The 140,107-nt window shown below is 43.3% G+C and overlaps 11 protein-coding genes and 4 non-coding genes across 26 annotated transcripts; 5 read left to right on the forward strand and 10 right to left on the reverse strand.

Moving 5' to 3' along the window:
* The first annotated feature begins 6,239 nt into the window (after positions 1-6,239).
* On the forward strand, positions 6,240-9,547 carry LOC135558166 (tissue factor-like). 2 transcript variants are annotated; one of them, XM_064991903.1, is made up of 6 exons: positions 6,240-6,464; positions 7,229-7,343; positions 7,594-7,787; positions 7,998-8,179; positions 8,319-8,487; positions 8,895-9,547. In XM_064991903.1, the coding sequence occupies exons 1-6, from the start codon at positions 6,392-6,394 to the stop codon at positions 9,044-9,046; spliced, it is 885 nt and encodes a 294-aa protein (XP_064847975.1). In that variant the 5' UTR covers positions 6,240-6,391; the 3' UTR covers positions 9,047-9,547. The 2 variants fall into 2 exon arrangements, with proteins under 2 accessions (XP_064847975.1, XP_064847976.1); XM_064991904.1 differs by having other exon boundaries at positions 8,919-9,547.
* Positions 9,548-10,167: 620 nt separating this feature from the next.
* Positions 10,168-23,375, reverse strand: LOC135558587 (ATP-binding cassette sub-family D member 3-like). 2 transcript variants are annotated; one of them, XM_064992501.1, is made up of 22 exons: positions 23,232-23,375; positions 22,584-22,620; positions 21,300-21,395; positions 21,049-21,137; positions 17,633-17,702; positions 17,095-17,192; positions 16,054-16,177; positions 15,782-15,838; positions 15,495-15,637; positions 15,297-15,366; positions 14,730-14,799; positions 14,493-14,590; positions 14,314-14,405; positions 13,633-13,727; positions 13,407-13,479; positions 13,239-13,302; positions 13,007-13,084; positions 12,754-12,909; positions 12,233-12,352; positions 11,878-11,982; positions 11,383-11,439; positions 10,168-11,180 (listed from the first exon to the last, which is right to left on the reverse strand). In XM_064992501.1, the coding sequence occupies exons 1-22, from the start codon at positions 23,339-23,341 to the stop codon at positions 11,103-11,105; spliced, it is 1,980 nt and encodes a 659-aa protein (XP_064848573.1). In that variant the 5' UTR covers positions 23,342-23,375; the 3' UTR covers positions 10,168-11,102. The 2 variants fall into 2 exon arrangements, with proteins under 2 accessions (XP_064848573.1, XP_064848574.1); XM_064992502.1 differs by having other exon boundaries at positions 22,584-22,658; positions 23,232-23,305.
* A 163-nt stretch (positions 23,376-23,538) lies between these two features.
* On the forward strand, positions 23,539-42,345 carry LOC135558584 (histone deacetylase complex subunit SAP130-like). 2 transcript variants are annotated; one of them, XM_064992495.1, is made up of 20 exons: positions 23,539-23,878; positions 24,148-24,196; positions 25,087-25,214; positions 25,359-25,627; positions 25,710-25,883; positions 26,022-26,136; positions 26,316-26,559; positions 26,847-27,085; positions 27,699-27,794; positions 28,046-28,184; positions 28,475-28,593; positions 28,945-29,223; positions 34,202-34,376; positions 34,496-34,570; positions 34,970-35,289; positions 35,482-35,706; positions 35,988-36,113; positions 39,296-39,399; positions 39,738-39,851; positions 40,208-42,345. In XM_064992495.1, exons 3-20 carry the CDS (start codon positions 25,106-25,108, stop codon positions 40,364-40,366), a joined length of 3,081 nt encoding a protein of 1,026 aa, XP_064848567.1. In that variant the 5' UTR covers positions 23,539-23,878; positions 24,148-24,196; positions 25,087-25,105; the 3' UTR covers positions 40,367-42,345. The 2 variants fall into 2 exon arrangements, with proteins under 2 accessions (XP_064848567.1, XP_064848565.1); XM_064992493.1 differs by lacking the exon at positions 24,148-24,196 and having other exon boundaries at positions 23,540-23,878.
* LOC135558585 (uncharacterized) lies at positions 38,473-60,757 on the reverse strand. 2 transcript variants are annotated; one of them, XM_064992497.1, is made up of 10 exons: positions 60,165-60,757; positions 58,587-58,644; positions 49,353-49,514; positions 48,789-48,986; positions 47,250-47,441; positions 47,062-47,154; positions 46,441-46,573; positions 46,133-46,180; positions 44,399-46,023; positions 38,473-43,975 (listed from the first exon to the last, which is right to left on the reverse strand). In XM_064992497.1, the coding sequence occupies exons 1-10, from the start codon at positions 60,224-60,226 to the stop codon at positions 43,916-43,918; spliced, it is 2,631 nt and encodes an 876-aa protein (XP_064848569.1). In that variant the 5' UTR covers positions 60,227-60,757; the 3' UTR covers positions 38,473-43,915. The 2 variants fall into 2 exon arrangements, with proteins under 2 accessions (XP_064848569.1, XP_064848568.1); XM_064992496.1 differs by having other exon boundaries at positions 46,441-46,576.
* Positions 60,758-60,844: 87 nt separating this feature from the next.
* On the reverse strand, positions 60,845-67,635 carry LOC135558588 (calreticulin-like). 2 transcript variants are annotated; one of them, XM_064992503.1, is made up of 15 exons: positions 67,527-67,635; positions 67,022-67,085; positions 66,810-66,848; positions 66,576-66,625; positions 66,315-66,378; positions 66,063-66,131; positions 64,722-65,409; positions 64,264-64,365; positions 63,733-63,936; positions 63,484-63,578; positions 63,188-63,397; positions 62,826-62,939; positions 62,514-62,657; positions 62,209-62,301; positions 60,845-61,846 (listed from the first exon to the last, which is right to left on the reverse strand). In XM_064992503.1, the coding sequence occupies exons 7-15, from the start codon at positions 64,807-64,809 to the stop codon at positions 61,625-61,627; spliced, it is 1,272 nt and encodes a 423-aa protein (XP_064848575.1). In that variant the 5' UTR covers positions 64,810-65,409; positions 66,063-66,131; positions 66,315-66,378; positions 66,576-66,625; positions 66,810-66,848; positions 67,022-67,085; positions 67,527-67,635; the 3' UTR covers positions 60,845-61,624. The 2 variants fall into 2 exon arrangements, with proteins under 2 accessions (XP_064848575.1, XP_064848576.1); XM_064992504.1 differs by lacking the exon at positions 66,576-66,625.
* On the reverse strand, positions 66,191-66,275 carry LOC135559096 (small nucleolar RNA snR60/Z15/Z230/Z193/J17). Its single transcript, XR_010458438.1, has one exon. It is a non-coding gene; the product is annotated as a small nucleolar RNA snR60/Z15/Z230/Z193/J17 (small nucleolar RNA).
* On the reverse strand, positions 66,450-66,533 carry LOC135559097 (small nucleolar RNA snR60/Z15/Z230/Z193/J17). The gene has a single exon (XR_010458439.1). It is a non-coding gene; the product is annotated as a small nucleolar RNA snR60/Z15/Z230/Z193/J17 (small nucleolar RNA).
* Positions 66,914-66,985, reverse strand: LOC135559103 (small nucleolar RNA SNORD75). The gene has a single exon (XR_010458445.1). It is a non-coding gene; the product is annotated as a small nucleolar RNA SNORD75 (small nucleolar RNA).
* LOC135559095 (small nucleolar RNA SNORD74) lies at positions 67,156-67,235 on the reverse strand. Its single transcript, XR_010458437.1, has one exon. It is a non-coding gene; the product is annotated as a small nucleolar RNA SNORD74 (small nucleolar RNA).
* An 18-nt stretch (positions 67,636-67,653) lies between the features above and the next one.
* Positions 67,654-72,237, forward strand: LOC135558586 (piggyBac transposable element-derived protein 4-like). 3 transcript variants are annotated; one of them, XM_064992499.1, is made up of 5 exons: positions 67,654-67,741; positions 68,402-68,498; positions 68,637-68,771; positions 69,077-69,415; positions 69,629-72,237. In XM_064992499.1, the coding sequence occupies exons 2-5, from the start codon at positions 68,425-68,427 to the stop codon at positions 71,619-71,621; spliced, it is 2,541 nt and encodes an 846-aa protein (XP_064848571.1). In that variant the 5' UTR covers positions 67,654-67,741; positions 68,402-68,424; the 3' UTR covers positions 71,622-72,237. The 3 variants fall into 3 exon arrangements, with proteins under 3 accessions (XP_064848571.1, XP_064848570.1, XP_064848572.1); XM_064992498.1 differs by lacking the exon at positions 67,654-67,741 and adding an exon at positions 67,760-67,982; XM_064992500.1 differs by lacking the exon at positions 67,654-67,741 and adding an exon at positions 67,760-67,879.
* Positions 72,238-74,591: 2,354 nt separating this feature from the next.
* On the forward strand, positions 74,592-80,632 carry mrpl37 (mitochondrial ribosomal protein L37). The gene is made up of 7 exons (XM_064992512.1): positions 74,592-75,081; positions 75,266-75,449; positions 75,649-75,764; positions 76,074-76,259; positions 76,386-76,540; positions 79,813-80,016; positions 80,229-80,632. Exons 1-7 carry the CDS (start codon positions 74,700-74,702, stop codon positions 80,304-80,306), a joined length of 1,305 nt encoding a protein of 434 aa, XP_064848584.1. The 5' UTR covers positions 74,592-74,699; the 3' UTR covers positions 80,307-80,632.
* A 101-nt stretch (positions 80,633-80,733) lies between these two features.
* On the forward strand, positions 80,734-99,182 carry LOC135558591 (acyl-coenzyme A thioesterase 11-like). 4 transcript variants are annotated; one of them, XM_064992508.1, is made up of 16 exons: positions 80,734-80,869; positions 85,598-85,792; positions 89,830-89,899; positions 90,122-90,182; positions 90,316-90,417; positions 90,680-90,815; positions 95,162-95,315; positions 95,936-96,055; positions 96,297-96,435; positions 96,598-96,653; positions 96,765-96,831; positions 97,200-97,283; positions 97,474-97,607; positions 97,776-97,940; positions 98,078-98,204; positions 98,341-99,182. In XM_064992508.1, exons 2-16 carry the CDS (start codon positions 85,627-85,629, stop codon positions 98,521-98,523), a joined length of 1,764 nt encoding a protein of 587 aa, XP_064848580.1. In that variant the 5' UTR covers positions 80,734-80,869; positions 85,598-85,626; the 3' UTR covers positions 98,524-99,182. The 4 variants fall into 4 exon arrangements, with proteins under 4 accessions (XP_064848580.1, XP_064848581.1, XP_064848583.1 ...); XM_064992509.1 differs by having other exon boundaries at positions 98,134-98,204; XM_064992510.1 differs by lacking the exon at positions 80,734-80,869 and adding an exon at positions 88,465-88,560 and having other exon boundaries at positions 85,725-85,792.
* Positions 99,183-99,187: 5 nt separating this feature from the next.
* Positions 99,188-102,820, reverse strand: LOC135558590 (protein FAM151A-like). 2 transcript variants are annotated; one of them, XM_064992505.1, is made up of 8 exons: positions 102,508-102,820; positions 102,082-102,231; positions 101,751-101,900; positions 101,382-101,544; positions 100,870-101,094; positions 100,603-100,742; positions 100,094-100,228; positions 99,188-99,915 (listed from the first exon to the last, which is right to left on the reverse strand). In XM_064992505.1, the coding sequence occupies exons 1-8, from the start codon at positions 102,674-102,676 to the stop codon at positions 99,272-99,274; spliced, it is 1,776 nt and encodes a 591-aa protein (XP_064848577.1). In that variant the 5' UTR covers positions 102,677-102,820; the 3' UTR covers positions 99,188-99,271. The 2 variants fall into 2 exon arrangements, with proteins under 2 accessions (XP_064848577.1, XP_064848578.1); XM_064992506.1 differs by having other exon boundaries at positions 102,082-102,305; positions 102,511-102,600.
* A 5,074-nt stretch (positions 102,821-107,894) lies between these two features.
* On the reverse strand, positions 107,895-113,751 carry lrrc53 (leucine rich repeat containing 53). The gene is made up of 6 exons (XM_064991961.1): positions 113,577-113,751; positions 113,230-113,349; positions 112,376-113,004; positions 111,930-112,122; positions 111,213-111,698; positions 107,895-111,082 (listed from the first exon to the last, which is right to left on the reverse strand). Exons 1-6 carry the CDS (start codon positions 113,581-113,583, stop codon positions 107,895-107,897), a joined length of 4,623 nt encoding a protein of 1,540 aa, XP_064848033.1. The 5' UTR covers positions 113,584-113,751.
* A 2,963-nt stretch (positions 113,752-116,714) lies between these two features.
* On the reverse strand, positions 116,715-120,439 carry cryz (crystallin, zeta (quinone reductase)). The gene is made up of 9 exons (XM_064992513.1): positions 120,325-120,439; positions 119,932-120,042; positions 119,585-119,737; positions 119,173-119,336; positions 118,781-118,832; positions 118,447-118,596; positions 118,070-118,171; positions 117,856-117,951; positions 116,715-117,185 (listed from the first exon to the last, which is right to left on the reverse strand). The coding sequence occupies exons 1-9, from the start codon at positions 120,325-120,327 to the stop codon at positions 117,024-117,026; spliced, it is 993 nt and encodes a 330-aa protein (XP_064848585.1). The 5' UTR covers positions 120,328-120,439; the 3' UTR covers positions 116,715-117,023.
* Between the last annotated feature and the right edge of the window lie 19,668 nt (positions 120,440-140,107).

The raw sequence follows: 140,107 nt of genomic DNA on the forward strand, positions 1-140,107 counted from the left end.
TTTGTTGAAGCACCTTTCAAGTCTTCTTGGGTATGCCGCAACAAGCTTTGCACACCTGTAATTGGGGAGTTTCTCCCATTCTTCTCTGCAGATCCTCTCAAACTCTGTCAGGTTGGATTGGGAGCATACTGTAGCTGGCACAGCTATTTTTAGGTCTCTCCAGAGATGTTCGATTGGCTTCAAGTACGGGCGCTGGCTGGGCCACTAAAGGACATTCAGAGACTTGTCCCAAAGCCAATTCTGCGTTGTCTTGGCTGTGTACTTAGGTTCTTTGTCCTGTTGGAAGCTGAACCTTTGCCCCCAGTCTGAGTTCCTGAACACTCTGGAGCAGGTCAAGCACATCAAGGATCTCTCTGTACTTTGCTCCGTTCATCTTTGCCTTGATCCTGACAAGTCTCCTAGTCCCTGCCGCTGAAAAACTTCCCCACGACATGTTGCTGCCACCACCATGCTTTACCGTAGGGATTGTGCCAGATTTCCTCCAGACGTGATGCTTGGCATTCAGGCCAAAGAGTTCAATGTTGGTTTCATTAGTAAGAGAAAATTGTTTCTCATGGCCTGAGAGTCTTTAGATGCCTTTTGTCAAACTCCAAGCTGGCTGTCATGTGCCTTTTACTGAGGAGTGGCTTCCGTCCAGCCTATAACTTAAAGGTCTGATTGGTGGAGTGCTGCAGAGATGGCTGTCTTTCTGGAAGGTTCTCCCATCTCCACAGAGGAACTCTAGAGCTCTGTCAGAATATCCATCGTGTTCTTGGTCACATCCCTGACAAAGGCCCTATTTCCCCAATTGTTCAGTTTGTCCAGGCGGCCAGCTCTTGGAAGAGTCTTGGTGGATCCAAACTTCTTCCATTTAAGAACAATGGAGGCCACTGTGTTCTTGGGGACTTTAAATGCTGCAGAAATGTTTTGGTACCTTTCCCTAGACCTTTGCCTCGACACAATCCGGTCTCAGAGCTCTACGGACAATTCCTTTGACCTCATGGCTTGGTTTTTGCTCTGACATGCACTGTCAACTGTGGGACCATATGTAGACAGGTGTGTGTGTGTGTGTGTGTGTGTGTGTGTGTGTGTGTGTGTGTGTGTGTGTGTGTGTGTGTGTGTGTGTGTGTGTGTGTGTGTGTGTGTGTGTGTGTGTGTGTGTGTGTGTGTGTGTGTGTGTGTGTGTCAGTGTATATATGGTGTATATATAGTCTTGTCAGTGTCCGTAGCATCATTGCAAGATAGGGTCAATGCAGATAGTCTGGGTAATTATGTAATTAACTATTTAATAGTCTTACGACTAACCACTAACCGCCACGTTCCCATAGTCCTCTCCTCACTTCAACACCCAGGACTGATAGATGAGGAACTGCCTAGATGACACATTACACCAGTAATGAATTATCCACATCGGATAGACGCCAGGAACTAATGTCTAACGTTTTACTGCAGTGTGTTAAATCAGGGTCGCACAGTGTTTCTTGGTAGTCTTAAACAAATCTACTTTTAAACAAAAGTATACACCTCAAATACATGGTTATGGGCTTTAAAAAGAGAAGACACCATTGCCATGTCAGATATAAACTCAAATATGAGTTTGCATCCCAATATTACACTTTATATACATCACAAAAGATTGAAATACAACAAGGCCACTAGGTCATTTGACTGCAGGAAAGGGCTACTCCACACAGGTTGCTTTTTAAGAAGTCTCAGGCTACCAGACGCAAACCCTTTCAAGATGGAAGAGATTGACAGCCATACACCAGAGATCTAGAATAGAAAACTTTTATTTTATCATTGACCATGGTTGTATTATAGTTGCATTGCATTGCAGTTCTTTGTTTAACTATAAGAGTTTATTCACTGACCACTGTTCTGCAGATTCTGATTATAACTATTAATTCTCATGGCTTATAATGGGCAATGCTCATTTTTGCATATTTTCGTATACTCCGTCTTCAACACATTTGGGAGTGATGCATGTTTTAGCCCCACATGACCACTAATTCATTCCCATAATGAGATGTGTTACTCAGCAGTCCAGGCCAGCCAGAAGGAGGAGAGGGGGTGTGGTGGTCATTTGGCACAATTTCTACTGCTTAGTAATGATCAAGTTGTTTTCTCAAACGGGGTAATGCTGGGTAGCATGCCTGCAAAGAACAGTGTCATGCCCGTCCCCACTCCCCTTCTCTGGCGCATCAGCGATTATTGGACTCACCTGGACTCAATCACCTCTGTCATTACCTCCCCTATATCTGTCTGGTTTCCCTCTCTGTTCCTGGCTTCAACATTAATTGTCGTTTGACGTTGTTTACCCGTGTGCTGACGCTGTACCTGTTTTGTTACCTGTCTGTTCCTGAATAAATGTTGACTCTCCTTACCTGCTTCTCATCTCCAGTGGTGGTCCTTGCAAACAGTCTTAAAACTGCTCTTTAAATTTTTATTTATTTAACCTTTATTTAACTAGATCAGTTAGTCAGTTAAGAAGACATTCTTATTTAAGCTAAGCCTAAATCAAATCCTTTATTTCTTTTCCTTTAATTCCCCTGTGAACTATCACATGGGCCCACACTGGGGCTATCCAGTAAAATTCAACAGTGCTCTTTTATGTCCGGAGGACAGCTAATCCTGAAAGTCCAGAGGTCTCCAGCTGGAGTCACATGTTTGTTCCCTGCCCACCAGACTACCGGACATTCCTCCATGAGTAACATGTTCTTGGAGATGAGAATGGGAAATCATATGAGTTGATTTTAGAGTAGTGATGTGTTGTAGCCAATTATCATTGTTTATGGTGCTATGACACCTTGACTAACACAAGAAGTGTTTTCATTGAAAAGGATTGTAAATAAGATGTCTATGAGTGTTTTCTTGAAATTAATTTGGATTACCTCTGTGAAGAAAGGTGGCGTTGCAAAGCACATTGTGACACATTACACAGTTAGATCAGTAATGGAAGTCAAGGACTGAATGTAACCATTACAATACCTACAAACATATTTATTTTACCTTAATTTAATTAACTAGGCAAAGAACAAATTCTTATTTTCAATGATGGCCTAGGAACAGTGGGTTAACTGCCTGTTCAGAACGACAGGCAGTTAGCTCGGGGGGTTGAACTTGCAACCTTCCGATTACTAGTCCAACACTCTAACCACTAGGCTACCCTGCCGCCCCGGTCATTAGTCAAAGGTTAAAGGTCAATGGTATCTCAGACCACATGAACAATTCAATAAAATGGTTGATTGGAGTGGAGTAAATAGAATCATCCAAATGGGTCCTCATCAAGACTGGGCTGATTAGAGTAAACCGAAATGTCTTTATCGGTCTTGCTAATCCTTTTTCAACCCCTGTTTTCCTACAACAGATTATGAAGTCATATTTCATTTGGGAGAGAGGGGCCACCTGGGAAATGAATTATGTGTGGGAAAAAGAAATGGAAACTTCTGACGGGCTACTTTTTTTTTGCCACTACAGCCCCTCATGAATTCTGTTTTTTTGTGGCCCCCACCCCCATCAAAGTTGCCCATCCCTGGTGTAGGATGATACTGTATTATCAATTATACCACAAATGATCATACATGAGGTAATGTCATATTCAGCATATTCATGAAATAACAGTGATGGCAGAGGAGACAATACTTTTCCTCAATGCAACACTCTGAGCGTGCATAGCAGAATTGAAGGATAGTTATACATTTTAACCAGAAGTACAGTAGGCTATGTGTAAAGACAACCACCATTCATTCTCTGAATATGACTTGAGAGATTGATCCGATTGGATATTTTCCAAATTGTAAATTCAAACATACATCAAAAGATATCAAAATGTATTGCTGTGGTTTGGCATATATTTGGAAAGAATAGCCCTATCGATTAAATCAATGCTAGAATATATAAATGGTCTGTAAGTTGTGTGGCGATGCATTTACACCCGTATCTCACGCTGTCTTTTCACTTAATACTAATTCACCATGCTGAATCTATCTGCTGAATCTATTCACTTAATACCATGCTGAATCTATCTGCTGAATCTATTCACTTAATACCATGCTGAATCTATCTGCTGAATCTATTCACTTAATACCATGCTGAATCTATCTGCTGAATCTATTCACTTAATACCATGCTGAATCTATCTGCTGAATCTATTCACTTAATACCATGCTGAATCTATCTGCTGAATCTATTCACTTAATACCATGCTGAATCTATCTGCTGAATCTATTCACTTAATACCATGCTGAATCTATCCGCTCACTCTCTCATGCACTAAATCACCCGCATTTGGCAATGTACAACTAAATATATCACAGGTTGGGTAACTTGTAGATTTCATTTATTTGTAACATTCTGAATTCATATAGGTGTACAGTACTTCAAAAATATTGCTGAAATAGGTCTGGAAATGCTCATTATGTTACTGTTTCATGTAACTAATTACAGTGGAAAGAAAAGGTATGTGAACCCTTTGGAATTACCTGGTTTTCTGTATAAATTGGTCATAAAATTTGATCTGATCTTTGTCTAAGTCACAACAATAGACAAACACAGTCTGCTTAAACAAAACTAATAGCACACAAACAATTGCCCATACAACCTATCAAGGCATTTACTGTCCGTACAACCTGTCAAGGCCTTTACTGCCCATACAATCTGTCAAGGCATTTACTGTCCGTACAACCTGTCAAGGTATTTACTGTCCGTACAACCTGTCAAGGAATTTACTGTCCGTACAACCTGTCAAGGTATTTACTGTCCGTACAACCTGTCAAGGCATTTACTGTGCGTACAATCTGTCAAGGTATTTACTGTCCGTACAACCTGTCAAGGCATTTACTGTGCGTACAATCTGTCAAGGTATTTACTGTCCGTACAACCTGTCAAGGTATTTACTGTCCGTACAACCTGTCAAGGCATTTACTGTGCGTACAATCTGTCAAGGTATTTACTGTCCGTACAACCTGTCAAGGTATTTACTATCCGTACAACCTGTCAAGGCATTTACCGCCCATACAACCTGTCAAGGTATGTACTGTCCGTACAACCTGTCAAGGCATTTACTGTGCGTACAATCTGTCAAGGAATTTACTGTCCGTACAACCTGTCAAGGTATTTACTGTCCGTACAACCTGTCAAGGCATTGACTGTCCGTACATGGTCATCTGGATAGTAAAACTTGACCTGTAGCTTGCCATATATCGTAGCAGCGGCATGAATGGAGAGACATTGACATTTTAGAAATTTGAGTCAATGTAATATTTTTGAAAGTCCTCTTTTGAAACTGTGTTCTTTAAATAACTTTGTGATTCCAGGTCATTCCAAAGGGTTCACATACTTTTTCTTGCCACTGTATATCCACAATATCACAACAATCCTACACTTCAGAAAGGCCTAGCTGACTCACAGCTTGTTCTCCTGATGGATACAGATTCAGTCATCAGAGAACTCTGTGTTTCAGTCACTGCTTTGGGATTTCAGGGCTTAGACTACTGTATGCTAATCTGTTTACAAGCAAATCTGGTTTCCCAAAACATTTCAGAACCAACTAATTGCTTTCGGTTCACAGTATGGTCAGAAATAGATTCTATCCCCTTCATCATAATGTTTCTTATCACAATTTGTCACAAACCATTTTGCAAGTACTTAAAAAAAACAATATTTGTATAATAGTTATTTATAGTTAAAACAAAATGTACTATTACATTGAAACTCATCATTCTAGTTATTTAAAGAACACAGTTTCAAAAGAGGACTATCAAAAATCTTACATGGACATTTTTTTAATTTGAGTCAATGTCTCTCCATTCATGCCGCTGCTACGATATATGGCAAGCTACAGGTCAAGTTTTACTAGATGACTATGTACGGACAGTAAATGCCTTGACAGGTTGTACGGACAGTCAATGCCTTGACAGGTTGTACGGACAGTCAATGCCTTGACAGGTTGTACGGACAGTAAAATGCCTTGACAGGTTGTACGGACAGTAAATGCCTTGACAGGTTGTACGGACAGTCAATGCCTTGACAGGTTGTACGGACAGTAAAATGCCTTGGCAGGTTGTACGGACAGTAAATGACTTGACAGGTTTTATGGGCAGCATGCTCAGCCAGTGACAAACCAATGATGTGTATGAACCATTGGACAAAACCCAATGATCGATGACAGTTGTAAGGGAGGTGGAGCTATTGTTGAATGAGTCGTAACTACAATTCCGACCGCTCGCAACTTAAATCTGGTAGGCTATAAAAACGAGGCACCAGCAACACTGTGAGAGCAGTTATCTAACACACTTTGAAGTGTTGTTTTTAGACGAACACTAGCAACACTGACTCAAGGGAGGACAATCAGCATTCGTTATTCGTTTTCGATAGTAAGAGGCTACTGCTACTGCCCGTAACATTTTGGATTATGATGGATGTAAGGACTTCTGTTCACTTTGGTGTTTCACTCTTATCGGTACTATTCACGATTGGAGCATCTGGTACGTTTTACTTATGGCTTATAATGAGTTTCATCTCAAACATTTAGCCTATTTTTTATTTTATTTTATTTTTTACCCAAGGCTACCTAAATAGCCAGAGATTAACATTTTCAGCTGATTCTACATAAACATTTCTGTTTATTCCATTGGCACCGTTTTTGCACTCCACATTGTAATATGCACAATTACGTAGCCCTGATGCTCAGTGGGAAATATGCGAGATATGTCCATTCAAATCGGCATATGTAGGCTATAGATCCTATTTAATTTATAGGCTATACTTTGTGGCTGATATCTTGATTCTTGCTTTTTTTTATCAGGTTACAGTATCTGAGTTACAGAGGTACAATACTCTGGAATTCTTATCTTCACATTTTACAAAACATCAACATCCCTAAATAACTTAAAGGGAAGACTGGTGAACCAAACTACTCAGTAATCTCCTCCATATAACCTAACTCTCACACACTGACATGCACACACACAGTTCAACAAAACACTTTTTTTTGTGTGATTACTGATCAATTAATTTATAATTAGTCGGTTTTGTTATGTTTTAACAAACTTTTTAAAATGTTGTATTTATGTTTTGTTGTGGTGTGGTTTTCATATAAGCCCTTGGTCTTCTAACCACACCTGCACACTGTTTAATTTTTTTTGGTTTGTTTTTATCTGTTTTGTTGTCTATCAATTGTTTTCTTTGGCGCAAATCCATTTTACTAAACTAAATAACTAATCATGCCTTGTTTTTCCTGTGTTAACAGGGGAGGATTATTTCCCAGAGGCGCAGAATGTTAAATGGGTGTCCAATAACTTCAAGACTATTCTAACATGGGGCCCTGAACCTACCAACTACACATACACCGTTGAATTTTCTGAGTAAGTAGCCTACATCATGTCTCTGCAGAGAGTCTGCACTGTTCTGTTCATTACGTCATCGTTGAAAAAAAACACCCTGTCTGTACAAGCACAAATTGACCACTTTCATTGATGAATATCTTCCTTCATGTCAGCAGAATTAACTTAAAACTGTGTGTACAAACTGTACCTATCACAGTTCAAAGACTGTCTGATGTGGGACGTGTGTGTGTGTGTGTGTGTGTGTGTGTGTGTGTGTGTGTGTGTTCAGGGTCGGCAAGGATAGACAGAGAAAACCCTACTGCATTCGGAGCTCGGGAACAGAGTGTGACCTCACCAACGAGCTGCGGAACCTGGAGGAGACCTACTCTGCCGACGTCCTATCAGAACCCCTGCCTGGCGTGAACTCTGACCTTGTAGAGTTCCCCTACACCCGGGCCGAGAGGTTCTGCCCCTACAAAGACAGTGAGTGCTATTAGCTACATTATTATTACAGTAATAAATACATTATTATTTTATTTACGCTCACACAGTAACAACCTGAGTCATTAAGCACCTTGTTATTGCATTGTAAAATAATGCCGTTATAGCATTAATTTATAAATGTTGATTTCACTGGAAATTCCCCAAATAAATTCTGTCTGTGGTGCCTCACTCGTCTGGTTCTCCTTTTAGCTCAAATAGGAGCACCGAGTTTTAACATCAAGCAGAGCGAAGACAAGACCAAGATGACACTCCACATACAGGACCCTCTCACTCCCATCTACAAAGATGACCAGCTGGTGACTATCAGAGACATCTTTAAGAATGACCTGAAGTACAACGTCGTATACAACAAAGCCGGGAGCACAGGAAAGGTGAGTTGAACAGTCACAGTCAATAGATTGTAAATGCATTGCTTATGATTCTATACCTGTTGATTCCCACCAATGACACAAAACAAACAGTGTGCGACTTGAGATAATATTGTATCTAACTCTAAACCTCTGTCCACAGAAAGAGACAATGTCAGACCTGAGAGATGTCGAGCTGAAGAACCTGGATAAAGGAGAGAGCTACTGCTTCATGGTGGCAGCCTATATCCCTTCCCGCTCTGTGGAGAAGAGACTTGGAGATTGGAGCAAGCCGCAGTGCTCACCCAGAGAGAGCAAGACCATCTTTGAGGGTAAGGGACCCCACAATGCAAATGTAACAGTATAATTTTAAACCGTCCCCTCGCCCATACCCGGGACCTTCTGCACACATCAACAACAGAGCAAGGGGAACCACTACTTCAAGGTCTCAGAGCAAGTGACGTCACCGATTGAAACGCTATTTAGCGCACACCGCTGACTAAGCGAGCCGTTTCACATCCGTTACACAAAGCACCTGGTATGTTGGAGTTGAGATTGGGTGGAAGGAATTTAAGGTGAAATTCAGTGTACTCAAATGTGTAGTGGATGGAGTAACTACAACAAATCTAGTCTATAAAGATAAACTGTAATTTGGGCAATAGCCCTTTTTACTATAGACTACAGTGTGTAGCAACTTCAAGAACTTCAAATAAATTAAGTATTCTCTCACTTCTCTCAGAATTCCCCTTTGGTGTGATCGCAGGTGCCATCGCCATCATGCTGGCAGTGCTCATCATCCTCATCACTCTAACCGTGGTGTGCTGTAAACGCTTCTGCTGCAACAAAAAAGAAGCTGTGGACAAGGAGAACCTGCAGTTGAGTCCAGTGTAAAGGTCTGTGTGTGTATAGAGTGTGTGTCTTATAATGGTGCTTCACTAAATCAACCCTTTCAGAGGGAGGGAGCTGTGCTTCCAATAATTTAGCACAAATGTGTCTTAACACTGGAAATGCATGAGGTCTGTGTTCACATTACCTTTGTAAGTCTCATTATTAGCTGGTTCTTTTAAATGGGTAGATCATTTTTTACATGTCTTATTTATTTGTTTAATAATGTTGAACAAGTAAATTAGATGAATCCTTGAGAAATATATATTTTTGCCACTATGTAGAAAAAACATGTAATTACTTCACCACTTATTTATTTCAATCAATTTTATTCTGTTAAATATTTATTTTTGTATGTCTAATATGTTGATGTATAGTTCATGTTGAATGGGATTTGTCCATATTGTGTGCTGTTGGAACATGGATTTGGTACTTTTGGATGTGATCACTGTGGTGCATTGTGGTACTTTTAATGTTGTTTTACAAGTAAATGGATTGATGAGTCAATTCTCATGTCTTTTATCTAACACTATCCCTGTGAAGGAAATTTGACATACAGCGCCATCTAATGTCACCTTTGTATTACATTTGCCTTAAAATTATCTTAAATCATATTTGAAACTGATGAGACCAGGGGAAAGCCTTTTCATAGTGATTGATTGTAGCTTAATGCCTGCTTATCAGTTTATGACCCAGGAAACCATGGGAACAACCTGGCAGAGGGGTGACAACATGGTGCCAGAGACCTCCGAGACATGCCTTGGAGCAGGTCCAAGTAATGGGTGCAGCTCAATAAAACAAATGACTGCCTCTTCTTCATCTGAATGGACTTAAATGCCACTGTAACCTATTCCTAGTTCCCCTATATTTTTCTTGCACCGTGTTTGGCTAACATGCATCTGAAAAGGCAGAATAAGAGACATGGCAGAAGCTTTCTGGGGCATTTGCTTTCACCTGTCCAAATGTTTCAAGATCAGTGAGGAATCAGTGGATGAATGAAAGGAGATAGGAAGCCACTTAATAGGTATTGGGATGCACAAACTATACTCTGATATCTAACAGAGAGAATAACACAATGGGTAGTCTGCAGAACAGAAGATCCAGGGTCTTGAAACAATTAAGAAATATATATTAATGAAATATTTATTTCTAGTTCAGCTCATAGCAATGGCATTTTACATATCCTATGTTAACAAAAAGTAACAGGTCCTCAATCCCCTTTTACAAAATAATCAAAGCTAAATTAAGTACAGTGTAAAGTAACTACAGTGCAGTACCTTCCAAATTGAGGCAGCCGCTGAGGGTTTATACTATAAGAGACAAAACATTTTTTTTTGCGTACATGTATGTACTACAATTGACATATTTGGACTAGCTATGCTTAATGTCATTTACAGTTACTGGCTTCATGAAAGAAGAATGCACTTCAGTGTTTCAACAAACAGCACTAAACAAACATTTAATTCAAAACTTGACATTAAAACTGACCATTTTAAATAATGAAAAACAATGCAATATTAACAGAAATAAAATTTAAACATACAATCGGTAAGGCTAGTTTTCTTAGTACATTATTTGCGTCATATACAATTAAAACTCACTACACGCACATCCTTAAAGGTAGACTCTGCAATATGACATCATACACAGCGGGGCGGCTTCCAGTTCTAAACAGAATTCAATCTGCCCTCAGGAAGAGCCAATACAGTCAGTCTTGGCAGAATTCAATCTGCCCTCAGGAAGAGCCAATACGGTCAGTCTTGGCAGAATTCAATCTGCCCTCAGGAAGAGCCAATACAGTCAGTCTTGGCAGAATTCCATTGTTTTGTTTATTTCTGCAAGCAGGAAGTGTACCCTGCTGTGTATGATGTCATGTTGTGGACTCTACCTTTAATCTAATATAGGTTTAGCTATTTCTCTCTTGACATTGAGCTCCCAGTCTTCATACCGTTGCATAACATTTTAATATGTTAGGACTTGACTTCTCTGTTCCCTATGCTTCATGTAGTGCAGAATTACTTAGGACCATCTATGTGAGCAATAATTAGCTGTGGTGAGGTCGTTATGACCCAAACGCAATTGTTTCCTGGGTGATGGCTTTAAACTCATAGTTTCCCCTTCCGTCCATGTGCAGGTAGTACTGGAGAAGAGACAGAAATCACTGGTTAGAAGGTGTCCTTTTAGATATTTGGAACGTATTTTAACCTATATAAAATAGATAAACAAGGAAACTCTGTCAGAATTGAAAAAGAACAAAAGAACAGGGCTTTAGTATTCACCTGCATTTTACTATTATATGCACAGTCATTTTATGTTTCATCGTTCGGTGTGAAAGGACTTACCTCATGGTGCTTCCACAAAGACTTCCTGTGAGAAACTGTGAACAACGTGATGCCCACCTGGGGAAAGGTAAATATCACATCCCATAAGCTCGGAATTTTTTTACAATGACCGCCTACCAAAAGGCCTCCTGAGGGGAAGGGGGCTGGGATTAAAAATAGGACAAAACACACATCACGACAAGGGAGACACCACAACACTACATAAAAAGAGACCTAAGACAACAACATAGCATGTCAGCAACACAACAACAACACAACATGGCAGCAGCACAAAACATGGTACAAACATTATTGGGCCCAGACGACAGCACAAAGGGCAAGACGGTAGAAACAACAACACGTCAAGTTACCATGCATCAGTTTCCTTGGATCTTTTTCATTCCTCTTTCACAATGTGCACATAAATAATAGATTTTTAAATAATCATCATTATATTGACAAAATGGCCTATTTAATGTATAATCTTCATTAATAGTCCACAGTGTTGTATCTTACCGTCCTACAGTGGCTGTAGATGAAGTCCTCCACATCTACACTCACAGCACTGGTGCACTCATCCAGAATGGCAAACTGGGGCTTGTGGTAGAACAGACGGGCCATCTAGATACCAGAGAGAGAGAGAGAGTGTGTAAGTAAGTGAGTGTGAGTGAGTGTCCAATCAATGAAAAGCTACATTTACCCATTTTACAGCCATATGTGCTTGTAAAATGGTCTTAAACGTCATGGTAACATAAATGGAGTGAAGCGCTATGCAGCTAGCAGAATTAGTCTGGCATAGAAAGAGACAAAACAACTACACGTGTCTACACTATTCTCTGTTGTTTTTTTTAGGAAATGAGCAGTGACTTACAGCCATCCTCTGTTTCTCTCCTCCACTGAGGACGTCCATCCAGTCCTGGACCGTGTCCCAGCTGCCCTCCCGCTCCAGGATGTGACCAAGCTGGACGTTGTCCAGGTACTCCTTCAGCACCTGTTCCCCAGCACAACACACACACACACACACACACACACACACGTACAAACACGTACAAACACGCCAGTATACCACACTGTCAGCAAACAGCATGCATAGTTTTGTGTTATACTCAGACATACTACTGACTAGAGGCCACGTACAGCACACTGTTCTTTCTTCATTTTTTAAATTGTACCTTTATTTAACTAGGCAAGTCAGTTAAGAACAAATTCTTATTTTCAATGATGGCCCTGGAACAGTGGGTTAACTGCCTGTTCAGGGGCAGAACGACAGATTTGTACCTTGTCAGCTCGGGGGTTTCATGAGAAGCATTACAATCATTGGTCCAGAAAATGGCTGCTGTGATTGGATATATGATCCAGTAATGAGCTGATGTGATTAGATAGTTAGTCTACCTTATCAAAGGTGCCCTTCCTCCTCTGGTCCTCCACTGTATCTGGGTAGATCACCTGATCCCTCAGAGAGCCCAGGGTCATGTATGGCCTCTGGGGAACATAGAAGAGTTTCCCTCGCTCAGGTTTGGTGAGACGGCCACCAAACAGAGGCCAGAGCTGAGAAACAGACGCATCCATTACTACTCATGAATGTAAAACAGTCAACACTACAGCAACATAATAGGCTTTTTCAGCAATTGTTGATTCCTCATACCTCTCCCAGGACTCTGAAGAGTGAGCTCTTCCCACAGCCGTTGGGGCCACACACCAAGACGTTTGTCCCTGACGTCACCTTAGGTTAGCAGGGGATGGGAAGGCACAGTACAGCCGTCTGCACTTACAGATTAAACAGTCCCTCAACCGTCTAAAGTCTAGTCTATCGATTTCATGAATTGTATAAATTGGTTCAGTACGGAGTTGCTCCTAGGTGGGATTGAGATACTCACCTCAAAGCTGAGGTCTTTAATAAGAATGTCCCCATTGGGTGTTGCAAGGGGTGTATGCTCAAACCTGAGACACAAGTACAATGTCAAACCAGGTAGTACCTACTTTCATTAAGCATGTTAATCATGTTTATTCTATTGTTATAATACATGTGTCTGTCAGACACATACTTAATAATCTTGTCTTTGTGGATGATTTCACCACTTCCTGGGACCAAGGTGATTCTATCTTGTAATTCACCATCTGAAAATGTGACAAAAGAAATCTAAAGCAATCATCTCTCACATCAACTAGTAAAATGTTGTCATGTTCCTGCATAAGAGTACTACAACATGAGACTGCTATCCAACAACAATAATATCATCAATACATCATCAGGGAACATGCAGCGGGCACCTCTTCCTCCCTGTTGAGAGACCATGGTCCTCTCGTATTTCCCAGAGTTCAGCTCTTTCAGGACTTTCATGATCTCGGTGATGCGAGCTGTGAACCTGTAGGGAGGCAGTAGGGGTCAGTGAGGAGGAGGCAGCAGGGGTCAGTGAGGAGGAGGCAGCAGGGGTCAGTGAGGAGGAGGCAGCAGGGGTCAGTGAGGAGGAGGCAGCAGGGGTCAGTGAGGAGGAGGCAGCAGGGGTCAGTGAGGAGGAGGCAGCAGGGGTCATTGAGGAGAGGTCAGCAGGGGTCATTGAGGAGAGGTCAGCAGGGGTCATTGAGGAGGGGACAGCAGATAGAGGGAAAGAAGAACAAGTGGAACAATCTCAGAACATTAAACCAGTGAACAATATAACTGGTCCCAGATCTGTTTGTATTCTTACCATCTCCATTGCTGTCATTATCAGGCCAAACAGTCTAGCCTAACAGCAATCTTCAAATATGAACATTAATGAGAACAGAGGATTGGATCCTAATTTGATAACCCCCACAACTATACAAATATTGGAACTCTATTGCAATTACTGACAGGGAGTTGACATGATAGCACAAACAGACTGGCATTCAGACTACCATTGAACCACCGAACCAATGAACCATTGCACCAGTTGAACCAATTGTGAGATAAGAGCATTGTGTATGACTGACCCAGAGAGCCTGCTCATCTCTCTGCCAGCCAGGACAATTCTGCCCAGGGCCTGAGACATGCTCAGCAACATACGCCCACTCTGGTAATAGTCCTGAATGAGAACGAGGGAGAGGAGACACAGGGAAGTTAGGATCTCAACCATCCAGAACACAGACACACACACTCTGTCTCTCCTCACCTCTAGCAGCTCAGCGTGGGTACTGCGTAGGTGGCGTGGGTGGGTGTGGTTCAGGAACGGCCTGCTCACCACCAGGTACCCCACAACAGTGGCAATATCTACAGAGATGGGGAAAACCACAAGTAGTTCATTCAGCTATTGTCAGTTCATTCAGCTATATTATCTTAATTCGGATGAGAGAAGATAAATAAAGCAATTGATAACAAACTTCAAATCAAAGACATGACAAGTTCTCACATTTTGCAATGATGCTGTCCACGAAACCAGTTGAAAAGCGGAAGACAATGAAATTGTGCAAATGATCCACCTAGCAGTAAAAGGGAATCCAACGTGAGACATTGTATATGCACTGCAGTATAGATATATATATTTTTTTTCACCTTTATTTAACCAGGTAGGCTAGTTGAGAACAAGTTCTCATTTGCAACTGCGACCTGGCAAAGATAAAGATACCACAGGGCCCGCAGGTGATTTAATTTGGCCGCCCAACTTTTTTTTACATTTTTATGTTGGGTACATAAAAGACTGTAAAACCCCCCAGCAAATCAGCTCCAAGTGATTTTAATTCTGGGAATCTGTTCCAAAGTATTCCCACGCATAATAGAGAGATATGTGTGATCGTATACAAATGTGAACACGGTTTGAAATGATTATGTTTTAGTCTACAAATGATTTGAAATTATATTCTGTCCCCCTGACCATCCACCCAAGAAAAAAATATCCTCAGGCTGAATCTAGTTGGTGATCCCTGCCATAGTAAGTCAACTACTGCCACTGATACATTTAAAGCCCCTACCCTCTCACCAGTCTCTGGAAGGTAGAGTGAATGGTCTGTTTCTCCCTCAGGTTTCCATTGTAGAAGGCAATTTCTTCACTGTGGGAAACAAAACATTAAACCTTTAATTTTTCACAGTGCAAAAAGAACATGAAACAGAAATTCTTTGTCTAAAAAAAAGAAGAAGAGAGGAACAGTGGTAAGGAGAGATGTGTGTCCCGACTGACCTGTTGGTGATTAGGCGTGAGTTGACGAATCGGTACTCTCCCTCGTATCTCTGCTCCATCACCGTCATCTTGCCGATGGGCCGCCGCAGACGTGTCAGGATGAGCCCAGAGAACACCAGGTAGCCTATCATACAGGCAGGACCCTGAGGGGGAGAGGAAAGTAGAATAGAGATGTTAGAAACTCTATTCTGCTGTAAGGATGCATTGGAGATTATCATGGTCATTCTTTCAATTTAAAACTACATAAGAGATCCATAGAAGGCTACATTAGACAAAGCAAGACTCACCTGTGGCCCGATGGCCGATGTCAACTTGAAGATGTACAGACCAATGTCCAATAGAGGCTGAAGGGACAGAAAAGCTGTCCGATTATCATCATAGGTTCAGTGTACTGTCAATAGCGGTAGATTGTATCAGGCTTTGAGCAGCATTAGTTGTCTCTACAACAGAGGGGTTTTTTAATAGCCTGGTTGAACCCGACTGAACTCTGCACTAACCATTGTTTCATTTGAGTGCAGAATTCGGTCTAGTTTATCCAGGCTATTTAAGTGCAGGTTACCTTGCTGATGTTGGAGTAGAGGTCCACTACACTGTTACAGAACCTCTCAACGTCCTGGGTCAACAGCTGGTCGGGGTTACCGATGCGGTTGTCCAGGTTACCAATCTTATAGTACGTGTAACCTCTGGAGGATGGTGTGGTGAAAACATGAAACAGGATTTGGCAGGTGGGTTATGTATTTTTTATCACTGAGTTTATGAAGTCATTGTTCATTACACCATTGCAACAGGGCCACTACACTGTAAGTACCTATTGCATTGTGGCTAAGAAATTTGTAAGATGAAAGAGGATCAAGGAAAAATCCTTCCAAGCTAGCTCTATTGCTAAGGGCTAATCCACTGGGTTATATACGAACTAGAGACAGCCAGAATGGACACCTGTTGTTTTCAGCGTAATCAACTTAAGTTTGCATACGCTGTTTCTGGTTGCTGCCATCTTTCTATATTTGTTTTTACTGGGACAACAATACCTGCGCACTAGCGCTCAGTGCGCACTGGACAGACAGCAAGCTGTACCACACGAACATGCTCCGGGAACTCTGCCAGAGTGTGCCAAGAACGTGGACAGCTACACAAACCAACCGGCACATCCCCTGGCCAACTGGGCTCAGCATGAAGAAAATGTTTCCATATCTTCGGCTGGGAGTGTTGAAAAAGAAAAATCGTCTTCAGTGACAATTAAGTGAATAATTCAATGGTAGTTTTGTGCACAAAGGTGATGACATAAGTGTCTTATTAAGAGTTTTCAAATGTGACTTCTCTATGGGGCCGTCTATGGGAATTGCTTTCTGGGCCGGACTTCAGTTAAACTGCAATATCGAAGCTGTCATCTGGGCACAGCCGAACGTGTGCTTCCAGTCCAGGACCCGGGGACCTGAGCTAATCTAGTCATCCAGAAACAAATCTCCCGCTACGCGATTTGGGTTGGATGCAAATGTTAATGTCTTTCACAAGAGACAAGCTAAGGGCAGACAAACAGATGTTCTCTCAGAAGTAATATTCTGCAAGAAGTAGGCCTGGGAATGTGATCAACAGGACTTACTGTAGGTACTCATCATAGAGGTGCTTGGTGAGTCGAACCCGGCAACAGAGCTTCAGTTCATTCAAACCCAGCTTGAGGAAGTTGTTAACCAGAGAGATCTGAAACAGGCAAACGGGCCATAATAGCAGTCTCATTTAAAAGCAGTGCATTACATTTTATAGTGTGAGTATACCACTCAATTGGAATGTGTGCACTGAGTAAATAATCATAAACACCTCATAAAACCTCTAATAAATATAGGCCAGGGATCACAAGTCTGTTATCAGGCAGTTTTAGTATTGATCAAAAATACACACAAACGCTCTCCCCGTTGGGCACAATACTAATACTAACGTAAACCACCATGCCCAAATCATGAGGTTAACTGTAAGTTCATTAGTTTATTATCAAATATATTGTATTGAGAAAGTGTAATGTGTAGAATTACACATTATAATGTTAGTTATATAATCATATATTTTGTTTTAATCTACGGGTAGTAGAGACAATTAAGACAACAAATTAACCACAAAAATAGAAGTATGAAAGTTGCACTTACAAATGGCATGACTTTTATAAAGTTGAACAAGAGTCTCTTGAAATCTTTTGTTGAACGACCAATAATTGCACTGCAAACCAACATCCACAAAGTGAATACACTCACAATGTTACATACAAGGCAAAAGTGGGGTCATTCTACATTGTAAACCAAAAGGTGTCTGTGTTTTTTCAGTGTTTCTTAGCGCACAGAAAAACCCAACACTGGAAGAGCTAGATTGTCCGCACCTTAAAGAGCCACTGAACACGCCAATTGGCGCATGTGTTTTTCTGTCATTAGAAAAACTTGTTTTCAGTCTTGGAGGTGGAATTTCCTAACCGATTCCGCATTTGGTTTATGATGTTTGTCCCTCATGAGACACTGTAGACCGAGAAGCCTATTTCACTTCCTCAAAATACCCAGCATGAATTGTTTTTATTTCAACTTTATTTAAATAGGCCATGGTGGTGAAGTAATTACAATATAGCAATTAAAACACTGGAATGGTAGATGTGCAGGAGATACTGGGGTGCAAAGGGGCAAGATAAATAAATAAATACTGTATGGGGATGAGGTAGTTGGATGGGCTATTTACAGATGGGCTATGTACGGTTGGGTGCTGCTATGGTGACCAGTGAGCTGAGATAAGGTGGGGCTTTACCTAGCAAAGACTTATAGATGACCTGGAGCCAGTGGGTTTGGCGACGAACATGAAGCGAGGGCCAGCCAACGAGAGCATACAGGTCGCAGTGGTGGGTAGTATATGGGGCTTTGGTGACAAAACGGATGGCACTGTGATAGACTGCATCCAATTTGCTGAGTAGAGTGTTGGAGGCTATTTTGTAAATGACATCGCCGAAGTCGAGGCTCGGTAGGATAGTCAGTTTTACGAGGGTATGTTTGGCAGCACGACTGAAGGACGCTTTGTTGCGAAATAGGAAGCCGATTCTAGATTTCATTTTGGAATGGAGATGCTTAATGTGAGTCTGGGGAAGGAGAGTTTACAGTCTAGCCAGACACCTAGGTATTTTTAGTTGTCCACATATTCTAAGTCAGAACCGTCCAGAGTAGTGATGCTGGACAGGCGGGCAGGTGCTGGTAGCGATCGGTTGAAGAGCATGCATTTAGTTGTACTTGCATTTAAGAGCAGTTGGAGACCACGGAAGGAGAGTTATATGGCATTGAAGCTCGTCTGGATGTTAGTTAACACAGTGTTCAAAGAAGGGCCAGAAGTATACAGAATGGTATCGTCTGAGTAGAGGTGGATCAGAGAATCACCAGCAGCAAAGATCGACATGATTGATGTATACAGAGAAAATCTAAGATAACTCAAGAAATGTATCATTAATTTTGACGTTTTTGCCGAGGATGCTTAAGTTGCGCAATTTTACATCTAGCTATGGTGTTTGGTGCAGTAGTTCTCAAGTCAAAAAATTGCATGACGTGTTGTCTTATGTAAACAGTCGGCGCTGCTGAGCAGGTCTGCCTCACACTCTATGCTATTGTATAGAGAGCAATCACTGCAGCTGTTCACCCCATGTTAGTGGGCAAATGGACATCGCCAATTTAAATCCCAAACTTAATTAACCCGCTGTGACACAGAAATGTTACAAGCTCTGTTTCAGATGAGATTGACTTTATTATCCAAATGACCCTATTTACACTTTGTAGTAGATTTTGACACCTAGAATACCTGCTTCTGACTCATATCGATGCCACATAGGCCTTTATCAAAGGGATTAGTTGCTTTCAAAGGCAGTCGCTCTTTAAACTGACCCAGCTAGTTGGGCGAGAGTGAGTCACTGGATCTTGAAAAAGGCTATCACCCTGATCAATTACTGAATATTGGAAAAAGCCACTGGTAAAAGGTGAACACAGCAGGATGAGGAGTGCAAATAAAGTCTCATTAATAAGTTGGGCCAGTCTAGTCCTGTAGGGCTGCCAGGATCAAATGTCTGTCGATTTTTCCAGTCCAAACACAAAATGAAACCCGCTCTAGAAAATAACCAGGATTATGTTAATAACTGACTAGAAGGTAAATACACTATTTCAAATATTTTCAAGACTGCAACCCTTCATGGCCAGTGATGTCCACAAACGCAATTAAACTACAACAACAATACACAAGTGAATTCATAAGCACTTAATCATATTCTGCTTTCAGGCACCCCAAGCAGCAAAGTATTCCATGCAAATGTACACTGGTATGGCAGCAATATAGTAATAAAAGCGCTTCTTGAAAAGATTGACATCTCTGCTAATTATTCCACTGTCGAGACATTAAGAGATGATTATAACCTGTCAAATATGACAAATAACAATTCTGCAAAGCTATGTTGAAATTGCTACTGGCAATGCTGGTGTGCTGGTGTGCTAGGGTTTTCTATGGAGTCCTACCTCTAGGGCTGGGCGATATGGCCTGAAAAATCACATCTTGATTTATTCAAAGTCATGGGTGATTCACATCTTTATTTTTTAACGTTTTCTCTTAAACTTTGTTGAACAATTAAAAGGTCAAATACACTGCATTTCAAACAGTCAGGTCTGGAATAATCTAATGAATTCAGGGCTTGGAAAATTATACCTAGGCTAAATATAAGCCTTCTACAACAATAAGACCCACTAATAACTGTATTATTTTAGCCTGCTTTTGTTGCAATAACCACTGATCTGGCTTTCAAGTCTGTCTATGATTACATTTTTGTTACAAATTGAACAGGAACCATGCATAATGCACATTCACTAATAACGACGAACTTCTTGTAGCAGGCATTATAGAACATTAACACAGGTCTCATAAATACTCTCTGAAGCACAAGTCCATGTGCTAGTGAGTAGCCAGCTAATCTTTATTTTTAAAGTCTAGCCAACTTGGATCTATTTGCTTATAAATGCGTATTTTTATGCTCATTGCACATTCATAAAACACAGACTAGACAACTAGCACAACAGTATGTGGCTAAAATGCTGCAGAGGCAGTAGATGGTACTGCAATGCCGCGTGCAACAGAAATTGAGCATTTACTTTCCACATGTTCATTGATACTCTCGTTTTAGTAGGGTCTCCTCTATTCTACATTTTGGCAGTTGAGACAAAAAGGGTATCTTTAGAAAATATAATTTCTTCTCTAAAACAGTAAAATAATGTCTCAAAGCGTTTTGGTGTCCATAAGACTGATTATGTTGGACCAAACCTCAAATACCGAGTTTAAAAAGCTTGTTTTCAGGGTGAAGTTATCATTTGTCTTTGTTGTTGTAAGTGGCAGGGGCTTGGTGCCTGTGTAAGAGCGGGAAGGTGCACAGAGCACAGAAGAAGTCGAGACCAAAAAGACAGAACACTTAGAAAAACACAAAAAAAATTAAGAAGATTTTTTCGATACAGGCATTTGGAACATCGACCTGAAACATTAATTAGATATATCGCCCAGCCCTACCTACCTCTCGATCATGGTGCCATTCTGGATCATCCACACATCACAGTAGGTTCTGGCCACCAGCATGGCAGCGATGAGGAGACAGTATCCTGACTGTGGAGAGGTAGATTACCAGAAATAGGTCAACACAAGTGATCGGAAGATGTGTTGAGATGTTACACAATACACTTCCTTACATTCAGTGAAATGTAATTCCAATCAAGATGAAAATGTTGGAGTGCATTCAAAGTCATCAAGTTTGTAGAGAGCTCTTACCTCTTTGCAGAACACTCCAGGAACCATGATCTTCACTATCTTCAGGATACGTGCAAAGAACACCTTGTCCACCACCGTCCTTTCCTTCTTGGCCTCCTGACACACATCATACCAAACATTTACAGATTAATCAGAAAAATAAACCCCTTCAAATCTCACCAGCTCAGTCCTACATGGTTAATCTGGTAACGGCATGTGGATATTGACATTATTGCCAAAATGTTGTCCCTGGGTGTGGTAAGACAGGGGTCCCAAACTTTTTCACTCTGGCCCCCCCTTTCAGCATTGGGGAAGATCCCGCGCAAGTGCCATGTCCATTTCTATGGACACATGCACTGCTCATATCACAAACTGTTCACATCCCTCTTGTTGGTGGAAAGAATTTCACAGGTTTCAAGCTTATTTCCTGCAATTCTATGCAATTTGACAAGGGGCACAAAAAACCTTCAGCAGTTTTAAAGCAAATTTTCTTGCAATTCTATACATTTTGGCATATGTTATATGTATTCATGTGATATTTGAGTGACTAAAAAAAATTACAACACTATCTATGGGTTAAAGTTGTTGTTTTTTTAATGTTAGCTGACATGGTCTAGTTGATCTGGACATTTCTGACAAGTTATAAATAGCTCTCTAAGGTACACAATGACTAACATGACAAGAGGAACTGATGATGCACTACCCAATATCGAAATTCCACCTTGTGCATTCTACTACTACAACTTTTAAGAGTAAGTTTAAAGCCGGACTAAGTTTCTAAAATAAATAAATAAATTATATAAGTACCTGTCAAAAGTTTGGACACACCTACTCATTGCAGGGTTCTTCTTTATTTTTACGATTGTCTACATTGTAGAATAATAGTGAAGACATCAAAACTATGAAATAACATATGGAATCATATAGTAACCAAAAAAAGTGTTATACAAATCAAAATATATTTTATATTTGAGATTCTTCAAAGCAGCCACCCTTTGCCTTGATGACAGCTTTGCACACTCTTGGCATTCTCTGAACCAGATTCATGAGGTAGTCACCCAGAATGCATTTCAATTAACAGGTTTGCCTTGTTAAAAGTTAATTTTTGGAATTTCTTTCCTTTTTTGAACAACTTTTTGGTTACTACATGAGTCCATATGTTATTTCATAGTTGATGTCTTCACTATTATTCTACAATGTAGAAAATTGTAAAAATAAAGAAAAAAAATACTATGGTAAGAGAGATTTCAACATTGAGTGTTACAACTCAGTAGTTGGTCATATTTCCTGAAAACAAACACTTACATCTTTGCTCAACTGTAGTTCGGATGATCTTTTCACCCTAAACATAAAACAGTAAATGAAGCCAATCAATGGTACCTAAAGACACACAACACACACATATTACTTTGTTAGCTAGACCTTGGAATCCTGATCACCCAGCTATAAAAGGCAATTCAATCATAGTCCCCCAGGACCTCTGAGTGTCAGTAGGGAAAATGTATTCCATAAACTACTAGCTACCTAAAAGTGTTAAAACAACATAACAGAAATCTCTGATTCAATGTCATCATACTGCAACTTGTCTCAGTTATTGTGTCTGACAAATGCCGCATTCAGAAATACTGGGACCTCGGAAATCTCCGAATTAAGTGCGTTAGAAACAACTGTGAATTCGGCACAACAACAAAAACGATCTCCAGCTGGGAAAATCGTTTAGAACGGTCATCCAACTCGGGAACTCGCGACCCTTTCTAGAGCTCCGACTTTCCGACCTGAAGATCACTGACGTCATGATTTGACCTCTTACTTTCCCCTAGTTCCCAGTTGTTTTCAACGCGACATTACTAGCTAGCCAATGTTGTTGGTTACATCAGTTTAGCATTATGATGGGCAGTCATCTAGCTAATCTTACTTTAGCTACGAAATAGTTGTCAAGTTTAACTTAGTTACCCATTTATCTTGTCAGCATGTCTTTTCCTCTTGAGAAGATACAAGGCAACGATTGTAGCGCCTGCTACAGTGCAGTTCTTAGCTGTAAAGTATTTACTGATCGCCGCCATGTTTTCATCTGTCGACCGACCAAAGAAGTAACGAGATGCATGCTGGGGTAGCTACCCGGCTGGCGTGCTAGCATAATGAGCTATATGGTGCAACATTTCAGTATATCAGACAAATGCAATGCACCCATCGTATGAATAAACTGTTTTAGCCAAGGACAAAAAAGTCAGCATGTCCTTTATCTTCAGTAAATCATGCTAACTATGTGTATCAACATTGCATTTTCACTTCTGTTTTCATTTCAAACTCAGCGACATTTGGCAGGAGAAAACCGGAAGCAAATCCTTCAAATTAAAAGTAGAAAGGACTCTTAGAGAAAATACTACACACTAATGAATACAATTCCAATTTCGTATGAACACGAGCAACTATAGAATGCTACAGCAACCTCCTTATTGTAGCGTTATTTTTCCATATGGCTTTTATTTTACAATATGGCTAAACAAACTCACTGAAAACCGGAAGCTCTGAAATAGTGATGCTTGTGGAACACGCGCGTAGTAGAAAGACACGGATGGAGATTCCTGATCAAAAACAAGGTATGTTCTTGTTGCTGGTTCTATATAATCGTACTGTTTCTTAGTAACCACCAATAATAATTGCAGATGAATGTACGTCTTTCTGATGAATGGGCTAATCAACAAATGTATTGATTATTGTTAGTTCAGTGACATAATGCAGCATTTAGCTAGCTTCTAGCATTGTTAGCTAAGGCGCGATTTCAGTTAATATGTAACTAGTTGTGTACTGTATCTAACGTTACTACGGTTTAAATCGACTAAAAGAGCTGTCTGTTCAACTTGCTTAGTTAGCGGCTAGCCCACACTGGCTTCATCGAAGTAGCAACAAACTAGCAGGTCAGTGACTAGTAAGCTAACTTAACGGTACAGTAAGCGAGTGACTGCTTTGAAGTTGTAGCAAGCTAATGTTATCCTTGGCTTGAATCCAGTCCACTGCAAACAGAGTGTTCATAGTCAAAATTTTGGCCATCAAGTTAGCTAGTTATTGATGTCTAACGTTATATGGTTACAACTTGCAGAGAAATCATTGCAGATGTCAATGCACTCACTTAACGTTAGCTACTTAACTAAGCATTACAGCATTGACTGTGTGCGATGGACCTCATAATTGACGATTTTGAGAAAATGTCTGCTTAACGTTAGATGTCGGCAAAATTCAGTTGTGAACTTATATTTGCTAGCTACATACAGGTAACTGCCAAAATAAAGGAAACACTTGAGTAAATGAGGGATACAAAGTATATTGAAATCAGGTGCTTCCACACAGGTGTGGTTCCTGAAGAAATTTAAGCAGTTAGCATTGCGTAATGTTTAGGGTCATGTATTAAAAATGCCCAGTTGCTCATTATTTTGTCCACCATGGCTAGAAGAAGACATCTCAGTGATTTTGAAAGAGGAGACTCACGAGCATAGGGGGTTTAAAGGGTGTGTGTGTCTCAGTCACCAGATCTCAACCCAAATGAACACTAATGGGAGATTCTGGAGCCAGAAACAGCATTTTCCACCACCAACAAAACACCAAATTATGGAATTTCTTGTGGAAGAATGGTGTTGCAGCCCTCGAATAGAGATCCAAGACACTTGTAGAATCTATGCCAAGGCACATAGAAGCTGTTCTTGTGCCTCGTTGTGGTGCAACGCCATATTAAAACACGTTGTTGGTGTTTCCTTTATTTTGGCAGTTACATGTACCTTTCAAGTTTAATATTATTCTCTTCATTACGTAGAAGTCAATTGTGTCAGAAGATGAGTTCGCAACAATATTCACGACCGGGAATACCCCCTGGTATGGGAAAAAAACAGATTCCCGGAGGAAACACTGCAATGGTGGCTAGTAGTCAACCAAACACAACAGGTAATATCATGCAACCTGCTGAACTAACTCGCTTTGTATCACAGCTTTTACAACTATTTGCAATGGTTAGTAAGTGTGAGAAATCATTGGTCAGTCAAGTCTGCTGCATAACAAGGGTTAGTACTCCAACTCTTTGTACCATAGGTGGGACAGACGATAGCAGCCGTGACCCTCACCCAGACCACAGTCCTTATGACCGCCCCAGTGGTGGTGGAGCACCAGGGTTCAGAGATGACAAGCAGGAGACGGTGGTGGTCCGGCCTTACCCCCAGGTCCACGGCCCCTCCCAGGGTCACCACCCAACACTACCTCAGCACCTGCCCCTCCAGCAGGGCATGCCCGTCACAGTGTCAGCTCCTCCACCGCACATTCCCCAGGGCCTGCCTCTGGCCTTCACTGAAGGACCTATAAAGGTATGGATGAGGCAGCTCAGAGTTCTGTATGCTGCATTTGCCTACTGCCTACTTTATCTAATCACTCCATGCCTTTTCATAGGTGCAGTCATCTCTGAAGTCGCCCATGCCCAGTCGAGTGATTGCCCCAGCACCAGCCAACATCCAGGGCCACATCTCCCTGCCACCCAAGGTGCCAAGCCACCTCACTGTAACCATGGAGAGCACTGTGCCTCCGACCCCCGGCATCCCTGTAGCAACTATCAGTGGCCAACAGGTAAGGACTGGTGTTGTTTACCGTTGTAATGTACCCCAGCAATAATATACCCTTTTAAGGTTACCCAATGTGATGACATGATGAAAAATGTGGTTCCAAATCTATAATGCTTTGTGTCCATGGGCGTGGCGTTTCCAGGGCAACCCCAGTAACCTGCACCATCACGTGCAGATCATTCGCAGCAACGGCCCGCCCCTGCAGCTCGGCTCCACTGGCATTCCCCAGCACACCTTTACCTCCCATCTACCCCGAGGTCAGTCGCATAGCCCAGAGCAGATAGACATTTTTATAATTCAGAGAATAGTCACGGTGCTTACCGTGACCAAACAAAGTACACCATAGTGGTTGGTTCATATTTTTACCCACTCTAGGTCCTCAGCAAAACCATCCTTAGCACAGACATGTCTAACTGTTTTTCATGTGTGTTTCCAGGAGCTGCTGCAGCTGCTGTGATGTCCAGTTCCAAAGGACCCACCGTACTGAGACCTGCTACAGGCCCTGGTAGTGGTACTGGCCCACCTACTGTCCAGCACATCATCCACCAGCCTATCCAGTCCCGGCCAATAGTAACAACGTCCACGGCTGTGTTGCCCACGGTGGTTGCCCCGGTAACGGCCACCAGGCCTCAGTCCCCAGTGGTTAGCTCAGCCACGCACTCCGCCGAGATGGTTCATGGGTACGACATGCTCAAAGCATTAACTTTGAACCATTTTGTACTGTTTTATTTTGTTTTATGTGTGTGTGTGGGTGCCATTTAGCAGATGCTTTGTTCAAACCAACTTGGTCATACATCAGTTATTTTTATGTCCCGGTAATCAAACCAACTATCCTGGCATTGCAAGCGCCATGCTCTACCAACTAAGCTCCATATTGTGTAAATGTGTCTAGATATAGTGCCCAATACTATTCCAGCTATTGGTACGTAAAACCAGTGTTAACCCTCCTCTTGTTCTCTTCCATCAGGCGTCCAGGGCTGACCGTTCACCCCCCTCCAGCCACTCTGAGCATCCAGCGTCCTCCCCAATCTCGGGAGACCCCCACACGCATCACCCTGCCCTCTCACCCTGCCATTGGGGGTCAGAAACCTCAGTTGTACAACACCATGGCACAGAAGCCCATATTCAGCAATGTTACTCCTGTTGCTGCAGCAACTGTTGCCCCCATATTAGCCACCAATACTGCTCCATCGCCTAGCACAACAGGTATGATGCTATTGTTGTGATTGAGAGAGGTCTAACACATCTATTTTCATTTCAGCATCATATTCAAGTTTTAAGTCACATGTACAAGTACAGTGAAATGCCTTTCTTGCAAGCTCTAAACCCAACAATGCACTAATCAATATCAATATAGCACTAAAAATAACATAAGGTAGAACAAAAACACACAAGAAATATAAATAAAAAGGACACGAGAAAGTAAGAAGCTATAATACAGGATCCGTTCCAATGCCATATGTGCAGGGATACTGGAGTGATAGACGTAGATATGTATAGGGGTGAGGTGACTAGGCATCAGATATAGTATGAAGAGTAGCAGCAGCAGCATAAATTATAATTGTATGTGTAGAGTCCCGTGAGTGTGCATAGATCATTGCAAAAATCAAATACAAGGGTCAACTCAGTCCGTGTAGCCATTCTGTTAGCTATTCAACAGTCCTATAGGTTGGGATAGAAGCTGTTCAGGAGCCTGTTGATGTCAGACGTGATGTACCGGTACAGCTTGTTGTGCGGAAGCAGAGGGAACAGTTAGCAAGACTAAATGTCTCCTTTATTCTGTTTTAATTGTGTAATAACCACATCGTACCTCACCCAGGCTCAGGACCCCACCCCAACAGTAACATCGTCACCATGGCGATGCCCTCTCATTCCTCCCACGCCACAGCAGTCACCACGTCCAACATCCCCGTGGGTAAGTATCTCAATCGTTAATGTTGGAGTCAAAGGCACCAGGCTACTCTCTGGAGTAACATACTCCACATGTCATGTTTACTTATCTAATAAGTAATTGGTATGAGTAGAGACTATTATAAACAGTGACACATTGAATTATCAACTGCCGAACTGATAGCAACAAATTGAATTTATGGCACCAGTCCCTACGGAGTGATTTTATGTTGTGAAATGAAATTGGCACCCCCATTCCACCTCCGCCCTCTTCAGCTAAAGTGGTTCCCCAGCCAATAGCCCACACCTCGCCCAGGATCCAACCGGAGTACCCTGGAGAGAGGGGCAACCTGATCCCCATCTCAGGCCCCCGCTCCTCCCCCAACCCCATCACCATGGAGGCCCGCAGTGACAGGTCAGAGATGGGCACTGATAGATTTTTATTTTGGGTTGACGATAATACATGCATCAACAAGATGAGTATCTGATCCCAGAAGATAGATAGCACGTGAAAACACTTAATGTTTCTCGATTGTCCTGGGCTACATATCAATAGTCTAAAATGTCTTTATTTCCTAATTTCTGCTGTACTTGGAGCACATTTCTGGTTGATAGTTGAAAGCTGAAAATGTTATGACAAAGGCAAAAGTTGCGTTTTTTATCTTATTCAGTTGGCATGCATTCTCCCCCTCCACACACACACAGGCAACCGGTGCCAGTGCAGTTTCAGTACTTCCTGCCTACCTACCCTTCTTCGTCGTACCCTCTGACACACACCTACACCCCCATCACCAGCTCTGTTTCAACCATCCGACAGTACCCAGGTACCACTCACCTCTTCTCTTACTATTTAAATCACTGCTTCCATATGACTCTGTAACCAATCAGATATTTAGAATTCTCAGGGTATAATGCTATATAATTATGTTTATAATGATGATGATGCTGATGATGACCAATAATAAAAATGCTAGATAATGGAAGTACTGAACCAACTCTCACTTCAATCAAGATGAATGATCATTTTGTATCATTAAATCACTAGTTTCTAGTTTTGTCTTCCCAAGCCAGGGTCTGTCCCAATTGTGGGCTAGTGTAATCTGTCTCTAAACAAGTCTCTAACCCTGTGTGTGTCAACCCCAACCCCTCATCTCTGTTTCCTGTCACCCCTACAGTAACCCCTCAGGCCCCCAGCGGCACGGCCATGCAGACCCAGGCCAGTGTGGGCGTAGCGTCGGCGGTGCACCTCAACCCCATGCAGCTGATGACGGTGGACCGTATCGCTCAGATCAACACGCAGAACATCCAGCCCGCCGCCATGGCCACGCAGGGCATCAAGTCAACCAACATCAGCACCCAGGGCCTGCACACTGCCACCGGTCAGATCACTGCGCAAAACATTCAACCTGTGCCCATCAACCAACAGCAGCCAGCCATTGAGAACAAGACCTCAGGTAAGTTGGTGAACGAAGAAGTTTAAGTTAAGTTGGAAGTTTGAAGAGGTTTGAATCAATGAAATTGTATTTATAAAACCCTTTTTACATCAGCAGATGTTAAAGTGCTATACAGAAAACCAGCCTAAAACAGCAAGCAATGCAGATGTAGAAGCATGGTGGCTAGGAAAAACTCCCTGGAAAGGCAGGAACCTAGGAAGAAACCTAGAGAGGAACCAGGCTCTGAGGGGTGACCAGTCCTCTTCTGGCTGTGCCAGGTGGAGATTATCAGAGTAAATGGCCATTTAAGGCCAGATTGTTCTTCAAGATGTTCAAACGTTCGTAGAGGACCAGCAGGGTCAAATAATAATCAGTGGTTGTAGAGGGTGCAACAAGTGCTCAGCATATGTGGGAACTCCTTCAAGACTGTTGGAAAATCATTCCAGGTGAAGCTGGTTGAGAGAATTCCAAGAGTGTGCAAAGCTGTCATCAAGGAAAAGGGTGGCTACTTTGTAGAATCTCAAATAGAAAATATATTTTGATTTAACACTTTGTCACTACATTATTCAATATGTTTTTTCATAGTTTGTCTTCACTATGTTTTTACAATTTCTACATTGTAAAATAAAATAAAACTCTTGAATGAGGTGTTATAAACATTTTGACTGGTAGTGTATAGTGAAAACAATAGTGGTCCTAAAACGGAACCTTGAGGAATGCCGACACTTACAATTGATTTGTCAGAGGAGAAGCCATCCACAGAGACAAACTGATATCTCTCCGACAGATGAGATCTGAACCAGGCAAGAACTTGTCCATGTAGACTAATTAGAGTTTCTAATCTCTCCAAAAGAATGTGTTGATCGATGGTGTCAAAAGCAGCACTAAGGTCTAGGAGCACAAGGACAGATGCGGAGCCTTGGTCTGACGCCATTAAAATGTAATTTGCCACCTTCACGAGTGCAGTCTGCTATGATGGGGTCTAAAACCTGACCGAAGCATTTCATATACATTTGTCTTCAGGAAGGCAGTGAGTTGCTGCACAACAGCGTTTTCTAAAATGTTTGAGAGGAATGAGATATTCGAAATAGGCCGATAGTTAAAAATAAAAAAAATCTGGGTCGAGGTTTGGCTTTTTGAAGAGGGGCTTTATTACTGCCACTTTAGTGAGTTTGGTACACATCCGGTGGGTGTGATTGGCTATGAAAAGTCAACTGACATTTACTCCCGAGGTGCTGACCTGTTGCACCCTCTACAACCACTGTGATTATTATTATTTGACCCTGCTGATCATCTATGAATGTTTGAACATCTTGGCCTTGTACTTTTATAATCTCCACCCGGCACAGCCAGGAGAGGACTGGCCACCCCTCAGAGCCTGGTTCCTCTCTAGGTTTCTTCCTAGGTTCCTGCCTTTCTAGGGAGTTTTTCCTAGCCACCTGCCTTTCTAGGGTTTTTTTTCCTAGCCAACATGCTACTACATCTGTATTGTTTGGAGTTTTAGGCTGAGTTCCTATATAGCACTTTGTGATATTGGTGGATGTAAAAAGGGCTTTATGAATATATTTGATTGGATAGGGGAGCCATTTTTATTATGCTGAACACTGGTGGACCAAGAACAGGAAGTAGCTCTTTGAGTTGCTTAGTTGGAATAAGGTCCAGTATGCAGCTTGACGGTTTAGAGGCCATGACTATTTTCATGAATGTGTCAAGAGATGTAGGATTAAAAAATGAGTGTCTCCATTGATCCTAGGTCATGGCAGTTCTGTGCAGATTCAGGACAACTGCGCTTTGACGAAATACGCAGATTCAAGAAGGAGTCTGTAATTTGCTTTCTAAAGATCTTTTCATCGAAGTTCGTGAATTTATCACTGCTGAAGTGAAAGCCATCCTCTCTTGGGGAATGCTGCTTTTTATTTAGCTTTGCAACAGTATTGTTAAGAAATGTTGGATTGTTCTTATTCTCCTCAATTAGGCTGGAAAAATAAGATGATCAAGCAGCAGTGAGGGCTCTTTATTGCACAGTACTGTCTTTCCAAGTTAGTCGGAAGACTTCCAGTTTGGTGGAGTTCCATTTCCATTCCAATTTTCTGGAAGCTTGCTTCAAGGCTCGGGTGTTTTCTGTATACCAGGGAGCAAACTTCTTGTGACAAATGTTTTTGTTTTTTTAGGGATGCGACTCCATCTAGGGTATTATCCAAGGTTAAATTTAGATCCTCAGTTAGGTGGTTAACTGGTTTTTGTACTTTGACGTCCAGTAGGTGAAGGGAGTCTGGAAAGGGCATCTAGGAATCTTTGCGTTTCTGAGAATTTATAGCACGGCTTTTGATGATCCTTGTTTAGGGTCTGAGCAGATTATTTGTTGCGATTGCGAACGTAATAATTGGTGGTCCGATAGTCCAGGAATATGAGGAAAAACATTGAGATCCACAATATTTTTTCCATGTGACAAAACTAGACCCAGGGTATGACTGTGGCAATGTGTAGGTCCGGAAACATGTTGGACAAACCCCGAAAGCATTTTGGAGTGGATCTGTGGACTTTTCCATGTGGATATTTAAGTCAACAAAAATGTGAATATTATCTGCCATGACTACTGATAAGAACTCTGTGAGGAACACTGTATACAGTCCATGAGGCCTGTAAACAGTAGCTATAAAAGGTGATTGAGTATGTTGCATAGATTTCGTGACTAGATGCTCAAAAGAAAAAATGCAGTCAATTTTTTTTTGTGTAAATTGAAATTTGCTGTCATAAATGTTTGCAACACCTAAGCCTTTGCGGGATGCGCGGGAGATATGGTTACTAGTGTAACCAGGGGGAAAGGCCTAATTTAACACAGTCAATTCATCAGGCTTGAGCCATGTTTCAGTCAGGCCAATCACATCAAGATTATGATCAGTGATTAGTTCATTGACTATGACTGCCTTGGAAGTGAGGGATCTTACATTATGTAGCCCTATTTTGAGATATCAGTCTCTTTCAATAATGACAGGAATGGAGGAGGTCTTTATTCCAGTGAGACTGCTAATGCGAGTATCACCTAGATTGAGGCATAGACACGGTCTCAATGGGGAAAGCTGATTTGACTGCGTTAGCCAGCCTGCCAGCTTAGTGGAGTCTGCCACTATCTCATTGTGGAGCTGGAGGAGTTAGAGCTCTGTCTATGTTCATAGATAAGATGAGCTCACTCCTCAGCAGGCCAGGCTTGGTACTGTTTGTCAGTGAGTCCCAGAATGTGTAGATTGGCCCTCTTTCTATCTTTTGGGAGGGGCAGAAAACAGTTTTCAACCAGTGATTGAGTTGAATGTAAATCAGCTAGATGCTGCTGTAGAGCTCATCACTCCCCCTAACTGGGTGGGGCCAGAGACAATTACTCAATGCCGACACATCTTTCTAGCTGATTTACAGGCTGAAGCTATGTTGCGCTTGGTGACCTGACTGTTTCATCCTAACATCGTTGGTGCCGACGTGGATAACAATATCCCTATACTCTCTACACTCGCCAGTTTTAGCCTCAGCCAGCACCATCTTCAGATCAGCCTTTACGTCAGTAGCCCTGCACCCTGGTAAACAATGTAAGATCGCTGGATGATTCGTTAAGTCTAATATTGAGGTTAATTGAGTCGCCAATGACTAGGGTTTTCAATGTGTCAGAGCAAATGGTGGAAGATTTCGGCAGGCCATACCCCGTAACGGGTGAAGGAGAGGCCTGAGAAGGCTCGGCCTCTGACTTCGAATCGTTGCTTAATGGGGAGGACACGTTAGAAATGTTCAAACGTCTGAATGAGCGCCACTGGTTGAGCATGCCGACAGCATTTCTTTCCAGAAGCCTTGAGAGAATTGTCCGGCTGCGGGGAATTTTACTACAGTACTAGCTGTACTTACTGGTGGCACAGACGCTGTTTCATCCTTGCCTAACGATTGCATCTGAAGTTGCAACACAGCTATCTTCACCAGTAAGTTTTGATAGTTCTCCTGTATGATGAGTACAGCGACTGCAATTAGATGGCATAGTGTTAATGTTGCTGTTTCGGCTGGTGGAGGTTCTGTAGAACCATGTAAAAAAAAGTATCTGGGGTGAAAAAATGAAGATGTTGGTTGTTACATACATCTCTTGGCGGAGCGAACACAACACCCTGCCACAACTCAACCTCCCGTGAAGGGAAAAGGGTATGTGATTGTAGGTGCGGGGAAGGACGACAGAGGCAGAGAAAAATACAGTTTGCAGGGAATTTATTCTTCCTTATACACGGTAAGGTGGGGAAAAGGGGCTGGACGGAAGCAAAGAAAGTAAAAGTTAGTCCTCTCTCCTACCTTAGCTGCCTTCCCACAGCTTACCTAACCTTTAGCACCAAGTGGCGCACTAACCAAAATACAGGTGGTGCCCCCCCCCCCCCCGGGAACAAATGAAACAGAATAATTCACCAATACTTTGAACAATTTCAATAAACCAAAGTACTAAGTCCTATGGCATACACATACCGCTGCAGGAGCAGCTACAAAATACGTTTAACAACTTATACAGACCAACACAGGACATACAAAGAAGCTTTCTCCTCCTGACAAAAGAACACAGGCTTTTATCCAGCTGGAGAAGGAGTTGTAATTGCAGACAGCTGTATCCCTTGATGACGAGAGGGAGGGGTCAGAGCTCCAATCTGCAATTGGACCAACCAATCAGCTGCTTTTGGAATCCAGGAAGCCATTTCTTGAAATAGACACACACAAACCCACAACACAGAAACTGGGGAACGTAACATTGGTAAATGTATTAAAAGTAAAAACCAAAAAGTTGACAGATAGCCAAGTAGCAACAAACTCACAACAGCATAGAGACACGTCCAGAATTGTCGGGTCTGAGATTTACATATTATGAATATAATACATATATCATTCTACAGATTTCCTCCACTCTCTTAAATTCTCATTATATTAATTTATTAGTTCAAATTAATTTAGTTGGAAAAAATACAGTAACATTGTTCTTTATTCTTAGTTGTGTTAGCAGACGGCTCCACTCTGGTAGCCAACCCCATTGGCCAGACGTTCGGCAGCAGCCAGCCTCCCACCTGCGTTGGGCAGACACACCCCCAGAACACTGGGCCTGGTGTCCCCACCCTGCTGTCCTCCCCCCGGCCTAGCATCCTGCGCAAGAAGCCTGCCAATGAAGGGTGAGTTTAGAACACCCCTCTGTTTTCCTCTGGATGCTACAACTTACTATAGCAGTGGTCCTGGCGAGCATGTTTTTGTTCCAGCCCAGCACTAACCCGTTTCTGTTTGCCCTATAAAGGTCTGCTGTGAGGAAGAACCTGATCCCAGAGGCCACCAGCCCCAGGATAGATGGGGGCATCAGACCTGCATCAGGGTAGGACTTAGCACAGCACCGTGTTAGTAGGCCCTGATCACAGTAGATGCTGATTACACACGCTGGTATCCTCAGTGGATGCTGATTACACGCGCTGGTATCCTCAGTAGATGCTGATTACACGCGCTGGTATCCTCAGTAGATGCTGATTACACGCGCTGGTATCCTCAGTAGATGCTGATTACACGCGCTGGTATCCTCAGTAGATGCTGATTACACGCGCTGGTATCCTCAGTAGATGCTGAGTACACGCGCTGGTATCCTCAGTAGATGCTGATTACACGCGCTGGTATCCTCAGTAGATGCTGAGTACACATGCTGGTATCCTTCAACTCCATCTTGTAGTTAAAAATGACATTTAAAATTATTTTGTGGTTGATATCTTCCCTGTTCACCCAGTATGAAGCACAAGGCTGATCTCCACGTGTCCCTGGCACCCCCGTTGACGTCGTCCTCCATGGAAGCGCTGCCCAGCCATCAGATCAATGAGCAGCAGCCCTCTCAGCCAATCCAGACCCTCCTCTCAGTGTCTGCACCCCCACACTCCCAGCCTGGCCCCGCCATGTCCGCCATTACTCCACCAATCTCGTCTATGGCCAACGTGGTGGTTCCGCCTACACAGGCAGCGGCCAGTAGCACAGCGGCATGTGGAATAAGCTCCACCCTCCCTGAGCTCAAGATAAAGCAGGAAGTGGAGTCTATGGATACTTCCAAAGCAGGTACATTTGAATTGAAATATTAATTTCTCTGTAACACTTTTTGTTTTATAGATGTCCTTCTATTGCTCATATGGTGTATGATGCTTTTACCTTTTTAAATCAGAATGAATAAGAGGGGGGGCCGATCCTGGATCATTATTCCTAATCTCAGACACTTTGTGAATATGGGCCTTGCCCCTCATCTCCCTCCAGGTCCCCCTATGCCCCATTGTGGTGCCCCCATGTTGTCCATGATGCCTGGTGGGGACGTGATCCTCGGGGCCTCACCCAGGAAGAAGCCCCGGAAGCAGCAGCACGTCATCTCCACGGAGGAGAGCGAGATGATGGAGACCAACAGCACAGACGAGGAGAAGGTCCTGGCCAGACCACACAGCATGAGGCCCGAGAAACGCAAGTCGCCCCCCAAGGAGTACATAGGTAAGGGAACATCCCTTTTGTGTGTGTGTGTGTGTGTGAGCGATTTTGTTCCTAGTGAACGGTAAACTAGCCTCAGTAACTTGGAAACGGGCTCAAGTTAACTGCAGTCTTACATAATGTTTATTGCATTCTCCTTATTTTCAGACAATAAATCGTCATTGGCTAGAGTCTACTCCTGTTGTGCATTTTGTCTAAAGATTCACTAGTCTATAAGGACAAGATTTGTAAAAGAACAGCCATATTAACCCTGTGAGTGACCACTGTGTTTCTCTGCCCTGCAGATGAGGAGGGTGTTCGTTATGTCCCCACCCGTGCTCGCCCCCCGGTCACCCTCCTCCGCCACTACAGGAACCCCTGGAAGGCTGCCTACCACCACTTCCAGAGATACAGTGACATTCGGGTCAAAGGTCAGACCAACGTCTTTTATTGTTGATAGCGTTCAATGATAACTGTATTTCTAAAGAATGTTCATACATTCTGGGTTCTAAGAGCTTGTTGTGGTAATGCGTCTCTCGTGGGACTGACTGAAATGCGCTTCTCGTGGGACTGACTGAAATGCGCTTCTCGTGGGACTGACTGAAATGCGCTTCTCGTGGGACTGACTGAAATGCGCTTCTCGTGGGACTGACTGAAATGCGCTTCTCGTGGGACTGACTGAAATGCGCTTCTCGTGGGACTGACTGAAATGCGCTTCTCGTGGGACTGACTGAAATGCGCTTCTCGTGGGACTGACTGAAATGCGCTTCTCGTGGGACTGACTGAAATGCGCTTCTCGTGGGACTGACTGAAATGCGCTTCTCGTGGGACTGACTGAAATGCGCTTCTCGTGGGACTGACTGAAATGCGCTTCTCGTGGGACTGACTGAAATGCGCTTCTCGTGGACAAAAATGCCAGTAATGCTCTGGAGGCTTTTTGACATTGAATTGTTTATTAATTGTTTTGTTTTGACAATCTAAATGACACAACAATTATTACAACATCACACACAAGGTTATTATTCTCTCCAGAGTGCACACATATGAAAACATTTAGAACACACACACACACACACACACACACCAAGAGGACTTCTTTCTATTGTGCTATGTGCACTGTGAAGCAAAACGGAAAGGATTTATTAGTATGCTATGAAAGCTAATGTCATTTGTTGTCGTCACATCATTGTTAGACCGTCGTCTCCAGCATGGCTTGCTAGCAATTGACCAGTGACTTTCAAAGCACAAATATTTTATGTCTAGAGATTTTCCTACCCAGGAAAAACTCCTGACCCTAGTTATAATTAAATATCTTAATGGTGTGTATTACTGTATTATTTTTCTGTTTATAATATAGAATTACAAGAAACTAGCTTTAAAACAGCAATAATTTGTAGAATTGCAGGAAATTGGCATAAATGCAACAGTTTCTCTACACCGCCAAGATGGGGACCTCTAAAATGTTCTAAGCAATGTTGCCGCGCTAACGCCCACCACCGAAGCCCCTTCTGATACAGAAAAAACCCTGTATCATATTGTAAAATGGCTTAATGGTGTGTTCACTAGAGGTCGACCGATTTTTAATCTACATGGCCGATTTGAAGTTTTCATAACAATCGTTAAATCTGCATTTTTGGACACCAATTATGGCTGATTACATTGCATTCCACGAGGAGACTGTGTGGCAGGCTGACCACCTGTTACGCGAGTGCAGTCAGCAAGGAGCCACGGTAAGTTGCTAGCTAGCATTAAACTTATCTTATTAAAAAAACAATCAATCTTCACATAATCACTAGTTAACTACACATAGTTGATGATATTACTAGTTTAACTAGCTTGTCATGCGTTGCATATAATCAATGCAGTGCCTGTTAATTCATCATTGAATCACAGCCTACTTCGCCAAGCGGGTAATGATTTAACAAAAGCACAATCGTTGCACGAATGTACCTAACCATAAACATCAACGCCTTTCTTAAAATCAATACACAGAAGTATCTTTTTTTTAAACCTGCATATTTAGTTAAAAGAAATTCATGTTAGCAGGCAATATTAAACTAGGGAAATTGTGTCACTTCTCTTGCGTTCATTGCACGCAGAGTCCGGGTATATGCAACAGTTTGGGCCGCCTGGCTCATTGCAAACTAATTTGCCAGAATTTTACATAACATTGAAGGTTGTGCAATGTAACAGCAATATTTAGAATTAGGGTTGCCACCCGTTTGATAAAATGTGTTCGAAATGATAGTTTCCGGATTCGACCATATTAATGACCAAAGCCTCGTATTTCTGTGTTTATTATAATTAAGTCTATGACTTGATATTTGATAGAGCAGTCTGACTGAGCGGTGGTAGGCAGCAGCAGGCTCGTAAGCATTCATTCAAACAGCACTTTCCTGCGTTTGCCAGCAGCTCTTAGCAATGCTTGAAGCACAGCGCTGTTTATGACTTCAAGCCTATCAACTCCTGAGATTAGGCTGGCAATACTAAAGTGCCTATTAGAACATCCAATAGTCAAAGGTATATGAAATGCAAATGGTACAGAGAGAAATAGTCGACGCGTCATAATTCCTATAATAACTGCAACCTAATATTTCTTTACTGGGAATATTTTTTGCTTTCTTCTCCAACACTGTGTTTTTGCCTTATTTAAACCAAATTAGGCATGTTTCATTATTTACTTAAGACTAAATAGATTTTATTTATGTATTATATTAAGTGAAAAGAAGTGTTAATTGTTCATTCAGTATTGTTGTAATTGTCATTATTTCATATAGATAAAAAAAACAATTTTAATCTCCATCAGCTTTTTTTGGTCCTCCAATAATCGTTATCGGCGTTGAAAAATCATAATCGGTCGACCTCTTGTGTTGAAGGTGTTACTGTATTGTTATAAGATGGCTTAACCCTGTCAGACCCGAGACCCTAGCAAAAATCACCTTTTCATTTATCTGACCTTCATTTATGTGGCTGTCCAGCACTTTATATATATCCTCACAATGAAGTGTTTTTACTATTGTCCGGGTAACCAGGGCTGTAAGTAGAACACAAAACAATTTGACAAATAGTTGCATTCATGAATTTTATTCACAAATGTCAATAACAAAAATGAGGTCTGCCAAAGTAAAAACCTGTTTCAAAAATGTATTTATACGAATGCTGTAAGTACAGAAATTGTTTCCTCATTGGGAAATTAATATCCACCAGGCAGTGACAAATGTTTGGAGTTTGTGACAGCAACTGTGAGCTTATTACAGTATTATTGACACATGTCCTGTGATTTTCTACAGTCTTCTATAAACACCTTACCTTCTAATGACTGACTCTTCTGTGGCTTGTGGGCATCATAGAGCAAAACATGTCACATGTTCATGAATCTTTTCATAAACAGCTTTTAATAGTTTGAGCTACAAACTATTCTGGGGTGTCTCAAACACCACTAGCTCAGCCTCAATTAATCTCACATACTAATGGTTGGCATCTACGGATGCAGAAGAAATGGATAAATGTAATGGTACACCACGGACGTATGTAGCTCATTGGGTTAATGGTGTGTTGTTGAAGGTATTATTATATTATAACATGGCTTAATGGTGTGTTGTCGTGGTTTCAGAGGAGAAGAAGGGCACCCTGCAGGATGTAGCCAATCAGAAGGGGGTGGTGTGCAGAGCACAGGGCTGGAAGATGCACCTGTGTGCAGCACAGCTCATGCAGCTGGTGAGAAACTCTTCCCTTTCACGTGCAGTTAGCTGGATTTTAAGCACAACAGAAAGAGATCCTTAGCGTTATGAAGTTGGCGTGAAAAAGGGTGACTCTTAAAGTTATCCAAGTGGATCTCACTGTCTCAGGTCATTTAGCACCACGGCCATCTGCGCTGATGGTGCTTCATGGCAACACTTCACATTGTTTGACGTAGCCGTCGGAAGACAATGAGGTGGTTCTATACCCATATTTTCTTAGAACAAGATACAGTAATTGTCCTCCTGAATAGCAGTCATTTGTAACATCAATCATGTTGTATTGGTCTCTCTATTGTATCCCCTCTCTCTCCCCAGACTAGTCTGGAGCATGACGTGTACAGCCGCCTCACTACCCTCCAAGAGGGCCTGATCCCAAAGAAGAAGGCCGGGTCGGATGATGACATGCACCGTATCAACGAGCTCATACAGGTCAGAGGTCATACACGCAACAACACAAAGGAAATCCATGCATGTCTGCTGCTCATGGGGAGGCCCAGAGTTTTCCCAGACCTGCAGACTTGACCAGAAAAAACTCTGGCCCTTAGTTATAGCCTACAAACCAAACAGGTTTTCCTGAGCACAATATCTAAGAACTTACTATTCCCGTAAACACTGCTACTACACTCATATTAAAGTGAGGCATGCTGCTCTATAGCAGTATTTGGTCTGTTGTTTAATCAATTCCACAGGCAGGTGTATATAATTTCTGAGGGCTCAAGGGAAAATCTACCTGGGCCTTTGTTATGAATGTCAGTCAGCCATCTTGAATTGTCTCCCCCCCCCAGGGTAACATGCAGCGCTGTAAGCTGGTGATGGACCAGATCACTGAAGCTAGAGATGCCATGATGAAGGTGCTGGACCACAAGGAGAAAGTCATGAAGTTAATCAACAAGAACGGCGGAGCGAAGAAAGTCAACAAGCTGAAGCGCAAGGACAAAGCCTAGAACAGAGGGGGGGACCAAGCCTAGGCTGACCCCTGTACCCTTGTCTTTCTAAAGACGGCTCTAGTCTACACCCCTCACTGATATGACCATAAACCACTGGTAGATTTGAGTCAGTATGGCGTCTGGGGTTACTCGTTAGCTGTGTGCAACCGTCCGACCACGTTTCACCTAGAACTGAGAACCAAGTGGTCGGCAGAAGGAACATATTAGGAACAAACACGGTTCCGCTACGTCCAAGGGAGGAGCTTGTCAATGGACAGGAATGTACAAGTATTAAGCCCATATCAGGAAGTTGGTATGTTCTCAGTTGTTGATTGGATGGCTGGCAGAATTATTATGATTTTGATGGTTGAATGATGGTCTAGAGGGGATGCAGTGTCTGTTCAATTGATACCTTGGAACATTGTGTGATCAATATGGGTTTATTAAACTATCATCAAGTACTTATTGCGTAATAAATGTGTAAAACAGTACAGTGTATTTATCCTTCACTCCTGAAAAATCACAAGTATGCTACCAAGTTCAGTCATTGGAAATGTCACTCTACGTTCCAAGTGTTGTATATCACAGTATTCAACAGATCTTGGGAAAAAATGGGTGTCAAATACTTGTGTGCTTGGAGTTGGCTGTCTGGTTAACTAAATTGAGCACATCTTAAGTATTTGACCCAGGCTAAATGAATTCTCTAGTAAATACAGATTGTAAAAGAAAGTGCAACTGTAATCTCTTTTAGAACTTTCACTGAGTGTTACTCTATTTGGGAGTAAAATGTTGAAGGGATGCCTTTTTGTCATGTGCTATCAGTAGCTGACTACACTGTAAACCCAATCAAACTCTTATCGGGACAAAGATCTTTCTGGGGCTTAATTCTTGGAATGTTGAACAAGTCTTATTTTGGTTTGTGGGTAAACGGAAAGATATTAAAACTGCAACAGTGTTATTCTTGGCAGTCTGACATTTCAAATGAAGAAATGGCAGAGTAAATTTCCATCACATTATGTGGAACAATATAAGACTTGTGCTTTTTTTTCTAGGTGCCTCAGTTGTCAGAGTTAAAGCTTTTTAGTTTTAGGTCCCCATTTTGAAAGCACTGCTGTTTTTATATAGCATGGCACATTTTAAATCTCCTCAATCATACAGTATGTTGCCTCTGGTGGTTGACTCCATGAGTCTACATTAAAGTCAAGTTGATCTGTTGTCCTCATGGTCACTACGTGTCTATTGCTGTTCTAAGTATCTAAGCATGCAAAAAATATATTGCTGGACAGTCAATGAGTGTCTCGTTATAGAGTTATTTGCTGAAGAACAAAAATAAATGGGGAATGGATATGTTTTCCGGTAAGAAAAGAGATTGCAGTCAGAGTGCAGTATAGCTGCAGTATGCTGCAATTATTGCTCCAAAATACCACAGTAGACTGCAGTTTCAAAACTGCAATCTTTTTTTGTAAGGGCAATATGAACTGAATATATTAGTAAACCCACTCATCAAAAGCGATGCCATTATCTGCACTGCCGACACAATTGTGGGGTATGGTAGTTGATTACATCAAGGTCATCTGTAGCTTCTGAACACAATTCTCAGTGGCAGGAGGGTTTTTCTGTGTGCTTTTTTTTAAACGCCATCTTGTTGATGCTGTGTAGTATCAACTAAATCAAGTTTCGAGTATAAAATCTGGATTAAAAATGGTATGAAACGAGGTGAAATTGTCTACATAGGCCTATATTGTGCATATGCACACAACGTATCTACATTCTTTTAATGTTTTATGGGTAAAAAATAGTCGATTTTGTTTTTCGTTGATTATATGCACTTCATTTTTATTTGACCAGGCAGGATTGTTTGTATTTTTCATTTGTTTTACTGTGCATTGTAGCTGATAATGAATGTGTTACATGCAGTTGGGTCTAGATTCTTTCTTTCTGTTTGGGTTTCTTTTGCCATTCCCCATCACTGCAATAAAGACACTTTGTACAAAGAATATGGCGTGTTATATTGGCAGTACCAGTATGCAAAAATGGGAATCCATTTTGTAACGATAGATATTTGCAAACTGGACGAAAGGTTAAGGCCAAGATTCAATCAGATCAAGCGTTAATCGGCGATAGCCGACACCCACACAGTTGATGTTTTGGCGGTGTCGGAGGAGTAACTGTGTTGGAGCTGTCAAATCGGTGAGCAGCTGCTCTTGCAATTGTCCCACTCGAGTTAGACGTTCAGAACAAGGAAGTGTATATCTAGAAATAATTATGCTCAAAATCATTAAACAAAATTAGGATTTCTACCAGCCTAATCGAGGTGTAGATTACATCTCACGTTCTAGTGTTTGAAACTTGTAAACAAGGCTGCATGGAATTTATCTTAATGCGACTCTGTGCAGCCAATGGCAATGTCCGCTTTAGGTATAATGGCAGGAGCTGCTTGTGGATCTCACAGCTCTAACACAGTTCCACCTCAGACACCGCCGAAACAACCACTATGGGGATGTTGGCTGAAGCGGATCTGAATGAGTAGAGCCCCTTTATTATAAGTATGGTTGTAAGATCAGACACTCACTCACTTTGTAGTTCCCTACATTTATCTATGTATTACTGGCCCAGGGCGTCTGAGAAAGTACATATGGATTTACATTTATATACATAGACACACATTTGTTTAAGGTATGGCTCACGCCATGTCACATTGGTAGGTAGAATATTAAATAGCTAACCAGGAGGGAAAATCGGGCGTGCAAGGTCCAAGGGGTTTTAAATATTTATGTTTAATATATTTATGTTACATACTACTGTACTGTTGGAGCTAGGAACACAAGCATTTCGCTACACCGGCAATAACATCTGCTAAATATGTGTATGCGACAAATAACATTTGATTTGATTTTAACAATTTGTATCGGCCGCAGTTGGCTTTACTAAAAACCTATTCAATTATTTATTTACAGTTGACTCATAAAGCATGAACATAAAGAAGCTCATACCCTGCATTCTACCAACGTGGTTTGCTCACCTCCATCAAAAATAATTGGTTGTATTTCCAGAAAGCTCAATTCCAAATGATTCAATCCACCCTTTACCCTATCCCTTGGCATCTCATATATTTCTGATAAAGGATGGATGGTTAAAGAGTTTCAAGATAAACAGGATAATAAATCCTTTCGTTTTCATGCTATTAAAACTTGAGGTTCTTAGGGATATGGAAATGTATGTTCTCACCTCTACCTATATCTTGACCAAGATGAAATACTATATTGCACCTATAACAGGGTATAGAATGAACCAACGCCTTACAGCTGCAAAACAACCATCACCAATTAATAACTCATAAATTAGAATGATCAAATTATGATTTTTCAATTAACATAACAATCCCTTTTAAATCAATGCAATGTTGCAACCCTTGACTAGGAGTCAAGGTGAATCATGCCAGGTTGGAGAAAAGCGACTCCTTTCTCTCATTCCTTCCTTCACCTGCTATCTTTCCATCTACTTCCCCATTGGGCTGTACTGCAGTAGACTCATGCCCAGACTGGTGAATTCTTCCCAGGGAACGGTTCATTTGTCCAGGCTGTGTGTGCGGGAGTTGACTGGGCCGAAAGACTCCCTGGAGTTGGTCTGTGAGGCAAGAATACAAATGAAGTTACTGTCTCTGGATCGTAAACAGTCAAATATGCACACATGCAAGTTCTCGATTCTTAAATTATTTGTTACCTTTATATGTATATATATTTATATATATATTTTTTTTTTTACAGTTTTTTTAATCTATGTTGTTGGTTAAGGGCTTGTAAATAAACATTTCACTATAAGGTCTCCTGTTGTATTCGGCGCATGTAACAAATACAATTTGATTTGATTTGACATGCACAAAGAAACACACACACACACACACACACACACACACACATGCCTTTCTTCTACACGAACGCACAGCTATACACACCTGCTTACAGTACACCACATGCACAACCATACAGCAAACACACTCACACATCCAGTACACACGTCCCCAGAGTATCAAACAACAGGGCCACTGACCTTAACAGTCATCCAGTCAGAAACAGTGTCTACAGACTCGGAGTGGGCGGTGTCTCTCGCTCTGAACGCAAAGTTGTCTGGACCAGCAGGGTTTCCCTGTCTAGGCTCACAGGGGTCGAGCTCAGGGGCAACCTCAGGGTTTCCATAACTACTGCTTCCAAACACAAGGTCCAGGTCTAACAGGTTGCTTCCAGTTGCCATGATTTGTACTGTTCCTAATGGGTCAGACACTGTAGGATTGTTACAGTCTGACTCAGCAACACTGTTGGCTCTGCTGAGTTCCAGACCTAGGAGGTCCATTGTTGCAGTATTACTGGGGTCTGAACTATAGTGGTCCATTGATGCTGCGTTACTGAAATCAAAGCTAAAGGGGTCCCGTTTGGTTCTGTTATTGTTGTCTTTAAGGTTGGTACCATCGCCGCTGTGTAAGTCGACAATAGCTTGGTTGTCAGTCTCAAAACTTACGAGTTTGAAACCATAGGGGTCAAATGTGTCTTGGTTGGTGGCATGAGGCTTTTGTCCAAACTCGTAAGGGTCGAACTTGTCTTGGGTCTCAGGTTGAGCGGTAGGCTCAAATTCATATGGATCAAATGAGGCTTGGTTGTCGGCCTCTTCATCGCTGAGTTCAGTGCCAAAAGGATCGAGAATCTCTTCGCTGTGGTGTTCAGGGCTGAGTTTGAATCCATAGTTGTACGAAGTTTGACTACTGGGTTCATAGTTCAGCTCGAGACTGTTGTTGCTGAAGCTGAATTTACTGTTGTGTTCAGCTGAGCTGATAAGAGGGTCCATCCCGATAGCACTGTCCAGCTCTGAATCAGCTGAGCGGTTGGAAGAACCTGGATCACAGCGTTCAGCTTTGGGATTGTCAGGCTCTTCTACAAGCACAGCTGACGCTCCCCCTTTGAGGCGTCTAGGTGGACGGACCGGGCGGATGGGCACAGGAGGGCTGGGTTCAGGAAGGTCGCATCCACCAGTCCCGGCAGGTTCTGAGTCACAGGCCTGAATCCCAACAGGGTAGCTGAGTTCCACAGAGTCACACACAACGTCAAAGCCAACCTGTATAGATCCAAGAGTGATGTCAATCTCTTCTATGTCGGAAGGTGGGGATACTGCGTTGATATTAAACTCGTATCCATTAGGGTCCGATTCGGTGGATAAATTGGGCCCGGCAGCCCAGGTGTTGGCCCGGGATGATTCACTGAAGGGTTGGCGTCCCAAAGCTAAGCCGGGTTCATCTGCATCATCTAATTCAGTGTCCAAAGAACAGGTTTGAGCTGTGTAGATGGGCTTGAAACCCAAGCGTTCGGTCAAGATCAAGGTTTTGGGCTCAACGAAGGAGAGTTCAACAGCGTTCGTGTGAACAGTGTCCAGATCCTCCCTGCTGTAACTTATTTCTATGTCACTGGATTCATCCTCGTCGGGGAACTCGGACTCAAAGCACTGTGTGCCGGTAGAGGCTTTGTTTTCAGGGCAGGAGAGGCTGTTGTCTGTGTCCTCGTTAAATCCAGGTTCCAGGCAGGCAGGGGTGTCTGGGAAAGGGTCAGAGGATGGATATGGCTCCTCTGTCCCCTCTGGAAAGAGAATGTCTGCAGCGAAGGGGTCCGTGCCTTTGAACGGGTCATCATCTAGGAGAAAGGATCAGTCACACAGAATTAGAGGCCTGGATAATGCTGTAGCGTATCATCATCATCAATCAATCATATTGTCAAAGTTTTATATATGAACGTCACTCACCAGATTTATCTGTATTGGCAAAGAAGTCGTCATCTTTGAAAAGGTCATCTGCAAATAAAAAATGATCACCATCATCGTCATATTTATCATCACAAGCATCATCATCTTCAGTATCACTACAACAACCATCATCATCACCACCACCATCATCTTCATTATTATAATCACTGTTGTCATAATCACTACCACCACCCCCAATATCATCATCATCATCATCATCATCATCATCATCATCATCATCACCAACATCATCTTTAGCTGTACCATGATCATCGTCAAAGCATATGGAAGAGAGAACAGATGCTCACGTTCAGATTCACAGTGAATGAAGGGGTCGGGGTGGTAGAAGTCTAGATCTTCGACTGCTATGCTACTGGTGGATCGTGTCTGGGAAATTTTCTCTTCCTCCTCCACTTTCTCTTCCTCTTCTCCCTTATCTATCTGCTAAAGAGGTATAGGATAAACCTTTCTCACAGATGAAGGAAGTTTTCCTCATACATCCAGCATACACTGTAGTGCTTTCCTGCAGTTAAATTACTTAGTGGCCTCATGGGTGGAATGTTATTCATATTTTTCATAATTTCATAATTAATAAACATTATTTTTTTAAATCTGGTGTTTTTATGTCAAACAGTGTTGTTATAGTTCAGTCCTCTGTGATGTATATAAAGTGTAATGTTGTGATGCAAACTCAAAATGTAATACATTTCAACTCTATATCTGACATGGTACAGGTGTCTTCTTTTTAAAGCCCATAACATGTATGTGAGGTGTATACTTTTGTTTCAAAGTAGATTTGTTTAAGACTACCAAGAAACACTCAGTGTGACCCTGATACAGCCCAGTGCAGTGAAAGATTAATTTAGTAATTTGCCAGTCTCTCCAATAGATTATTGGTTTACAACACTTTACTGAGTTGGTAGCCATACCTTTGGTGTGCTTGGTACAGGTGTCTCCTCCTCCTCCTCTTCTTGTGTATAAGACAATCCGTCCTTAGCGCGAGCTGCACACCCAAGGTTTGCCTGTGAGAAGAGAGAATAGCCAAAATTCAAGCTATCCCAAATTGTATGGTTATGATGGACATCATGTGATTTAAACCCAATTGTATGACACATACCAGGATTTCAGCGTAGACAGGCAGTGATTGGCTCCTGCCCCATGACCTGGCTGGTACATCGGGTACATCCAGAGTTCCGTCCTCTGTCCTGAGGCTGCTGGGAGATGTGTCGTTTGACTCCACTTGCTGGTGGTCTGGCAGTGTTGCATCTCCCGTCCGCTCACTCCTCAGTGTACTGAACGTCTGCTCCTCCTAATCCACAGCAGACATCAACGAAAGCCACTATTCGTCGAATACATATGATACATCTCAGAGAAGTCTATATATGTGTTAGCTTTGCCCGGAACGGGAAGAGATGGAGGGAAGCCTTATGCTCCACTTGGCTCGGGGAAGGCCAAGTAAGTAAGTGGTTGGCCCTAAGTGCCAGACACACAGCTGTTGAAAGACACTATGCTTATCTATCCAATAACACAGACCTTTTTAAATCTCTGAACCAACCAGACAGTTATCTGTTTAAAGATGATCTCTGGTACATCATCAGCAAACAAAATAAATCCAGTTGATATTAAATATTGGTCTACTACAACTTGAAGGCTTTTACAACTTGAAGGCTTTTCTCTAAAGTCGCAGTATGATTAAAAGGAGCAAAAATCAACATGGAGGATTAATGGCACACATAATGGATCAATGTGACCAGCCTCTTCACCTTCCAGTTCCACAGGGGGTTTGGAGCTTGTCTGCATGGTGCAGCTGCCATGACAACACAGATCAATACACTGGAGGCATGATGAAGGCTACACATGAATCACCTGTCAGCAGGGGACTGAAATGACACAGAATCACCACCACCACCTGCTGGTCTGACTGAACCGTTTTATATTAGTAGTGTCGTGTAAGTGGGGTGGTTTGGAACCTTGCTCCTGTAATGAGAACCTTTGCCTGAGACCTGAAGCTTTGCTCAGCGCGCTAACACAGTCGCAGGAGACCTGGGTAACACAGTCGCAGGAAACCTTGAACCCCAGTCTATCACATGCATATAGCCTGATTACACAGGCGGTTGGGAGGACGGGCTCATAGTAATGGCTGGTACGGAATCAATGGAATGGTATCAAACACATCAAACACATAGCTTCCATGTGTTTGAAACCATTCCATTCCATTATTTATTATGGGCCATCCTCCCCTCACCAGCCTCCTGTGATACCATATTCTCATATTCGCTCTGCATCTTGGCATTCTAGGAGAACCCTAGAAGCCTGGCAAGCGAGACTATCTTATTAGCTACTGCTATCAGGCTTCCAGCTGCCATGTGAGGAGTACAGCAGGAGACACAGTGGCAGGAAAAATCTGAGGCCTTGGTCCAATTCGCTTAATGGGCTTTTCAACCTTGAATGCTCTCTTGAATGCTCTCCCTTGTGACTATAGCCCAGGGCATGTATGCTGTCTTATGTGACCACTGTCCCTTTTCAAAACTGCAAGACTGGATTATTGACTGGATACATGAAAGACCAGCCTGTCCGAAGGCTGTGCTTCTATAGCAATCATTTTGAAGGACAATTGAGTTCATAACCAGAGTGGGACATATAAAGACATACCCACCTGTAAAATCTCCTCGTATGATTGGCTGATGGACTCCTCCAGAGGAATGGTGCGCTCACCCGCCTCCTCCACCTTCCCCTGGGCCTTTCTGACCTCCATCTTCAGCTGTTTGAGTTTCCTCCTGGCCCTGGCCAGCTCCCGCTCATACTCCTCCACCTTTGTCTCCCTGGCCACCTCCTCCGCCTGCAAGGACAGGATCTGTATTGGGAAGAGTAGGGACAGGGGACAAAGGAGGAGAGCAGGAGTAGACAGCAGAGTCAGAGGGACCTAACTTCGGAGCCGTGAAGGGTAGCAAGAATAATTTGCATGAATCAAATCTTTATTCATTTGAAGATTGGAGAAGAGGTCTGAACTGACCACAAACCAACCAAGTCTGTCTATGGTTGGTAAATGTCTTTATTGTTCAGTGTCTCACCATCACAGCATAGATGACTGAATACAAATTACAAAACATGCAAAAAACATTCACTGATAGAAATGATCATCATGCATAAAAATTGATATTTCTTATGTTTTATTCAGTAACAGTAGTCATAGCAGCTGTCATCTCTGTGTGTGTCTGACCTGCTGGCTCTCCTGGACGCACTCCAGCCTGGTCAGTTTGAGTTGCTCCTCCAGTTCCACCCTGTGCTGCTCCAGCTTCTCCAGGGTCTCCTCCAGCTCCTGGCGGTCGCCCCGCTGCTCCTGCAGCTCAATGACTTCCTGCTGCACTGCATCCTGCAGGTCCTGGTGCGGTGGAACACACAGGCAGGTGGAGGGAGGGATGGATGAAAGTATGGATGGAGTGGAGGGATGAAGGGTAGGAGAGAGTGATGGCGGGACAGCAGGGGCAGATAGAGTTGAAGTAGTGAGAGAATGGAGGGATGGAAAGAACGGAAGGACATGTAGAGAGGGAATGGAGAGAGAGAAAGAGAGAGAAGAAGGAGAAAATGGGTAGATGGAGTAGAGGCAGCAAAGACAGAGAAAGGAGGGAGGGGAGAAAGAGAGAGAGAGAGAGAAGATATCAGAAGTTACTGAAAAGCTGAGGAAATAGAGGCTAGAGACAGATAACTATGCAAAGTCCCTTTCACTGCATAAATAAAGCTTACTTGAGGCGATCCTTTTCCATTAATTTTACAAAGCAGTATCATACGTGATCTCCATTCTAAAAAGAGGAATGACTAGAAAATAAACCGGCGGGAGGGAAAACTGCCAAGAAAAGGGAGGTGAGCAGGAATAGAAAGGGCAAGGGCAGTGGGAAGGAGAGGAGGGTAGTGCGAGAAAGAGAGAGAGAGAGAGGCACTTCAGACTTTCCTAAAAAATGTCAAGGGCTCTACACGCATGAGTATTCTGATAATGAGCTTCTCAATACATTAGAATAAGAGGTGTTATGAATGACAATGTGCTGTACTAACACAGATAAATCACTTTATATTCACAGGCACTATCAACACTACAACCTCTGGCGTGTCACACTTTGAGGGTTCTATTTTCAGACTAAAGACTAAAGAGCTATGTAGTATATTTATAACTACTGAAAGAAGTAGAGCTGAGAGAAAATCTCACTGTAGTGACTTAGACCTGTACTGTATATGCCACTAGAGAGCTGCTTCACTCAGGCACAATATGCACAGCTCATCCTGACAGTTGGCTAATGTCTGGAATGGATTTCAGCCCTTCTGCTCAAGGCCCTAAGAGTTAACAACGGGGGATCAAGTTGTAATAATTTTGGGACATTATCCCAGATAGCAAGCTGACACAGAAAAAATTCAAGGCCAACTTGCTATCTTGCCAACCAAATCTGAAATGTACCTAATGTCAGTTGCTATCTTGGATGAGGGTAAGTTAATTAACTTGAGTAACCTTCACAATGCTACGATGCATCTATCATGCATTTACTACTATGTATGCATGTAGAAGCAGTTCATTCTGCACTGTGACTTTTGGAAAAAAAATGGTGTTTGAACAAATACAAAGTTATTTTACAGACAACAAATTAACAACAGACTTTCAGCATGCTTATAGGGAAGGGCACTCAACACTGACACAGCTGACTGCTGATTGGCTGAAAGAAATTGATAGTAAGAAGATTGTGTGAGCTGTTTTGTTAGACTTCAGTGCAGCTTTTGATGTCATTGATCATAACCTATTTTTGAAAAACATAGGTGTTATGGATTTGCATCCTCTGCCTTATTATGGATTGAGAGTTACCTATCTAATAGAACAGTGTTTTTGTTAATGGAAGTCTCTCTCATGCTAATTCAGTTGTGTGTGGTGTACCACAGGGCAGCCGGCTAGGGCCGTTATTGTTTTCTGTTTTACAAATGACCTTCCACTGACCTTGGATAAAGCCTGTGTCTATGTACACTGATGACTCACCAGTATACACGTCGGCTGCAACAGTAAAAAAAAAACGGATTCACTTAACATAGAGCTCCAGTCAGTTTTAGAATGGGTAACTAGCAATAGGCTGGTGCTAAATATCTCAGAAACTAAAAGCATTATTTTGGGGACAAATCACTCGCTCAATGCTAAACCTCATTTAGATCTATTATTGAATAATGTGGCTACTGAGCAAGTTGAAGAGACTAAACTGCTGGGTGTAAGCTTAGTTAGCAAGCTTTCATGGTCAAAACATAAAGACTCAATGGTTGCTAAAATGGGAAGAGGTCTGTCTACTGCTCACTCTGCCACCCCAGGTAACTCAAGGTAGCAATAAAACCAGTTTAAAAAAACAGATAAAACAACACCTTACTGCGCAAAGAGAACTGTGAAGAGACATAGCCATTTTCAAATCCAATTTTATTTATCACATGCACCAATACAACAGTGAAATAGTTACTTACAAGCCCTTATCCAACAATGCAGTTTTAAGAAAATACAAAAAAAGTAAGAGATAAGAATAACAAATAATTAAAGAGCAGCAGTAAATAACAATAGCGGGGCTATATATAGGGGGTACGGTACAGAGTCAACGTCAATGTGTGGGGGCGCCGGTGTCGAGGTAATATGTACATGTAGTTATTAAAGTGACTATGCATAGATGATAATAGCAGAGAGTAGCAGCAGCGCACCAGGGGAGGGGGAGGCAATGCAAATAGTCTGGGTAGCCATTTGATTAGCTGTTCAGGAGTCTTATGGCTTGGGGGTAGAAACTTTATAGGAGCCTCTTGGACCTAGACTTGGTGCTCCGGTATCGATTGCCATGTGATAGCAGAAAGAACAGTCTATGACTAGGGTGGCTGGAGTCTTTGACATTTTTTAGGGCCTTCCTCTGACACCGCCTGGATGGCAGGACTATGGTGTTGAACGCTGAGCTGTAGTCAATGAATAGCATTCTCACATAGGTGGTCCTTTTGTCCAGGTGTGAAAGGGCAGTGTGGACTGCAATAGAGATTACATCATCTGTGGATCTGTTGGTGCGGTATGCAAGTTGTAGTGGGTCTAGGATTTCTGGGATAATGGTGTTGATGTGAGCCATGACCAGCCTTTCAAATAATTTCATGGCTACAGACGTGAGTGCTACGGGTCTGTAGTCATTTATATATATTGTAATTTTCACTGCACTATGTATTATTCCTAGATATTGTGTGCATGTACTGATATGTAGGCTATGTGTGACGTTTTAAGTGTATGTATTTCAGTCCTTGACGAATAATGTTCCGTAATATTTATTATGTCATGTTTCATATGGACCCCAGGAAGAATAGCTGATGCTTTGCAACAGCTAATGGGGATCCTAATAAATACCAAAAACACCAAATACATTGCAGCTATTTGACAGGAGAAAACCCAGTGGATCAGGGACTGTATTCAGAAATGACCTAATCCTAGATAAGCACTCCTTTTTTAATACGGGCACAGTAGCATGGACATCTGCAACAATAATCTTTTTTAATAATACCACTAGAGAGATAGGAAATCAGTTTTTGGTGAGATCATATCTGGGCCACCTCTCGGAAATTACAGATATGCTGTTGCTGGGGGATATAGAGCTCCATACCAGGTTATTGCTGGGTTACAAAAATAAAATATCATACATCACAATGTCATCCCAGCAGGCAGCGGTGCACTGTAAGCATTCAAAGTGTATAGTAGTTAACATAATGGTCTTTCCTATGATGCTGAAGAACACCAGTAGATATGATCTCTGTTCTAATGGCCTGATAGTACTGTGTATGCATTTGGCTCTGAAATACAGAGATAGCCTTCTCTAAAAACTGGCAATAAGAAATGCGTAAAGGAAAATGGAATCTGCTCATTAAAGGCTACTGATTTCCCGAAGGAATACAAATACCTGCACTTTAATCTCTGCACTGTCACGATTGTTGTATGAGTGAGACCAAGGCGCAGCGTGAAGAGTTCTACATATTTTTAATGAACTGAAACTCAACAAAACAACAACCAAACAAACCTTGAAGTTACAAGTGTGCACACAGGCACCTACTTGTAGACAAGATCCCACACCGGAAAGTGGGAAAAAGGGCCATACAATATCAGGCCAACATAGACATACAAAACCCCTAGACATACAAAAACCCCTAGACATACAAAAAACCCTAGACATACAACAACCCAGAGTACCCACCCTAGTCACCCCCCCACAGGTGCGGACTTCCAGTCGCAAACTTGAACCTATAGGGGAGGGTCCAGGTGGGCATCTACCCTCGGTGACGGCTCCGGTTCTGGACGCAGTCCCCGCTCCCTACACTGATCCCTCCACTTCTGTGGAACCGGACCATGGATCGTTGTCGAAGGAACCGGACCGTGGTTCATCGCCGGAATGATCAGAACTGGGAACCACCGCTGGAGGATCTGGACTGCAGCTCGTCGCTGGAGGCCCTGGACTGGAGACCGTCGTTGGAGGCTCCGGACTGGGGACTGTCGCTGGAGGCTCCGGACTGGGGACCGTCATTGGATGTTCCGAACTGTGGACCGTCTTTGGAGGTTCCGGACTGTGAAACTGTCGCCGGAAGCTCTGGACTGGGAACTGTTGCCGGAAGCTCTGGACTGGGAACTGTCGCCGGAAGCTCTGGACTGTGGAGGCGCACTGGAGGTCTGATGCGTGGGACCGGTATAGGTGGCACCGGGCTGATGACGTGCACCTCAGGGCGAGTGCAGGGAAGAGGCACAGGATGTACTGGACTGTGGATGCGCACTGGAGACCTGATGCGTGGGACCGGTATAGCTGGCACCAGGCTGATGACACGCACCTCAGGGCGAGGTTGGGGAAGAGGCACAGAACAAACTGGACTGTGGATGCTCACTGGAGACCTGATGCATGGGACCGGTACAGGTGGCACCGGGCTGATGACAAGCACCTCAGGGTGAGTGCGGCACAGGACGCACTGGACTGTGGAGGCGCACTGGAGACACAGTACTTAAGGCCGGCGCAGGCTATACTGGGCCGTAGAGATGCACCGGAGGTCTGGAGCATAGAGCTGGCACAACGTGTCCTGGCAGGATGCTCACTTTAGCCCGGCAAGTGCAGGGCGCTGGCACAGGAAGCACTGGGCTGTGACGACGCACTGGGGATACAGCGCGTAAAGCCGGCGGTCCGAAGAGGTGTACTGGAGACCAGGAGCGCTGAGCCGGCATAACCCGTCCTGGCTGGATGCCCACTCTAGCGCTGCAAATGCGGGGAGCTGGAATAGAGCGCACCGAGCTATGAATGCGCACTGGAGACATATGCGCGCATCACTGCATAACACAGTGCAAGACCAGTCACACACTCCCCATGGTAAGGACGAGGAATTGGTTCAGGTCTAAACCCTACCTCCGCCAATCTCCCCGTGTGCCCCCCCCCAAATAATATTTTGGGGCTGCCTCTCGTGCTTGCCTCATTGGTACTACTCCTCGTAACGTCGCCGTTCCACTTTCGCTGCCTCAATTTCCTCCCTCGGACGGCGATACTCCCCAGCCTGTGTCTAGGGTCCTGCTCCATCCAGGATCTCCTCCCAGGTCCATTCCTCCTGAACACGCTGCTTGGTCCTTTTTTGGTGGGATCTTCTGTCACGATTGTCGTAATGATGAGACCAAGGCGCAGCGTGAATAGAGTTCCACATATTTTTTATGAACTGAGACGCAACAAAACAACAAACAACCAAACGAAACGTGAAGCTACTAGTGTGCACACTGTAGACAAATCCCACACCGGAAAGTGGGAAAAAGGGCTGCCAAAATATGATCCCCAATCAGAGACAACGATAAACAGCTGTCTCTCCATATCAGGCCAACATAAACATACAAAACCCCTAGACATACAAAAACTTAGAGTACCCACCCTAGTCACACACTGACCAAACAAAAATATAAAGAAAACAGAGATATCTAAGGTCAAGGCGTGACAGGCACGCCTTCCTCAATCCTTATACACAGAATCACACAACAACACAGAGGCCCCTGAGCTAACAAACATATTACATACAGTACTGTATTCTCATGTTTTAGGGCTCCCGAGTTGTGCAGCGGTCTAAGGCACTGCATCTCAATGTTAGAGGCATCACTATAGACCCTGGTTCGATTCCAGGCTGTATTACAACAGGCCGTGATTGGGAGTCCCATAGGGCAGCACATAATTGGCCCAGTGTCGTCCGGGTTAGGGTTTGGCCGGGGTAAAGATGGCGCCGACAGAGATGGTTGCTCACTTCGAGTCCTTAGGAAACTATGCAGTATTTTGTTTTTTTTATGTATTCTTTCTTACATTGTTACCCCAGGAAATCTTAAGTCTTATTACATACAGCCGGGAAGAACTATTGGATATAAGAGCGACATCAACTTACCAACATTACAGGAATACGACTTTCCCAAAGCGGATCCTCTGTTTGGACCACCACCCAAGACAATGGATCTAATCCCAGAAGACGACCCAAAATAACAGTGCCGCAGAAGGGGCAGACGGAGCGGTCTCCTGGTCAGGCTCCGTAGATGTGCACATCGTCCACCGCTCCGGAGTATACTACTCGCCAATGTCTAGTCTCTTGACAACAAGGTAGATGAAATTTGAGCAAGAGTTGCCTTCCAGAGAGATATCATAGATTGTAACATTCTCTTTCACAGAAACATGGCTCTCTCGGGATATGAAGCCACCGGGCTTCTCCATGCATCGCGCCGACAGAGATAAACACCTCTTTGGGGAGAGGAAGGTCGGGGGTGTATGCTTCATGATAAAGGACTCATGGTGTAATCATAACAACATACAGGAACTAGAATTCACCCGACCTAGAATTCCTTACAATCAAATGCCGGCCATATTACCTACCAAGAGAATTCTCAACAGTTATCGTCACAGATGCGTACATTCCCCCTCAAGCAGACACCAAGACGGCCCTCAAGAACTTCACTGGACTCTATGTAAACTGGAAACCATATATCCTGAGGCTGCATTTATTGTAGCTGGGGATTTTAACAAAGCAAATTTGAGGACAAGATTACCTAAATTGTATCAGCATAATGATTACACTACGCGCGGGGGTAATACACTTGATCACTGCTTCTCTAACTTCCGTGATGCTTACAAAGCCCTCCCTTCGGCAAATTCGACAATGACGCCATATTGCTCCTACCGTTTTATTGGCAGAACCTCAAGCAGGATGTACCAGTGACTACCAGTGACCCACTAACAAGAACCCCCCCCTCTCCTTCTCCGTGGCCGACGTAAGTAAAAAATGTAGCATCTCCAGCCGCGTCCCCAGAGCATGCGCAGACCAGCTGGCTGGTGTGTTTACGGACATATTCAATCTCTCCCTATCCAAGTCTGCTGTCCCCACATGCTTCAAGATGGCCACCACTGTTCCTGTACCCAAGAAGGCAAAGATAACTGAACTAAATGTCTACCGCCCCGTAGCACTCACTTCTGTCATCATGAAGTGCTTTGAGAGACTAGTCAAGGATAATATCACCTCCACCTTACTGGCCACACTTGACCCACTTCAGTTTGCATACCGCCCCAGCAGGTCCACAGACGATGCAATCGCCATCACATTGCACACTGCCCTATCCTATCCGGACAAGAGGAATATCTATGTAAGAATGCTGTTCATTGACTACAGCTCAGCAATCAATACCATACTACCCTCCAAGCTCATCATCAAGCTGGAGGCCCTGGGTCTCAACGCCGCCCTGTGCAATTGGGTCCTGGACTTTCTGACGGGCCGCCCCCAGGTGGTGAAGGTAGGAAACAGCATCTCCACTTCGCTGACCCTCAACACTGGGGACACAAGGCTGCGTGCTCAGCCCCCTCCTGTACTCCCTGTTCACCCATGACTGCGTGGCCATGCACGCCTCCAACCCAATCATAAAGTTTGCAGACGATACAACAGTAGCGGGCTTGATTACCAACAATGACGAGACGGCCTACAGAGAGGAGGTGAGGGCACTCGGAGTGTGATGTCAGGAAAACAACCTCTCACTCAACGTCAACAAAACAAAGGAGATGATCGTGGACTTCAGGAAACAGCAGAGGGACCACTCCCCTTTCCATATCGAAGGGACAGCAGTGCAGAAGGTGAAAAGTTTTAAGTTCCTCGGCGTACACATCACAGACAAACTGAAATGGTCCACCCACACAGACAGTGTGGTGAAGAAGACTCAACAGTGCCTCTTCAACCTCAGGAGGCTGAAGAAATTTGGCTTGTCACACAAAACTTTTACGGATGCACAATCGAGAGCATCCTGTCGGGCCGTATCACAGCCTGGTACAGCAACTGCACTGCAAGGCTCTCCAGAGGGTGGTGCGGACTGCACAACACATCACCGAGGGCAAACGACCTGCCCTTCATGACACCTACAGCACCTGATGTCACAGGAAAGCCAAAAAGATCATCAAGGACAACAACCACCCGAGCCACTGCCTGTTCACACCGATACCATCCAGAAGGCGAGGTCAGTACAGGTGCATCAAAGCTGGGACCGAGAGACTAAAAAACTGAAAAACATCTCAAGGCCATCAGACTGCTTAACAGCAATCACTAACTCAGAGAGGCTGCTGCCTAAATTGAGACCCGATCACTGGCCACTTTAATAAATTGATCACTAGTCACTTTAAACAATGCCACTTTAAATAATGCTACTTTAATAATGTTTACATATCTTACATTACTCATATCAAATGTATATACAGTATTTTATACCATCTATTGCATCTTGCCTATGTCGCTCGGCCATCACTCATCCATATATTTATATGTACATATTCTCATTCACCCCTTTAGATTTGGGCAAAAACTTGTTGAATCCACGTTGTTTCCACGTCATTTCAACCCAAACAATCTAAGTGATGACGTTGAATCAACATGGGAAACTAACTGGATTTACAAAGTGTCATCAACATAAGGGCATTTTGTTATTTTAACCTAAATCCAATGACATGGTGACATTTGTTGTTCATTTCACATTGAATTCACGTTAGTTGACAACTCAATCAAATGTAAATCAAAATTAGACGTTGAACTGATATCTGTGTCCAGTGGGAGGTGTCTTGATCAGTCCAGGAGAATATAATCAGGCTCGCACATATCACATACAACTTATGCAGTGAAACATGAGTGCACATGCACAGACTCATGCACACACCTTCACACGCACGCACACACCTTCACACGCACGCATCACACACAGACACACATTCAAACGCACACGAACACACACACATTCAAATGCACATGCACTTTCACACACACACATACACATTCAAACACAAAAATGCACGCACGCACGCACACACACACACACACACACATACACATACACATACACATACACATACACATACACATACACACACACACAGATGACAATATAAGAAACGTGCAGCCTTACTTTGATTTCTCCAGTCTTCTGAATGACACCCTGGTCCTGTTCCACAAAGTCCTGGTCCCTGGGGGACCGGCAGAGAAGACAGGAATGTTTGACGAGGGCTGCACCTAACCATCCTCCCTTTCCTCCATCTCCACCTCCCCCTTCCCTCTTCCCCATCCTCCATCGCCACTCCATCCATTCTCTTTAGTATGTCAGTCAAACAGACATAGCATATGGAACCAGAGGCAGGCTGTCCGTGAACACGTGTGTGTGTGTGTGTGTGTGTGTGTGTGTGTGTGTGTGTGTGTGTGTGTGTGTGTGTGTGTGTGTGTGTGTGTGTGTGTGTGTGTGTGTGTGTGTGTGTGTGTGTGTGTGTGTGCGTGCGTGCGTGCGTGCGTGCGTGCGTGCGTGCGTGCGTGTGTGTGGTCACCAAGAAGCAAAAGAGGGAGGGAGAAGGGGAGAGAGAGTGAGAATATACCAACTGAGCATGTGCAAAGGGGTTGCGTGTAAAGTCAGAGAGGGAGGGAGGGATGAGAGGGATGAGAGAAGAAGGAGAGGACATGAAAGAGAGGTGCAGTCGTATTTCCAGGGAAGACATAAAAAGCTTGCCCATCCTTGACAGGAGAATGAACTATCTCTTCCTCCTCTTCTCACACCGTAATTCTCCTCCTACCATACCTGATTTAGCACCGTGAAAGGTTAACAATCATAAGAAATAATGGGAATGTGCCATTCCTCAAGGACATGATGTTCCTTAACCATTTCCATGACACCGAAGGTATCTGTCATTGCAGAGTTAATATCACAGTGCTGTGTTACACTTAACCCCACTGTCTCTCTATGCCAATGACTGTTTTCTCCAAGCTGCAGTATGGGCCATGCCTATGTGCTGTGACTTTCCAATTTGAAGCCTAACTACCAGGTGAACATCTCAGGGCTCAGAGGGCTGTAGTAAAATAGCCTTGTTTGAGAATGACTGTAATATAAATAGGACTGCAGTGTTAATGCAACACTCTTGGCTCACCTGATGACTCTCAACAATTGTGCAGTTCAATACAATACAGTTCTATGAAAGAGTTTAAACATTTGGCCCAATGCAAATTCTACACTGCAACTTTTCTTTAATGTAGTATACAGTAGGCTTATATAAAAGATCATCATAAATGGCAGGTTTACAAAAAATAATACAATGTGCAGTTAAAAGGCTATTCATTAGCCTACTATAAATTTGCATCCTATTAATATTTTCGTGATGGTCAAGAATTCCATTTTAGAATTTCCTTAATTCCAGTCAATTTTAAATTAACCAATTGCTGCCTGTCTGTCTAAAATACATGTTATTGCTGGTGTATGTCCGTGAATATTGCATGCATTGACCAGCTACTGTACATTGAGAAGAGGTGAAACACTCGCTGCTTTAATGCCTCTTACTGGCCATTCATAAAAAAGCATCCCTTCAGAAATGATATTACTGAAATTGCATAGATGGGTCAGAAATGAACACGAACTCACTCTATTATGGATGATGGGTCAATGTATGTAGGCCTACAAGGAAATTTTCGTCAACTAAGCATTTCCTAATCCATTATCGTTACCAACCTCTCACTGCAGGGTGCCCGTTGCCTTGGCGTCCGCAAGCAATCCAGTACAAAACGCATCATCTCTGCGGTACTCGCTCTCCCATCGCATCCCCAGGTACCCGACTAGATCTAGGCTGCGGTCCCGTGCACAAGGTGGGATCACAAAGCGATTAGGTTTGGCTAGTTCGGTTATCTACCTTGAAATAACCGTGGTCGACTCTGTTTTCAAGTAAACTGGCGCTGCTCCTACATTTGACCATTTATCCTTGCCTCTTCCGACTCCATCATTGAGAGGTACAGTAGCTGCTGTTTCATCACGTGGGGGAGTCAACCCTTGAGACTGGATGAGTTCAGAGGCGCGGTACAAACATAATTGATTCGCGCTGAATGTTGGTGATAAACACACACAAACACGCACTTTGCACTTTGGAGTGACAGTGGATGCAATAGAATAAATTAAACTGTGTGCCTTTCTCATTATCCTATAAATAGCAAGGCAATAACTCCCAACACAGGAAAAAAAACTTTCTTAGGAGATTTTATGAAAGTCAATGTTTGTCATTAATTCTGGTCTGTAGAAAAATGTCTGGAAGCATATGGTGCTACTTAATTAGCTTGGCTTCTAATTGCCTGTAGCCTAAATAGTGTATTATATAGTCTATGATGATGATTTGTAACAAAGGGAACACTCTACACATGTAAAATCCAAACAACCCTCTTTTTTTTTTTTTTTTACTACTGTACAGTATTTTTGCACAACACTATATGTAATCGTCATAATTTCCCAAATAAGGTTACAAATATCTACAAAAGCAATAAAGGGGAACAAATGCAATAGGCTACATTAGGAAGTATGCGGTTACTGTGCAAGACAAAATACAACAGTGAAAACTCACAATGGAGTAAACGTCTGACTTGGCTACAGTATTTCATGGCTGAATGTCAATGGAATTAGAGGTTGGTGAATGAATTTGGCCTTGGTGAGGTTATAGATGCTACGTCTACCTAATAGTATGTCAGTATGTGACTGCATTTAGTTAGCAAATGGACATTGAATGAATGGGAAACTATCGCTATGCATGTCAAGGTTGAGTAGGATTTACATGGAGTACATATTCACTCAATGTGAATTAAGAAAACAAAAACACACAAGCTTCAATCAATTCGACTTCATCTGTGATATTTGGTGGAGAAACAGACAATTAAATGCATACTTACAAGAAATAGGTTAGTTTTGACACACTGGTTTACTGCCTTAATTAATAAGGAGGTAAACCAGTGAGTCAAAATCTAATAAATTAAATAAAAAACATAAAATAAAAAATGTCATAGATTTTGCAGTAAAATCTAAATGACTTCTTCACCGCCCCTTCTCTCAACATTACTTTGAGGCCTGACTGACTGGATGGTAAAGCGAAATGACGCATAATCCCTCCCCAGGCTCAACGGAAGATTCACCCCAATGAGAAAGTCAGTCCTCTAAAGTTCATCCTTTATAGAGTCTGTTTCCTCCTCTTCTTCCTCTGCTCCAGTCTCTTCTTCTTCTTCTTCTTCTTCACGGTCCTCTAACTCTTCCTCCTTCTCTTCTTCCTCCTCGTCTTCAGGCTCATCTTTCGTCTGCTCTTTCCTCCCCATCTCTTCCGCCTCTAGTTTCTTCCTCTCCTGTTCCTCCTGGGACACCTTCATCTTTTTCTCTGGATCCTACAAAACATGAAACAGAGACAGCCATTTTAACAAACCACAGGAATTAGCATTTTTACAGTTTGTAGTGTGCTGTTAGGCAACGTTGCAAATATGTCTTCATAAGGATCTGAAACCAAACTAGTGAATTTATTCAGACAAATAATCCTGTAACAAATTGTCAGATAACAAATTGGGGTTAGGGGAATGCGACTCAAGAGACACCACTGTGAATACCCACTAGGCACACTGCTTGAATCAACGTTGTTTCCACGTAATTTTAATGAAATAACGTTGAACCAATGTGTAATAGACGTTGAATTGACGTCTGTGCCCAGTGGGTATGTATTAAAGTTTGAACCTGAGAGGTGAGTACCACTGACCTTAGTCTGACCCCAGGTCTCATTGCCAACCTCTTCTGCCAGCGTAGCGTCGTCTGTGATCAGGAAGTTATCGAAGATGGTCCCGGATTTGACCTGTGACAGCAATGAACATGTCTAAATTACTCCAAATACTTCTGGGCAAAAATATTATTTCAGGGATGCATTTTCTCTTTTCAATTAAAAAGGAAAAATATAGCATTTTTAAATAATCACAAACAGAATACTTTTCAATAAGATTCCACTCTTTAGTATTACGTGTCAATAATTAAGGTATTGAAACAACTGAATAAGGTCCTCCACAGTACCTGCCACAGGTCCAGGCCAATGACACCGATGCTGTCGAATCTGTATATTTCAGAGTCTGCCCTGTATTCTGGATTGTCAATCTCAGGATGCACCCATTTGCCCTTGTAGTCAGGGTTGTCGATCTTGCGGGGTTTCCATTCGCCCTGAGAAGGCAAACAAATCAATTAAACAGCTGTTCATATGACTGAAGTGGCAATAGAGAAAACTACTGTCATAGTCGATGTCTCAATCAAAAAACAAAATGTGGTTCTGTCATGTGTATAGGGCCAGGAAACACCTTAGCCCCAGTTATGAAGTGTCTGACTGCTTGCCTTATAGTCAGGGTTGGACACCATGGGTGGCTCCCATTCACCGTCCATCTCATTGTCCCAATCCTCAGGCTTCTTAGCGTCAGGGTCAGCAATGTTCTCTGGCCTATCCCAGTCCTGACAAATGACAACATTGAATCATTAACCCCACATTAACAAAGTGAAAATCATGAAAGACATTCTACTCATAAAAGATTGACAGCAGGGATTGCTTTTGCATCAAGAGTAGCTGGTTAGATTCCTGGTCGGCCAGTCAGTTTCTGCCATTGTCCTGCCAATACAATAATGTGGCTTGTTAGCATTGTTGAATGCAGAAACAGCCATGGGTCTCTAGACAGAAAAGGTAACTACCGTTATCTACCCACCTCTGGTTTCCTATCCTCGGGGTCCTCCACCCTCTCCCTCTCGTCCCAGTCGTCTGGCTTCACAGCCTCTGGGTCCTTGACCTTCTTAGGAGGCAGAATATCCCAGTCCTCCTCCAGACTTCCAGACTCCACTTTCTTGTTGTCAATCTTCACCTCGTACGTGTTGTCAGGGTTCAGGATCAGAGTGTACAGATGAGTGTACTCATCATCCTGGAAAACAAAAGAAAGAAGATTGATTTGATCCACCCAATGTGGACGTCACGTCGAAAAAAGCTCATTTGTGACATATGCTTTACCTTGCACCTGACGTCCTTGTTGATGAGATGATTCTTGCCCTTGTAGTTGATAATGACATGAACTTTCTTGGTGCCTGGGCCACAGATGTCTGGACCTGGATATGGGAAAACCATTATGATTAGCTGTACAAATTAAATATACAACCTAAACAATTTATCTAAATGTTGAATGAGGGTACGGTGTAACTAAGTGGATATTATCAATCATTTTGCTAGTACCATCATTATCTCATTGGTAATGGACTTTACCGAACATGATGTTGTATTGGGAGTCTCCATGCATGTCTGCCTGGTCAAGGTCAGCGGGGAATAGTTTGATGTAGCCTCCCCCACAGTCAATGTTCTGCTCGTGCTTCACAGTGAACTGGATCACCAGGGTCTTGCCCTGGTTGCTGAAGGGCTCAAATCGAGCAGAAGAAGAGTAGAAGCGGGCATCCTGGCTGGTCTGGAGACCTGAGGGGAATAAGATATGTTTTAGACTGTTTCAAATTCGGAGTTGCCTCCTGCTCCACAGTCGAGAGGAAAAGCAGAAATGTGTAAGAGACTGATTCTGAAATTTTCAGAACAATGGTGGGGTCACGAAACTGACTGACCAGATGAGGTGCAGGCAGTCATTGTAAAATAAGAATTTGTTCTTTACTGACTTTCTCTGGATTAAAAGTTGAATACAAATATTTTATCACATGGTCTTAACGTCAGAGGAATCATATTGGACAAGCTTGTCTTTAGCGTGCAGACTTTAAACTGCATGAAGCCTCAGGTTCATAACACGATAGCTACCTTTGTCTTTCTCTGGATCTCCATAGAATTTCCCAGGTGTCAGGACAAATTCCCCGTAGTCAGACCTATGGCTGGATTCAACCCACCGGGTAGTCCAAGAATCTGACAGCAAAAACAGAACCAAATACTAGAAAGGCCACAATATTGGCATAGGTGAATACAAATTTTAGCTAACGTTAAAGGTTTATTCAAGCACTAGGCTGGCGTCACCCGTTGGCTAGGTAGATACATTTAATTAGCTGGCAAACTTGCCAGCCATCATTGTTGTAAACGACGCAGTGTGGCTAAAAAGCAAACTAAACATGCATTATTGCATCTAACGAAGCATAGCTATTGTCGTTTCATCATTATGGTTAGATTAGCTCACTAATAGTTAGCTGTAAACTAGCTAGGCTCGTTGGAAATTTCCAGTTGAATCTGGCAATCACGGCAGCCTAGCCGAAATTAATAGAACTCACCCCCATCTTCAAACTGCTCTTTAAAATACAGCGATGGTTTGGCACTGGCTAGTGCAATCAGTGCACTGAATAGCATCGACCCTCGCATGACGTGGCTTGCTAAATTTTAAATGATAGTTGACCACCCTGCTAATCGCAGTTTCCCCACTCCCTGTCCGCCTGGCCAATCAGTCTACACTGAACAAATGTCCGATTTTCATTGGTTGACAGGGAAGCCGAGACTTTGGATGCTGTGGTACAGCTAGTGTACCATACTGTAGTCAAGAAACCAGCAACACAAATTTGCCAATACCTCAAATTGGTAGCATCAAACCGCACCCACCATTAATATATAGGAACCATCTTCGAGTTAGACTTGTTTATACTGTATGTTTGTTTTACTCCATGTGTAACTGTCGTTGTGTGTTGAACTGCTTTGCTTAAACCCACCTACAGCTAATCGTAAATGTAGCAAATATAAGAAAATGGCACAGATTATGTACAAATCCCTTTATTGGTTCTGGACAATGAAGTTACACAATTACTGGTTTTATTTATCAAGCTAAAATTATAACACCCGTACAGTTTAATGAAGTTTCGCCAAACAAATTGCTTAATTATAAAGTGAAGCCGGTGATGCACTGCTTTCTTCAGGACAACTGTAGGTCAGTGGTAAATGACAGTTCCTGCACACCCTCCTGACCAAGCACTGGAAGGAAGAAAAAACACGTGAGCCAAATAGTCACTGGAAGGTTGAAACACTAGGAATCATTGGGGAGAGATCAGTATTCTTTCTTGTCATCAAGATCTCAGGGAGAGAGTTCAAGAATTGAATCATCATTTGCTAACCCCACAATATAACTATAACTCATACCAGAGGGGCATACTACAAAGCAGGATCAGCAAGTTACATTAGCCAGCTAATATTGATACAACTATATTGACAGGTCCATCAAGCATGCTAAACCTAAAATGGGTTTTTGGTTGCAGTCAATTACTTTGTCCATTTCAAGCTGATCTTGAAGTGGGCACAGTAAAGTTACGAATATTTTAGGGAAGATTAGACCAATCCATTGAGCCCACTGAAATATACCCCTCGTGTAAAGGGTAAGATACTGAATCAGTAAGCCAGTGGCAGATAATGAAAAATACTTTCTGCACGCGTAAAACATACCCACTCAGTTGATTCTCACGTGGCGAGGGAATAAGCAATGGGTTCAGGAGCAGCACACCAAAAACAGATATTCACACACTAAACCCCCAGAAATAAATGGACTGGTCGGAGTATAAGCAGTGTAATCATACGGCAGAATCTTTTCACTGGCTGATGAAATGTAAAGACAACGTTGTGCAAGTGCTTACTTTTAGTTCATCTTGTCACGATTTTTTACACAGAGAACCAGGATCAGTCACATTCCCATCTCACCATGCCTGAAATTGAGAATTTGTCAGGATGGACAGGAAGCCACATTTAAAAGCTAATCTAATAGCCAATACATCAGATAGGAGCGAAAGACAATGCTGATAGTTCTTCATGGTTAATCTGCTGAACTATGCGGTCATCATTTGTATCAGCAACAGATGAGTGTTCCAGCTGCAGAAAACACTACTTACCAGCCACTGTTACGAGGAGTCACTAAAGGTTCCACCCATGTGACCCCAACTTCAGGCATACCACCTGAGGAACAAATAAAGTTGAGTCAAAAAATGGAATCAGGGCAAAAATAATCCTACAATCTTATTTAACAGTGGATACATCAGATAGGAGCGAAAGACAATGCTGATAGTTCGTCATGTTTAATCTGCTGAACTATGCTGTCATCATTGTATCAGCAATGGTTGAAAATGCTTGCAGCCAAAGTAAACAGGACCCACCAATGGTTCCTTGATCATTATGGCTGGAAGTTCAGACCATGGCATTCCCGCTGGAGGCAAACCAGAAACAATTTGATCAAGATCGTTTCAGCGGGGTGGCATTTTAGAAAATTATATCAGCAGACCATTTCATGATCGAAGATCCTCCATAGTCTCAGAGATTCCCAAATATACTCTAATCAACAGCATAGCTAGTAAATATCCATAACAGCTAAGGGTTTCCATGAAACATACCAGGATCTCCTGGTTTCTCAGGGTCAGCAAGAAGTTACGCTAAAAGGAAAACATTCACTATTAAATATGTCAGGCCATAAAATGTCAACCACAGTTTAATAGATAGCCATCAGTTTGAAAATGTGTCAGAAATCCACTTCTGTCCACTACTCTTATTCAAATATTCATCACAGGCTAAATATTAATTACAATGAGTTATCGGTGTGCCATACCTGATTGTAAACCATTAGGCAGATACATTAGTCATCCAGGATCACGCGTGTTGTACTTCATAATCTGAAAGGTTAGAGGGACGGTTAGATATCACAGGCAAAGTCTTAGTGCAATGAAGAATTCAAATCCAATCCATGTCTTGTCAGTAAAGTTGGCGTTTCCTCAGAGGTCTCAGATGTCCCTACCAACATGTTCTTCATCACATCAGACACGGATTAAATTCAAGACAATTTACTTATATATTTAGAATGTGTCGATTCTGAAGTAAAGTACAAATTAAAGTCGGCTGTTGTGTGAAAGATGTAGCCAAGCTATAGTAGTTAGTGTTAGCAAGTTCTTGCACACATGGCAGGCCACGCATGCACCTTGACTTAGCGTTACACGCAAGTCAAATACTAATGCCAAAGCTGGCCACCAAGCAAAATGTTAACGTTCTTATTTGATAGCTGTATATAGTTCCTGATTTCAAGTTAAACTATCTTGTAAAAACAATCGAATAGTTACCTTTTTTTGAGGCACACAATAGGATCTCCACATTTCAACTGCTGAGTTCAGCGGGGAAAAGAGTTTCAGAAGGGGTTACGTCGGTATTTGTACTGTGGCCCCGCTGGCTTGTGGGTAAAATTGGCGTCACATTTACATGACGTTGTGCGCTTTGTTGTTTATGCTTTATTGATTGCTATTCTGGATCCTTGGGACGTACCAACTCTGACGTTAAGGTAAGGGTTAACGTTAGGGTTTAGGTAGGAGTAGGGACGTTCCAAAGATCCCGGGATGGACAATTTTTTTGTAGCTCGTCACCCGCCATTCCACTCGCTAGTGTTTCGTTCCAACAGATAACCTTTATGGTGCTTCTGGTATGGCGTATACCATGTAATGCAATAATTATACCTAAACACAGCTAGTCACCTAAACGTGGAGAAACGAAATACATGGTTGCAAGCCCTCAGCACTAACCAGGTAGCTAAGTAAACAGACAGTAAATGTGTTAGCTAGCTAGGTGGGGTAGCTGGTGAGAAATCTGCATGGGGTCCCACCGTGGGGGCATTGCTTGACAGACCTGATAACCCTAACCACGGCCACAAATGGAAATCATAGCCAAGCCAGCTAGCGCACAGATAAACAATAGCTTGTTTTGAATTGCTGTTTCCTAAATCCCTAAAAAGCTTAATATTAGGAGTGTGTAGTCTATTGTCAGACAACCATTTCAAGTCATCTGTATTTATGAACTCAGAAATTAGCTAAAGTTATAAAAAATCTATATATGTTGGAGAAAGTTTCAGTGCCAACCGATTTCAGTACCAACCGAAATGGTATTGTTAGCTGGATAACTCAATGATCTGAACTTACCCCCTGGTGTGTATGTGATGTGGTTTCAGGCTGTGGAGATAGCCAGTGGGTAATGATGGAGCAGGAGGAAGTGCCGGACACAATTAGTCAGGCCAGACACTCTCTCTTTGGATGCAACAACAAGAGGTTAGTGTGTGCTAATGAATGCGTTATAGATATTGTCTAGTGCTCTTCAAAATCATTACCATGTCACTCATCACTGTTCAACAAATTGGGCATGATCTTCTCACCCTTGATTGAATATTTGATTAAAATGCCATACAGGGGGGATAAAAGGCAACGTGAAAACAGCACTGACGAGGATGGAGGGGAAGTACAAGAGAATGACTGGGATGAAAACTATGAATGTGACAGCAACATATCATATTTCGAAGATGATATGGATCGACTTTTAGACCCGTAAGTACAATAAGTTTCACTATTTCGACTTCTCTCAAAAGTCATTCCTTGACGACTACAGTACTGATACATATCATATAGCTAGCTGTAAAATCTTATGGAATGCAGCATACACCTTGAATTATGTGTTTGTGTTGGGCCACTCATCCACAGTAAGCATGTGATATTATATATGATTTTTTTTTAATCACAGAATTGTATTTCTTGACTATTGAAGATGAAGGGCTATTCACTTGTGCTAGGGATGTCACAATAAACTGATTTTGCTTCACCCTGACTACATTTTCTCATTGATTTGTTTTCAGAGAGGAAAATAAAGACCGTTGGATAGAATCTTCAGAGACTCTAGACTGCAATGGGGAAGCAGTTACAGAGACTAGAGGGAGGGAAGACTCCCTGTCCAATGGAACAGAAGTTATAGAGCTTAGAGTGGGCAGTGATTCTCCTCCCTGTAGGACAGCAGTTATAGAGACTAGAGGGAGGGATGACTCCCTGTCCAATGGAACAGCAGTTATAGAGACTAGAGGGAGGGATGCCTCCCCTCCCAAAGCGACAGTCTCATTACAGTCCAGAGTAAGGTTTCCCTCGTCTTCCTCTTTAATAGATTCCGATTTCAAAGAAGAGTTGGATCAACTTTTGGACCAGTGAGTTGAATCAGTTTCAGTATTATAACTTGTCTCATAAAATGCCATCTCTTGACCACTATATGTGATATTATGCCTTCAAATGATGGTATGATTATTTTTTTCTCACACATAAATTTGTTCCTTGACTATTATATATTTGCATGTACTAGGGATGTCACAATTAACAGATTTTGCTCACTCTTATCCTTTTTTGTCTTTGATACGTTCCAGAGATGAAGACGGTTGGACAGAACATTCAGAGACGGTAGACGGGAATGATTCCCCGTCCAATGGGACAGACTCTTCACAGCCCAGAGTAAGGGGGTCCTCCCCTCTCTCCACTGAGGCTTCAGAGTCCAGTGAGGAGGATGAAGACACCTTTTGCTTTGAGACAGAAGCCATAGAGACCAGAGATTCAAAAAAGAGAAAAACCATCTCCAGCCCTAAAGGAACACAGAAAAAGGGGCAAAAGAAGGCCAGGCCTCCATCCTCTCCCCTCTGGTTATCCAGCCCTGCCAAATCCAGAAGGAACGCTCATGCAGCCACACCTCTTATCATTGGGTCAGAGAGGAGGTGGAAGACTGAGGATGAACCAGACCAAGAGCCTAAACTGTTCCCCTTCGAACCAGCTAGGACTCCTGGACCCCAGCTAGACACTTCAAAGAACTACACTGTTCTAGAGCTCTTCCAGCTCTTCTTCAGTAATGACGTTGTTGATACTCTCTGCTCAAACACCAACAAGAATGCCAAGAGAAGACATGAACAGGGATTTAAACCTGTATCTGTGGAGGAAATGTACAACTATCTCAGCATTGTAATCTATATGGGTCTGCTGAATGTGCACACTGTATCAGACTACTGGGTCCCGAACAGGTTGTATGGTATTCCTTTTTGCCGTACAGTCATGACTATGACAAGATTTCGGGCAATCACCTATTCACTGCACATGAGTGACCCAGCAGAGGATGAGGAAAACGACAAGAAGAAGGGGACTGCAGACTATGATCGGCTCATGAGAATCAAACCTCTAAAAGACCAGATTTTGGATGCATGCAGGGCCTTCTACCACCCATTCCAGAACCTTTCCATTGATGAGCGCATGGTGCACTCCAAGGCCCGCCACAGCCTCAAACAATACATTAAATCCAAGTCCTACAGGTATGGATTCAAGCTGTATGTTTTAGCAGATTCAAGAAATGGCTACACGTGCGACTTCAAAGTCTTTATGAGCAAAAACCCATCTGCTTCAGGCAAAGGGGAGAGCTATGACGCTGTCATTGACCTGTTGAATATCCCTCACTTGGGCACTGGGTACCACATTTACGTTGATAATTATTTCACCAGCACAACTCTCTTCCGTGACTTGTACAAGAACAAATTAGGAGCTTGTGGAACCATTCGTGAAAACCGTGTGGGCCTCGCTGGTGTTCAAGAGAACAGTATGCCACCCAGAGCAAAGAGAGGGACCATCCGCTGGCTTCGTGACGGGGAGCTGCTCTTCACCAAGTGGATGGACGCACGACCAGTCATCATGTGCACCACCATCCATAAAGCCTTTGCAAAGGAGCAGGTGCAACGACGCAAGAGGTTAGAGGATGGCACCTGGACAACAGAGCCTGTACCTGCCCCAGCGCCGATCAAGTCCTACAACAAGTATATGGGGGGTGTGGACCTGTCTGATTCCCTTATCAAATGCTACAGTGTGGCCCAGAAAACCATGAAGTGGTACAAGACCTTCTTCTATCACTTTGTAGATGTTGCTGTGGTGAACAGCTGGCTCATGCACAAGGACATGGCTGTGACTAAGAACACAAAGCCCATGGCCCAAAAACAGTTCAGGGAGAAGCTGTGTTCGCAGCTTGCTGACATTGCACTGAAAGTGGATGTTCAGGAGGAGAGGGACGAGGAGCAGAAGGAACAACCGAGCGAACAGCGAGTGGAAATGCAGGGTGAAAAGCATGGTGAAAAACAGGATGAAAAGCAGGGTGAAGAAGAGGAAGAGGTGGAAGTTGGTTTATTGTGCTGTCCTGTGCCCACAAAAGATCCCATCACTGTTGCGTTGTGTAATAAAGCTTCTGAGGGAAGGAGGCAGTGTCATTTGTGTAAGCACAAGACCATTTGGCAGTGCGAGTCCTGCAAGGTGGCACTCTGCATAATACCAGATAGGAACTGCTTCAGAATATGGCATGTGAAAAAAGACAATGACAAGCAAGATTCAAGTTAATAGTTGATTTTCATTCCAGGGGTTAGGCCTACAGGATTTCTGAATTTGTGGGATGTATAGGGAATTGTTGCGCCTATATATTGTCACACATTGGGCCAGTAACCGAAAGGTCGCTGGTTTGAATACCTGATCCGACAAGGTGAAAAATCTGTAGACGTGCCTTTGAGCAAGGCACTGTACCCTAATTTGCCCCAGGGGCGCCATACTACTATGGCTGCCCCTGTAAATCAACAGATTTCACTGCACCTATCCGGTGTATGTGATGACAGAAATATATTTTTTATTCAAATGTATGTGTTCACCACAAATGTTTGCTTATGGTTGCCAATAGATTTGTGCGGTAAACACATGACTTGCTATAACTGCCAAAAGCTCAACAATGATTTCTATATCACATATCAGGAATTGCTGAACAAAGAAACATTGGAAGACATTTTGCTGTCCATTAGAGAATTAGCAACTGTTTTTTTTAATTGGTCATTTTGGAAATTGTTTCAGATCATTCTGAATTTGTTGTTCACCTTTATGCTTTGGAATTGCCACTTTGGGAACATCTCAGCTTGCCTGCTTTGGGTACCAGGGTTTGGGTTAATAAATAAAAACATCTATAACATTCCCTCTGTATTCTTTCCATTTGATTTAATTGTTTCATTAAATTACATTTTGAAATGTACGCAACTAATTGAACTATGTTTCTTTTTTTAGGTGTCTTGTTTTGACATATTATCTTGTCTCCAATAATGTACCATATTAGGGGGGAATAGTATCTGATCGATTAACAGAATCTGATAGGAACAGTATATAATTGATTCAGTTGGGACACAAATATTATGATTGGCTTCCAAATATTTATATTTAGAGAGAACTTTCACATGACCATTCTGGAGCTGGACTTCTCACAGTTCTCCTGAGATCATCTTCTTTGACTCTTATATTGATCCAAATTATTATCGCCCTCTTGCTCCTCGCCTCCTTGGAGTCTGTTTCCTCCTTGTCATAACTATACCAGAGACATTTGTATCTGTCCCTCCTGCTGAGTTTGGCAGCAGCAGGGCCAGTATGTTAAAGATGCACTATTCAGAAATTGTTCTGGCATTTCCTGGTTGCTAAAATTGTAATAGTTCACCTAATTTAAGTTTATTTGAAAAAACAAGTATAGTGTAGAGAATCATTGTACAATCTAAACCACAATTAAATATATTTTCCATAACCAATAATTATGTTCAGCTGTTTGAAGCTGGTGTACAAAACTGAAAGAAAAAGACACAAAAACAAAACTTAAGTGGAAGCATAGAAATAACACATAGAACATAGATCTACTGCTTTTTAGACTTGCTTTAAATGAGAATGACAGATTTATAACTCACATTTCTATGTGAATTTAGACAGGTCGCCCAAAAAGTTACATATTGCAGCTTTCATCACCTTCAGCCTCAGATGCTTCTTCAGGCAGAGAGTTGTCCTCATTACTACCCTGGCTGCTGTGTTTGTTCTCCAACTTCTTGTACCAGAGCCCATTTCTCTCGGTTCTCTTCAGCGTATTCTTCTTCCTGGCTATCTCCTCCCACTCTTGCCAGCGTCTTTCTAGCCTACATCTTGCTTTCTCACCCTTGAGCAGTTTTGCCCAGTTCTGTTTCTCTCGCTGGGCAAGGCTGCAAATCACTCCACCGTTAATGTAGAACTTATCACTTTGAGTCTCCTCCCTCCAGTATGTTCTTGCGATCTTTCTCTCATTTCTCGCTTTTACTTTTTTGTTCCCCCAGCCAATCACTTTCCCTGGCCCTGGTCTGGACCCTATGCCTGGCCTCCTCAGCCTTCTTCTGAAACTTATGCTGGGCTTCCTCCAAATTTGAGGAAGACATAATCTTATTGTTGCCCCTGTGAGGCAACTGTTCATCCTCACACTCTTCATTCTCAATGTCAAACAGCTCTATGTTTTCCTTGTCAGCCCTGTGCCTTGGTGCTGGGTCAGCCTTAGGCTCGAGTCCATACTCAGGTGTCAGGTCTGGTTTTGGCCTGGACTTGCACTCGATGGCCCCACCATTTGGCACAGGAACAGGGACAGCAGGCACCCACTTTCTCTGGACCCTTTTTTTGTCCCGCTGCACACTCTCCATATTTGTGTTCCCCCATGTTTTCTGATGAAACTGAGGAGTATTTCTGTCTGCAATAAAGCCCTTTTGTAGGGAAAAAATCATTCTGATTGGATAGGCCTGGCTCCCCAGTGGGTGGGCCTGGCTCCCAAGTGGGTGGGCCTGGCTTCCATGTGGGTAGGCCTGCCCACTTGGAAGACAGGCCTAGCCAATCAGAATGAATAGATTAGGGCCCAATTTATTTATTTAAATTGACTGATTTCCTTATATGAACTGTAACTCAGTAAAATCATTGAAATTGTAGCATGTTGTGTTTATGTTTTTGTGATGTCAGTGTTACTTTTGTCTGAAAAGTTACAGATGGTTCTGAAGCAGCAATTTTTTCCTGATTTCCTGATATTGTGTGTCTGTAAAAAGCATAAAAACTAGGTTGAGCCTTGCCCATCTATATGAAATAATACAAACTTAACCTAAAGGTTAAATAAAAAATAATCTTAATTGTTGTTATCTCAATTAAAGAACATGAACATACATGACTCTGATTGTGTTTGACATCATGACTGGAATTACATTTATCAAATGTGAAAATTCCGACAGTACAATGTCACCAGACTTAGATCAAATGAAGTTCTCTATTTCCATCCAAAAATATGAAAAGGCCATACTTCTCATCAAAGTATTCACATATTTGATATGATTGAACAGATAAACGAATACACTATTTCTCACCGGTCAAAATGCATTTTCCTTCCACCAAGTATTGTGAAAGTAGAAAAAGGACGCTTTCATTTTTGGAAAAGGCCTATTTTGCATGTGGGTTCCACTCCCATCCTGCTGGAGGCGGTAGTATACCACACTGCTCGTTTACTAAATGCTTTGATCCTCAGTGCTGGTGAAAAAGATGGCGGCGCCCTACGGTGATACGTGTAACGAGAAGATGCTGTAGATAATTATTACTTTATAAAGACAAATAATACTTAACAACATGTTTAAAGAAACGGCACAACTTTTTAAGGCCGCAGCTCCTTTGCTTGCAAAAACGACGCTTTGGAAAGAAGTAAGAATCAGCTTGACACATGGAGGGAGCAGTGTCCACGGGCATCGATATTTCAATGTCACCTGCAGTTTATGTGCGAAGGTACCGCCGAGAAAAAAGCCGCGAGTCAAGGTGGATATACCCGGACTCGAGCGCATTACCTATGGCGATAGAATGCACTATGTCCCTGGGTTGGCAAAGCCCTCTTTCCCTACCTGGGTGCGAGACTGGAACGACCCCTCTCATTATTATGCGCCGAAAGAGGAAGAAATGCCACTCCATAAAGAGAAGTCTTGCTTCATATTTAACCAAAGGACAAACGCACTTGAAGGTATTTTATATTAAAGTTCTATAAACTGTTGGCTCCTATTACTGATCCTGTATTAGACAAATGGAAGATATCAGTCAACAAAAGAGATGCCACTAAATGTCAATTGGAGGCCAAAATATAGAAATCAATAAATCTAATGAATCAATTGTGTGTATTCTCTTTAATATTTATTCCTATGTTACAGGTGTCAGGCAAGCACTGTGGCTCACTAAATCCAAGCTGACAAATGGACTTCCGGACCAGGTTCTGTCATTGGCTGAGAATGAAGCCAATCAGATTGAAAACCAGGATGAGCGAGTTCAGAATGCCATCAGGCATGCTCGCTTCTGGGACACCACAGAGGAACGACCGTCCAGAGACAGTTTCTGGTGAGTCTAGTCTACCACTACTCAGATGAATGCGAACAAACTAGTCCATGACCCATAATTGTCTTTGTCTGGTGTCACAGGTTTTCATTCATATCAGAATCATAAAATACATGGCTGGGCCAGCTTGGGTCTCTGAACATTAATTCCACTGTCTCTGTGCTGGCATGTGGCATCTCTCTTCTGTCCTTTGTCTCTCTAGCGTGGCTTTGCTGAGGAGCCTGATCCACCTGTGTGGGAGCCTGCAGGTCAGTCATCCTGGGCTTGGCAGGAGGATCCTGGCGGAGAAATACAGTCTGGCTGCCACATGGAGCAGAGGTAGGCCCGTGACCCCTGATGTCATTCAATAGCATTATGCAATAGTGGTAAATACAGTATTATACTGGACTTTGAATGTATTTGTTGTTTTAGTGTTACTGAAATAACACGATTGCCCATCTCCTCATCAAGTTGTACCCAGTCCAAAATCAACCTCTAAGCCCCACTAGTAGGTAACTTGTCCAGGGCCCATTATTTAATATCTATGAGATAGACAGGATAGCCACAGTACATAGGCTACTACTACACACCATTGACCAAAAGCTTAGCTGTTTTTGTCTCACCTCTTCCTGGCCACCTGTCCTCCAGGTGAAGACTTGTTCCAGGTGCGAGGGCAGAATGGGTTGCTGCTCAACAGCATGGCCCCTCTCCCAGTGCTTGCTGGGAAAGAGGAGGTCCAGAGCACGGCCGCCCATGTCCTGGAGACGTTCTACCCAATCTCTCCCACCATCGACCTGCAGAGTGTCCAGGTCTACGAGGAGCAGAACCATACAGGCAATACTACTGTTTGTCAATCAACCAGTCATTACAGCTACAGAGCCATACAATTTGTATGTAGAACAATGGAAATGTTGAATTCAGGTCAGGAATGAACTCACAATAAAACCTCTGTTCCTTCAGGCTTCAAGGAGGACTACCCTTACCCTCATGCCCACACCCTCTTCCTCCTGGAGGCAGGAGACACCCCTGTCACTCTCCTTCCTGAGCAGCTCCGTGCTAAGATGATCATGTTTGCCTTCGGGAACGCCCTGGCTCGTGCTCACACACTCCACGGGGTAAAGGCTGTTTGCAACCTTACACGTAAATTAATTACATAATGGTATAATGTCTTTATTACACAGGGGTAGTAGTTACACATTTGGAACAGAAATTATCAAAAGTGATTGAATGGGAAAGATTTGATCAGGATTTCTGATTGGCATAATGAACTGATGGTTGCTTAAAGTGGCGGACTTACAATTTGGCAGAAGAGGCAATTGCGACAGGCCTCACATCAGCAAGCCCCCCCCCCCCCATGCTCTGCTCGAGGCCCCCCAACCCGAGACAAACGACCCGCTGTCGTGGGCTGCTCAGCTCATCGCTCTCATTCTCTCTTGCTTTAGCAGGTTGGTTCAGCAGCAGCAAAATCTGCGCAAATCTTTAAAGTTGTGAAGGAAATGGGGAGGGATGTTTTTGCCATGGCACTGTGCCCAGGTTAATGAGGCCAGACACATTTTTGACAAAAAAGGCCCCAAAAAAAGTTTATGAATCCATACAGATGAAAAATCATTCATAAAAGATCAATAATTTATTTCCATATATATATTATTTCATATCAATATTAATACAATTCTAGTTTTTCTTATACTAGTAGAAACAAGTGCCATTAATCACCCACGGACTGGTTCATAAAAGTGGACTATTCCACCCTGACAGAGTTCCCATGCATTGTTCCACACAATATGATTGCAAACGTGACTTTGATTGAAATTAAGCTGCAACAATGAACACATCCTCCACCGATTTCTCCCGCCACTGATTGTGTATGTGGGTCACGTGTCTCGTCTTGAGCAATTAACCTACATTTCTGTGATTTCTTTTCTTCTCCGTTTTAACAACCAATTGACTGATGTCTGTTCAGTTATTTGAAATCCATTTAAATTCTGTTTTTTTCTGTTCGCTCAATGCGCACATTGCACAGTTTCTCTAGAGATTAACTGTGCAATGTAGTAGGGCGTTTCCAACAGGCCAATATTTTTCACAGTTTAGCGACAATGACCATAATTCATTGCACATCTTCTTGTCCGATCTGTTTCTTTTACACTTACTACAGAAGAGACCGAATGCATGATCGTGAGGTGATCTAGAGAGCAGCTGTTGCTTCGTGAGGTATCTCTACCTGAAAATATTTACTATGAACAACTACAAAATAGTCATATGTCAGACAGCACACAGTAGGCAGCAGCTCTATAGAGATGATGACTTGGAATTAAATAATAAAGTCATCAAATAAAACAAATATACAGAACAACTGAAATATTTTATTAAAGTAATGTGAATAAATTATGATAATCATGACTACAAAAAGAACCAGCCACGTCACGGACACCGACGTCACTTTTCCAGACAAACTATACACTTTATTTGCCTACATTGAGGATAATACAGTACCACAGCCGCAGCCCACTAACAAGGACTGCGCCCTCTCCTCAGTGGCCAACGTGAGTAAAACATTTAAAGTTGTTAACCCTCGCAAAGCTGCTGGCCCAGATGGCATCCCAAGCCGCGTCCTCAGAGCATGCACAGACCTGCTGGCTGGTGTGTTTACGGACATATTCAATCTCCCTATCCCAGTCTGCTGTCCCCACATGCTTCAAGATGGCCACCATTGTTCCTGTACCCAAGAAGGCAAGATAACTGAACTGAATGACTACCGCCCCGTAGCACTCACTTCTGTCATCATGAAGTGATTTGAGAGACTAGTCAAGGATCATATCACCTAGACCAACTTCAGTTTGCATACCTCCCCAACAGGTCCACAGACAATGCAATCGCCATCACACTGCCCTATCCCATCTGGACAAGACCTATGTAAGAATGCTGTTCATTCACTACAGCTCAGCATTCAACACCATACTACCCTCCAAGCTCATCATCAAGCTGGTGGCCCAGGGTCTCAACCCTGCCCTTTGCAATATTGGGTCCTGGACTTTCTGAAGGGCTGCCCCCAGGTGGTGAAGGTAGGAAGCAACATCTCCACTTCGCTGATCCTTAACACTGGGGCCCCACAAGGGTGCGTGCTAAGCCCCCTCCTGTACTCCCTGTTCACCCACGACTGCGTGCCCATGCACACCTCCAACTCAATCATCAAGTTTGCAGACGACACAACAGTAGTGGGATTACCAACAACGATGAGATAGCCTACAGGGAGGAGGTGAGGTGTCAGGAAAACAACCTCTCACTCAACATAACAAAGGAGATTATCGTGGACTTCAGGAAACAGCGGAGGGAGCACCCCCCTATCCACATCGAAGGGACAGCAGTGGAGAAGGTGGAAAGTTAAGTTCCTCTGCATACACATCACAGACAAACTGAAATGGTCCACCCACACAGACAGTGTGGTGAAGAAGACGCAACAGCACCCCTTCAACCTCAGGAGGCTGAATAAATGTAGCTTGTCACCCAAAACCCCAACAAACTTTTACAGATGCACAATCGAGAGCATCCTGTTGGGCTGTATCACAGCCTGGTCGGGCAACTGCACCGCCCTCAACCGCAAAGCTCTCCAGAGGGTGGTGCAGTCTGAACAATGCATCACCGGGGGCAAACTACCTGCCCTCCATGACACCTACAGCACCCGATGTCACAGGAAGGCCAAAAAGATCATTAAGGACAACAACCACCCGAGCTACTGCCTGTTCACACCGATACCATCCAGAGGGCAAGGTCAGTACAGGTGCATCAAAGCTGGGACCGAGAGACTGAAAAACAGCTTCTATCTCAATGCCATCAGACTGCTAAACAGCAATCACTAATTCAGAGAGGCTGCTGCCTACATTGAGACCCAATCACTGGCCACTTTAATAAATGGATCACTTCACTTTAAACAATGCCACTTTAATAATGCTTACATATCTTCCGTTACTCATATCATATGAATATACTGTATTTTATACCATCTATTGCATCTTGCCTATGCCGCTCGGCCGTCGCTCATCCATATATTTATATGTACATATTCTCATTCACTCCTTTAGATTTGTGTGTATTAGGTAGTTGTTGGGGAATTGTTAGATTACTTGTTAGATATTACTGCACTGTTAGAACTAGAAGCACAAGTATTTCGATACACTTGCATTAACATCTGCTAACCATGTGTATGTGACCAATACAATTCAAAGCAGTAATGGGCAGTCACTACCATCATGAAAATTGTATTAATCATTTTATTCTGTGTTACAGCATTCATCACACATAATGCATAGTGCATAAAAAAAGATTAAAATATAATTGAACCAAAACCAAACACTCAGCACTGTTGTTCAACCTCTCTTCCCCCTCCCTTCAGACTAAGCCTGGGGTGCTGGAGCAGCCCATAGTGGTCCAGTCGGTGGCCACCAACGGACGGATGTTCCAGTATGTGGTGTTCCAGCTCAACACCACAGACCTGCAGGCTGACGAGGGGGTCAAGAACCAGGTGTGGGTGGAGAATGACCAGCTGCTGTACGACTTCGCCAAGGTCCGCCCCCTCATCAAGAAGAGGGTGGTGCAGGTAAGAAGTACTTTGTTTCTTTCTTTCTTTGTCTCTTTTCAAAAGTTATATAATCAAACAGTTATAAAATACACTGTACACCCTTATAGGGTCCCACATCTGAAATGGATAGTAACAGGGAATCCATTTTACTTAGTAGCTTAGATTTTATACAAATGGTATTTCAAACAATCAATATGACCAGGTTTTGTTCTTTCTGTTTTCCCCTGCAGATTCCACCAGGTCTATCTGGGTACAAGCCTGAAACCTTCCAGAAGTTCCTGTCCCTGTATCTGCATGGAGCTGTGTGAACTAGCTACATTAAACAGCACCAAAACAACAATGTTCCACTATTCATAACCTTCCTTTTTCTACTGGCATTACTGTAATATCTGAAAAGTGACCCTAGATACTCTAACTCATCAGAGTCAAAAGTTTCATTGCGTTTCTCTACCCTCGGCTCAGTTTTGAATTACATCTGTAGAAGAGGATTGTGATCCATATCTCTTATTGCTTAAGAAAATGACCAAAATAGCAATGTGGAAATGTAGCTATGTATATCATTATGACAAGCTCATTATTTTGAGATGCTTAATTTGTTTCCAGTATTGATTAAATGGATACAGATGTTACACAATTAAGGTGGATGGCATGTCATACAATGAAATATGCTGTTGAAATGATCCCTTCCACCTTAAAATGTGGTTTGGGTGGGAGGTGGTGTTGGCAGCAGTAGCCATTTCATGCTGCACCTTGTCCTACCACGCTGTCATAACAAGCTGAAACGCGCCCGAGATGGTCTACACTGTACATGGGTAGAGTGCACAATCTAAAAAGCCCAATGCGATATTCCTGTGCGTGTTATAACTTTGAGGTAAGTTCATCGACAAAAGCACCAGACCGTTCTTTGTGTCCTCGCTGCTCTGTTGCCATTTTGTTGATTTGTTACGTTTGGTCTGGTATGATATGAATTTGTGGATGTCCATCCATTTCGTATGATATGTTACGATTTCCAATGTGTTGTGGCTAACATTAGCTAGATGCCTGGGTCATTCCTATCGCCTGGTGCCCCCAGGAAATATCACCTTATTTAGTGTAAAATGTGGATGCCAAAGGGCTTTAAATATCAAGTCAGGTGTCCTTTACTATAAAAACGCAAATAAATGGATGTCGCCGGACAACTGATGAAACTGGGTTTGCACAATTTAATAATTTCTGCATAAACGGTCTCGGGAAAGCTCATCTGCATGCTCGTCGTCCGCACCAGGGTCTTAACCTGACTGCAGTTAGGCGTCGTAACTAACTTCAGTGGGCAAATGCTCACCTTCGCTGTCCGCTGGAGAAGTGTGCTCTTCACGGATTAATCACGGTTTTAACTGTATTGGGCAGACGATAGACAGCGTGTATAGTGTTGTGTGTGCGAGCGGTTTGCTGTTGTCAGCGTTGTGAGCAGAATGCCCCATGGTGGTGGTGGGGCTATGGTATGAGCAGGCATAAACTACGGACAACGAACGCAATTGGATTTTATCAATGCCAATTTGAATCCACAGAAATACAGTGACGAGATCTTGAGGCCCATTGTCGTGCCATTCATCCACCACCATCACTTAATGTTTCAGCATGATAATGCATGGCCCCATGTCGCAAGGATCTGTACACAATTCAATTGAGCATGTGTGGGATGCTCTGGATCGATGTGTAGGACAGCGTGTTCCAGTTCCCGGCAATATCCAGCAACTTCGCACAGCCATTGAAGAGGAGTGGAACAACATTCCACCGGCCACAATCAACAACCTGATCAACTCTATGCGAAGGAGATGGGTTGTGCTGCATGAGACAAATGGTGTTTACACCAGATACTGACTGGTTTTCTGATCCACATCCCAACCTTTTTTTGAAAGTATCTGTGACCAACAGATGCACATCTGTATTCCCAGTCACATGAAATCCATAGATTATTCTACATTGTAGAATAGTGAAGCCATCAAAGCTATGAAATAACACATGGAATCATGTAGTAACCAAAAACACGTTATACAAATAAAAATATATTTTATATTTGAGATTCTTCAAAGTAGCCACCCTTTACCTTTGCACACTCTTGGAATTCTCTCAACCAGCTTAATGAGGTAGTCACCTGGAATGCATTTCAATTACAATGTGGAAAATAGTAACAATAAAGGAAAACTCCTTGAATGAGTAGGTGTGTCAAAACAACTGACTGGTACATATATACTTTTCCTGAAAAACTTGAGGACCAAATACACCGCATGGTAGGAATGACCAGGGAAACGCTAATGTTAGGGGGTTAAGGTTTTTTATTTATCTAGGCAAGTCAGTTAAGAACAAATTCTTATTTACAATGACAGCCTAGGACTAGTGGGGTAACAGCCTTGTTCAGGGGTAGAATGACAGATTTTCTTCCCCCTTGTGTGCTGCCCTTCTGGTAGCTTTATGGGCCTTGCACAGCTGGTGAGCAATCAGCCCTTGGTTACTCACCAGCTCCCAATTAGTCCTGACCGGAGAGACCGTCGAGACCTGGCACGTCCAGCAGATGGAGCCATCGCGTCGTGATGTACACTCCGTCTGTCACCAGGCCTTGACGAGTCTCCCCCTGGTGGCTGACCTGCTGTACGCCACACCTGATTCTGGGGTCCATTCTTCCTCGCTGTCAGTGTCCTAAAGGGTCATTGTCCTCGCTATCGGAGAGTATGCTCCATTAGACTACTTTCACCTATAGAAAGTCCCTGTGTCTATTGCCTGTGAATGTCAGTGGATATTTTGGCAGAAACATTGACTAAGACCATAATTTGACATAATTTTACATATTTCATTGAGCATGATTTTGCCCTGAAAGGTATCCAAACTGCACAACGTTGCCCTGAGGAAACAAAAAAACCTATCAAATATGGTTCTTTAGAGGTTCCTACATGAGTACATCTTTTTTATTGCCATGTTATCTCTAATTAAACATGCAAAATAATGAAATGTATCTGACCTTTTGCTCAGACCATGTGCTTACATCGCTCTGCGAAGGCCCCTGCCCCCAATTGAAGCATCATACCAACTTCTGCACCTCATTGGATTGTTTACAGACATGTCATCACATATTTTCATGTGTAGGAATTTGAAAATAGTATTATGGGGGGATGTGAGGGCCAAAAAGTGTATTTGCTGCCTGAGGGAAAAGATGGGCAGTAGAGAGTTAAGGGAAGGGTTAGCAAGCATCCTAAGACTAAGTTGTTGCAAGTAGCTAAAACGTAGTAAGGAGTTGCAACGTTTATAATTAGCGAAAGATTTCAGTGATGAGATTCAAACACACAACCTTTGGGTTGCTAGATGTTCGAATTGTACACAAATCCCATCCACCCTCCTTTCATTTTCTCCTTTCAAGTAAACCTATGTCTTCTGTCACCACAGCGAATGCAACATACACTACCAAAAGAATGTGAACACCTGCTCGTCGAACATCTCATTCCAAAATCATGGGCATTAATATGGAGTTGGTTCCCCCCTTTGCTGCTATAACAGCCTCCATTCTTCTGGGAAAGCTTTCCACTAGATGTTGGAACATTGCTGCGGGGACTTGCTTTCATTCAGCCGCAAGCGCATCAGTGAGGTCAGGCACGGATGTTGGGCCGATTAGGCCTGGCTCGCAGTTGGTGTTCCAATTCATCCCAAAGTTGTTTGATGGGGTTGAGGTCAGGGCTCTGTGCAGGCCAGTCAAGTTCTTCCTCACCAATCTCGACAAACCATTTCTGCATGGACCTCGCTTTGTGCACAGGGGAATTCTCATGCTGAACAGGAAAGGGCCTTCCCCAAACGGTTGCCACAAATGTGGAAGCACAAAATCGTCTAGAATGACATTGTATGCTGTTTCCTTAAGATTTCTCTTCACTGGAAACAAGGGGCCTAGCCCGAACCATGAAAAACAGCCCCAGACCATTTATCTTCCTCCACCAAACTTTGCAGTTTGTACTATGTATTGGGGCTGGTAGCATTCTCCTGGCATCCTCAAAACCCAGATTTGTCTCCAGATGGTGAAGCGTGATTCTTCACTCCAGATAACGTATTTCCACTGCTCCAATAATGGCGAGCTTTACACCACTTCAGCCGACGCTTGGTATTGTGCCTTGTGATCTTAGGCTTGTATGCGGGTGCTCGGCCATGGAGACCCATTTCATGAAGCTCCCGAAGAGCAGTTATTGTGCTGACGTTGCTTCCAGAGCCAGTTTGGAACTCAGTAGTGAGTGTTGCAACCGAGGACAGACAATTTTTGAGCACTACGTGCTTCAGCACTCGGTGGTCCCGTTTTGTGAGCTTGTGTGGCCTACCACTTTGCGGCTGAGCTGCTTTTGCACCTAGACTTTTCTACTTCACAATAACAGCACTTACAGTTGACCGGGGCAGCTCTAGCAGGGCAGAAATTTGACGGACCGACTTGTTGGAAAGGTGGCAACAATGCCACGTTGAAAGTTACGGAGCTCTTCAGTAAGGCCATTCTACTGCCATTGTTTGTCTATGGAGATTGCATTACTGTGTGCTCAATCTTATATCTGTCAGCAACGGGCCTGGCTGAAATAGCCAAATCTACTAATTTGAAGGTGGAGTCCACATACTTTTGTATTAATAGTATATCATACTAATTTGAGTGTCCCAGATTTTAGTTTACTATGTTACATCTAGCCTATGAGACCAGACTGGTACTTTGGAGTGAACTTTTCTCTGTAGGTAGCAAACTGGCACCCCGAGTGAACTTCCATTCTAGCCAAGTACCTCAAATCCACAATAATTATTTGAGCGCAGACCAGAATCTGTCAATTCTTAAGCCTATGTTTGTCCTCTGTTGTTTGCTTTTCTTGGATTACTGAAATCCATACATTTTAATAAAACATGAATCAAATACAACCACCGACTGTTTCCTCATTACTGTTACTCTAGGATGGCAACTCATCGCGAATGTACCAATTGAATCTTAAACAGTCGGCGGTTGTATTTGATTAACATTTTATTAAAAAGTAGGTATTTTAGCAAACAAAGAAAGGCACGCATCTACAGAGGACAAACATAGGTACACAGTAAGGGTTTTAGAATGGAAATGTTTTCGGTATTGACTGCATGGTGCCCTGGAGTCGGAGGTTCATTAAAGAAATTATAGTCTACGCTCAACTCCGTACGTGGAATCATCGTAGAGGTGAGGTACTTAGCTATGCCCATTTATGCTGGTAGCTCAGATAGTTTAGCTATACACTTATAGTCTTGATATGAAAATATGATGCTTAACTTTATACGACGGTACTTTAAGCTGTAAAATGGAATGAACTAGCATTGCTATTTAGTCGGCTATGTTAGGGGAAGCTCCTATTCCAGAACAAGATTTTTGCAATCACTGTGCAATAATCTGTCACATCTCCTGTGTAGATTTGAGGTTGGGTATGTCATGGGGCAGGCAAGGACTACTGCCACAGAGTTTTCTTTGCTATTGCTCTGTATTCTTCCTAAAAATTATTATTCTATAGCCGGATTTTGCATGGATAACATGTTGGTCACTAGGTCACTCAAATGAAATGCATTTTCATTGACGTTATATTACCTTTCCTAGAGAGGAGACATAAGATCTGAGACCCTAAGATGAGCAGACCCCAGGATGAGTTGGCAGAGGAGGGGGAGGAGGTGTTCAGGAACCTTACAGAGGTAAAGAAGAGCCAGATAGTGATGCCCTGCCATGCCAACCACCGGCAGGAGCTCAGTGTGGGTCAGCTGCTCAAATGGATGGACTCTACAGCCTGTCTTTCAGGTGTGTGTGTGTGTGTGTGTCTGTGTCTGTGTTCTCACTCACAATGGGCCTGTGGGAATGGCCTATTGATCCAGTTTTGGATTGAACGATATCTCATACACACCCGCATCATGTTCAGTAAGGCCTTTGCATAGACGGAGATGGCATAGTTTTTCACTATGAAACATAAACACAATGTAACACTAATATTTTATGACGCTGACTCTTACACTCACTAGAACCAACACACTTCGCACACAAGGCTAAGTGTGTTGTAATGTTGAGCAGTAGCGAGCCGGGTACCTGAAGGCTGACTTTGGTTGTCAATTGAACGGTGTTTCTATCAGAGCTAAGGATAAGACCCAGATGCAGACAGTTCAAACCACAGAAGTTTATTTACAAAACCGGGGACAGGCAAATAACAGGTCAAGGGCAGGCAGAGGTTGGTAATACAGGGCAGAGTCCGTAAGCTGCAGGCAGGCTCAGTGTCAGGTCAGGCAGAATGGTCAAAACCGGGTACGGAAAAAACACGCTGGTGGGCTTGATGAGACAAGATGAACTGGCAACAGACAAACAGAAAACACAGGTTTTTTTTTATTTAACCTGTATTTAACCAGGTAGGCTAGTTGAGAACAAGTTCTCATTTACAACTGCGACCTGGCCAAGATAAAGCAAAGCAGTGCGACACAAACAACAACACAGAGTTACACATGGAATAAACAAACATACAGTCAACACAATAGAAAAAAAACAAAGTCTATATACAGAGTGTGCAAATTGAGTGAGGAGGTAAGGCAAAAAATAGGCCACAGTAGCGAAGTAATTACAATTTAGCACATTAACACTGGAGTGATAGATGATCAGATGATGATGTGCAAGTAGTGATACTGGTGTGCAAAAGAGCAGAAAAGTAAATAAAAACAATATGGGGATGAGGAAGGTAGATTGGGTGGGCTATTTACATATTGACTATGTTCAGCTGCAGCGATCAGTTAGCTGCTCAGATAGCTGATGTTTAAAGTTAGTGAGGGAAATATACAGTGCCTTGCGAAAGTATTCGGCCCCCTTGAACTTTGCGACCTTTTGCCACATTTCAGGCTTCAAACATAAAGATATAAAACTGAATTTTGTTGTGAAGAATCAACAACAAGTGGGACACAATCATGAAGTGGAACGACATTTATTGGATATTTCAAACTTTTTTAACAAATCAAAAACTGAAAAATTGGGCGTGCAAAATTATTCAGCCCCCTTAAGTTAATACTTTGTAGCCCCACCATTTGCTGTGATTACAGCTGTAAGTCGCTTGGGGTATGTCTCTATCAGTTTTGCACATCGAGAGACTGAAATTTTTTCCCATTCCTCCTTGCAAAACAGCTCGAGCTCAGTGAGGTTGGATGGAGAGCATTTGTGAACAGCAGTTTTCAGTTCTTTCCACAGATTCTCGATTGGATTCAGGTCTGGACTTTGACTTGGCCATTCTAACACCTGGATATGTTTATTTTTGAACCATTCCATTGTAGATTTTGCTTTATGTTTTGGATCATTGTCTTGTTGGAAGACAAATCTCCGTCCCAGTCTCAGGTCTTTTGCAGACTCCATCAGGTTTTCTTCCAGAATGGTCCTGTATTTGGCTCCATCCATCTTCCCATCAATTTTAACCATCTTCCCTGTACCTGCTGAAGAAAAGCAGGCCCAAACCATGATGCTGCCACCACCATGTTTGACAGTGGGGATGATGTGTTCAGGGTGATGGGCTGTGTTGCTTTTACGCCAAACATAAGGTTTTGCATTGTTGCCAAAAAGTTCAATTTTAGTTTCATCTGACCAGAGCACCTTCTTCCACATGTTTGGTGTGTCTCCCAGGTGGCTTGTGGCAAACTTTAAACAACACTTTTTATGGATATCTTTCTTCTTGCCACTCTTCCATAAAGGCCAGATTTGTGCAATATACGACTGATTGTTGTCCTATGGACAGAGTCTCCCACCTGAGCTGTAGATCTCTGCAGTTCATCCAGAGTGATCATGGGCCTCTTGGCTGCATCTCTGATCAGTCTTCTCCTTGTATGAGCTGAAAGTTTAGAGGGACGGCCAGGTCTTGGTAGATTTGCAGTGGTCTGATACTCCTTCCATTTCAATATTATCACTTGCACAGTGCTCCTTGAGATGTTTAAAGCTTGGGAAATCTTTTTGTATCCAAATCCGGCTTTAAACTTCTTCACAACAGTATCTCGGACCTGCCTGGTGTGTTCCTTGTTCTTCATGATGCTCTCTGCGCTTTTAACGGACCTCTGAGACTATCACAGTGCAGGTGCATTTATACGGAGACTTGATTACACACAGGTGGATTGTATTTATCATCATTAGTCATTTAGGTCAACATTGGATCATTCAGAGATCCTCACTGAATTCTGGAGAGAGTTTGCTGCACTGAAAGTAAAGGGGCTGAATAATTTTGCACGCCCAATTTTTCAGTTTTTGATTTGTTAAAAAAGTTTGAAATATCCAATAAATGTCGTTCCACTTCATGATTGTGTCCCACTTGTTGTTGATTCTTCACAAAAAAATACAGTTTTATGTCTTTATGTTTGAAGCCTGAAATGTGGCAAAAGGTCTCAAAGTTCAAGGGGGCCGAATACTTTCGCAAGGCACTGTAAGTCTCCAGCTTTAGCGATTTTTGCAATTCGTTCCAGTCACTGGCAGCAGAGAACTGGAAGGAAACGCGGCCAAAGGAGGTGTTGGCTTCGGGGATGACCAGTGAGAGATACCTGCTGGAGCGCGTGCTACGGGTGGGTGTTGTTATCGTGACCAGTGAGCTGAGATAAGGTGGAGCTTTACCTAGCATAGACTTATAGATGATCTGGAGCCAGTGGGTCTGGCGGCGAATATGTAGCGAGGGCCAGCCGACTAGAGCATACATGTTGCAATGGTGGGTGGTATAAGGGGCTTTGGTAACAAAACTGATGGCACTGTGATAGACTGCATCCAGTTTGCTGAGTAGAGTGTTGGAAGCTATTTTGTAGATGACATCGCCGAAGTCGCAAATCGGTAGGATAGTCAGTTTTCCAAGGGTAAGTTTGGCGGTGTGAGTGAAGGAGGCTTTGTTGCGAAATAGAAAAGCAATTCTAGATTTGATTTTGGATTGGAGATGTTTGATATGAGTCTGGAAGGAGAGTTTACAGTCTAGCCAGACACCTAGCTATTTGTAGTTGTCCACATATTCTAGGTCAGAACCGTCCAGAGTAGTGATGCCAGTCGGGCGGGCGTGTGCGGGCAGCGAACGGTTTAAGAGCAGTTGGAGACCACGGAAGGAGTGTTGTATGGCATTGAAGCTTGTTTGGAAGTTAGTTAACACAGTGTCCAAAGAAGGGCCAGATGTATACACAATGGTGTCGTCTGCATAGAGGTGGATCAGGGAATCACCCGCAGTAAGAGCCACATCGTTGATATATACAGAGAAAAGTTGGTCCGAGAATTGAACCCTGTGTTACCCCCATAGAGACTGCCAGAGGTCTGGACAACAGGCCCTCCGATTTGACACACTGAACTCTGTCTGAAAAGTAGTTGGTGTATAAATGCACAGGGGATAATGGGGAAATGGGTGACACCTGGAGGGGGGTGGAGACAAGCACAAGAAAGGTGAAACAGACCAGGGTGTGAAAATTTCCTCCGCCACATTGGTGCGGTTGGCTTCCGGGTTAAGTGGGCGGGTGTTAAGAAGCGCGGTTTGGCGGGTCATGTTTTGTAGGACTCATGGCTCAACCTTCACCTCTCCCAAGCCCATTGGGGAGATGCAGCAATGAGACAAGATCGTAATATCACGAAATTGGGGAGAAAAAGGGTAAAACTATTGTTATTTTTTCAAATAAAATAGTAACACGAGAAATCAATACACAGTGAATAAAAAATAACAATAACGAGTAAAAATAACATGGCTGTATAGAGGGAATACCAGTACCACGTTGGTATGCAGGGGTACGAGCTAATTGAAGTAGCTATGTACATACACCCTTTAGACGACAGAAAGTGACAAGTCACTGTGTTCTAACTCACAACAGCTGAAAGGCATGCTGGGTGTCCTTGTGTGACCGCCTCGGTCGATGACATCCACTTTGAACACACTATTGGGTAAGTTCTGTGTTGTTGATTCACCTTTCTTATTATAAGTCATCAAAGTCATTCTGGACTTTGTTCTTTGACAAGAAGCCTTGGTCTGTGTGGTATACCCTTACACACTAGACATACAGTAAAGAACTGGAGCCACAACTTAGATTCTGGATTTGTTATTTTTACCATGCCTAGTGTGGTTGACATAATACACTAGTGGAAATGGGTGTGTGTGTTTTTCAGGGTTGGACAGGTGGTCAACATCAAGGCCAAAGTCAACCGAGCTTTCAACACCAGCATGGAGGTCAGGCCATGTTCAAACCCTATAACACCTTAATAAACCCTAGAGTTTTATCCTAATGGATGGATTTCCGGCTGGACAAATAGTTGAATTCCTGTGATTTTTATCCTTTGTGATGCTTTGTGTGTGTCTCAAGGTTGGCATCGTGGTGAACTGTGAGGACCTGTTCAGCGATAGCCACTGGAGGGTGTGTCAGGCATTTGCCACGTTTGTCACCCAGCGCACTACAGGAGGAAAGGTGAGATTTGATTGGGGACATAGTGTGTGGAAGAACGTTGATGAAAGGATACAGATGGTGTGATGGTGTGTAAGAGTTGATGATGAGTAATGTTGAGTTGACTGTGTGCGTATGCTCTCAGGTACTATAATAACCTGGTGTGTGTGTGTGTGCGTGCATTTGTGTGCATGCATTTGTGTGTATGCATTTGTGTGTGTGCATTTGTTTGTGTGCGTGAGTGCGTGCGTGCATTTGTGTGTGTGCGCGTGTGTTCACTCCACAGGTACAGCTGCGTCCGTTGGTCCCCCGTACCCAGGCGGAGCAGGTGGAGCACAGCCTAGCAGCTGAGAGGAGGAGGATGAGGCTGGTCCACGCTGACATCATGAAGGACCTGCTCACCAACAGGGCCTTTCAACAAGGTCAGTCGCCGTGGCAATGACCTCTGCAAGAGGACTATTATCACTATTGGAACTGTAATGGTGTTTGACACTTTATGCCACAGTGAATTCGGAAAGTATTCAGATCCTTTGACTTTTTCCACAATTTGTTAGGTTACAGCCTTGTTCTAAAGATGACCAAATTAATGTATTTTTATCTACACACTATACCCCATAATGACAAAGCGAAAACAGGTTTTTAGAATTTTTTGCAATTTTATAAAACAAAAAAAACAGAAGTAGCTTATTTGCTCCTGAGTGGCGCAGCGGTCTTAGGCAATATATATCAGTGTTAGAGGTGTCACTACAGACATTAGTTCGAATCCAGACTGTATCACAACCGGCCGTGATTGGGAGTCCCATAGAGCGGTATACAATTGGCCCAACGTCGTCCAGGTTAGGGTTGGCCGGGGTAGGCCATCATTGTAAATAAGAATATGTTCTTAACTGACTTGCCTAGTTAAATAAAGATCAAATGTACATAAGTATTCAGACCCTTTGCTATAAGACTCGAAATGGAGCTCAGGTGCATCCTGTTTCCATTGATCATCCTTGAGATGTTTCTACAACTTGATTGGAGTCGACCTGTGGTAAATTAAATTGATTGGACATGATTTTGAAAGGCACACACCTGTCAATATAAGGTCCCACAGTTGACAGTGCATGTCAGAGTAAAAAACAAGCAATGAGGTTGAAGGAATTGTCCATAGAGCTCCGAGACAGGATTGTGTCGAGGCACAGATCTGTGGAAGGGTACCAAAACATTTCTGCAGCATTGAAGGTCCCCAAGAACACAGTGGCCTCCATCATTCTTAAATGGAAGAAGTTTGGAACCACCAATACACTTCCTACAGCTGGCCGTCCGGCCAAACTGAGCAATCGGGGGAGAAAGACCATGGTCAAGGAGGTGACCAAGAATCCAATGGTCACTCTGACAGAGTTCCAAAGTTCCTCTGAGGAGATACCTTCCAGAAGGACAACCTTCCAGAAGGACAACCATCTCTGCACCACACCAGCAATCAGGTCTTTATGGTAGAGTGGCCAGACGGAAGACACTCCTCAGTAAACAGCGCATGACCGCCTGCTTGGAGTTTGCTAAAAGGCACCTAAAGCCTCTTAGACCATGAAAAACAAGATTCTCTGGTCTGATGAAACCAATATTGAACTCTTTGGCCTAAATGCCAAGTGTCACATCTCGAGGAAACCTGGCACCATCCCTACAGTGAAGCATGGTGGTGGCAGAATCCTGCTGGGGGGGATGTTTTTCAGCGGCAGGGACTGGGAGACTAGTCAGGATTAAGACAAAGATGAACAGAGCAAGTACATTTAAGTCATTTAGCAGACGCTCTTATCCAGAGCGACTTACAAATTGGTGAATTCACCTTCTGACATCCAGTGGAACAGCCACTTTACAATAGTGCATCTAAATCATTAAGGGGGGTGGTGAGAAGGATTACTTATCCTATCCTAGGTATTCCTTGAAGAGGTGGGGTTTCAGGTGTCTCCGGAAGGTGGTGATTGACTCCGCTGTCCTGGCGTCGTGAGGGAGTTTGTTCCACCATTGGGGGGCCAGAGCAGCGAACAGTTTTGACTGGGCTGAGCGGGAACTGTACTTCCTCAATGGTAGGGAGGCGAGCAGGCCAGAGGTGGATGAACGCAGTGCCCTTGCTTGGGTGTAGGGCCTGATCAGAGCCTGGAGGTACTGCGGTGCCGTTCCCCTCACAGCTCCGTAGGCAAGCACCATGGTCTTGTAGCGGATGCGAGCTTCAACTGGAAGCCAGTGGAGAGAGCGGAGGAGCGGGGTGACGTGAGAGAACTTGGGAAGGTTGAACACCAGACGGGCTGCGGCGTTCTGGATGAGTTGTAGGGATTTAATGGCACAGGCAGGGAGCCCAGCCAACAGCGAGTTGCAGTAATCCAGACGGGAGATGACAAGTGCCTGGATTAGGACCTGCGCCGCTTCCTGTGTGAGGCAGGGTCGTACTCTGCGGATGTTGTAGAGCATGAACCTACAGGAACGGGCCACCGCCATGATGTTGGTTGAGAACGACAGGGTGTTGTCCAGGATCACGCCAAGGTTCTTAGCGCTCTGGGAGGAGGACACAATGGAGTTGTCAACCGTGATGGCGAGATCATGGAACGGGCAGTCCTTCCCCGGGAGGAAGAGCAGCTCCGTCTTGCCGAGGTTCAGCTTGAGGTGGTGATCCGTCATCCACACTGATATGTCTGCCAGACATGCAGAGATGCGATTCGCCACCTGGTCATCAGAAGGGGGAAAGGAGAAGATTAATTGTGTGTCGTCTGCATAGCAATGATAGGAGAGACCATGTGAGGTTATGACAGAGCCAAGTGACTTGGTGTATAGCGAGAATAGGAGAGGGCCTAGAACAGAGCCCTGGGGGACACCAGTGGTGAGAGCGCGTGGCGAGGAGACAGATTCTCGCCACGCCACCTGGTAGGAGCGACCTGTCAGGTAGGACGCAATCCAAGCGTGGGCCGCGCCGGAGATGCCCAACTCGGAGAGGGTGGAGAGGAGGATCTGATGGTTCACAGTATCGAAGGCAGCCGATAGGTCTAGAAGGATGAGAGCAGAGGAGAGAGTTAGCTTTAGCAGTGCGGAGCGCCTCCGTGATACAGAGAAGAGCAGTCTCAGTTGAATGACTAGTCTTGAAACCTGACTGATTTGGATCAAGAAGGTCATTCTGAGAGAGATAGCGGGAGAGCTGGCCAAGGACGGCACGTTCAAGAGTTTTGGAGAGAAAAGAAAGAAGGGATACTGGTCTGTAGTTGTTGACATCGGAGGGATCGAGTGTAGGTTTTTTCAGAAGGGGTGCAACTCTCGCTCTCTTGAAGACGGAAGGGACGTAGCCAGCGGTCAGGGATGAGTTGATGAGCGAGGTGAGGTAAGGGAGAAGGTCTCCGGAAATGGTCTGGAGAAGAGAGGAGGGGATAGGGTCAAGCGGGCAGGTTGTTGGGCGGCCGGCCGTCACAAGAAGCGAGATTTCATCTGGAGAGAGAGGGGAGAAAGAGGTCAGAGCACAGGGTAGGGCAGTGTGAGCAGAACCAGCAGTGTCGTTTGACTTAGCAAACGAGGATCGGATGTCGTCGGCCTTCTTTTCAAAATGGTTGACGAAGTCATCTGCAGAGAGGGAGGAGGGGGGAGGGGGAGGAGGATTCAGGAGGGAGGAGAAGGTGGCAAAGAGCTTCCTAGGGTTAGAGGCAGATGCTTGGAATTTAGAGTGGTAGAAAGTGGCTTTAGCAGCAGAGACAGAGGGATCCTTGCCTCCCGGGTGGTGCAGTGGTTAAGGGCGCTGTACTGCTGCGCCAGCTGTGCCATCAGAGACTCTGGGTTCGCGCCCAGGCTCTGTTGTAACCGGCCGTGACCGGGAGGTCCGTGGGGCGACGCACAATTGTCCTAGCGTCGTCCGGATTAGGGAGGGCTTGGTCGGTAGGGATGTCCTTGTCCCATCGCGCACCAGTGACTCCTGTGGCTGGACGGGCGCAGTGCGCGCTAACCAAGGTTGCCAGGTACACAGTGTTTCCTCCAGCACATTGGTGCGGCTGGGTTCCGGGTTGGATGTGTGCTGTGTTAAGAAGCAGTGCGGCTGGTTGGGTTGTGTATCGGAGGACGCATGACTTTCAACCTTCGTCTCTCCCGAGCCCATACAGGAGTTGTAGCGATGAGATAAGATAGTAGCTACTACAACAATTGGATACCATGAAATTGGGGAGAAAAAGGGGTAAAAAAAACAAACAATTACAGAGAGATCCTTGATGAAAACCTGCTCCAGAGCGCTCAGGACCTCAGACTGGGGCCAAGGTTCACCTTCCAACAGGACAACGACCCTAAGCACACAGCCAAGACAATGTAGAAGTGGCTTCGGGACAAGTTTCTGAATGTCCTTTAGTGGCCCAGCTAGAGCCTGGACTTGAACCCAATCGAACATCTCTGGAGAGACATTAAAATATCTGTGCAGCGACACTCTCCAACCTGACAAAGCTTGAGAGGTTCTGCAAATACAGGTGTGCCAAGCTTGTAGCGTCATACCCAAGAAGACTTGAGGCTGTAATCACTGCCAAAAGTAAGTCTGATATTTCAGTTATCCATTTTTTATACATTTGCAAACATTTCTAAAAACCTGTTTTGCTTTGTCATTATGGGGTATTGTGTGTAGATTGATGAGAGGAAAAAACACAGTTTAGAATAAGGCTGTAATGTAACAAAATGTGGCAAAAGTCAAGGGGTCTGAATATTTTCCAAATGCACTGTAAGTAATGTTGTGTGCTGACAGGTGCTGTAATAACCTGTGTGTTTATGTGTGTGTTAGTGGAGGTCCAGGAGGCTGAGAAGGCAGTGCCAGCAGAGAGGACGCAGGTAGAGAGTGTAGAGTTGGTTCTCCCTCCTCATGCCAACCACCAGGTCAGCACGTTCGGAGGACAGATCATGGCCTGGATGGAGAACGTGGCTACTATCGCTGCTAGGTACCCCCCCACACACACACACACACACACTGCTGAACAATAAATGGCCACCCGGACTACCGGGCCACCCCAAACGGACTATTTACATTGACCCAAAATCCCCCCGCCCCCCTCTGTTTTTACACTGCTGCTACTCCGTTTATTATCTATGCTTAGTCACTTTACAAATGACCTTGACTAACCTTTACCCCCGCATATTGACTCTGTACCAGTACCCACGGTATATAGCCATGTTATTGTTATGTCATTTTCTTGTTACTTCTTTAACTTTAGTTTATTTAGTAAATATATTCTTAACTCTTCCTGAACTGCACTGTTGGTTAAAGCTTGTAAGTAAGCATTTCACGGTAAGGTCTACACTGTTGGTTAAAGCTTGTAAGTAAGCATTTCACGGTAAGGTCTACACTTGTTGTATTCGGCGCATGTGACAAATAAAATTAGATTTGACACACACACTGTTAAACAAGAACAGAAAACACCACACAAGCAGAGTGTGATAAGAATGTAATTACACCGTATTGTAACATCTTCGTCTTCATCCTTCTCCTCATCTTCCTCCTCCTTCTCTCATTCCTCTGCTCCCTCTTCTCCCTCCTCCACCTCCTCCTCCTCCTCTCCAGTCGTCTGTGCAACGCCCACCCCACCCTGCGGAGCATTGACATGTTCCATTTCAGGGGTCCTTCACAAGTGGGCGACCGGCTGGTCCTCAAAGCCATCGTAAACAACGCATTCAAGAACAGGTGAGCTTTAAATCATATACTTTATAAAGCAAGGCTATAAATTGGTTTGACTGTGACAGTTTTCTGTATTTGAGTCTTTCAAATCAATGGTGATAAGGATCAGGAGAACTTGTGCTCACATTATTGATTGATTTATTGAGTAATTGTTTGATTAATCTTGGATAATTCAAAGTTCAGTCATTAACTTACATTGAAATGTTGAGTTGACCTGAGATGGTCATGTGTCCCTGTGATGTCGCAGCATGGAGGTGGGCGTGTGTGCAGAGGCCTATCAGGGGGAGGAGCCTCTGAGGCACATCAACAGCGCCTTCATGACCTTTGAGGTCTGCGACAGGGATGGCAAGCCCTGCACGTTGCCAAAAATACAACCTGAACCCCTGGTCAGAGTCAACCAGTTCTCATTCAAATTTGAGTGAAATTAGATTACAAAATTATATACATTCCTATTTAGATTTTTATTAGCAGTTAATGAACAGTAACTACCTAAGGAGTCTATTTCACAGTATGGTCCTCCTGTCTTATTTAACCTCTTTCACTGACAGGAGGGAAGGAGACGGTATCAGGAGGCCATCGCTAGAAAGAAAATACGACTTGACAGGTGAAGAGAAGGATACTTCCTCTGAGTAACTTTAATTTACTGCAATGTAGCCTGCAAAGTGTGTGGTGCACACAATAGAATATTGTAACAGATTTCTGTGTGTCCATTCAGGAAGTACATAATATCCTGCAAGCAGACCGAGGTGCCCTTATCTGTACCGTGGGACCTCAGCAACCAGGTAAAGGACGACGAGAGACCTTAACGTCAAACAGTACTGAATACACCCTCTGGTTCTCACTCAATATAGCAGTTGAAACAGTTTCGAATAGTACATAGGTTAGAGTTGAAATGTTGATTAAGATCCAAGATTGATCTAGAATGATTAGCACATCTTAGTCACGAGTAAGACCAAAGGTCATACATTTTATGGACTGTCCAATCACTTGGGCCTTGAGATCAATTATAAAATGTATCGCCAGGTGATAGCGTGAGTGCAAAAGTGCTATGTCATGTCTAACTCTCCCAATGAACGCATTGTGCTTACTGTGTTTGAAGCTGAACTGGTGTCAAATGGGAACAATAACAATGTATTTTGAATGGCTGCAGGTGTACCTGAGCTACAACAACGTGTCTGCTTTGAAGATGCTGGCTACCAGAAACAACTGGGTGTTAAACTCTGAGAAAAACAAGGTGAGCTGGGTTGAGACTTTTATTTAGGCCATCCACAAGGCATAATGGATAGGGAGCCACTGTGGGACACAGGCTATGGCCTCGAGGGACCAGAGTTTTTCTCGATCACAGTGCCAAACTAGGAAATACTCTGGGCTCATGTTAAATTCAGGACTAATCATGGCTTATGTATTCCCCTTCTGGCCCACAGGTGAGCCTGTACACCCTGGAGCAGAAGCAGGTGTTGAGTTTTAAGATTGAGTTTGAGGCAGATGTCCCGGCTGAGAGGGCCTTCATGGTGCTCTCTGACCTCAGCAAGAGAGTGGAGTGGGATCCAAACTACGAGTGGGTATCTTGGGAATCTGTATGCACAGACAGACAGACCAACACACACACAAACACAGGACCCTCTCTTAAGTGGCGTATAAGGCCTCAAGAGTATACAGAGCAGCCTCCCGCACTGCATAGTCTGTGTCACTGGCTTCTCCTGATTTCATGACTTTCCCTGTGTAGGAGGTGTGAGCTGATTCGTAGGGTGGACGATGATGACTTTCTGTACCGCGTGGTGACTCCCTCCATATGCCGGGGTGGGGTCAGTTGCAGCTCTTCAGCCAATCAGGGGGGGATGGTCCAGGACTTCATTCTCCTGGCCTCCAGGAGACCACCGTGTGACAGCGGGTGAGTGGCAGACTGACAGGCAGACTGACGGGTGGGCAGACTGACTGACGGGCAGGCAGGCAGGCCAGACCAGACCAGACAAGACAAGACAAATAGAGAGACAATGTGATAGAAAGAGATTTTATTTTATTTTCAAGGGACCCTTATGTTATTGCTCTGCGTTCGGTCACTCTACCCACACACCCTCCTACAGAGGGCTACAACAGAGGGGAGGTGCTGTGTGCCGGCTTCAGCATCATGGAGGTCTCCAACACTGTATCCAAGGTAAGAAAGTGTGCAACCAGTAACAAATTGTTTGCCCAATGTGTTTGTAGTCTCTTGAATTACCACTGGTAAAATGACCATGACCGATGGCAACTTTAATGATGAGGACAACTCCTATCCTGTTCGGCCCTCCTAGATCTCCTACTTCAACCAGGCGTCTCCCGAGGTCCTGCCCTACATCTCCACAGACATCGCCGGGCTCTCCTCCAGCTTCTACAGCACCTTCTGCACCTGTAGTACCTTCCTCCAGGACAACAGGGACAACCCTACCCCCAAAGACCAACCACCCTCCTCCACACTGAATAGTACACTACTGTAACCCCCTATCCTCACCACACCTGACCCCCTCACCCTCAATGAGTATTGTGCTGATGGATTTAACAGACTGCCATTAGATGATCTGATGAAGTTCAAGTCTTATTTTATTAGACTGAATAATGTAAGGAGCCTGTTCATAAATCTGTTTGTGCTGTCTTGCCAACACCTATGGCCATTGACAATGCCCGTAAAATCTATCTGGGACCAGGCTAATGAAAGAGGAGCATCTACAGCAAACATTTTTGGGGCGCTGATGGTTTTTAAAAATGTTTTGCATCTCCAATTATAACATGTGAAAATTATATGAGATGTAAATTGTATTTTAAGTTTTCCAGAGAATGAATACTAACGAGATGTTTTTACTGAGAAGAGCTCTGTATTTTCAGAATACAGGAAGTAATGTGTTTTATGATGTTTTTTTTACTGAGAAGAGCTCTGTATTTTCAGAATACAGGAAGTAACACTGCATTTGATGTCAGATGTGTTTCATGATGTTTTTTTATGACGAGGCATTCAAATGTTTCAGCCAAGTTACACATAAGATAAGAATATCTTAAACTACAGGCATTAAAGTTATTTATATATAAAACAATTGAAACTACAAAGATGATTGTACAACATTATTGCTAACAATTTTACAATAAATATATTACAATTAAATTGAATGGTTGTTTTTCATTGGTTTTTATTTACTTTAAATACAACAAAAGATTAGATGAAAATGTGGCAAACTGTCATTTAAGAGGTCTTCACATCTTAGACCAGTTCTCAGTTATAAAAAACAAGCTTCTGTCTTTGCTCCCAGAGAGGTTGGCCATGATTGCCTGTGGTCCTGCCTCCTCATCAATCCCACTTTCTATCCCGGTCTCCACTGTAAGTGAGTACCTTGACTGCACCTCTCGAATCCTTCTCTGTCCCTCCACAGATCTCCCCAGTGGCTCCGCCCTCACCTGCAGGGACACAGCCTGCCACGCCTCCTTCAGTAAAACCTCCATGTCATCCACCATGGCCCTGTTATACCCCTCCCTCAGGACTTCAAGAGGCCAGCTGGGGGCCAGAGTCACAAAGGGGAACACCTGGTTGACTGTGTGGAGGAACTCCCTCCCAGAGACGTAGCCCTGGGTCTGGAAGGCTCCATGGGACAGAGCCATGTTGACCCAGACGGGGCGGTACAGGAGGTTGCTGTGGTAGGCTGAGCTGAGCAGGTGGAGAGAGGGTTCCAGCTGGCTCTGGGACTGGATCCTTAAATAGATACCAAAGGGTTTTGGAGAGGCCAGAACCAGGTTCAGGGAGTCCTGGAGAAGGAACTCTGGATGGGAGCCCTCCACCACTGGGACCCCAGGCTGGGCGGAACCAGATCCTACTGGAATGATGAGCATGCCACTGGCACTGTCTGCAACAGATTATAAATCCATCAGGAGATTTGACCGCTGTATTCAATATTCAACTCTAGACAGTATGAATGTCACTGAACAACAAACTAAAATATCTGTATAAAACCTATCATTGCAATTCTCTAAGGTTGCCATTTTGGTTACACCTGCACCCTTCATCATCATCATCACTCCTACCTGACAGCAGAGAAAGCAGTGATGCTCTGTCTGTGACTGTGTTCCACTGGATGTACAAGCCATCTCTATATTTTGGCTGGAAATAGTCAATCAGGTCTCCTCCAGGGTAGAACATCCTCTGCCGATCTCTTTGCTCTACAATCACACAAACAACTCAGTCCTGTTTACATTCATATCAGGATGGACTGGTTGGAAATACCATTTGTTTTTTACTAGTTGTTGTTGAAAATTATTTTGAAATACATTTTCAAGACAGGAATGTAGAATGGTAATACTAATAATGAATAAGCTAATGATAATGATTCGTATGACTGTACATAAGTCATAGATGGTTCTCAAAACTCTCCTCAGGGACCCCTAACTGCTCCATGTGTTTGATCTATTCCAGAGCTAGCACAGCTAGCACAACATGTCAACTAATCCTGAATCGGGTTAACTAGTTCAGAGCTACAACAAAATTCTGAAACGTCTGGGGGTCCCAGAGGAGAGTTTCACAGGGTTTGACTTACTGGCAGCTTCTTTAAACTGGGACAGGACAGGTTCATAGATGTCATAGTAGACTCGCTTAGGGTTGGTGTTGTCTCTGACGAACAGCAGGTCATTCACACTGGGGTTCTTTTCCTGGCTCTGCCACAGAGTCAGACTGAACCTGTACACAGGGAAAGACAGCTTATCTCATTGTCCACCATTCAGACAAGTGTAACCTTCATCAGTGTGATTGGAAGATATGAAAGTCACGACTAGATCAATTACTGTATAGGAGCTGTTCTAGTTACTTTGGTGACTGGCTGAGTAACCAGCTGATGTGAGGCCATCCGTTCTTGGCCATGAGCGCGTGGACGGGGAAGGTGACTGTCTGAGGGACATTTTTGATGATGGCGTACATGTCCTCCACCATGGCCTGTGTGTAGGTGACGTTTGGGAACTGGGGCAGATACAGAACTGCCCATCCAGGAGAGATGGTCACGTCTGGAAAACTCTGCTGGATCATTGCCAAGAACCTGCATGGAGAAAGGAAAGTTGGGTAAAATTAGTATGAGACTGATTCAAACTCTGAGATCCTGTTAGATCTCCAAGTCAGACAGTGACATGCAATAAAGCACGGGTATCTTAAATTGAATAAGAAAAATCTATCTGCTCATGATTATTGTTGAAGAAAAGGTTGCAACTAAATTACACTTGGCAATCCATCCTGCTGGTACGAGATCTGTATTGTAAAATGAGCATAAATCAAAACATGCATGTCTGAGATTTGGCTAATACGATTTGCTCTTTCCTTGCGACTCACTCAGGTCCGTCGATGACAGGCCAGAAGGCTGGGACGTTTGGCCCAGGGAGAATGTCAGCGTTCAGCCACACCGGCCGGTTGATGCCTTTAGTCTGGTTCTTCATGCTCAGGATGCCCAGAGAGGGAGTCACCGCCTGGATGCATTTGAAGTCCAGCTTAATGCCTGAAGGAGTCAGTTGTATTACAGACATTTTGTACGTAATACAAAAGTACATCAGGTTTCATGTGATTATGCATAGCTTAGATCTTTTGGATAATTGATTGACTTTATAGATTGGTACTAAAGGACCAGAAGAAACTGTTTCACGAGGCTCTGACTGATATTTAGAGTTGCATTGATATCTGAAGTCGTATTGCTAGGCTTGATACCTTTCTTTGACTGGAGCACGGCATCCAGCCACTGGTCCAGAGTGTTGTCACTGTAGACAGCAGGAGGATGAGCCATGATGGGGATGGTGGTCACGTTGACCGTAGCGTATCCCTGCACAGTCACATCAGCCTCCAAAACCATGATAGAACCTAGAGAGGGGGACAGAACAGGGTTGTGTTCACTAGCCACCAAACGGATTCAAACGGACTGAAACAGGGAGGGACTACCTGAATGTTTCCAATAAGAAACACTCTTTTTCATTTTCCATTGGGAAATGTTTTGCTACGGTGTGTCCTAAGTGAATGCTACTGCAAATCCTTTATAAATTACTTTGCAGTGCTATGTTCATCTCTGACTTGTTGTTGGCACGGTGATACCAGGTGGCGTACAGCGCGTCTCTCTCCCTGATGTCTCCAGTTTGGACGAGGAAGTCCAGCATGTCTCCATCAGTAGGGAACGGCAGGATCGTTTCAGATGCCCTACCAGTAGGAACAGTTATCTTCTCATCACAGATGATTAGCTGTCGTAACCTGTAGCCCTTATCGATATGGAAACTGCAGTTATAGTGATCAAGATATAAGCAAGGCGTAACATGGGTTACAGTAGATACAAACGCTATTTCAACATTATTTAAAAAAATATTGAAAGTGTTAAGATCAACAGATTATATATTTCAATTGATTATTATGCTGATTAATTTGTATTCTGGGATCAGTAAGTAAATAACTGTTGATTGTATTTTTTTTTAGATTTATTTACCTCCATTTTGAGTCAGGAGAACAGAGGTGATGATGATGACCAGAAGTAGCACAAGCAGAGCAATACAGACACACAGCATGATCAACTGTTCTTTAGTAAAGTATCGACAATATCTCCTCAGGTCTTCATTCTCTTCTTCTTCTTTCTTCTTTCCTTCTTCATACATTTTCTCTGTCTTTTCCTCCTCAATGAGATCTCAAAGCTGTGACAAGTGCAGTCAGATTCAGTGCAGACAGGCAGACAAGGACTGTTGGACTGTTGTTGAGTGAGAGAAAGTGTAGTGTTTTATAATGAGTGAACATGTGTGTGTGTGTGTGTGTGTGTGTGTGTGTGTGTGTGATCTACTTTCCTACACAGTCCAGCCAATGAGTGTTATCTATGGACCAGAGATCACAGTGATTTCACAGAGCAGATAAAGAGAATACAGGGCATTATCTCACCTCTCTCATCTCATTCTTATGACGCTCTACCCTTGGATTCCGAGATAACGAGCCTATTGTTTTTTCACGGGTTAAGGATGAACTTAGAAGATAAACGTGTGGTGGCCTAATGATTTATAACCAAATACATTTCTCAAACTGATGGATTAATTATTTATACACTTTTATCTGAAGATATTTATTGATAACTTCAGGTGTGATATGGAGTTGGTTGTCCAGCACATCGTATTCTAATGTCACATTATCAGTTAATCAGAACAACATTGTTATTGTCCAGACAACAGGGTTGTGTTTATTTTGGCATGCAACAGAAAACTTTCAAATATTTTCCAACGTAAGACGAAAATGTACGTTTCCAACTGGACTAGTCAAGGTAATCCCTCTCTGTTTCAATCCATTTTCTTCCATTTGGTGCCTAATGAACATGACCCAGTGCTTCACTGCTGAATCCTGTGAAGGACAGACAGTTCCATACTGCACCAACAGCATACCCACTGGGCACACACTGGTTGAATCAACGTTGTATCCAATTCAAACAAAATTACGTTGAACCAAAGTGGAATAGACGTGGAATAGACGTCTGTGCCCAGTGGGTATTTTGACCATGCTAAACCCGCCTGGTCTCATAGACTAGATGTATCATATTAAACGCAAATCTTAAATTAGAATGATATGTTACATTTGGTATGGTTATATAACACAGAAGTTTACAGAGTTATGCCTCTATTCAATCAGATCCGCTTTAGCAAACATCCACATAGTAGAGACTAAAATAACCTTAAACTTTTTTTACATTTATTTCATAAAGCATTTGATGTCTGGATTTCACTGTTTTGAGCAGTTTTCGTCCTTTCTTACACCCACACTTTTGACATTCTGGTACGTAATACTTTAAAAAGTCTTGATAATTGATGCAAGATGGCGCCGACAGAGATGGTCGCCTCGCTTCGCATTCTTAGGAAACTTTGCAGTATTTTGTTTTTTTATGTATTATTTCTTACATTGTTACCTCAGGAAATCTTAAGTATTATTACATACAGCTGGGAAGAACTATTGGATATAAGAGCAACGTCAACTAACATTACAACCAGGAATACGACTTTCCCGAAGCGGATCCTCTGTTCGGACCATCACCCAGGATAATGGATCTGATCCCAGAAGGTGACCCAAAACAACAGCACCACAGAAGGGGCAGACGGAGCGGTCTTCTGGTCAGGCTCCGTAGACGGACACATTGCTCACCGCTCCCGAGTATACTACTTGCCAATGTCCAGTCTCTTGACAAAAAGGTAGACGAAATTCAAGCAAGGGTTGCCTTCCAGAAAGACATCAGATTGTAACATTCTCTGTTTCACAGAAACATGGCTCACTCGGGATATTTTATCAGAGTTGGTACAGCCACCCAGTTTCTTCACTCATCGTGCCGACAGAAACAAACATCTCTCTGGTAAGAAGGGCAGGGGTGTATGCCTTATGATTAACGAGACGTGTGTGATCATAACAACATACAGGAACTCAAGTCCTTTTGTTCACCTGACCTAGAATTCCTTACAATCAAATTCCAACCACATTATCTACCAAGAGAATTCTCTTTGATTATAATCACAGCCGTGTATATCCCCTCCCCCAAGCAGATACCTCAACGGCCCTGAAAGAACTTCACTGGACTCTATGTAAACTAGAAAGCATATATCCTGAGGCTGCATTTATTGTAGCTGGGGATTTTAACAAAGCTAATCTGAAAACAAGGCTCCCTAAATTTTATTAGCATATCGAATGCGCAACTCGAGCTGGCAGCACTCTGGATCATTGTTACTCTAACTTCCGCAACGCATACAAAGTCCTCCCCCGCCCTCCTTTTGGCAAATCTGACCACGACTCCATTTTGTTGCTCCCAGCCTATAGACAGAAACTAAAACAGGAAACGCCCAAGCTCAGGTCTGTTCAACGCTGGTCCGACCAATCGGATTCCACGCTTCAAGATTCAATCACATGGACTGGGCTATGTTCCGGATAGACAACAACATTGATGTACAGTGGGGCAAAAAAGTATTTAGTCAGCCACCAATTGTGCAAGTTCTCCCACTGAAAAAGATGAGAGAGGCCTGTAATTTTCATCATAGGTACACTTCAACTATGACAGACAAAATGAGAAGAAAAAAAATCCAGAAAATCAACATTGTAGGATTTCTACTGAATTTATTTGCAAATTATGGAGGAAAATAAGTATTATAAAAAATATAACTTTTTGACCATAATGACCATCATTATGTTTGGAGGAAAAAGGGGGCGGCTTGCAAGCCAAAGAACACCATCCCAACCGTGAAGCACGGGGGTGGCAGCATCATGTTGTGGGGATGCTTTGCTGCAAGAGGAACTGGTGCACTTCACAAAATAAATGGCACCATGAGGTGGGAAAATGATGTGGATATATTGAAGCAACATCTCAAGACATCAGTCAGGAAGTTAAAGCTTGGTCGCAAATGGGTCTTTCAAATGAACAATGACCCCGAGCATACTTCCAAAGTTGTGGCAAAATGGCTTAAGGACAAAGTCAAGGTATTGGAGTGGCCATCACAAAGCCCTGACCTCAATCCCATAGAAATTTTGTGGTCAGAACTGAAAAGCGTGTTCGGGCAAGGAGGCCTACAAACCTGACTCAGTTACACCACTGTGCCAGGAGGAATGGGCCAAAATTCACCCAATTTATTGTGGGAAACTTGTGGAAGGCTACCCTAAAAAATAAAGGCAATGCTACCAAATACTAATTGAGTGTATATGTACACTTCTGACCCACTGGGAATAAATCATTCTCTCTACTATTATTCTAAATTTTCACATTCTTAAAATAAAGTGGTGATCCCAACTGACCTAAGACAGCAAATTTTTACTAGGATTAAATGTCAGGAATTGTGAAAAACTGAGTTTAAATGTATTTGGCTAAGGTGTATGTAAACTTCCGACTTCAACTGTACATGAGGGACTGATTGGAATGTGGTATGTTGTGAAATATGATGAAGACCCTTATCCTGGTATTATACAAGATATTGATGCAGAGAGCTGTGCTCTAGTCAAGATGATGAGTTGTGTGGGAAACAACCAAATCTTTTGGCCAATGAGAGAGGACATTGTATGGTACCAACCAGAGAATGTGCTTGTGCTTGTCCCTCAGCCTCATCCAGTGACAAAATGGCATATGATGCTTGATGGAAATTTTATCTCATTAAGCAATAGAGAGCATTGAGGGCTAAACCTAATCTTAAGTAAGCATACACCTGTCTCATGAGTCCGAATTAATAGACTGCAGCCAGTGAACAATAATTTGTTTAATGTCAACCAGTGTTTCCAACCTTGTACATGTATTTCTGCGTATTGCATTGAATGCCAATTTGTTTTCTAAAAGATGCTTTAACTTCTTGAGGTAAGTAACCTTTGTGTTTTGAGGTTTTGAATGGTGTGTTCTATGTCTTCAATCAAATTAAACATGTACAACTGTGATATTAAAATGTTTCATGGTAATTTTTTTAATCAGTTGTTTTATATGAAATGTCATTTCCATCACACTCTGTCATTACCACAATACTAAGTCATTACCATCACGGTACATATAATTACAATTGATATTGATGATTTTTCCCAAAAGTGGACCTTATATGCTTGTTCTTAAGATTATTTTAGAAATTATGTCAAATATTCTGATTTTGATGTAGTGAATACGTGAGTATCATTAAGGCATATATGGACATTTAGACATGACAATGACGAATGTATATAATTAAGAAAACTTCAAAAATATATTTTTTTAAACTGACACATTTTTTTATGTTATAGAAATACCTTAGGAACAATTACTGCTATTTCTTTTTCAACTAAAATAGCACATTTTATGGCATGTTGGTAATGACATTGAATAGTGTGGTCTCAGCCACTATTTGATTTTGTTTCCAGACAGAGTGAAGAAAATATTCAGATAGATAAAAATCAGTTTAAAGTGGTTTCATTTTCAAAAACATTTAACATCCAAAAGTGCCTGTATTTGCAAAATCAACCATATATACACTTCCTCGTTCTGAACTTCTAACGCGAGTGGAATGGGTGTAGCTTCGTGACAATGATCAAGTGCAGCTGCTCACCGATTTGACAGCTCCAACACAGTTACTCCTCCGACACCGACAAAATATCTCTTAACCTGCTACATTAATCTTACTAAACTGCTACGAAAAACTCACTTCGGTATCGAAGTGCAGGGAAAAGAGCGTTTCCCCCACAACATCAGTTATGCGGGCTTCGGGTGTTGTATATCGCCGGTTAACGCTTGATCTGATTGAATCTAGGCCTTATTAGTGGGCCAAGTAAACAATGGTGTAAGTGACTCTTGTCGTTACAGTTTTAGGCTCAGGTGCAAGCTGGTAAAAACAGCACTGTTTTTTTTTTCATTATTTACACACAACCAAGGCTGAGAGGTTACTAGGTCAACATTTAGAATTTGTATTCCATGAACTTCACCACATTGTTCTACTCATTCATAGTTTACCTGAAATTAGAACCCATTGCCCTAATGTAGAGCCTTATAATGAAGTGTCAACTTGTGTAAGCCTAAACCCAATGGAGTGCAATTAGGGGTTTCAAACTAAACCCATACTGCCACGTGTCTACCCTGCGCCAACTGTAACCCAAACCTGTGCTAAATTGACTTTATAAAAATACAAGTACGTCACCTACCAAGCCACACACTTGACAAACATGAGATAGTTTAGAACGCTTTGAGTCAGGTATTAACAATAGGAAGACAGGTTGAGTTCTATGTACGTTATGAAGAGAGATGCTTAGGACTGACATAGACAGGATCATTTTAAGTTCACTTGAGCATTAAGATTAAGTGTTATTTTTGAGTCATCCTTTTTTGAGTCCATAAGAAAATCCAAGTGGACAATTCAAATCCACTTATCGGATTTTCCTCTCCAGAGCAGTTGGCGATCTGTTAGTGGTTCTCTCAGGCAGCACCAGTCTAATCCTTCTGGGTGAGCCTTCTGCTGAGGACAGGTACTCCTGTAGAACAGGGGCAACTGCGGGGTTCATACTGTTGTTGTTGGAGAAACTCTCTACGTTTATTGAGCCTGGACCTGAACTAGAACCCTGATCAAGCTGAGACATATTCTGCCCATTTAGTGATCCAGGACCCTGGGCAAGCTGAGAGATATTCTGCCCATTTACTGATCCAGGATCCTGGGGAAGCTGAGAGATATTCTGCCCATTTAGTGATCCAGGATCCTGGGCAAGCTGAGAGATATTCTGCCCATTTAGTGATCCAGGATCCTGGGGAAGCTGAGAGATATTCTGCCCATTTAGTGATCCAGGATCCTGGGCAAGCTGAGAGATATTCTGCCCATTTAGTGATCCAGGATCCTGGGCAAGCTGAGAGATATTCTGCCCATTTAGTGATCCAGGACCCTGGACAAGCTGAGAGATATTCTGCCCATTTAGTGATCCAGGATCCTGGGCAAGCTGAGAGATATTCTGCCCATTTAGTGATCCAGGATCCTGGGCAAGCTGAGAGATATTCTGCCCATTTAGTGATCCAGGATCCTGGGCAAGCTGAGAGATATTCTGCCCATTTAGTGATCCAGGATCCTGGACAAGCTGATAGATATTCTGCCCATTTAGTGATCCAGGACCCTGGGCAAGCTGAGAGATATTCTGCCCATTTAGTGATCCAGGATCCTGAGCAAGCTGAGAGATATTCTGCCCATTTAGTGATCCAGGATCCTGGGCAAGCTGAGAGATATTCTGCCCATTTAGTGATCCAGGATCCTGGGCAAGCTGAGAGATATTCTGCCCATTTAGTGATCCAGGATCCTGGGGAAGCTGAGAGATATTCTGCCCATTTAGTGATCCAGGATCCTGGACAAGCTGATAGATATTCTGCCCATTTAGTGATCCAGGACCCTGGGCAAGCTGAGAGATATTCTGCCCATTTAGTGATCCAGGATCCTGGACAAGCTGATAGATATTCTGCCCATTTAGTGATCCAGGACCCTGGGCAAGCTGAGAGATATTCTGCCCATTTAGTGATCCAGGATCCTGGACAAGCTGAGAGATATTCTGCCCATTTAGTGATCCAGGACCCTGGACAAGCTGAGAGATATTCTGCCCATTTAGTGATCCAGGATCCTGGGGAAGCTGAGAGATATTCTGCCCATTTAGTGATCCAGGACCCTGGACAAGCTGAGACATATTCTGCCCATTTAGTGATCCAGGATCCTGGGGAAGCTGAGAGATATTCTGCCCATTTAGTGATCCAGGACCCTGGGCAAGCTGAGAGATATTCTGCCCATTTAGTGATCCAGGATCCTGGGCAAGCTGAGAGATATTCTGCCCATTTAGTGATCCAGGACCCTGGGCAAGCAGAGTGAGATCTCTCACTCTTTGGGGTACTGGAAACTGGGCTGGCTGAGAGCTAATCATGGCCCTCTGGTTGGAGTTGCCTCGAATTGACTGTGACAACAGCTGAATCAGTGGATTTACAGGTGAGCTCCTTGCATTGTCTGTATATAGTGGGGATGTGGGTGGGATGTTAATCAGTAAAGATGGCGGACCTAAACTGCCTCTACTCAGACTTTGAGCCTGTGAGTTGCCACCATAAATGGTGTTTGGTGCAACAGTGTTTTGTAATAGTATAGAGTTTCCTCCCTGGACAGCAAGGTTACTGTAACTGGAAGTCCTTTCCATTCCTTTGAGGGGCTTTGCTGCTGACAGTTGTGGGCTACTCAATGTCCTCTGAAGAGTCACTCCATCGCCTAGGTAACCGGGGTGTTGGGGCACCTCAGGGATCGGTGCTTGGCCCTGTCCATTTCTGTATTGTTCCACCTGTTGCCCATTGGCTGAACTCCCACCCGCTCTGTTGATGTATGATTGGTAAGGACTCACATTACTTGGTATAGGTGCTCCACCAGAGACCTCTGTTTCTCCTCCAGTTTTATTTTGTGTGACGTCGGTTTTCTGATCTGGATCAGCTCTACTCTTCTTGGAGCCCGCCTGATGTTTTGATTTTGAGTTTGTCTTTTTTTGCTTGGAGGATGCATTGTTTTCCTGTGGCACTGGATCTTCTTCCTCTTGATCTTCATTATCATCAGTTTCTTTAGACTTGCTGGTGGTAGATTTCTTTTTGGATGACTGATTGGCTTTGTTTTTGTGAGACGAGTTTCCTTTATTGGATTTGTCTGTTTTTTCTTTAGACTCTTTGGCATCTTTACCCGTCATTTGCAGTTGTTTTCGGTTCTTGGAGTCAGTTCTTTCTCTATCGCTCTGTTCTAGTCTCACGTGGCTGTTTTTCCTTGGATGGACCTTGCTTTTCTTAAGAGGGTTAAGGTTGAGCTTCACTTTTAGTAAACCATCTGACTGGGCTTTATGTTTATGCCTTTTGGAGTGGTCCTCTCTTTTAAGACCATTACTCCTCACAGATCGTCCAATGCTTTCATAGCTCAGGATCTGTTTATCACCATTTTCCACTTTCCTAGAACTTTTAATCCTGTCATGTTTATCTTCCCTGTCATGGTTCATCCTTTGTACATCAACAACATGCACTCCAGATCTTTCCAAGTCAAAAGTCACACTCTTCTGCTTGCTTGCATGCTTTGCATAGATATCCATATTAGACTGGTTGCAGTTCATGCTCCTTCGGGTGTTTAGCCTTGTAAGTGGGTTGTGGTTGGGAGAACCATCATACCCAGCAGATTCTCTTGCACTGATGTCATACAATAAATCTTTGACATTCTCCCCTGGCTGTCCATACTCATAGGTTCTGTAACAGTTCACACAGCTGACGGTTTGGTGTTGACAGTCAGGTACAGTTCTACCATGCTCTGATTGGAAGTCCATTTTTGATGGTCTGTTGTCAAGGCCTATGTGATTTCCAGGTCTTACCATCTCATCTTTTAGACTTTTATGTGTGGGCATGTTTCCATGTGCAGGTGAATAGTAACTCCTGCCACCCAATAGCTGGTTGTTGCCATTAGAACCACCATGGCTTTTTATATTTAAACTCTGCTGGTGATAGAGTAACTCCTCCTGACTAAGAATATGGTTGCTCTGACCCTGTGGTGGCCCGACCAATGACCTTTGATCGCTTAGATCTGTGAATGACAACAGGGAAAGAGAGTTAGACATCTGCAGTGTGTGTGTGTGTGTGTCTGCCTATAGTCTCATCACTGATATAATCCTAATCAGTCTATGCAGTGAAATATTGATTCAAAACATGCTCACCTTCTGTCTTTGATATCAGTGTTTGTTGGGGCACATGTCTCTTCCTCTCATCGCTCTCCTCTGTCATGGCCAGACTCTCCATCTTGTTGGGCTGGCCTCCTTGTCTGACCATGTGCAGGGCTGCCCCCAAGTGTCCTTCTCCTACCCCCTGTTCCATTGCAGACCCACTGACTGCAGGGCCACAATGGGGGCATCTAAAATGGCCACAATCTTTGCCTATTCTCAGGTCAAACATGGCTCTCTCCCTGTCCCAAGGCTGAAGGTGGCTATTGGGAATGGTCAGCTTGGTTTCCAGTCCCATTTGAACCATACGTAGAGCCTCATTCTCCCTGCTCAGATCCCACTGGGTGACTGTTTGGGTGGGAGCTCTCCTCCCATTCTCATCCTCCTCAGCTCCAGTCCTGTCTCTCCAGACCTTCAGGCTCTTGTTCATCCCCAGTTTGCAGTAAACAATGTACACCACAGCAAGGGTGAGTCCAACGCCACCTGTACGTTATTAGCATAGTTATGTGTTACAGCCGACTGACCTAAGCTTTATGTATGGGGATAAAATGATAAAAACACTCTTATTTTAATTGTTGATACACTTTACGGAGTTGCATGATACAGAAGTCACATTGTCCTATACAATTTCATATATTTACCACTATTTGAGTAGAGAAAAGTTACGTGTGGCTAGAAAGTGGCCATGGAGGATCTAGTTTCTGAGGTACTGACCAGCAAAGCAGAAGGCTGCAGCCAGAGCCAGGTCTCTGGTATAACGCTGAGAGGAGATGGCGTTCTTAGCCTCAACCTGCACAGTGATGTTCTCATTTGTTGGAACACAGTTGGCCTCTGTCAGCTCCAGCACAGTCTTCACTGCCGGGTTGTCAGCACTCACACACACCATCCTACGCCCGTTGAACAGTACCTGAACAAGAATGTTATTATAGTAATCATACTGTTACAATGATAACAACACACATCTACATAGCACCTTTTATACAATATAGTTTATATACCATATACCATAAAGCACCTTTCTTATAATAGTTGCAGGCAGCCAAAATATGTGTTAGCCCTAATTCAAAATAATAAAACATATTGGTAAAAAGAGGAATACAATAAGTCAAAGTATAAAAATAAAAACAGAAAAAAAGCTCAAACGAGCAACAGAAGATAACCTTATCCGGAGCCTCCATATAGCTGGTGAGGAAAGACGCCAGCTTCCTCAGCTCACATGTACAGTTCCACCAGTTTAGTTCCAGGTTCAGACTAGACATCCACGATAGGTACGAAAACACTTCTGGCGGGGCGCTCCGGAGCTGATTCCTGGACAGATCCAGACTACGCAGCCCCAGCAGGCCCCGGAAGCTATCCTTCCCCAGATAGGTGATCAGATTATCGGACAGATCCAAGGTCTCCAGCCCCTGGAGGTCTGCCAAGGCAAAGGTGGTGGAGTCCAGCCTGGAGAGGCGGTTCCCTTCCAGCTGCAGCGTCCGCAGGGCCCCGGTGGCATGGAACCAGGAGCCGTTGACATCCCCGAGGGCGTTGTTCCCCAGCTTGAGGATCTCCAACCTGGGCAGCCAGGAAAAAGTGTCCCTCCCCAGGGCCTGGCTGGAGAGGTGGTTGTGGTCCAGGAGGAGGGTGTGGAGGACGGTGAGGTTCTGGAAGGCGTCGTGGGTGATGGTGGTGATGGCGTTGTGGCTGAGGGACAGCACGGTCATGCTGGACATGTCAGACAGGAAGTGGCGGTCCACGGACACGATGGTGCCGTCGGTCAGCATCAGAGCCTTGGTGGTCTCAGGGGCCTCTAGAGGTAGAAGAATACACAAACCTGGTTGTCAATCATTACTGCTTTAATAGGGCTGGCTACACCGATAGATGTTGGCACAAAGAGTCAGTGTCTTTATGATAGCCATAGGCTAGTATGGAACAAGACATTCCAACAAATCCTGTTCAAATGAATGCTATCATAGATCATTAGTAGAGGATGATATTTCTTAATCTCAACTCGGCAGTCAATGCTCCTTCTTACCGAGGATGTTGGAGAGCTTGTAACAGATGACAGCATCTTCAGAACACACCACACAGGAGGCTGGACATGAGGAGAGGCTCTGGGTATGTGTGATTGACAGCATCAGCATCAGGAGAACACCTGGGTTTCACCAAGGGGACACACACACAGCTGGTTAGCTTGGGAGGGGAATGGTACAGTATATCAACATTTCGTGTCAGTATATTTAATATCTTAGCTGTTCACACATTCAATAGACCTATATTGTGAAGTATTAATCCAATACCTGAACAGCATGTGTAGAGAGAATATACCTTTCATGTGTTGAATATTGACAAATCGGTGTTGAAATGTTACAGTAGACATACTTCTCATGGTTTGTTACTGGCCAGGCTGCATGGTGTGTTGCCTCTCCCATGTAAGTGGTCTCAGGGCCTCATCATCTTGTCTCAACTCCTTCCCATGTGTGGTCATACTGCTCCTACAGATATAAAAACCATAGTCTCAATTTTTAACATTTTTTTTATGAAAACACATTCAGCTCAGTAACAATTTTAATTATTTTCACCTTTATTTAACCAGGTAGGCTAGTTGAGAACAAGTTCTCATTTACAACTGTGACCTGGCCAAGATAAAGCAAAGCAGTGCGACACAAACAACAACACAGAGTTACACATGGAATAAACAAACATACAGTCAATAATACAATAGAAAAGGTCTATATATAGTGTGTGCAAATGAGGTAGGATAAGCGAGGTAAGGCAATAAATAGGCCAGTGGCAAAATATATTCAATATAGCAATTAAACACTGGAGTGATAGGTGTGCAGAAGATGAATGTGTAAGTAGAGATACAGGGTTGGAAAGGAGTAAAATAAATTAAATAAATAACAGTATGTGGGATGAGATAGTTGGATGGGCTATGTACAGGTACGGTGATCAGTGAGCTGCTCTGACAGCTGGTGCTTAAAGCTAGAGAGTCTCCAGCTTCAGTGATTTTTGCAGTTCGTTCCAGTCATTGGCAGCAGAGAACTGGAAGGAAAGGCAGCCAAAGGACGACTTGGCTTTGGGGATGACCAGTGAGATATACCTGCTGGAGCGCATTCTATGGGTGGGTGCTGCTATGGTGACCAGTGAGCTGAGATAAGACGGGGTTTTACCTAGTAAATACTTACAGATGACCTGGAGCCAGTGGGTTTGACGACGAATATGAAGCGAGGGCCAGCCAATGAGAGCATACAGTTCCCAGTGGTGGGTAGTATATGGGGCTTTGGTGACAAAACGGATGGCACTGTAATAGACTGCATCCAATTTGCTGAGTAGAGTGTTGGAGGCTATTTTGTAAAGGACATCACCTTAGCAACACAAGCTAAATGAGCAAGTACTAAGAGACCAAGCAAACTGGGTGGAAAGTAATGGAAACAATCGGAGATGAATGAAACATGATGACCCCCTGGAGTCTTTTCAGTTCACCCATGTTACCTAGGAGTTTTTATCTGAGTCATACAGTTGAAGTCAGAAGTTTACATACACTTTAGCCAAATACATTTAAGCTCAGGCTTTCACAATTCCTGACATTTAATCCTAATAAATCCTAATTAATCCTAATAAAAATGTGTCTTAGGTCAGTTAGGATCACCACTTAATTTGAAGAATGTGAAATGTCAGAATAACAGTAGAGAGAATGATTTATTTAAGCTTTTATTTCTTTCATATTCCCAGTGGGTCAGAAGTTTACATACCCTCAATTAGTATTTGGTAGCATTGCCTTTAAATTGTTTAACATGGGTCAAATGTTTTGGGTTCTCATCCACAAGCTTCCCACAATACGTTGGGTGAATTTTGGCCCATTCCTCCTGACAGAGCTGGTGTAACTGAGTCAGGTTTGTAGGCCTCCTTGCTCACACACGCTTTTTCAGTTCTGCCCACAAATTTTCTATAGGGTTGAGGTCAGAGCTTTGCGATGGCTACTCCAATACCTTGACTTTGATGTCCTTAAGCCATTTTGCCACAACTTTTGAAGTATGCTTGGGGTCATTGTCCATTTGGAAGACCCATTTGCGACCAAGCTTAAACTTCCTGACTGATGTTTTGAGATGTTGCTTCAATATATCCACATAATTTTCTTTCCTCATGATGCCATCTATTTTGTGAAGTGCACCAGTCCCTCCTGCAGCTAAGCACCCCCACAACATGATGCTGCCACTCCCGTGCTTCACGGTTGGGATGGTGACGATGGTCATTATGTCCAAACAGTTCTATTTTTGTTTCATCAGACGAGGACATTTCTCCAAAAAGTACGATCTGTGTTCCTATGTGCAGTTGCAAACCGTAGTCTAGCTTTTTTTATGCCGGTTTTGGAACAGTGGCTTCTTCCTTGCTGAGCGGCCTTTCAGGTTATGTCAATATAAGACTCGTTTTACTGTGGATATAGATACTTTTGTACCTGTTTCCTCCAGCAGCTTCACAAGGTCCTTTGTTGTTGTCCTGGGATTGATTTGCACTTTTCTCACCAAAGTATGCTCATCTCTAGGAGACTGAAGGCATTTCCTTCCTGAGCGGTATGACAGCTGAGTGGTCCCATGGTGTTTATACTTGCGTACTATAAACACCATGTTAGTACAGATTGACGTGGTACCTTAAGGCGTTTGGAAATTGCTCCCAAGGATGAATCAGACTTGTGGAGGTCAACCATTGTTTTTCTGAGGTCTTGGCTGATTTCTTTTGATTTTCCCATGATGTCAAGCAAAGAGGCACTGAGTTTGAAGGTAGGCCTTGAAATACATGCACAAGTACACCTCCAATTGACTCAAATGATGTCAATTAGTCTATCAGAAACATCTAAAGAAATGACATTTTCTGGAATTTTCCAAGCTGTTTAAAGGCACAGTCAACTTAGTGTATGTAAACTTCTGACCCACTTGAATTGTGATACAGTAAATTATAAGTGAAATAATCTGTCTGTAAACAATTGTTGGAGAAAAGACTTGTGTCATGCACAAAGTAGATGTCCTGACCGATTTGCCAAAACTATAGTTTGGTATCAAGACATGTGGAGTGGTTGAAAAACAAGTTAATGACTCCAACCTAAGTGTATGTAAACTTCCGACTTCAACCGTGCATAGAATAAACATTATCCAGATCAAGTCTTACCTGCAGGCCTAAATGGACCAGAGAATCCAACCATACACCATCAATGACCAGCCACATATCAGCTGCGAATCTATTACAGGTGAATACATTACCTCTACAACCAGTCCAATATAACATCATAAGCACTCATTGTGCTTCAACATTTCGATGTTGACCAGCCCAGGTTACGGTAGTCACTTCTACTGTTTCACAGTCAACTGTCTGTGTTCGTATTGGAGAGGCTGGGTCGGGTTACCTGTGCTTCTCTGAGCATGCTCAGTTCGCAGGGCTGTTACCTGAGATGGCACCGGATGGGACGATGTCACACTCACTCCTGACTTAACTTGTGCTTGACAGAGGTAAAAGACTGCACACTTCGACGCTATTATTTAATCTGGGAAAGGAGGCATTCCCTTTGTAAAATATTACAAAAATGGCATTCAATTATTGTTATTTCACAAAAACAAAAATCTTGTTGACCCAATGCATTGAAATGACAACAACTTGGTTTAGAAATGCACATGATTAATCATGAAGATCACCAAAAGTGAGCCACACCATCTTTGTCTGTGGCAAGATTTTAAGCAATTTTAATCCCATATGCATGAAACACATGTAAAGTAATCAGAATTTCATCCCAATGTAAATCAGTAACATTTCACAGTAATCCTACAGCTGTTCCATTCACATGGTCAGTACCATCTTCCCAGAAGCCCCAGGGCAGTCTATGATGTCAATATGGGCCTGGGAGGCCATGTCCAGGGTGTACTGTTTTCCTACAGCAGGCTTCAGCCAACCAGCATCCATCCCTGCAAACAGGGCCGCGGCACACTCAGCTTTCTCTTCCTGTAGAGACAACAGAAGATACACTAACGTTCAAAAATTTTGGGTCACTTAGAAATGTCCTTGTTTTTGAAGAAAAAAAATGAATTTTTGTCCATTAATTAAAAGAATAACCTTAAATTTCTCAGAACAAGAATAGACTGACGAGTTTCAGAAGAAAGTCCTTTGTTTCTGGCCATTTTGAGCCTGTAATCGAGCCTACAAGTGCTAATGCTCCAGATACTAAACTAGTCTAAGGAAGGCCAGTTTTATTGCTTCTTTAAATTAGCACAACAGTTTTCAGCTGTGCTAACATAATTGCAAAAGGGTTTTCTAATGATCAATTAGCCTTTTAAAATTATAAACTTGGATTAGCTAACACAACGTGCCACTGGAACACAGGAGTGATAGTTGCTGATAATGGGCCTCTGTATGCCTATGTAGATATTCCATTAAAAATCAGCCCTTTCCAGCTACAATAGTCATTTACAACATTAATGTCTACAATGTATTTCTGATCAATTTGAGGTTATTTCAAATGGACAAAAAAAGTGCTTTTCTTTCAAAAACAAGAACATTTCTAAGTGATCCCAAACTTTTGAATGGTAGAGTATAATTTACACTACAGAATGTATGATTTATAGAACGACCACTGCCTGAACCTACATATTATACTAGGAATCTAGACTCTTACAACAGTAGCGCAGGGTAAGGCAACACCAATGATGCTGGACTCTTTGGCCATGGTGTCTCGAGGGTTGATTTCAATGGGGCCTCTACTGCCAACAACCTAAACAACAAAAGAGGAAAACTGAGTAAGAATTAACAATGAATAACCAATACATATTCAAAACAGTGGCTTAAAAAGTCTAAAATAAATGACACATGCTAACGTGACATATACCGACCGTCACTCTCCCCCCGTAGGCCAGCATCTGCAGGTCATTGCTGAGGTTCACATGAGACAGCATCTCCACAATCACATTTACCCCTTGCCCCTTGGTAGCATCCTGTAAAAAACAATTGCCCAGACATAACTCATTAAGACAACCTGTGTTTACAAAAGCGTCACCCCAGTTCTTAACTTAACCTAGGATAACATGTTAGAAATGTGAATATTTTTTATCTGTAATAACAAGTGTTTTATTTTACCCCCCCTGGTTTAGCAGCTAATTGGTGTCAAAGTAGAACATAATAGCAGTCACCCACTGAGAGTCATACACAAAATGTCCTTAAAATGTATTCAGGTCTATGGAGACCGCAACTATGACTCCTTCCTACCTACCATGATTTTGCTAGTGTATCCTTCCTCTTTGTGGTTGAAGGCCTGGTGAGCTCCATTCCTCAGGACCAGCTCCAGTCCTTCTGCGGTTCCTGCTGTCCCCAGGACCCTCAGACCCAAGGCTCTGGCCATCTGACACGCTGCCACCCCCACCTGAAAAGATACACAGCACCAAGGAAAAGGCCAAACACTGGGCCCTAGTAAATCAACCCCCCAATAATACTTGTCATTAAGCAATGCAATAAAGGCAATTTGGATTCATTTGATCTTTATTAAATGAAAATGGGGGAAAATAACTATAGCTCAGACATCAAACAGAAGAGGGCATTGATCTTACCCCACCGCTGGCTCCATGGATGAGTACTGTCTCGCCTGCTTTAGCACGTGCTCTGGAACATATGACACAATGGAGAATAAGACTCAATCACTCATTATACTGTACACACCCCAAAATCAAAGACTTTATTAGTAAATAATAAACGAACCGATTATAATAAGTCTTCTTTTGCAGGAGAGTCGGTGAATCTCAACTTAATTGAACATCATATCGATTGTGATGCTGAGTCTGTCTAACCATGTCAAATCCAAAGAACTCAACCAAAACATTGGTGTAGGACCGGTGAGCCCTATGCACGTATACCCTGTCTCACTGCTTCTGCGCCCATCTTGTCATAAAAATAATCTGTTCAGAATTCCGTTCTCCTTAACCAAAAAATGCTGGTCTCTTACTTATGGAAGAGAGCTCTGTATGCGGTGCAGTAGGGGATCCCAATGGCAGCTCCCTGTTTGTAGTCTAAGGGGTCTGGCAGGCGGTGGACACAGTCCTCAGACACGACAGTGTATTCAGCATACCCTCCTGTCTCTGTGGCGGTGGTGAACACACGGTCACCAGCCTGAAAGGGAAAATACACCAGACTTCCACTCCAGCAACTAATGGTATTCATACACAAACTCAATATGAATACATTCACAGAATGACTACTCATAGTATTTCAGTCTATATAATCAAGGAGTGTTCAAAGCAACATGTTGGTAAGCAATTACTTTCTCACACACTACACATGCGAATAGTTACTAAATACCATCAGTGATCATAATGTTACTGGTAGCCTAGGGATGGATGGTACAATAAGATCAGCACCTGTAAGAGTTGGACTCTGTCTCCGACAGCTTCCACGACCCCTGACACATCAGTCCCTGGAGTGTAGGGCAGGCTGGGCTTCCTGGCGTAGGTCCCAGAGCGGATGTAGGTCTCCACAGGGTTCACTCCACACGCATGCACATGGATTAGCACCTGGATAACACACAGGCTGTTTCATACATAGAGAACCTTCTGCAGAACTATAATTAAGTAACATAATACAACTTATAAAACAGCTACATGTAGAAGTGCAATACAATATATGTAAAAGGTATCCATTGTCCTTTGCACTTTACAGTTTGCAATAGTAAGTTACTAACGTTTTTGAATAAATGTATGATTTTTACCTGTTTCTGACCTGGATTTGGCACAGGTATGTTGGAGCAGAGTTTCAAAACGGAAGGTCCTCCAAACTCACTCACTCGAATGGCTCTCATTAACCTGGGTGTTGTTGCCATCTGCACACAAATAGAGTAGCTAACTAACTAAAACCTTTACATGCAGCTTACATTAGCTGGTAAGTAGTAACGTTAGTAGACAACACGAGTGGCTTGTGGACTTTGGACAGTGCAGTGGCATTAGCGAACTTAGCTAACGTTACCAAACGAGCCACTGCACTGTCTGGTTACCTAGCTAATTTATCACTTCAGCAGGACATTTGAGTACAAATACTATAATGCTTCTAAAATACAACTTGCATAAACTTCATATCAAGGCAATAAAAGTCGAAACGGTCTCACCATTTATGCAAGGAAGCTGTCAGTGGTTTCTGTCTCAAAATAACTATCCGCACGGTGGCGACAGCATGACATTATAAACATCCGAATTTGACACTCTCCGCCACCGTAAAACTCTTTTCTCGTTTTATACATTTGCACTTCATTCAAAACATTAGGCAGGAAGGGGAAGATGGCGGAAGTGGATGTTGAGTTCGAATCAAGCAGCGCGTCGGGCAAATTTGGCGACGGATAGTAGTATCGAAACATGAACAAACATGAAATTGTCCAAGATTCAAGTGAAGGTTACGTGTGAATTATAAGGAATCGCATCTTCTTGGGATGCATGTGTGGGAAACCCATTTGAAGTGTCGAAAATTGTAAGGTATGCGCTTGGAAAGTGGAGTCCGTGAGAGTGACCAGGAGTGGTTTTATCTTGATTCATTATATTTCTGAGGAGCAGAGGAAGATTGCAGTGGGCCTCAAAATAATCCGGACAACAGAAGTTTTTAATTTTGGAGTAGAGCATCCATAAAAGGAGTCATCTCAGGGGTGACGATGGATGTTCATGTTCAAAATTCCAGGTGTGATTGTTGCCCGGTGTCATGTAAAACTTCCGAGCGTGAAATAGTTCCCAATCGTTTTGATCGTGTTCTGATTGTGATTTCATGCTGTAAAAAGCGCCTGACCCGCTGGGTGAATGGCGCAAAATAAGAAAGTCTGGAAGTCCTGTTGTTTTTTGATAAAGAGCAAATACCTATGCATGTGAAGTGAAAATATGGTAGTGGATACACCACAGCCTGTAGTAAATGTTTGCTGCCAGACAAAAGATAACCTGTGTGTTAAAAATGTGTATTTTGTTCTGTTCATTGCCACAGTTTTAAAATGGACTGCACAAGTTTCAAAGAAGACTAGTCCAATGCCCTAACCACTAGGCTACCCTGCTGATGTTTATTTTACAGTACACGGTGACAATAAATTCTGGCTTTAGAAACTCTGGATTGACTGTCAGCAAGAAGGGAAATATCATATTGGTTTGTAATTTAGTTTGTTTTTCATGTATTCATTCTTCTGTATGAAGTGCTTTACTGATATGCTTGTGTAACCGTGGTGGTTCTGTGTTTAATTCAGAGTGCATTCTCAATGGGATATCTCTACGCAGTCCAAAGTACCCATGGTCTGGAGGTTCAACTGAGCCACAAAGGTCAGGTCCTGGTCAAAGATTATGGATATACTGACAAGATACATGTCTCTCCGCCATAACAGTGGGAGTTGTTGTCCACAATGTGGCACGACGTGCTCTCTAGCTCCGCTTATCCTTTCTTTGGATTGGTGGATTACATCTCATTATTGTAATCCTTTTTTAAATATTTGATTAGGGTTATTGATGTCAACCGCCTGTATTTTATGCTAATAGTCTCATCCATGAATATGCATAGCCACTGTTTATTTTTTTTTTTCAAATTTGCCAGGATGTCACGTGTCGTACTTATCAGTAACAACTTAAGCATTACGAAACTTCTATTCAATCAAATAAACCTCACTTAGCAAGTAAGCTATTAATCTTTGTGTTGACCAAATTTGACAATCTCTCATTGACCTCCATACAAAACTTCTGCTTGGTGGGCGAAACAATGAAAAATCGCCACCTGTTGGAGGGAGACAAATTTTCCGCGGAGTTCGGCCTCACTCTTCTCTTCCTCTTTCTCTCTGTGCTGGTGGAGGACTACATGCATTTTCTGATGGAAATAGCCAATCAGAAAATGGAGGAAAATCTCAAACGAATAGAGGTAAATTGTCCATTACCAGCTACAGCAACTAGCCATATATCAATGTCAAAAAATGTGATCAAAGTTAAGTTCATGGCTTGATTTCCAAAAAGTGCTCTGAAATTATTGGAATTGAAATCTTCTCAGGCCTCAATGTTCTCAGACTCTCTGCTAACGCACGGCAAGCGGTACCGGTGCATGTCTGACAGCAACAGCCTCTTGAACAGCTTCTATCCCCAAGCAATAAGACTGATAAATAGCTAACAAAATAGCTACACAGAGTTAACCTTGTATCTTTATTGACTTTTTATTTTTGTACTGTCTATGCATACTCACAGAGCCCTACACACTCACAGATGCACTCACTCCATCATCTGCTCACTGTCACATAATATGCACATACAGAAACATGTTATGTATGTAAGTGTTCAGACCCTTTGCTATGAGACTCGAAATTGAGCGCATGTGCATCCTGTTTCTATTGATCGCCCTTGAGATGTTTCTCCAGAGTTCCTCTGTGGAGATGGGAGAACCTTTCAGAAGGACAACCATCTCTGCAGCACTCCACCAATCAGGCCTTTATGGTAGAGTGGCCAGACGCAACCACTCCTCAGTAAAAGGCACATGACAGCCAACTTAGAGTAACAAGATTCTCTCGTCTGATGTAACCAAGATGAAAACCTCTTTTGCCTGAATGCCAAGCGTTACGTCTGGAGGAAACTTGGCGCCATCCCTACGGTGAAGCATGGTGGTGGCAGCATCATGCTGTGGGGATGTTTTCAGCAGCAGGGACTGGGAGTCTAGTCAGGATCGAGGGGAAGATGAATGGAGCAAAGTACAGCGAGATCCTTGGTGAAAACCTGCTCCAGAGCACTCAGAACTTCAGACTGGGGTGAAGGTTCACCTTGCAACAGGACAACGGCCCTAAGCACACAGCCAAGACAATGCAGGAGTGGCATCGGGACAAGTTTCTGAATATCCTTGAGTGGCCCAGCCAGAGCCTGGACTTGAACCCAATCGAACATCTCTGGAGAGACCTGAAAATAGCTGTGCAGCGTAGAATGGTCCCATCCAACCTGACAGAGCTTGAGAGGATCTACAGAGAATAATGGGAGAAACTCCCCAAATACAGGTGTGCCAAGCTTGTAGCGTCATACCAAAGAATATTCGAGGCTATAATCGGTGCCAAAGCTGAAAGTACTGAGTAAAGGGTCTGAATACTTGTGTAAATTTAAAAAACAGTTTTGAAATAGATTAGCAAAACTGTCAACTTGTTTTTGCTTTGCCTTATTGAGTATTGTGTCAATTGATTAGGGGGAAAAAAAACTTTCATCCATTTTGGAATAAGGCTGTAACGTAACAAAATGTGGAAAATGTCAAGGGGTCTGAATACTTTCCCGAATGCACTGTATAGTATGCTTGCTTACTTATTGTATTCTTAATGTCTTCTTATTTCTCGTGTTTTTTGTAGTATTACATTGTTATTGAATTGTTGGGTTTTGAGTTTGCAAGAAAGGCATTTCACTGTACTTGTGCATGTGACATAAACATTTTACTTGACTCAAAACTCAAGCCTACGATTCTCTATAGTAAAAGCTTTTCATTCATCAACAGGTTCTATGAGTACCAACAGTCTGCTTTGCAACCAGCTGAACCTCAAAGCCCAACTAATGTCCAAGCAGTCCTTTAGCTCAACTGGATTAATGTCTCTGTTGTCTTTGCAGGTGTCTGTCGTCTTTTCCTCCGTTGTTTGTATACAGACTTCTCTGATACGGACTCTGCAGAAGTCAGGGCATTCATACTTGTTGTGCTTCGTGGAGCAGCACAGAGCTGTTGAGAAGAGCTTTTATCAAGCAAGTGAGTTTGTGTTTGCACAGGACCTCCCGCCCCCACCTACTGTCAACCAATCATGTCAATGCGGAGATATACGGAACCTGCCGCGTTACAAAATGTGGGAGGTGCACGGCTATGCAGTACGGAGCTCAATTTGGCCTCCGCAATTGCTTCACTCCCTCCAACCACATTTTCGGATCAACCATGAATTGTCTTTAAGAGTTGAATGCCTCTGTTCTATAGTCTAGACAGAGCAAAGAGTTGAGTGTATACAACTATGGTGTTATTCGTGGACTAAAGCAGAAGGAAGTTTAGGTCCATTACCAACCACAGTGAAAGTCTATGACAAGGTCAGTCACAAACAGCCATAAGACAAAGGCTTATTTTTCCTTGATGTAAATTCACTGTAAATCTAATCTCACTAAATAATCCACCCCTTTCATTTTTGATAACTGGCACCTGTGTAACAAAACAAAGTGCACGTTTGTGTTTTGCTTTTGCCTCCAGTGCAACTCCCTCATCTGTTTTAGCTTAGACCACCACCATATTGTCTCAAAGCGTGCAGGAGAACACACACACATACGTACATCCACGTGTGTATGTATTCATGCTTTGTATTTGAGTACAGTCAGCTGCTCTCTGATGGTCTCTTTGCCTGTGAAGAGAGAGATGTTAGTACTCATTAGTACTATGGGGAAATACATCAATGGACCACCAAGTACCTTTTTCATCTCTGACAGTGGCTCTGATGGGGATATGGCATGCGGTTAAGAGCCCATTTCCTGCGGATCAGAACCCATTCAGTCAGGTTCTGTACAGGCTCGTTTGGTTCTTGCATGTTTCATTGGGGAGACCCGCCTCATTAACCAGGAGGAACTGCACCAGCTCTGCTTTGAACCATCAGGAGGCACAGCTTCACTTCACGGTTCCCCCTAGTGTTACACAGACATTTCAATAGAACATTTTGATGCCAAAGGCCAGTTACGGTTCAGTGTTTCACCTACTATTATTTTGGTGTGTGTCCCCCCCCCCCCCCCGCCTAACTTAATAGCCCACCTGTCTGAATACATTTTCCTTGGTAGTGTTTCAGAAAATGTGGATAACATGCTTGGGGCAGCAGATAGCCTAGTGTGGGGCTAATAACCGGAAGGTTCCTGGTTCTAATCCCTGAGCCAACTAGGTGAAAAATCTGTTGATGTGCCCTTGAGCAAGGAGCTTAACCCTAATTGCTCTTGGATAAGAGCATCTGCTAAATGACTAAAATGTTAGAGGGTGTTTTGCTAATCTGCAGAGAGCTGTATGATATGGGTCACACTGCAGCTTCCATGTTTGGACTTGGCCTCAAGAGGAGACTAGAGCTCCTTTTAATCTGCATGCTGCAGTATAAACACTTAGCTGGCCACAGACCTCAAGGTGGATAAGACAAATAACCTGTAATTGATTTTAACTGAGGGGGAAATTGTAGACACCTGCATGCATCATTATTCAGCAAGCACCTTCAACTGATAGAGCCTTGTAGGTCCAGGGTGGCTCGTTGTGAGAGTTTAGGATTGGCAATGTGTCTCTAGGCTGGTTGGTTGGATTGCTGGACGTCCCCTCAGTGGCTGATTGGATAGCGGAGTCTGCTCCTCAGTCACCAAGTAATTACTGCTCTTACTGTCAATCTGACCTTAGTTGGAAAATCTCCTCCCCCTTTGTCTGACAGAAATTGGCCCTCATAGAAAAGAGAGAAAATTGCCTGGTACTTCAAAGGGCATATAGAATTACCATTGTTCCTTCCAGGGCTGGCCCTAGGCATAAGCAACATAATAGGTCGCTTAGGGCCCCCGGCCGATAGGGGGTCCTCGCCCCAATTTAAAATAAGAGAAAAACAAATATATTTTTTTTATGTCAGTCACTGACAGTCACTCCATTAGTCATGTCGGCTAACAATTTTTTAATTGGCAGTTAGCCTAGACAGCTATCTAAACTTGTATTAATCATGGCCGAATACTGACCAGGCACGTAGGGCACATGCCCAGGGACTCTGACTTCCAGTGGGCCCCCATTGATTTTGTTAGTCATTCTCACTCAGATATCATATTAACATGGCATAAGTCATATTATGTGTAAATGTGTAGAATAGCAAATATTGCTCCACCCCATGGCAAAATTAGTAGAACTGCATGAAATTTGTTATAAAACTGCAAAAAGATCTCTCCACCCATGGCAAAATGTGCAGAATTGCTGGAAATGAACTTTAAAACAAAAAAATTCTCTCCACCGTCAACGAAAACGTTTTGCCGCGAGGTGGAGGGGCCCCCCTACCAAATCTGGCTTTGGGCCCCCTAAAGTGGAGTAGAGCAGAGAATTGGTTCCTTTCATGCACGCACCCGATTAGCTCTCATTTCAATACAACAGGTAAATGTTTTTATGTCAAATGTATAAGATTTTTGAATGGAGCAGATTGACATCAGTAAATATTAGAGAGTCACACAGGTAAGGGTCAAGAGAGTCGAGCAGCTGATAGTCAAGCAGTGGTACTTCTACATTAGGCTTGGCATCAAGACTGTGGATCTCATCAAAGGTCAACACTGGAACATTATGAGGTCAGCTTGTGATGTAAAAATGAGTTAGTTCTGTTTGTGTAGAGATGTGAATGTGTTTGGCTTCCCCAGCCTCCAGAACCATTTTAACAAACAACCTAAAAAAGTGAAGGATTTGCTCCGTTTTATGTTTTGGGAACGGCACATCAAATCTTATCTCTAAAGGATGAGGGTGGTGTTTGAGTGAGTGTGTGTGTTGTCGACCTCCTTGGGGGAGATTGTTTGGCCACCATCTCCTCTTGTATCAGCCTCAACATGGTTGTCACTAGTTACCACAGCCATAAAGTAAAAATTGGCTATATCATAAAAATGTATGAAAACAAAATGTGCTTTTTGATCATAATTTAAGGGTAGGGTTAGACATAATAACCTTATGCCTAACCCTACCCTACCCATTAAGCCTAACCCTACCCATTATGCCTAACCCTACCCTACCCATTATGCCTAACCCTACCCTACCCATTATGTCTAACCCTACCCTACCCATTATGTCTAACCCTACCCTACCCATTATGTCTAACCCTACCCTACCCATTATGTCTAACCCTACCCTACCCATTATGTCTAACCCTACCCTACCCATTATGTCTAACCCTACCCTACCCATTATGCCTAACCCTACCCTACCCATTATGCCTAACCCTACCCTACCCATTATGTCTAACCCTACCCTACCCATTATGTCTAACCCTACCCTACCCATTATGTCTAACCCTACCCTACCCATTATGTCTAACCCTACCCTACCCATTATGTCTAACCCTACCCTACCCATTATGTCTAACCCTACCCTACCCATTATGTCTAACCCTACCCTACCCATTATGTCTAACCCTACCCTACCCATTATGTCTAACCCTACCCTACCCATTATGTCTAACCCTACCCATTATGCCTAACCCTACCCTACCCATTATGCCTAACCCTACCCATTATGTCTAACCCTACCCTACCCATTATGCCTAACCCTACCCTACCCATTATGCCTAACCCTACCCTACCCATTATGCCTAACCCTACCCTACCCATTATGCCTAACCCTACCCTACCCATTATGCCTAACCCTACCCTACCCATTATGCCTAACCCTACCCTACCCATTATGTCTAACCCTACCCATTATGCCTAACCCTACCCATTATGCCTAACCCTACCCTACCCATTATGTCTAACCCTACCCTACCCATTATGTCTAACCCTACCCTACCCATTATGTCTAACCCTACCCTACCCATTATGCCTAACCCTACCCTACCCATTATGCCTAACCCTACCCTACCCATTATGTCTAACCCTACCCTACCCATTATGCCTAACCCTCCCCTACCCATTATGCCTAACCCTACCCTACCCATTATGTCTAACCCTACCCTACCCATTATGTCTAACCCTACCCATTATGCCTAACCCTACCCATTATGCCTAACCCTACCCTACCCATTATGTCTAACCCTACCCTACCCATTATGCCTAACCCTACCCTACCCATTATGTCTAACCCTACCCTACCCATTATGTCTAACCCTACCCTACCCATTATGCCTAACCCTACCCATTATGTCTAACCCTACCCTACCCATTATGCCTAACCCTACCCATTATGTCTAACCCTACCCATTATGCCTAACCCTACCCATGATGTCTAACCCTACCCTACCCATTATGCCTAACCCTACCCATTATGTCTAACCCTACCCTACCCATTATGTCTAACCCTACCCTACCCATTATGTCTAACCCTACCCTACCCATTATGTCTAACCCTACCCTACCCATTATGCCTAACCCTACCCATTATGTCTAACCCTACCCTACCCATTATGTCTAACCCTACCCTACCCATTATGTCTAACCCTACCCTACTCATTATGTCTAACCCTACCCTACCCATTATGCCTAACCCTACCCTACCCATTATGTCTAACCCTACCCATTATGTCTAACCCTACCCTACTCATTATGTCTAACCCTACCCTACCCATTATGTCTAACCCTACCCTACCCATTATGTCTAACCCTACCCTACCCATTATGCCTAACCCTACCCATTATGCCTAACCCTACCCTACCCATTATGTCTAACCCTACCCTACCCATTATGTCTAACCCTACCCATTATGCCTAACCCTACCCATTATGTCTAACCCTACCCTACCCATTATGTCTAACCCTACCCTACCCATTATGTCTAACCCTACCCTACTCATTATGTCTAACCCTACCCTACCCATTATGTCTAACCCTACCCTACCCATTATGTCTAACCCTACCCTACCCATTATGTCTAACCCTACCCTACCCATTATGTCTAACCCTACCCTACCCATTATGTCTAACCCTACCCTACCCATTATGTCTAACCCTACCCTACCCATTATGTCTAACCCTACCCTACCGATTATGTCTAACCCAACCCTACCCATTATGTCTAACCCTACCCTACCCATTATGCCTAACCCTACCCTACCCATTATGTCTAACCCTACCCTACCCATTATGTCTAACCCTACCCTACCCATTATGTCTAACCCTACCCTACCCATTATGTCTAACCCTACCCTACCCATTATGCCTAACCCTACCCTACCCATTATGTCTAACCCTACCCTACCCATTATGTCTAACCCTACCCATTATGTCTAACCCTACCCTACCCATTATGTCTAACCCTACCCTACCCATTATGTCTAACCCTACCCTACCCATTATGTCTAACCCAACCCTACCCATTATGTCTAACCCTACCCTACCCATTATGTCTAACCCTCCCCTACCCATTATGCCTAACCCTACCCTACCCATTATGTCTAACCCAACCCTACCCATTATGTCTAACCCTACCCTACCCATTATGTCTAACCCTACCCTACCCATTATGCCTAACCCTACCCTACCCATTATGTCTAACCCTACCCTACCCATTATGCCTAACCCTACCCTACCCATTATGTCTAACCCTACCCTACCCATTATGTCTAACCCTACCCTACCCATTATGTCTAACCCTACCCTACCCATTATGCCTAACCCTACCCTACCCATTATGTCTAACCCTACCCTACCCATTATGCCTAACCCTACCCTACCCATTATGCCTAACCCTACCCTACCCATTATGTCTAACCCTACCCTACCCATTATGTCTAACCCTACCCTACCCATTATGCCTAACCCTACCCATTATGCCTAACCCTACCCTACCCATTATGTCTAACCCTACCCTACCCATTATGTCTAACCCAACCCTACCCATTATGTCTAACCCTACCCTACCCATTATGTCTAACCCTACCCTACCCATTATGTCTAACCCTCCCCTACCCATTATGTCTAACCCAACCCTACCCATTATGTCTAACCCTACCCTACCCATTATGCCTAACCCTACCCTACCCATTATGTCTAACCCTACCCTACCCATTATGTCTAACCCTACCCTACCCATTATGTCTAACCCTACCCTACCCATTATGTCTAACCCTACCCTACCCATTATGTCTAACCCAACCCTACCCATTATGTCTAACCCTACCCTACCCATTATGCCTAACCCTACCCTACCCATTATGTCTAACCCTACCCTACCCATTATGTCTAACCCTACCCTACCCATTATGTCTAACCCTACCCTACCCATTATGTCTAACCCTACCCTACCCATTATGTCTAACCCAACCCTACCCATTATGTCTAACCCTACCCTACCCATTATGTCTAACCCTACCCATTATGCCTAACCCTACCCATTATGCCTAACCCTACCCTACCCATTATGTCTAACCCTACCCTACCCATTATGTCTAACCCTACCCTACCCATTATGTCTAACCCTACCCTACCCATTATGTCTAACCCTACCCTACCCATTATGTCTAACCCTCCCCTACCCATTATGTCTAACCCAACCCTACCCATTATGTCTAACCCTACCCTACCCATTATGCCTAACCCTACCCTACCCATTATGTCTAACCCTACCCTACCCATTATGTCTAACCCTACCCTACCCATTATGTCTAACCCTACCCTACCCATTATGTCTAACCCTACCCTACCCATTATGTCTAACCCAACCCTACCCATTATGTCTAACCCTACCCTACCCATTATGTCTAACCCTACCCATTATGCCTAACCCTACCCTACCCATTATGTCTAACCCTACCCTACCCATTATGCCTAACCCTACCCTACCCATTATGCCTAACCCTACCCATTATGCCTAACCCTACCCTACCCATTATGTCTAATCCTACCCTACCCATTATGCCTAACCCTACCCTACCCATTATGTCTAACCCTACCCTACCCATTATGTCTAACCCTACCCATTATGTCTAACCCTCCCCTACCCATTATGCCTAACCCTACCCTACCCATTATGCCTAACCCTACCCTACCCATTATGTCTAACCCTACCCTACCCATTATGTCTAACCCTACCCTACCCATTATGTCTAACCCTACCCTACCCATTATGTCTAACCCTCCCCTACCCATTATGTCTAACCCTACCCTACCCATTATGTCTAACCCTACCCTACCCATTATGTCTAACCCTACCCTACCCATTATGTCTAACCCTACCCTACCCATTATGTCTAACCCTACCCTACCCATTATGTCTAACCCTACCCATTATGCCTAACCCTACCCTACCCATTATGTCTAACCCTACCCTACCCATTATGTCTAACCCTACCCATTATGTCTAACCCTACCCTACCCATTATGTCTAACCCTACCCTACCCATTATGTCTAACCCTACCCTACCCATTATGTCTAACCCTACCCTACCCATTATGTCTAACCCTACCCATTATGTCTAACCCTACCCTACCCATTATGTCTAACCCTACCCTACCCATTATGTCTAACCCTACCCTACCCATTATGTCTAACCCTCCCTACCCATTATGTCTAACCCTACCCTACCCATTATGTCTAACCCTACCCTACCCATTATGCCTAACCCTACCCTACCCATTATGTCTAACCCTACCCTACCCATTATGTCTAACCCTACCCTACCCATTATGTCTAACCCTACCCTACCCATTATGTCTAACCCTACCCTACCCATTATGTCTAACCCTACCCTACCCATTATGTCTAACCCTACCCTACCCATTATGCCTAACCCTACCCTACCCATTATGTCTAACCCTACCCTACCCATTATGTCTAACCCTACCCTACCCATTATGTCTATCCCTACCCTACCCATTATGTCTAACCCTACCCTACCCATTATGCCGTACCCTACCCATTATGCCTAACCCTACCCTACCCATTATGTCTAACCCTACCCTACCCATTATGCCTAACCCTACCCATTATGTCTAACCCTACCCTACCCATTATGCCTAACCCTACCCTACCCATTATGCCGTACCCTACCCATTATGCCGTACCCTACCCTACCCATTATGTCTAACCCTACCCTACCCATTATGCCGTACCCTACCCATTATGTCTAACCCTACCCTACCCATTATGTCTAACCCTCCCCTACCCATTATGTCTAACCCTACCCTACCCATTATGTCTAACCCTACCCTACCCATTATGTCTAACCCTACCCTACCCATTATGTCTAACCCTACCCTACCCATTATGTCTAACCCTACCCTACCCATTATGTCTAACCCTACCCTACCCATTATGTCTAACCCTACCCTACCCATTATGCCTAACCCTACCCTACCCATTATGTCTAACCCTACCCATTATGCCTAACCCTACCCTACCCATTATGTCTAACCCTACCCTACCCATTATGTCTAACCCTACCCTACCCATTATGTCTAACCCTACCCTACCCATTATGTCTAACCCTACCCTACCCATTATGTCTAACCCTACCCTACCCATTATGCCTAACCCTACCCTACCCATTATGTCTAACCCTACCCATTATGCCTAACCCTACCCTACCCATTATGCCTAACCCTACCCATTATGTCTAACCCTACCCTACCCATTATGCCTAACCCTACCCTACCCATTATGTCTAACCCTACCCTACCCATTATGTCTAACCCTACCCTACCCATTATGTCTAACCCTACCCTACCCATTATGCCTAACCCTACCCTACCCATTATGCCGTACCCTACCCATTATGCCGTACCCTACCCATTATGTCTAACCCTACCCTACCCATTATGCCTAACCCTACCCTACCCATTATGTCTAACCCTACCCTACCCATTATGTCTAACCCTACCCTTAAATGAAGAACAAAAAGCACAATTTTGTTTTCATATATTTTTATAGGGTTAAGGTTAGGTTTAAAATCGGATTTTAAGAAGATACATTTTTAGAAATAGGCAGGGTTTATGACTATGGCTGTAACTTGTGACTGTTTATCTTCATATATGGCCTATCTGGGCTAAGAGAGATTGCTATATCCCATATCTATGAGGGTTCATCAGAGTGGCATATATAGAGAGAGAAATCATCTTTATATCTGTGCCATTATAAGGTCTATGACAGCATGGGCAGCGCTAACGTTAATCAAATACAACCATCGACTGCTTCCTTGTTGAGATTCAATTGGCACATGCACATTTGTGCTGAGCTGCCATCTTAGAGCAACAGTAATAAGCAAACAGTTGATGGTTGTATTTGATTTACATTTATAGAAAAAGTATGGATTTAAGCAAACAAAGAAAGGCACACAACTACAGAGGACAAACATAGGTACAAGGTAGGCATTTCATAATATATATATTTTTTAAGTATCGACCTTGGGTGAATCGATGTAGTTGGAGCTCGATTTCACAAAGCCTGGTCTCTGCTCCACTCCGTTGGTGGAGTCATCAGAAACTTCCTTCACCACGGAGTGGACTTTAGTCTGCTAGGTAAATTACAGAGCTTCAGAGGGTCAAGGTTAGGGTGAGGTTCAGGGTTTGACTTGCTAGACGTACAATAGTAGTCTCCCTTAACCACAAAGCTAGGATCAGATGTGTCTACTCCAATCCTAAAGTTAAACTTTAGGATGTTGAAAAATATCTGACATAGTATCAGTGGTTAGGGGCGACTTCTTCTACCTACTCAGTCCCCTTCAGACAGAGCCACCCTCCTCGCGGCATGCCTTAAGTTGTCACCTGACCCAAACAGGAAGTGTCTCTCTCGTTTGATCCTGACAGCTATGATATTCATGAATTGCCTACATGAGTGGCCCGTGGTGGTCACTCCACCTCACGACTTATAGTAGAGCTACCAGCAGCCATTTACAATTACAACCATGTCTGAGGTAGTGTGTGTGGCACAGGAGGTTGGTGGCACCTTAATTGGGGAGGACGGGCTCGTGGTAATGACTGAAGCGGAATAAGTGGAATGGTATCAAATACATAAAACACATGGTTTCCATGTTGTTGTTTTTTTAACCTTTATTTAACCAGGTAGGCTAGTTGAAAACAAGTTCTCATTTACAACTGCGACCTGGCCAAGATAAAGCAAAGCAGTGTGACACAAACAACAACAACACAGTTATACATGGAATAAACAAACATACAGTCAATAATACAATAAAGTCTATATACAGTGTGTGCAAATGAGGTAGGATAAGGGGGGTGAGGCAATAGATATGCCATAGTGGCAAAATTATTACAGTATAGCATTAAACACTGGGGTGATAGATGTGCAGAAGATGAGTGTGCAAGTAGCGGTACTGGGGTGCAAAGGAGCAAAATAAATAATATGGTGATGAGGTAGTTGGATGGGCTATTTACAGGTGCAGTGATCTGTTAGCTGCTCTGACAGCTGGTGCTTAAAGCTAGTGAGGGAGATATGAGTCTCCAGCTTCAGTGATTTTTGCAGTTCTTTCCAGTCATTGGCAGCAGAGAACTGGAAGGGAAGGCAGCAGAAGGAGGAATTGGCTATGGGTGTGACCAGTGAAATATATCTGCTGGAGAGCGTGCTGCGGGTGGGTGCTGATATGGTGACCAATGAGCTGAGATAAGGCGGGGATTTACCTAGCAACGACTTATAGATGACCTGGAGCCAGTGGGTTTGGCGACGGATATGAAGCGAGGGCCAGCCAACGAGAGCATACAGGTCGCAGTGGTGGGTAGTTTATGTGACTTTGGTAACAGAACGGATGGCACTGTGATAGACTGCATCCAATTTGCTGAGTAGAGTGTTGGAGGCTATTTTGTAAATGACATTGCTGAAATCAAGGATCGGTAGGATAGTCAGTTTTACGGACCATGTTTGGCAGCATGAGTGAAGGATGCTTTGTTGCGAAATTGGAAGCCGATTCTAGATTTAATTTTGGATTGGATATGCTTAATGTGACACCTAGGTATTTTTAGTTGTCCACATATTCTAAGTCAGAACCGTCCAGAGTAGTGATGCTGGACGGGTGGGTAGGTGTGGGCAGCGATCGATTGAAGATGCCATTCCATTCACTCCATTCCAGCCATTATTATGAGCCGTCCTCCCTCAGCAGCCTCCACGTGTGTGTGGAATAAAGTAGAATAACTCGACATTGCTTTCATCTCAGCTGTCGGGAGGCAGCCCAAACCTCGGCTCCCTGACTTGCATGGCTCCTGGAGAAAATGGACGGAAAATAAAATGAACAGTTGTGCTCTGGGTACTGTATCATTATCACAACAAAGCGAGGGGGCGGGGAGCCCTGACATCGGAGGACGGGCACATCTGGAGTTCATTAATCAGCCGGTGAATGACGGATACTTTCTATTCAGCCGGCCGGCTGCAAGTCGCTGGTGACTAGTGGAAATGACATCATCAGGATGAATTGGCCTTTTCCTGGGCTTTGGAACACATTTGAGTTGAGGGTGGCCCATCTTAGTGCCCTGAATAAGGACATGCTGTCCACTCCAGACTATTAGTTACCTAAATTGCTCCCATTTAGTACAGTGACCTCTGGCGTGGTGGTACTGTAAAGTATAGTAATATTAGGAAATACACATAGTTTACTAGAATGGTATATGTCTAAATGAGAATAGACATATCAGCCGTTTTGTATCTTGACATCTGCAAGTTTCTAATGTTGGCCAGGCTCCTGCATGGATCTTTGCAAGTGGCCTGTTACTGACTACCATTCCAGTTGTTCTTCCCTACCTGTTCCTGTGTGGTCAAATTATAAGCTTTGGACTTCTGTCTCTATCAGGGCCCTAGTCAATTTACCTTTTACCAATTTATCTTCTCCTCCAGCCCACTCCTCTCTTGAAGGGTGCTGTTTTCCCTGTTTGCCGGTGGGCCAGCAGTAATTATTCAGATCCCCTGTCATTTCCTGGAGCCCTCTGAAGTGGTTTTAAAGAGAGGGAGAAGGAAGAGAGGAGGGTTGAGGGGATACATAGAGGAGAGGGGGTGGCAGAGAAGGAGGAATGGAATGATGAGGGGATGGAGGTTTGGTGAGGGTACATGCTTAGAGGTGAAGAGAGTAGAGCAGCTGAGCTGACTTCGTCTCCATTTGCCTTCATTTAGAAATGCCTAAAGGAAGCAATTACATGGGAAGTAGAGAGATAGATGTAGAAAACGAAATCAACAGCAGGTTGGCCATTATCAACAACTCTTGAATTGATCAGAGCTATCAAGGGGGTAGATAGAACATTGCAATATGAAGTCAGAGGTTAGGTTAGCGTTCCCGGTTTGGAATATTTACAACTTGTTACATAATGCTCACCCAAAAACAGCCCTAATTAGTGAAAGCAGGCAGAAATCATTTGAATATCTTAAGAAATTCATTCAGAATAAAGGTATTCCATCCAAAATGTAAAAAATATCCTAATTAAAAAACAACAACTTTTCTTTCAATTTAATTATGAGGAAAAATAAATAAAACAAACTGTATTTGAAGTTGCGGACTCATCTGATTTATAAAGGACGTAAGAATCCTAACCAACATCAATACAATAATTGACTTTATTTCGACCTGGCTTATCAAAATCCACCCATTTTTCTACACGTTTAAATCGTCTTGGCTTAAATCCTTAATATTCTGAAGAAAGTCAGTCAGTCATCCTTCCAAATGCAACACAACAACTCACCGAGGCTAAACAGCATGCCGGAGCTCTGTGAAGATGAAGATGTTTATTTAAACGTGTTTAGGCCTTCCGTCATTCCGACCTTACAGACACAGAGTCTCTGATGTTGCTTTTCATGTAGACTAGACTATTCACCAACTAATACACTGTAGACACTAGATTATTATAGTGATGAAAGCAAAACATTGTGAAGTCATCATGCCCAATTATTTCGAGGGAAGAAGGAGTTGTGGTTGATGCACTTTATTGCACACATACGTAAGTAATGTATTTTTAATGTGTACTCAATCAACTAACAGCTTTGATTTCAATGAGTGATGTGACAATTGTTTTGTGGTGAGGAGACTAATCAAATTATCCAAATTAACAGAACTTGCAGGTCTCTACAGGCCTCTAGATCCAAGTGGTCATACTGTATATGCCTGTTTTCTGCTAAGTGAATGGGTGTGTTACACAATATAGGCTAGTACAGTACAGTAGGCAACAGAGGGGAACATACCTCTTCTCTTTAGCAAAATAGATTTTTAGCTCAATGAGAATAGAATATGGATAAATAAAGATGGAATTGAAATACCTATGTAGCTACAGTGGTAAGCTACCTACAACTATGAGGCCCCACACAGTACATCTACAGTATACAACCCATTTACTCCACCTAGCATCACCATTACTGATAGAACCAAACATCGCTACAGCACTGTATAACTGCACGGATGCTACAGTTCCATGTGATTGGCCTAGAGAGTAGTGTTATTGCAGCAGGGGAAGATCTGATTGGCAGGTCCTTGTTGTTGGCAAGCCGGGTGGCTGTGCCTGTCAGGCCTGTGAGTGGGGATGAAAGCATGGGGAGCGGAGTGCCATGTTGCCAGATGGATACACTGATAGCAGCCATTCATCTCCATGGGGCAGAACGAGGCAGAAAGAGAGCTAGGCACGCTAGGCTTTTTATATCTTCTAACTGCCAGGATGCCCCAGACTAAACCAGATGGAAAATGCTTCATGGCTTCATGTTACCACAGGTCTTGGAATAGTCACTGTTACTGACATAAAGTGAGTCTCAGTGAGGAAGATGCCACTGTTTGGAGACCTTTAGGAGCTCTCCAGAGAGTTGTGTGATGACATACTGCTCAAACAACACTTAGATCCCTGCCTTGACTCAGCTGGTGATAGAGTGGTGTTGTGTGTGTGTCTGCTCCATGCGTAAAAAAATACCTCATAGGACAGACCTGTGTTAAAAAAAAAATCCTAACAGTGAAAGTTCAACAAAGATCACCTTTCAGTAGCTACTATAGTTGTGCATGATTGTGTATGGCGACTGTGCTTCCCAATAGCTCCTGTAATTGTGCATGATTGTGTATGGCGACTGTGCTTCCCAATAGCTCCTGTAATTGTGCATTATTGTGTATGGCGACTGTGCTTCCCAATAGCTACTGTAATTGTACATGATTGTGTATGGCGACTGTGCTTCCCAATAGCTACTGTAATTGTACATGATTGTGTATGGCGACTATGCTTCCCAATAGCTACTGTAATTGTACATGATTGTGTATGGCGACTGTGCTTCCCAATAGCTACTGTAATTGTACATGATTGTGTATGCCGACTGTGCTTCCCAATAGCTACTGTAATTGTACATGATTGTGTATGGCGACTATGCTTCCCAATAGCTACTGTAATTGTACATGATTGTGTATGGCGACTGTGCTTCCCAATAGCTACTGTAATTGTACATGATTGTGTATGCCGACTGTGCTTCCCAATAGCTACTGTAATTGTACATGATTGTGTATGCCGACTGTGCTTCCCAATAGCTACTGTAATTGTACATGATTGTGTATGGTGACTGTGCTTCCCAATAGCTACTGTAATTGTACATGATTGTGTATGCCGACTGTGCTTCCCAATAGCTACTGTAATTGTACATGATTGTGTATGGCGACTGTGCTTCCCAATAGTTACTGTAATTGTACATGATTGTGTATGGTGACTGTGCTTCCCAATAGCTCCTGTAATTGTACATGATTGTGTATGCCGACTGTGCTTCCCAATAGCTACTGTAATTGTACATGATTGTGTATGGTGACTGTGCTTCCCAATAGCTACTGTAATTGTACATGATTGTGTATGCCGACTGTGCTTCCCAATAGCTACTGTAATTGTACATGATTGTGTATGCCGACTGTGCTTCCCAATAGCTACTGTAATTGTACATGATTGTGTATGCCGACTGTGCTTCCCAATAGCTACTGTAATTGTACATGATTGTGTTTGGTGACTGTGCTTCCCAATAGCTACTGTAATTGTACATGATTGTGTATGCCGACTGTGCTTCCCAATAGCTACTGTAATTGTACATGATTGTGTATGCCGACTGTGCTTCCCAATAGCTACTGTAATTGTACATGATTGTGTATGCCGACTGTGCTTCTCAATAGCTACTGTAATTGTACATGATTGTGTTTGGTGACTGTGCTTCCCAATAGCTACTGTAATTGTACATGATTGTGTATGCCGACTGTGCTTCCCAATAGCTACTGTAATTGTACATGATTGTGTATGCCGACTGTGCTTCGCTAAGAAGGACTAAAATTGATCCAGTAAAGAATTCCAACACAGCCAAAAATATGTATTTACAAATCTGTGTTCAAATACACTCTTAATAATCCATCAAAAGCAGGATTTACTCTTGCAAGCAAATTTAAGTGTTGATTTTTAAGGGGTAGCTTCAACGTGCTTTCTGTCATTTTATTGCCTAATGCACTTGTCTTACGAGAAACGAAAAGCTCAAAAGGCACATCCTAAGAACTTTGTTATGCTTTCCATTGTGCCCACAGTAATCTTTTAAGCTCATGCACTGTTACTGTTTGTTTATCATATCATATCTTAAACTGCTTTCCTCTTAAGTCCTCATCACTCATAAACTCATAACAGTGAGAGAGGAATGTCTTTGAAGGGAGGTCAATTTGTCTTTCTTGTCCATTCATTCTCTGTCTATTTCTCACTCCCCCCCATCTCTCTCTGACTCTCTGACATGTCATTCTGCTTCCTCTGATTTTTGAAAGGGAGTAACGCCAGTAAAATGTTGTTTTTGTATTTTTGTCCTGTTTTACGGTGGTCTGTCCCGGCAGCTAGGGAGTCATGTTTGCCGGCACGCTATTGAAGGAAATTGGTAAATAGCAGGTGCTAAGTGACAGGCTATTTCAGGCCTGGCAAATGGTCTAAACAAACTGAGATAATCGGGTAAACCTCAGGGTTACTCATAAATAATGTTTTGGGTGTATGGCTGCTTGAACAAAAGCGTCAGTCAACGGGAGTGGGGACAATGTCAGTTAAACACAACTCGGAAGTCTTTGTGTCGACTGTTTTTACAGTTGCCCAGACGACTCATATCATTACTCACATTGACCAATCTGATCAAATGCATATGGAGTAGCCTATTTAATATGATTAAAGTACAGGGTTTGTGCTTGTACTTTCAGGTATGTGTGTGTTAGTTGTTTGAGTCTATCTGCAATTTTTTACATGGTGAACTTGAAGACTCTCTTGACTATATCTGCAAACTCTCAGGCACACACATTGACAGATACACCCATTAATACG

This window comes from Oncorhynchus masou, chromosome 17 (assembly GCF_036934945.1).
Source record: "Oncorhynchus masou masou isolate Uvic2021 chromosome 17, UVic_Omas_1.1, whole genome shotgun sequence".
Lineage (NCBI taxonomy): Eukaryota > Metazoa > Chordata > Actinopteri > Salmoniformes > Salmonidae > Oncorhynchus > Oncorhynchus masou.

What these genes read in the sequence shown, in the direction of transcription:
- LOC135558584 (XM_064992495.1), top strand. Translation starts at nt 25,106, where the DNA reads ATGAGTTCGCAACAATATTCACGACCGGGAATACCCCCTGGTATGGGA. An exon ending in AAGAAGCCTGCCAATGAAGG is followed by an intron (nt 34,377 to 34,495) that starts GTGAGTTTAGAA and finishes TGCCCTATAAAG; the next exon opens with GTCTGCTGTGAGGAAGAACC. An exon ending in GGCATCAGACCTGCATCAGG is followed by an intron (nt 34,571 to 34,969) that starts GTAGGACTTAGC and finishes CTGTTCACCCAG; the next exon opens with TATGAAGCACAAGGCTGATC.
- LOC135558588 (XM_064992504.1), bottom strand. Translation starts at nt 64,809, where the DNA reads ATGCGAGGGTCGATGCTATTCAGTGCACTGATTGCACTAGCCAGTGCC. An exon ending in CCAATACAACATCATGTTCG is followed by an intron (nt 63,579 to 63,732) that starts GTAAAGTCCATT and finishes TCCCATATCCAG; the next exon opens with GTCCAGACATCTGTGGCCCA. An exon ending in CCGAGGATAGGAAACCAGAG is followed by an intron (nt 62,940 to 63,187) that starts GTGGGTAGATAA and finishes GTCATTTGTCAG; the next exon opens with GACTGGGATAGGCCAGAGAA.
- mrpl37 (XM_064992512.1), top strand. Translation starts at nt 74,700, where the DNA reads ATGTTTAAAGAAACGGCACAACTTTTTAAGGCCGCAGCTCCTTTGCTT. An exon ending in AAGGACAAACGCACTTGAAG is followed by an intron (nt 75,082 to 75,265) that starts GTATTTTATATT and finishes CCTATGTTACAG; the next exon opens with GTGTCAGGCAAGCACTGTGG. An exon ending in TCAAGAAGAGGGTGGTGCAG is followed by an intron (nt 80,017 to 80,228) that starts GTAAGAAGTACT and finishes TTTCCCCTGCAG; the next exon opens with ATTCCACCAGGTCTATCTGG.
- cryz (XM_064992513.1), bottom strand. An exon ending in TCCATGGAGCCAGCGGTGGG is followed by an intron (nt 118,597 to 118,780) that starts GTAAGATCAATG and finishes GTATCTTTTCAG; the next exon opens with GTGGGGGTGGCAGCGTGTCA. An exon ending in GATACACTAGCAAAATCATG is followed by an intron (nt 118,172 to 118,446) that starts GTAGGTAGGAAG and finishes TGTTTTTTACAG; the next exon opens with GATGCTACCAAGGGGCAAGG.
- LOC135558587 (XM_064992501.1), bottom strand. Translation starts at nt 23,341, where the DNA reads ATGGCGGCGATCAGTAAATACTTTACAGCTAAGAACTGCACTGTAGCA. An exon ending in AACTACAGTTGAGCAAAGAT is followed by an intron (nt 21,396 to 22,583) that starts GTAAGTGTTTGT and finishes GATGTGTGTCAG; the next exon opens with GAGGCCAAGAAGGAAAGGAC. An exon ending in TTAAAGACCTCAGCTTTGAG is followed by an intron (nt 13,085 to 13,238) that starts GTGAGTATCTCA and finishes TGCTAACCTAAG; the next exon opens with GTGACGTCAGGGACAAACGT.
- lrrc53 (XM_064991961.1), bottom strand. An exon ending in TGCAGCCTTCTGCTTTGCTG is followed by an intron (nt 111,699 to 111,929) that starts GTCAGTACCTCA and finishes AATAACGTACAG; the next exon opens with GTGGCGTTGGACTCACCCTT. An exon ending in ACTGATATCAAAGACAGAAG is followed by an intron (nt 111,083 to 111,212) that starts GTGAGCATGTTT and finishes TGTCATTCACAG; the next exon opens with ATCTAAGCGATCAAAGGTCA.
- LOC135558591 (XM_064992508.1), top strand. Translation starts at nt 85,627, where the DNA reads ATGAGCAGACCCCAGGATGAGTTGGCAGAGGAGGGGGAGGAGGTGTTC. An exon ending in CACTTTGAACACACTATTGG is followed by an intron (nt 89,900 to 90,121) that starts GTAAGTTCTGTG and finishes TGTGTTTTTCAG; the next exon opens with GGTTGGACAGGTGGTCAACA. An exon ending in CGTGGGACCTCAGCAACCAG is followed by an intron (nt 96,832 to 97,199) that starts GTAAAGGACGAC and finishes GAATGGCTGCAG; the next exon opens with GTGTACCTGAGCTACAACAA.
- LOC135558585 (XM_064992496.1), bottom strand. Translation starts at nt 60,226, where the DNA reads ATGATGCGTTTTGTACTGGATTGCTTGCGGACGCCAAGGCAACGGGCA. An exon ending in CATTCACTGTGAATCTGAAC is followed by an intron (nt 46,181 to 46,440) that starts GTGAGCATCTGT and finishes TTTTATTTGCAG; the next exon opens with ATGACCTTTTCAAAGATGAC. An exon ending in TGCCAATACAGATAAATCTG is followed by an intron (nt 46,024 to 46,132) that starts GTGAGTGACGTT and finishes CCTTTCTCCTAG; the next exon opens with ATGATGACCCGTTCAAAGGC.
- LOC135558590 (XM_064992505.1), bottom strand. Translation starts at nt 102,676, where the DNA reads ATGTATGAAGAAGGAAAGAAGAAAGAAGAAGAAGAGAATGAAGACCTG. An exon ending in CCTGACTCAAAATGGAGGTA is followed by an intron (nt 102,232 to 102,507) that starts AATAAATCTAAA and finishes TTCCTACTGGTA; the next exon opens with GGGCATCTGAAACGATCCTG. An exon ending in CGTGCTCCAGTCAAAGAAAG is followed by an intron (nt 101,545 to 101,750) that starts GTATCAAGCCTA and finishes TGACTCCTTCAG; the next exon opens with GCATTAAGCTGGACTTCAAA.
- LOC135558166 (XM_064991903.1), top strand. Translation starts at nt 6,392, where the DNA reads ATGATGGATGTAAGGACTTCTGTTCACTTTGGTGTTTCACTCTTATCG. An exon ending in AAGCCGGGAGCACAGGAAAG is followed by an intron (nt 8,180 to 8,318) that starts GTGAGTTGAACA and finishes CTCTGTCCACAG; the next exon opens with AAAGAGACAATGTCAGACCT. An exon ending in GAGCAAGACCATCTTTGAGG is followed by an intron (nt 8,488 to 8,894) that starts GTAAGGGACCCC and finishes CACTTCTCTCAG; the next exon opens with AATTCCCCTTTGGTGTGATC.
- LOC135558586 (XM_064992499.1), top strand. Translation starts at nt 68,425, where the DNA reads ATGATGGAGCAGGAGGAAGTGCCGGACACAATTAGTCAGGCCAGACAC. An exon ending in TTTGGATGCAACAACAAGAG is followed by an intron (nt 68,499 to 68,636) that starts GTTAGTGTGTGC and finishes AATGCCATACAG; the next exon opens with GGGGGATAAAAGGCAACGTG. An exon ending in TTGGATCAACTTTTGGACCA is followed by an intron (nt 69,416 to 69,628) that starts GTGAGTTGAATC and finishes GATACGTTCCAG; the next exon opens with AGATGAAGACGGTTGGACAG.